We start from the raw sequence: 142315 nt of genomic DNA, 5'->3' as shown, positions 1-142315 counted from the left end.
TCCATGATTTTTTTTGATTTGTCATCTATGGGGTAATCCTAACCTCATGACACGAGTCGTGAGATTGAAATGTTAGCCTCAAGTTAACTTCGGTTTTTTTAACCATTTCTTAGTTTTTTTTTTTCAATTTATCCTTTAAAGGTTAGGGATTGGGCTTCACCAATTTGTTATTTTTTTGTTATCTCGGTCTCATAACTTAGTTATGAGCTTAACAGGTTGGCCCAGGTTTACTTGGGGCTTTTTTCATTTTCTTTTAGAATCAGATTTTTTTTTAGTTACACCTTGCAACACTGGGTTGATTTGGGAATTGAGCTTCATAATTCTTTTAAATATGCTTTCTAAAGGGTTATACTAGTCTCATGACATATGTCGCGGGTTTAAAGAGTTAGTCCCGGTTGACTCGAGGCTTTTTTTTGATATTTTTTAATTTGAATTTTGGTCTTTAATATTTAGTTGATTTGGATTTGGGCTTTGTGATTTTTTTTTATTTCCATTAAATTATCCTGGTCTCATAACCTAAGTTGCAAGTTTTCCAGGTAACTTGAGTTAAATCGGGTTTATTTTTTTTATATTGTTTATTTTCTGATTTTGTCCTTTAACAATGAGTTGGTTTAAAGCCGAGAATCATAATTATTTTTTATTTGCTTTCTATAAGGTAATTTCGTTTGCATAACTCGGGTCACAAGTTTAATTAGTTGGTAATTGGGCTTTGTGATTTTTTTTTATTTGTTTCTATTAACTTATCTTGATCTCATAAATCAGGTCGTAGATTTGCTGAGTTAACCCAAGATGACTTAGATTATTTTTTAAAAAAGTATATTTTTTATTTTATCCTTTAACAATAGATTGATTGAGAGTTGAGTTTCATTTTTTAAAATTTTTTTTCTATATAGGATAATCCTATTCTTAGATTCGGTTTATAGGCTTAGCATGTTTACTCAAGTTAAATAAAGCTTTTTTATTTTGTTTTTTTAATTATTTTTTCTATATTTTTCATCATTTTAACACTTTTACTTATTGAAAATTTAACCTCCTAATTTATTATATTTTGTTTTTTAAAGAATTATCATACTTTTATAATTCAAGTCACAAGTTTTATAGATTAGTTTGATATTGCTGTTTTTCAATTTATTTAATTAATTAAATTTTAATTAAATTTATGCATAAGTTTTCCATTTTAGGTTGTATAAAAAAACATGTAAACACTTGCACATTTATTTTTACATAGCTAGTTAAGCCTATGTGCTCAGGCTTTAAGCCCAGGTGGAACTAGGGTCTGTTCTTTCTCTCCTATGAACAAGTGACTTGAAGGTGACGCTGGATAGTAAGTCCTTACAAACAAATAACCTGTATGGCTGCTCCCAGAAGGTAAGGAGATGAGGGGCACGTTCTATGCCTAAACAATTTTTAAATAAAACAAAGAATGTTACACATGAATTACTCATATATGTTCAATACATGGGACTCACCTTCTTACAAAAATAAATACAGGGAAATATACAATTTCAAATTTTATCGAGCTGCCAGCAACCAATAAACTATAAAAGAGAAGCCATTACATCATGACAGCAACAGGAGAAAGAAGAAGAAGAAGAAGAAACCTTTGCAGTCTAACAAACACACCGTGCAGGCAGAGAAAGGCACTGTGAACAAATTGGAAAAGGAATATGTGCTTCCCTAAGTAACTCACAAACTACGATTTCACCAGAGTCCCATTCGGGCAGAGTCTCGAACCGTGTCCTGCTAACTGGTTTTCTTTGGCTCTTCTAGCACAAATTCGACGTATAAATCCTTGAGACCGATTACAACAGTTGTTATCAACGGGCCCATGATTGCTCCCTGTTGAATGATATATCAATAAATTGTAACAGCTAACAGAAAAAAACAAGATCGAAAATCAAGAAATGCATAATAGCTTCATAACTACTTGAGTTCATCTGAAGAAAATACTTAGCAGGGTAAACTGAAGACAAATATCTATGTATAAAATGTTTACCCTACCTAGGCAGGGGTCATCAAAACACCTCAAAAATCAAGAAAGGTCTGTAAGTTGAGCTTGCTTTAGCACCTAACTAATCTCTGAAAAGTGCAGGCTCGCATTACTCAAGCACAGCATAGTTTCAAGGAAGGCCAACAAAACAAGATGTCCAACCACTCAACAATCCCCTGAAATTACTCTGATGGAGTGGCTATGTTATACTTACAGAAACATTCTCCACTCTGGAAACCCAAAGCTACATTAAGTGATTCTTCATCATGCAAGAAGTCTTTTTGGTCGAAAAAATATGTGGTCCTTGGTAGATTTCTATGTTTGGGGTTTAGATTCTTTGATTTATTTCGTAAGCAGGGACAGGAATTGTAATTTCAACATGCTCTGCAAATCAGCTGTATTTTAGCAATTTTCAGAATTATTACGTGAAGGTCCAGTCTATGTAGGAATTTGGAGTCTTAGTCTTTAAAAATTTATTCCTGTTTAGTTTATTTCCCAGTCAAACAAGGATTAGTTATCCTAGTCTACTCTTTTAGGGAGTCTTAATCTCTAAAAACAGGGATGCTATGTTTAATTTTTCAGCAAAGTTGAGTTGTGAAATAAATTGAGTTTTAGAGTTATTTTGAAGGTTTAGTGCCTAAGGTTTCTTCTCTGTTCTCTTGTTCTTCTACTTTCTCTTCTTTCTTGTGTTTACTGTTTTCCTGCTACAGTGCTGCGAGTTACTGTTCACAAGACTAATTTCTCCTTATCTCTTCCTTGACAAGCCCTATTCTACTCTAATTCCACAAACAATAAACCCTAGCTGTCCACAAATCCTTTGTAGAGCAGACATCTCAAATCTGTCCTAAATCACACCAAATTATACCAATGAAGTTTTATTTTGGCTCCGCAACCAGGAGAGGTAATTCGACTCCTGTTCTCTTAAAAACTGCAGTATACATTTATTATAAACCTAAAGCTTCTCGTGTTCAGCACAAAAAAAATGCTTTGGTGATAGTTTGAAACTCTTTCCAATCTCTATGGACAGGACTGAATTATCATAGCAAGAAACTGACTCAACCGTAAGAAAATACAGAATGCTGCACATAACACCGTTTCCAAACCAAATCATTGGCTTCATCAGAAAGTGAAACTCTATCAATACCCAAAATAGCCAATAACTATCATACAGGTTAAACTTTAGGTAATCTCCTTAAGCATGATGTGACTTTAGGAGTCAGTCAAACCGCCAATCTGTTTTAAGGAAGTAGAAACAAGCACACAAGAATTGCAAAACAACAACTGAGGAGAAACCATGATCATAGATAGGTGATGGGAAATAAGACGTGTTAGTTACCTCTATTGCAGAGGGGAACAGTGTCATTCCACCAATGATGCTAAGCCCAGTAAGATATTCATTATAACCAGGTATATCCTCCTGAATTTCAGTTGCACCATAATCCATGAGCACAATGTGAATGATGGACAGGCTAACAGCCAGTATGTATCTCCCTTCCATCACCAGTTGCACAGCAGCTGGAATTGTTGCAAACATAGGTGGAAATATAGGAAACAGGGGGCTGAAAATTGCAAGTATGGTCGACACATACAAGAAGTGTATATCATACAGTCTAAACAAAAGCCATGTAAGACATCCCTGAAAGAATGCAATCTCTGCAGTAGCCAGGAGAACTCCAGAAATTGCCTTGTCGAGAACCTCAACACATCTAATCCTAGCTGGTTTTGGAATTGGAAGCATACCCATCAATTGTTCAGTCACCCCACCAGACTCTGATGTAATTAGGTAATACAAAACCCAGAAGAATATCACTGATTGAGATACAAAATTGAAAACCTCTGCTGCTCCAGAAATGATGGAGTTTCCAATGGACAGCATGAGCTTAGCGCCACCACCCAAAACAGATGCACTACTAGCAAATACACGCTGTGACACCTCCATCCCTTGAACAGCATACCCCTTTGCCTTTTCAACTAGATCTTCTCGCGTAAATATCAGTTCCCTAAAGATTGCATCCAGTTCTGTATAGATTTCTCCCCATTCATGATTGCGAACTTTCTTCCTTAAGCTCAACATCTTCTCTGTATAAGGAGATGGGCTCATCAACGCCACTGATTGCTGAGAAGTATTAGCTGGAGGACTAATAACAAAATGCCTAATCCCAGTTACAAACTCAGTCATATTATACTGCATTGCTAAACTATCTATCTGGTCAGACACTGTTTCATAGAATGTTGTGGTGTATTTATCTACCATTCCAGGAACATCATTCTCGTCCATCCACTGCTTGATGCCGAGCTTCTCTGCATAATTACTCTCTTCCACATGTGATTTCAATGAGATGACGGCGTCTTTCCCTTCAACAGCAATCTTGTAAGAGAAGAATATCAATCCAGCCAAAGACCCCACAATCATACCAACAATCAATCCGATTGCCACAATGGTTTTCAACCTCTTCAACACACCTCTTGTGAAAAATGGGGTAATTGAACTACGCCTAAAACTATAATTCCTAAGAGAAGAGACAGTGGAAAATGTAGAATTTACAGTTTTGGTACTGCACAAGAAGCCTGAAGCAAGAATCAAGAGTGAGCCCAAACCACCAATCCTCTCATAAGAAATCACAAAGACACCAAATGACAGCAACCACCTTAATAACTTAGAAAAACCACTCCTATGTCTCCTAGAACTGTCTCCTTTTGACTTTTTAAGAAAAACCCTTAAACAGACCTCCTTAATATCAACAAGGGTGCCTACAAAAACCGTAAAAATAGAAACAGGAACCGCAAGAACAGTCTCAGTGAGACCTAACTGGAGAGGCTCAGTCCAAAAAGCAACAAGGGTCTGTTGTATCCCTCTTAAAGGAATAGAACACAAAATAGCCCACTGAATAGGCCTCAAGTACGCTTGCAAAAGCTTGCATACGAAATAAAGAATGAAGATAGCGAAGGCAAGACCAGCATGGGCCATGGCTATGTAAAGAGCAAGGCGTACCTGGGGATCACCTGAGGCTGAGAAGGTAGCGGCACTAGTTTTATTGTTATGGTGATGGTGGTCATTGGGCGCGTGGGGTGGCGCGTTAGGCTGTGGGGGCGAGGGTGGGGGTGGGGTTGTGGAGGGTTTACGGTATGAGGCGGATCTAAACATGTCTTGCCATGGAAGAGAATCTTGTTTGGAATTTGGGTCCGTGTATGGTACCAATTCCATCTTTTCCGATTTCAAATTTCTACGGAGAGAGAGAGGGATGGCCAAATATTCTTCTGCAGATGCGGATGGGTTTGGATATTATTCTGCTTTGAGCTTGAGAGAGGAGAGGGACAGGAGAAAGTGAGTTCAAGACAGGGAGGGCCAGTGGGATGTCGACAGGTAGGGTATAGATGCAGTTAAGCTTTGAAGTCAGGGGAGAGAGAGAGTGCGGATAAATTGTGGTGTCTGGTTTGATGAAATGATTGGAAGCCAGTTTGTGTTTATGCATGGATCGCGAGCAGCACACCCGTGGCTGTTCGGTGCGTTTCTCAAAACCTATTTTTAGTAAATAAATATTTAAAAAATTCCAAATAATTTAAATTAAGGAAAAAAATACGACTTTTTAGTCTAATTTCCTTGCATTCCCCCCCCCCCCCCAAAACAGGTATTTTTTATTTAACTAGTATGATTTATTAAATGAAAAAACATTGTTTATTTTTTAACTCGGAAAGAACCCTAAATCTGTCATGGTGGGGATTGGATTTTTTAGACATTGATTTTTGGAGAAGACAGGTCACGATTCTAATTTAGGGTTTTTTTTTTTTTTTTTTTTGTTGTCCTCTTTCTTCTCCTGGGCCATTGTCGTGGGGAGAAGTAAGGTTATCATTGGTCAGTGTGTGGCTGCGGGAGAGGGCCATGGATGACGCTGGTGTTTCCATAGAAATCTAAAATGGAAAGCAAACTAACACAAAAATCTTGGCTTTTAGGTTTTTTATTTGGGCAAAAAATCAAATTTTTTTTTTTTTTGGTTTGGAGGCTCTATAGTTATTTAATGAAAAAGAATAATAAACATGTACATAATTAAATATTTTTTTATTGTTTTTACAATTATATTAAATGTTATTATAGGTATAAAGTTCGATTTGTAGACCGATGTAAATGAAATTTTAATCACATTATAAGATGTTATGGTAATATTTAAAAAATAATTTTGTGATAATTATGATGTAATAGTATAAAAAAATATAAAATAATTAATTTTTAAAAATTATATAAAAGACTAGCATGAAAAATAACAAAATTTATTTATTATTGATGGATAATTTTTTTTAAAAATGCATATTAGATTTGTATACTTGTTTTTATATATAAATTAATTAACAATGTTATCATAAAAAAAAGTTCAAATCTTATTTTAAAAGCAAGGTATAATTGGACGAGTTTCTAAACTTTAATATAATAATATTGATTAAAAAGAATATTAGAAAAAAATTACTTTTACATCATCATGGTTTTTAAAATTAGAAAAAAAGAAAGCAAAATTTATCTTTTCAAACACATCTCTCTCATTGTCCCTGATGAACAGGAGCTTGGGTTAGGGTTAAAAGGGGCATGAATTTCATCACCGTCAGCGTCGCAATCAGGATCAAGGGATGGAAAAAACTCTCCATGATTTCTTCTCTCCCTCTCCAAATCAACGCAGGATCTTAGACTGTTCAATTCAATGACCCAAGAAAAGAGGCATTCAAGCCCAGATTCCTGGCTGTGTGTTTACAGCGTCACCTCCTGTGATTTGATTGTTTTGATCTTGATAGCTAACAGGGGATGCTGATTTCTCAATCAATGCCGAATACACTCTGTGATGGACATATTTCAAGAAATAAATTACATTCAAGGTGGGATGATAGAATTCCTAGAAATAAATTGGTATTGGGAATGGAAAAATAGAATTTCAGGAACAAAATTTGTTCAGATAATAAGATTCCGAGAAATAAATTATTTTTAGGGCTGGAAAATAAAATTTTAAGAATAAATTACTTTCTAGTTTTTCTATTTTCTCTTAAATTTAAAAATTAAAAATTAAACCAAATAAATTTTTAAATCAAAATAAAAATTATTATAAATTTATGATTAACCATTTTTTTTCTATATTATACAATTCAATCATTTGTTTTTTAATTTGATAATTTTACCATGATTTGAAACCTAATTTCATTGTTAAAAAAAAATTTTATTACAAAAAAAAGAAAAGAAAAATAAAGACAAAGCACTTCACTGTTTATGGAAAACGCAAATGTTTTAGAAATCATTTGGGATGTAGTGCAAACCGTGTTTCTAAAAAATTTAATTTATTTTGCTAAAATTTAATATGGTTTATATGTTTTGGATCGTTTTGATGTACTGATGTCAAAAATAATTTTTAAAAAATTAAAAAAAATCATTAGCATGCATTTCGGCACGAAAAATTATTTGAAAAGCAACCGCTACCAAACTGCCAAACATACTCTTAATATATTTGATAAAATTAATTAGGAGTAGTGGGGTGATCCGAGGATTAATTTCATAGCCGGTGGTTAATTTTATATTTTTGTAAGTTTTGAAGTTTTTTATTTCAAATTAATTTTTTTTTTATTTTTTAATCATTTTGATGTGCTGATGTTATTAATAATAATAATAATAATAATAATAATTTTTTATTTTGATATATTTCTAAATAAAGTATAAAAACAACTGCATTTTAAGATACCTTAAATATAAACAAATTGATTAAAAGTTGATATAATTAATGAATGCTATAATAATAATACCAAGAACAATAGCAACAACAACAATAGAAATAATGAATGATGATCCAAACATGTAATAACTTTCATGGATAAATAGAGGAATTGTTTTAGTATTATGGAAAATGCAACACACTTTTAGTAAATAAAAAGGTTGGAATCATGGATCCAATTCAAAGATGACATAAATTAATCCTCCTGCGGAGGCAAAAATAAGCAATTAGCCGGTATCCAAGAGCCATGGCTAGCAGCACCCAGACTTCCTGCAAGCCACCTTTCAGGTTAACCATGTCAAATGAAGGTGAGCTCTGCAGAGGCCGACACCCTCCTTCGCTCTCGCACTCGTATAATTCATCACCATCATACTGCACTTTTAACAAAAGCCTAAACCCGTAGAACATGAAAGACAAGAACTTCATCCACTGCATGAATTTCGGAATGTGCTGCGAGGAGAAAACGCAACCCTTTAGCTAGTCTCAGGAACACATGACGATGAATGCAGATCAAACCCTTGAGATTAGGAAATTACCTGGACGTAGTAACCTCCAGTAAGAAGAAACAACATTAATATCAAAGAAGCAAACATCCCAGCTCTTTTGATACTCAAACTTGCAGCTCCACATAGCTCTCCCACTCCCTTTTTATCACACAGAAATACATCAATTACTTGGTGCTCGTATAGATATTTGCATGTATGTGTGTGAATATTATTTGTTTCTACTTACTTGGCTTGTGATGACTATCAATAGCATGACGAACAGTGTGAAGAAGAAGCAAGGGACTGTTCTCTTGAACCCTGCCATGAAGTACACTATGACCATGAAAAATGTTGGATAGAAAACATGAGCTACCATGTCACTCAGAGTGCTGCAGACATAGTATACACTTAGTCTGTACATGTCTGCTTTCCTTTCTTTCACCAAATAGATCTTCTCGAATGGAAAGACATATACTGCTCCGAATATTGATGATGATGTCCAGAAAATGCAGATGTAGAACATTAAACCAACCTGCAATTACAGGAACATTAAACTATCTCGAATATTTTAGTTTGATTCTAATTGTAATTGCGTAAAATGTTTCATGGAAATCAATTAACCTGGTCCCTTAATTGAGCCTCAGTTCCAGTTTTTGATTTCCACCAAAGAAGGCCTAGCAAAACTGCTACTCCTAGTGCCTGGACGAGCCTCAGCTTATCGAAATAATCTCTACACCTCTCTCTAAATGTTCTCTTGTACATTATGATGAACTGCTCCCACCAACTAAGTGTCCAATCCCTTTTTACTTGGATCGCCAATTGAAGAGGCTCGGGTACCCTTTTGCTCTGGTGATTCTCTTCCTTTTCTTTTGGCTCCAGCTGAGTTTTGTATTTCAGATGAAGGTACTGAATGCAGCATGCGCAGAAGAAGCTAATCTTAATTAGAGGTTCATGTATAAGAAAAAATGGTCAGAGAGAAGAGATAATTAAATCAAGAGCTATTAATTACTTTGATTACTGCCTTTTCAGAATCAAGGACTCCATGTGGTGCTGATAGATCTTCAGGCACACTTATGTCGTTCACTTGCCCGGTTGCTAAATCCAGCAAGAACTCTGCAGGGTTCATCGCTATCTCCGGAATGAATCTCAAACAAGAAAAATATTCCATAGATTCTCTAGCCTTCCCATAGTACACAGGGTAGCCTTCTGATATCAGGAGAAGCTTGTCAAACATGTGGAATATTCTGCTCGAAGGCTGGTGGATTGTAGTAATTATTGTCCGTCCTGCCTGTAGACCACCAAACATATGCTTTTCATGACTTTTTCACATACCTTAAAAGAGTTTTGCTAAATGTAATACATCTACTTTCGCACCTTAGCTAGCCCTTGAAGGATTTGAAGGAGTCTATTGGCTGATGTGGAATCAAGGCCTGAAGTTGGTTCATCAAGTAACAGTAATGAAGGGTCGACGAGAATTTCATAACCAATGCTGGTTCTTTTTCTTTCTCCTCCAGATATCCCCTTAACAAATCCCCCTCCAACTCTTGAGTGACGACATCTGTGACCATGAAAGAAGCTTCTTACAAAGTTTTCATTTAGAGTACACAACTACCTGTTGTCCTGATTAAGTGCCATGTATTACCTTTCGATGCCTAGCTCCTTTATAATCATCTCAACTCTGGCATACTTCTGTTGCCGGCTCATGTTTCCTGGAAGTCGTAAGAAGGCAGCAAAGACTAAAGTTTCTTCCACTGTGAGTTGTGGTAATAGCACATCATCTTGAGTCACAAATCCAATCCTGTGCACAGATAATTAACTTCCAAGGGAGAACATTGACAGATAAAAACGACTTATTCAATCACCCATGAACGAGACAAAATTAAGCTCTCTTTAATGGTGGCTAACCTTCTCTTAATGACTGCATTATAAGCAATGTCATCGTATGTTATTCTCCCTTTAACATTTTCACTCAATCTTCCTCCTATTATCTTTAACAAGGTTGTCTTACCACTACCAGAAGGACCCATCAAGGCGAGGATTTCACCAGGGCAAACACTTCCTGTTACACCCTTCAAAATCATCTTGTAGTTATCGTGATCCAAGTTGAGCTGTGAGGCTACCTTTGAAACCACTGCCTTCACTGGGTTGGCAGAGGAAGCTTCGCTATTCCTCACCTTATACTCCACATCTTCAAACTGCAATGCATAGATTTAGCACAACCATGACTCGATTTATCTATAGTTATCTTGCCATATTGACTAGCTAGGGCTTGGAAACTAAAGATTGTTGTCAATAAGAAGCTGATCATGCGTTCTTAAGAGAATAATAATAAAAAAACCTTACAAGACAACCATAAACAAATAAACAAGATGAGAAAGAAGAGATTGAGCATTGATCACCTTGAGAAATATTGGAAGAGGGCGATCTTTATTCATAGCCAAGCAATCTTCCTCAATATCAATCCCAGAATACCTATTTCTAAGGTAGGCTTCAGACATGAAGTCTATGCTGTGGCCAAACCCGTTGCTCCCTGCAATCTGCATAGACCCCATTGTTGGAGGGGACAGTGATGACATGTCCTCTATCTCTTCCTCTCTCTTGGTTTCCATATTCATATACCATGCAAAAAACCAGAAGCACTTTATCTATTTCTAGCTAATACCTTGTGAATCAAAATCTGCAATGTTAAGTGAATCAACCGTAATAAACCAAAAGCTTGCCTATATAGTGAGGAAAGGTTTTGTTCGGTAGGCCACATGCTTTTAATGCCTAAACTCAAGACTAGAAAGTAGAAAAGCAACTCTTCTTTATGTTCCTATATGCCTTCCCAACCATTTTTCCTACCTCTCTTTCTCCTTAGTTTTATTTTTTGTTTCAATATTAGGGGTTCCAAGAACACGAAACAATGCTCTCTTCTTTCTTTTTTTCTTCTTTTTTCTTCTTTTTTGATATATATATATATATATATATATATATATATATATATAATGTTCGTGAATTTTTAACCATCATGTGGATAGGTAGACCAAGAAATATATACATATAATGTTCGTGAATTTTTTTCTGCAGGTTTCAAATTCGAAGCGCTCAAAATAAAGTTGAAATCGTTACAAAATAAACATAAAGATGGTAATATTAAACTTAATGTATATTTATAAAAACTCAAATCCAAGAGGAAGAACACGATTTGATGATAATGGTCAATTACCCACGAACACAAACGGTAAATCCTCATCTTCGAGCTAACTCCTTAATCTGCACATGTATTTGACTTGAGACAAGTTCTGCAAACAATCCTATTATTTCAAAACTAGTTGGGTTTAAATATAAATAGTAATAGATCTTAACTAGTGGCCCAACAGAGCTTGGATCAAAAAGATTTTCAACTTTAAAATAAATTCTAGCTTCTAAGAAATTATTTTAAATTATTATTAAATCTGATTCAGTAAGTGAATATTGAGTCTTGTGATCTGATTTTTTTATCTAGTTCTAATTAATCCTATTAAAGTTATTTTAATATAATTTAATTGATTTAATGAGTTCAAAGATAAACTAGAAAATATATAAAAAATATGATTTAGCTTTAAAAAATATCTTAAAATAATATTTTTTATTTTTTTTTAATTATTAAGATAACAACATATATATTAAATTGACTCAAGTTTCGTTACTTAACTCACCACACCTGCAATCCAGATTATAGACTCCACTAAGTTTAAAAATTTTATTTATAAAACTATTTTTTACTTTATGATATGATAATAAAAATGAATGCTCATAGAATTAAGTGTCAACCAAATATCAAGATGTTTGTTTGAGACTACAATAATCCAATAGAAAATAAATCAAAACAAATTATAAAAATCAATTCTATATCAAGTAAATGTTCAAAATGAAATTGATAAAAAAAAAAGTCAACAAGGATTCCATTGAAATTAAAAAAAATGGAAGATAGTACATTTTTTTTTAATTAAAAAAAAGTTATTTGCATTGTTATTAAACCGAACGCAACGGCTCAACTTTGAAATCTCTTGACTTGACTCCTTATCATGCTCGAATAAAATTAACCTACATGAGAATTAACTCTACATGACTTCGTTGACTTGACAGGTCTAAAAGCAACTCGCATGATCGATAAAAATATGGTTTGATTTTAAAATTTCAAGATAATTTTTTTTTAATATTAAGACAAAATCATGTTAATTTGACTTAAACTTTATAGCTTATATTACAAAACTTGCGATTCGGATTATAAACTCCACCGTGTTTAAAAAATTTATTTTCTATTTAATGATATGATAACAAAAATAGATACTTGTAAAAATAGAGTACCAACTAAATATCGAGATGTTTATTTGATATTGTAATAATTTAATAGAAAAAAAAACTAAAATAAATTTTAACAATCAATTTAAAATTAATAAAATATTAAATCAAAAGATCAAAAGAAAAATTTTGAAAGGTACAACTTAAAAAAAGGGAAAAAAGTTTGATTTTTTTTTAAAATGAAGTTATTCATATAAAACAGTTTTTCATTTCGAGAGAGTAATTCTTATTAAAAATGCTTAATCAAATTCTTTGTAATTTATATAGTATGTTTTTTTTTTTTTTTTTAATTTCAAACTGGTATTAATGTTTAATTTTCTAATGGACTGAATTGAATTTTAGAAATGGGTTAAGTTATCAATGAATTTTAAAATATAGGGGATTAAATATATAATTCCTAAACTATAAGGACTAAGTAAATTAGTTTTGCCAAATTAGATGAATTAACTCAAAAAATGGAGACAAGGCTGAAACACAAGAAGATGAACAACACTAAAAGTTTGGATTCTTCCTGAAACCCCAAAGCCAAAAAGAAAAGAAAAGCACCGAATGATGGAAGAATCAGAATCTCGTAAGCAGACACTGTTAAGTTCACTCGAAAGCGCTGGCATTTGGATCCCGGACAACGTTACATCGATCGGAGACTTGAGTCCGGAAACCTTCGTCTCCATCTGCGCTCAGTGTGTTAATTTGATAGATCAAACGGCTTCGTTGCCTACAACTCTGCCGGATGCGGCGATTGACAAGTTGAAGATGTGTGCGGACATTGGTTTAGCTATAAAGCGACTTGGTTTTATTGGAGACATGAGCTATATTAAGGTAATCAAACCCATCACTTTGCAATTAAGGTAATCAAACCCATCACTTTGCAATTAAGGTTATGTGATTTAGTTAGCTTCCTCTCTAATATGTATGTGCTATAGAAGAAGAAGAAGAAGAACAAGAATGAGTTAATATGGAATTTCTTCTACTCACTGCTACTTTTTTTTTTTTGAGTCAATCCATGGGTCTTTCCTATGCTAATTCATGTAAGTATTAATTTTTAGGTTCTATTTTATCCAATCATAAGAGTAGAATTGTGGGGTCATTCTGTTATTCACATCCAACTGTCTGGTCTTGCCTGAATCGGCTTCCGCTTTCTGGTTGCTGCTCTATTCTTATTACTGTTTTTAAAATTATGCTTAAAACAGATTACCTGTGTTGCTTGCGGCAGCTCCTCTATCCTTCTGAAGATGACCTCCATAAGTTGACTAGATTCTTGGTGGAGAGGCTTACTGAGTCGACTCGACCCGTCAAAATAGCTGAGGTGAAGGATGTGAATGCTAGAGGGAAAACCAAGGAGGATGGCTCTAATATTGGTGGAAGGTTAGATCTTAATCATCAGAGAGAAAAATTGGAAGATCCTAGTCTCCATAATGCAGTGCCAGAGGCTGAAGACATACCCTTTATTGGCCTGAGCAGACAAAATCTCGGCAAGGCCAAGTTACCTGCTTTTTTTTATGGAGAACTTTTTGATGAAGAAGGAAAGTCAGGAAGAGATCTGTTTGGAAATGAAGAAACAGCTGCCGCGGGAGATGATAAGGATGTTCAAAAAGCGATTTCTATTAAAGAGCAGCCATCCATGGTATATGCTTATTTGAGATGATGTAGATTTGGATAGCGCAGTCAAAATCATGAGTTTAACCAAGAAACAAAATTGATCCGATTCATAAATTTGAATCCAGAAACAAATCTTGAAAAGAAAAAAAAAAGGATTGCTATCATTTTTGTGAAAGCAATTTTGAAAATAAAAGGTTTTGATGATTTTTTTTGCGTATATTTGTTCTTCTATCAGGTAATATTTGAGAAAGAAGAATTAAGAAATGAAGAAAAAGTGCTCACAGAGGAGATTACTGCAAAGACATCAGAATTACAGCATCTTGAAGAAGAACTTGAATTGTTAAAGGCAGCAGCAGAAATGGCATTTGGTGATCAGAATTCTATTGACTTCTGCTTTGAGCAGCTTAAAGAGCAAGTGGATGCCAAAAGGTGCAATATTACAGAATTGAAGTCACAGTGGTAAGATATGGTTCTGTTCTATGAAGTCTTGATTTTCATTAATACTGCGTCTTACTCTGGAAAGAAATCTTTTAGTCAGGTGCTTGGATACATATAAGATATTGTAAATTGGAGATTCTTGTTTTTCAAAATCAGTGTAATACTCTACTGGACTGAGATTGAAGTCTTGATTTTTCTGGCAATATCTATATTTAAGTATTCAAAGGCATCTTTTATTCCTTCTAATATTAATGTTTTAATATAAGAGTAATAGAAAATATTTTCTACTGTCTGTATCTTCCAGGGATGCTTTCAGAATGCCTCTGGAAGACAAGAAGAGAAACCTAGAGGAGTCCCTGTATGCAAATATACCAGATTCTCAAGAAAAGCTCCAAAAGTTGAGAGAACTTGAGCACGAAAAACAGTTGGTGCTATCTGAAATTACAAAGAGGTGTGCTTATAAAGTTAAATTATAATGAGAGAATTCTACAAATATCTTTTCATGCTCTTATTGCAGATTTCTTGCAATTCTATAGGGAGGAGGAACATTCTAAACTTTCTGCAGATCTTGAGAAGCAGCCTAAACTTCCATCTAGAACATCCTATATTGAGCGGATAAAGGAGATTACAAAAAGTAGTCAGAAACAGGATGCTGATATAAAGAGGATCTTAAAAGAAACTAGGGAGCTTCAGTTGGAGAGTAACTCTATCCAAGATCGCCTTCATCGAACATATGCTGTTCTAGATGAAATAGTGTGTAGGTACGGAATTTTTGGTTTTTTGATCTTCTTCAAATTTGGTCTTCCCTGATGTTGAAAGAATAAAATATTCATTTGCTTGATTTACTAAAAGCAGCTTCTTTCCACAGGGAAGCAAAGAGAGACCCTGTAGGACGGAAGGCTTATAGGCTCCTCACTAGCTTACATGACTGCTTCGGTCAAATTTCTGAGAAAATCCTTACCACTGATAGAATAAGCAGAGAAATGACTGAACTTGAAAAGAAGCTAGCAGCCATGGCATCCCGAAGTTTAAACGTGGATAAACTGCAAGCAGACCTTGATGCCATTGTGAAGGAAAATGGGTGCCTGGAGCTACGCCTTGCAGAAAACCCATGAGTCATTCTTGTTGCAACAATCTATAATTGCTTGTTTGAAATCATTTCTTTCATCTTGTTTAAACATAGTAATCCCCATTCTATTTATTCGATCAAGTGAGAGATTGAATATATATATATATTGACCGGGTTAAGGAATAGAAAGTTTATCCGTACTGGCTGCCCTGATTGAACTGTTATCAGCTTCAAACCAAAGCCCAGAAACAACCTAGTTACAATAGGCTAACATGTTTGTTGAGGTAGAGTGAAGCATCTAACCAATCTAGTTTTAAGCTATTCCATATCAAAACCAAATCTGAAGTGTGCGGATGATGTTTTGCTGGATTGAGGGATCATACAATGTCGAAAGTACAAAAAATTCACTGAACTTATCTATGTTTCTGCCCATTTATCTTGAAATATTAACAGAATGTAGCCCTAGGATTATGATCATCATTGTTTACATGATAAAAATAAAAATAATTTAAAGTTTTGTTATTGAATTTAAAATTAATTCATAGATTTGCAACATGGTCAGTCGTATTAAAAAAAGGGGGGGGGGGGGGGTAGAAATCATGTTTTGGGCACAAGCATTGCTTTCCAAATGCAGGCATAAGAGGGCATTCCAAGACGTGTGAAGGAAGATGCTTGTGTTTCCAAGCTGCTAGTTAGCCCTTGGTTGTTGGGCAGAGGTGACGATCATAGAGACAAAACAACGTTGCAGTTTGTTGGTTGACAGTTGACGCTTTCAAAATCTCAAGACGTGGGATGGGAGGCACATCACTTCTGGTGCTTTGGCCTTTTCCATACTAGCGCAAATCATCAAACTTAAGCATGATACAAAGAAAGGACATGCCGTTTGTTGGGCCTGCTAGTAATGTTGCAGTTTGAGAAGAACAGAAAAGGAAAAAAAAAGAAAAAAGAAAAGGGAAGAGATTAGCACACTGGCCTAGAGAGTGCCAATTGTTAGTTTTGATGTTGTGAAAATGATGTTTTCTTAACTTCAAAGGAAAACTATATGAACTAAAATCTGTATCTACTGAATATTTAACTCAACCAGAATCCTAACAACTTGAAAAGGTGGCAAACATCGTATGTGTCAAGCTTTTGTAAGATCTTATCATGTCATTTTAACACACCTTATTTATTTATTTATTTTTTATTTATTTTAGTCGTTGCCAAATATAACCTGTTTCTATATAAACGTTGGACTCTCTTCATCTCCGTTTTTTTTTCCCAATACATATCCATTGAATTTGTTATTATCTTTCCATTTAATTACATTATTTCCATTTCTTCTATATACACGTCAGCCAAAGCATTTTGACAAGGAGTTCAATGCATTCGTGTTAGTATGTGATCAGAGAGAAACTAATCATCTATCTGATTCTTATGGGTCTGCTTGATTCATTGTTGGGCAACAATGCGAGGAAGTTCATCAAGAGGAAAGACAGTGATGCAGGAGAAGCAGGTTCTGATCTACAAAAAAAACGAATCCTCTTTGTGTGTGTGTGTGTGTGTGTGATGGCCCCATTTTATTCTCTCACGTTGTATGAGTTTTCTTTACACTGAAATGATAAAATAGTTTTCATTTATATTTGGATTAGCATTTTGTCATAATGTGATTGTTTTAATTCTTTCGGTACTGGTTTGTTAGTGGTGGGATTCATAGATCAACATGGTTTTGAGGATTGCAGGATCATTGATTGATCACCATAAATGCATCTCCTGTTTCTTTCCTTACTGGCTCTTGTCCTCTCTTCTTCTCTCTGGAGCATTCAATAATATATTACTTGGGTGATCTGTTAATGGTTTACATAATACAATTTCTCAGTTTTCATATCTCATTTTTCAGTCAAAACTATTGCTGCTGTCATTAGTTAGGCAGCTTTAACATTGATGTTCAAGGTGCTTCCTCTGCTATTGATAAGTCTCTCGGTTTTCTGAACTGCCTCTTTTTTCTCTCTATTTTGATTACTGAATACGTAGGTTGTACGTATTCAGCATAATTCCTCGTGTATTTCAAAGTTCCATGTCGTGTGATTGAATTTCACTGAAAGCTGGTTCTACTTTATACATTTTTGGCAATATATAGTGGTCAAATTCCTCTTGTAGATGCTTTAGAATTTAGCACGGGGGAACACAAAAAGGATACGAAACAGTTTTGCGTACTTTGTTTATACAACCATTTGTTTGGATTTCAAGGAGGCAAAAAAATGCTCAGAACTTAGTTACCCTTGCTCATGACTTTGTGCCTCTTGCTTTTGGATTTCTTACTTGTTGTACTCGAATTATCAGGTCAAGCATTGGAAGAACTTAGAGGTTCTCTTTACAATGATATTCGGACTTCAGAAGGAGCTAAGCGCCAGCAACAACGGTTTTGTGGACCAGCTGTGGCAATGACCTTCAATTTCGTGGCCGCTGTGGGGGTTATCATGGCAAACAAATTAGTTAATGCCTTTCCTTGCTTTGTTATATGTGGATGTGATAGTTTGTTCGTGTTAGCGAATTTAGCAGTGTGCATAGTTATTGAGCTACAGCACCAGCTACTGCTTGATTTAAAGAAAATTCAGATTTATTGTCATATGAGGTAGTTAGTTCAGGTATCATGCTTAGGTTCCTGCTGGCATTGAAGGAACTAGTCCCAACTGCTGCTTGGTTCTGAAACTTCAGCCCTGCTGCTGTTCTGTTTATACTTGTATTTGGCTGTATGTTCTTTCCATTTCATGCCATTTTATTGAAGGAATAGGATCCCAAAGATGGGAAGTTTTTTCAGGATGAACTGTTATCAGAGAAATCTCATGTTGGGTTATATGATTACGTACAGGTGATGAAGAAAGTTGGGTTTAATTTTCCAATCTTCCTCACATTAATCCACTATTCCACTTCATGGATTCTACTTGGCATTCTTAGAGCATTGTCATTGCTTCCAGTTTCTCCTCCCTCTAAAGCTACTCCTTTCGCTCCTCTCTTCTCATTGGGCGTTGTCATGTCCTTTGCATCCGGTCTTGCCAATGCCAGTCTAAACCATAACAGGTTTGTGTGTAGGCTTCAAATATCTCTATTTTAAAGTAACTTGTGGCGGAGTCCTGTTTCCTTACTCTTCAGTTCTTGTGCAGTGTTGGTTTCTATCAGATGGCTAAAATTGCAGTCACTCCTTCCATTGTTCTTGCAGAGTTCATTCTCTTTAGGAAAACAATTTCCTACAAGAAGGTCACCGTTTTGAACTTTAGTTCCCTTAAAAAAGTCTCAACGAATTCTTTTTGAAAATACAGATAGTTGAATGAACACGGCCAGTAATGGCTTGTCAATGACTCTGGTAATTCTGCAGGTTTTGGCTTTGGTTGTCGTCTCAGGAGGTGTGGCAGTTGCAACAGTGAAAGATTTGGAGTTCAACTTCTTTGGTGCTTGCATTGCAATTGCATGGATAATTCCAAGCTCAATAAATAAGATTTTGTGGTCTAATCTACAACAACATGCGAACTGGACTGCTCTTGCGTAAGTAAATGAAACCCTGTTCTGCTTTTGCAAACTAGATTAAGCAATCAGTCTCAAATCTCATATAATAAGAGTGAGATTCCTTAATTTTGTAGGTTGATGTGGAAGACAACGCCTGTAACGATTTTTTTCCTAGTAGCCTTGATGCCATGCTTGGATCCACCAGGGCTGTTATCATTCAAGTGGGATCTCTACAGCTCATCTGCTATTTTTCTGACAGCTCTCCTTGGTTTTCTCCTACAATGGTCTGGGGCTTTGGCACTTGGGTGAGCTTCTAATCACTCCTTGTCTATCCATGATTTTACCTCTCATAATTTTGTAACTGGGTGTCATTCTTTCTCATTCAGGGCAACTTCTGCAACATCTCATGTTGTTCTCGGACAGTTCAAGTCTTGTGTGATCCTCCTAGGAGGTTTTCTAATTTTTGGTTCAGATCCTGGGTTTGTGAGCATCTGCGGAGCCCTCACAGCTCTCGCCGGAATGTCTGTTTACACATCACTAAACTTGCAGGAGTCACGTGAAAATTTGATTTTCCAGCTTCAGACACAAACGCTGCCTTTATCAAAACCCAAGACAAAACCTGAAACAACCACCACAGATGACCAAACTTAGATGAAGCTGGCACGGCAAATGCTGCTTGATTCGTTTTGTTAGTACGAAATCTTTAACAATGTCTTGATGCCATCATTCTACCTCAGGAATTTTGATTCCGGCTCTTAGTATACTTGTACAGAAAATACTACTTTGTATGCCGCCCAGTCCTGCTGCGAGAGGTTTTTTTTTTTTGTTTTTTGTTTTTTTGCTTTTAGAGAATTATTTGGTATTGAATCTGAAAATACAATTACAATTGTTTTGATTTTATTTTATTTTATTCAATTAAATTTTTTATTAGCATATCTTTTGTTTATCTTAAGAACATAAGATTTTTAACTGAAATTAATTTTTTTTGTTAAAACAAAAAAAGAAAAATTTTATAATTGTTACAAAAGTTAATAAAAAATGAGAGAGAGAGAGATGGACAACAAAAAATTCATAAATATAATAAAATAATATTCAAAACCTATTTAAAAATTTTAAAAATAAAAAGGATTTGAAATGAATTTTCATTTACAATTTATTATTAGTATTATTATCTTCATATTATACACATAATAATTGAGAAAATATTATTAAATTTCAAATAAAAATATTTAAAAATCATGTTAAAACTAAAAATTAAAGGAATCTAGTTATTTTTTTTGGAGTGTCAAAAAATACCAAGGAAAACAAAAGAATAAAAAAGGGGAGAAAAGAAAAATAAAAAAAGCCAAGCACGTGGGCTACACCTGCATGTCTAGGCTGCTTTATTTTTTTTTTATTATTTTTATTAAAATGGTGAACACTATATCATCAACTTTTTATTTTTTGAAAAAGATTAAAAAAAAATACATGAATTAAAAAAGAATACATCCTCGCAGCCCCCGCGTGCAAATCAATTCTGCTACGGCTTGAAATTATTACAACACGATTAAAAAATATATTAAAATGCTTTAGTATTTATATAAACAATAAAACACCATAAAGAAAAAACTTTATTTTTTTTTAACGTCAGAGTGTGTTAGTGTAATTAGATCCATTTAGATTTACTCAAACTAAAATATGCATTTGATGAGAGCAGCCGAACTAGGATTTGGGATTGGTTGCCATAAAGAACAAAGGTTAATGGACGTGAATTGAAAGCCCCGATCTGTACAACTAACATATCAGAGAGACAGCATATATCTGCAGAGCAATTTCAGAGTCTCTTGCTCTGGGTTTAACCTCTGGTAAGTTCAGTTTGTTAAAATACGAGTCTCCAGCAAATCTACGATTCAGTGGTGCGTAATGGGGTTCTTGGCCATAGAAAACTTGGCGCAACAGTCTCAAACAGATGAACAAAGAACCAGCATATTCTGCGTGCTGCTGTGGTAAATTCAGCACAAGAAGGTTGCCTCCAACATAATTGTGTCGACAACAGCCTCTAATTGGGATGCCAATGGAAGAAAAATGAAGTGCCAACTGCTAATCCCAGTGCACTAATCAAAGTTGTATAATTCACCTTTCCTCAAAGTTTAATATACAGGTGAGACGTCTCAAAGAAAAAATTGGCAAATCCCACCGACTGCTCAACCTCTTAAATTCCTGTATGATCTCGTGGAATTAACAAGGCTTCAAAAACACAATAGAAATCCACCCCGAGCAGGAAAGATCCTAAGAAATAAATGGGGGAACGAGCACAAAGCAAGCAGAGAAAGAAAAAGAGAGGCCTATCATTTTGATAGTAAGAAAGTCAGCATTCTATATCCCCTCCCTACCCATCACATTAACCTAAACCTTCCAGCCGCATTCATATGTACACTTCCAAGCACTCTGAGGCTTCCCTTGTTTCGGGCTTTTAAGATGGCGCCATTAATAGAGGTTTCATATGCTTAATAGTTAAGAGTTCCAGTTGATCTGTGTAAGTTGAGGCTGCTGATAAGGACCAGGTGGAGGTACCACAGGTTCAACAGTTGTAGGCATGGCCTGTGACTGTTGCGTGAGTTGATTAACAGCTGAAGGTGCAGCCACTGTTTGCACCGGTGGATATATTCCAGGAAAGGCAGCAAGACCAGCCTGTGGAGAGAAGGTGAGGTGCTGTCCCTGAGGGTGAAGGTGGTATAAAGAACTGAGCTGCAAGCTGGATATATCTTGCCCAGGTGGAGGAATCCAAGATGAAATTTCACTCTGCATCGCCTTGACCAAAAGAAATAAAACCATTAATCAGAAATTAAAAGCACACCAGGAGAGTCTGATTAAAAAAAAATTCTTCTGAAGAGAATAATGCAATAGATACTTAAGATTGATAGCTGTAATGCACTGATTTGGCACTTGAAAACAAGAAGAAATATCATTCACTTTATGGCAGATAGCAAGGAAGATCATATAGGTTTCTCCTCATACTGCCACAACAAAAACAAAGAAATATCACAAGACTTTAAGATATGAAACAGAAGACATAAAACCAACCAGTGGTCCTGTGGTGTAGATGTTTCTTTCCTTCAGCTGAGATGCTGATAGATCATCATTACCAGTGGAGCTTCCAGAGGTTACAGCTGGACTAGGATTGAAGCCCGTAGAGGAAGAGCCATATGATCCGTACAAAATGGGGAGTGCAATTGGAGCTGGGCTTCCAGCACTAGTTCCTGGCTTAAATTGTGGAAGAGGGAACTTGACACCAGCAGCAGTAGGTGCTGCTGTAAGATATGCATTGCCAGTCGATGGCTGTTGAGGGAGCCCATTGTGGCTCAAGAATTGATGCATTGGTGGCAAAAAATATGGATTGAAGTAGTGCCCATACTGAAGATAGTTAGGAGGATATGGAGGCCTGAAAAGAAGTGGATGCGGAGAAGCAGCAACAGAATTCTGCATCTGTTGACTCAGACTTGGAGTAGATGAGGCCATAGAATTCTTACTCTGCAATTTGACAAAGAACAAAACCAATTAATTTATTTACAGAAAAGAAAGAGAAAAGTTATGCCCTATCCTCTTAAGATATTTCTTTTTCCCTTTGAAACAAACTATTAGAGATTATGGATATCTTTGTTGATACCGTTATATGCATCTCTCATCAAGTTAAAAAAAGAGCAAAATTGTCATAAAGAAAGGTGAAAGCAAGCTTAACCATCGAGTCTTATTACACACACACACAGACCTCCAAGAAATTATGTGGTTGTGGGTGTATGTGTAGCGTGTAAAGCAGAATAAAATACAACAAACCTTCTCCAGTCTCTAATAGTTTGTTTCCAAGGGAAAAAGAAATATCCTAAAAGGATAGGGCATATTGCATAAAGCTAACCCATTGTTCACCCAAGATCATGGCAAGGTTTGGTGTCTGCAGGTCAATCCTGACAGAGACTCAATAATCTATAATTTTTATGTGCAAGCCAACATGATATTCTCATATTGATAAAGAATATTAGACTGACAATAGAAATTTTAATCTAACAGTTATAAAATAATGGCAAGAACAAACAGAGCTTGATAAATAATTGAAACAGAGCAAGAGCAAGAGCAAAAGCTTACAACAAAGCCTGTAGTTTGAGAAACATCCCATGCCTGTGTCTCATGTCCTGCGAATGGTACAAGGTGAGCGGCCTGCATGGGTGGCATGATCCCAAAACCATAGTTTGGTGCAATTTGAACAGTGGAGCTCTGATGGCCTTCTGGAAGCAACATCTCATCCTGCTTTGGCTGAACAGCCCCCGAGTCTGCACTAGGTTCAACATTGCCCTCTGATACTGATACTTTTTCAAGCACATGTATAGGAGACTCTGGTTGATCAGAATGATTAACTTGCACAGGTGTTGATCCACTATCATTGCTGCATGTAAATAAAAAAATATCACCATGACTGAGAACTTCCAAATATTTCCCAGATGTCATATGATATAAATGATCCAAAACATTCCAGAGGTATAATAAAACACAAATAAAAGATTAAAGGCTTTTTATAGGAAAATAAACTTATGAAATAATAGGATCAGTGGGCACACATGGAGCATAACCATATAACCTGACTAGCTACCCAATCCCTGGACAGCCTCCATTTTTACAATCCAGCAAAAATAATCAAGAACACCCCTGAAAACCCATTTTGCTACCCCAGAAAATGATTCAAACATAAACATATTTCTTTAGAAAATCAATTATTTCAGATATGTATTTACATGGCAATCATTAAGAGAGCACAGTATAATTCTCACCAACCTAGAAGGTTCCATGGCAGTTTCATCAGTCAGATGTGCAAGTTCAATAGCATGCATAGAGTTAATGTCACCATCAATACCATTGCTGCATTTTGCTCCTGGTCCAGAATTAGTATCAAAGCTTCCAAAAGTCAAATCACCATTGCTATATTCCTTTCTTGGTCCAGAATTTGTATCAAAGCTTCCAAATGCCAAACCACTTTTTAGAGCTTCAGGGACTTTATAATGATTCGGAAATTTAACATGTCCATTAGAGATGATTGGTTTTGGCAGTGACTGAGAACTGACTTTAGCTTCAGCATCCTCTGGCAAGACTGCTGCTTAAAAAGTAAAAGCTTGTTTAGAATCCAAAAGTAAAAGGATAAAGATTAAAGAATGAAAATTGTAAAAAGTGGAATAACAATACTTTTTAAAGGCAAAGCCAACTCTTCTGATGAATGACTATCATTACTAGAAGACTTGACAACCAAAGAATCATCATATGCAAACAAAGTTGAGGGCTGCAGAGATTCAGACAATTGATTCTTTCCAGCTGCCTTTGGTTTGATAGGTGATACTTTTTCGTTTCCTTGAATATGATTCTGTTCAGCACCTTTCTTCTGGCTACCCACTTCGTGTGTGATTGTACCAGCAGCACCGAGATTTCTAGTCATTGATGGGGCTAATATGGGGTCTGAAAAAGAAGATACAGAACCAGATACAGATGCTGGAGTGGTAGAAGTTGGGAGGCCATTGGGAAATGATGTGGACTTTCCTTCCTTAGATTGCATTCCAGAGATAGAAATTTGTGTAGGTGCTGAGGGACTTGCTGCAGGTAGTAGGGAAGAGGCATCCAACTTCTTCGCATCAAGAACTGAACTACCTGCAGCAGCAGGCAGCTTTGGACCATGTCCAAGAATAGAACTCCCGTTGGATAAAGTTGAGGGACCATGGGGCGTGGCAGTTAAATCTCTGTAGCAGTTGAACAGAAATTAGCTAGAATAGGAAAACAGTTTTACATGAGAACCACATACCATAGTGCAATGAAAGTCTGTTAAAGTAGTTACTTTGTCCCAGGAATCGCTGCATTATTATTTGTTTTCTGCATAGAGTGCGAAGATGTTGAAGCATTTCTGTCTGCCATGCAATCGACTCCATTTTCCCTTCGAGCAGCCGCATTCCTCCCACCACCGGCACCTGACAAGCAGTTCAGAAAGCAATTTATCAAGTACCGAATATCAGTCTACAATCACAGCTGGCAACCTCTCAATTTCTAACCCAACATTCTCTTTTTACTTTACTAGAATGGAAACCATGATCCTAGATAAGATGGTCACATCTACAATACAAAATTTCAATGTATGATTTTCATATTTGAAGCCATAAAGCTCAGACAGAATGAAGCATTAAAGGGATTTCATACATCTTGGCTCAACGATAATATGTTACAGTGCCTATATGAACAATCACGATTTACTTACTTCCACCTCATTGAAATACTATAACTCAGTGTAATATTTTTTTTATATAAAAAAACTGAAGGACAGAGAGAAAATCAGAAAAACATGACCAAGTGTTTTTCTAAACTTGGGTTTCATAAATATGTCACATCAGAAAATGACAATTTCCTCAATCAGGACAGATATTCTTACCAGAATAGCTTCCTCGACCACCCCTAGCCCCTCTGTCTTGAGCCTGCAATATCAGCAATGATACAAGCATTAAAATACAAGATGATCTCGCTAGAAAAACCAAAAGGACAAACCCAGGAACAAAAACAAAAGAACTTGTAATTCTGAAAGAACAATATATCTTACCCCCTTTCTACGATCATGTTTCCTCTTGACTTCATGAAATGTATCTGCCAGCCAACAATTATTATTTAATTGAAACAATTCAGTAAGTATGATTGTCATGATAATCTCATTTGGTAAGAAAGCAATAGATTGAACATTAAAATTGTCCACTCAACTTGTAAGAATAGTGCAGATTAGCGAAAATTGTGCACGCAATCAAAAGCTACATAAATATTGTGAAAATTAAATTCAATAAAGCTCCACTGAGTTACTATAAAGAGGAAAAGAAGGGACACAAATCAACACTCAAATATTGAGTTTTCACTTATCATACTCAGGAACTGAATTGCTTGGAAAGAAGAAGAAGAAGAAAATCAACAGGGGGCTTTATCAATTAGGATTAGTTATGCAACTTTTTAATTGTTTTATTTCCTTCCTCCATATTCTTTCAAGCATCAAATAAAAAAAAAATATTAATGTCAGACTTCGGAAAACTAGAACTTTAATCGCACATGCATCAACCTAATGAGTATTTCCACCCAACTTAGAAAACCTATTCCAGAACCTATAATCCAAAAATAAATACTTGGGTCAAAATCCCCCCTTTCTTCTCTTTATTTTAAAGAAAATAAATAAACAACAGCAACAAAGTCCCAAAATAAACCCTAAACCCAGCAATGCCCAGATAATAATAAGTGCTAATTTGCTTGTTCAAAAAGTCCATGGAGAAAACAACACTAGCACCCATGCACATCTTAAAACCAAGAAAACAGATAGTGCCAACTGCCAAGTTCACAGCTTTACTGGTCCAACAATCAGAATGACACATAAACAAGACCCAAACCTCTCTCTTTTCCCTCTTTTATCCTCAACCAAGCACACCCTTTTACAATAACAACCAAAACAGATCAAAAAACTAAGAAACACAGAAAAAAACAAAAGCAAATAAAACCCAGTAAAGCCTAATGCACGAACAAATAGAGCAGCATTAAAACAAAACCTTAATGCATGCTCTCAGAAATATACCTAAATAAAGGAGCTTTTGCGCAGTATCATCAAGATCCATAGCACAGTCTTGAAGAACAGAGTAAATATCCTCATCACTGTGTTGTTTGCCTGTGATTTCTCTAATGCTTTGTATTGTTTTCTTGACATTCTTCGGGATCGTTACAAAGCTGCCACCGCCGCCACGATTGCTCATGCTGTTGTGTTTTTTTTTTTTTCTCCTACGTTTTTATTGTTTTTCTCTCTTGTTCTATTATTTTGTTTTATTTCTTTAAGAGAGAAAGATGGTGAAAACGAAAAAAGAAGAGAAAAGAAGGATGGAAGGAAAAGACGAGGGGGAGAGAGAGAGATTTACAAATGACATTATCTTATAATGTAAATGGCGTGGGAAAAACATTATGCTGCCTCATAGTGTTTTTTCTATTTTCTTTTATATGTGGTGGGGAAAATTTGTGTGCAAGTCCACAGTGCTTTTTAATTTTTCAATTGTATTGCATGTAGCAAGAGTATACCATGCTGGGAAAGAACTGTTTTACATTGGTGACCTAAACCCTGTGTTGTGGGCGTGGACGATTTGGTTTCATGGTTATTGGTGTCTAAGGCTTAAGGGTGGTTTTGTCTTGGCTACCTTCTCATGATTTCGATTCGTTCTCCCAGGCCTCGTGGTGGCTAGATCTTCCTTTTTGTCTGGGGATTGGTCAGATGAGTTTTCTTTGCCCTTCATTTTGTTTTTTTCTTATCTGTATGCTTCTGATTTGGTTGTAGCAAGGTTTGATTTTGGTTTGTTTATGTGTGTTGGCTCAGGCTGGCTGGGTGTTGTGGGGTTCGATTTCCTGGGGTGTTCGGTTGATTATGAGTCTAGCGATGATGATTTTGCATTTAATTCAGTGGATGTTAAGCTGGGGTCTTTAGGGGAGCAACCGTTGATTACTAAATCTGATTTGATGATTTCTTGAGGTGTTGACATTTAATTTGGGGGTTGTGGATCCTCTATATAAGGGTTTTGGATCCTCTGTGTCCTCTCTTAGCAAGCTCTGAAAGGTTTGTCATTTCCCTACTGTTTAGTTTGGTTAACTTGTTTGATTTGATATTTTTTTGTTGATGTGTGCTTGCTATGTAGCCACTTCATGTACTATTTGATTGATTTTTTTTTTTTGTACTATTGTTCTGAGGGTTGTCATGCTTTTGCATCCTTTATTTTATGTTGGCCCTGGTTTTACTGCTTTCAGTTGCATTGCATTTCAGCCATGTTTGTTTCCTGGAAAGTAGTTTCTAGAAAACTACTTTCCAAACTTTCCTATGTTTGTTTGCCATTAGAAAAGATGGTCAACGAAAAACACTTTCTAGTAAACGAAAAACACTTTCCCGTTAAAGAAAAATTTTACTTGGTTTGCAGGAAAGTGTTTTTCCTTTTGACTGTGTTTGTTTTCCAGTGTTTGTTTGCCATTAGAAAAGTTGGTCAACGGAAAACACTTTCCAGTTAAAGGAAAATTTGGCTTGGTTTTCAGGAAAGTGTTTTCCTGGAAAATTTGGGCGGAAAATACTTTCTGGAAGTTGTGAAAAATTTAGAAATGTCATTATTTGCTGATTATATCAAATTTGATCCTCAAACTTTTTATTGCTATATATATTTTGTTTTGAATATTTATTTTTTAATTTCATCTCTTAAAATTTAATTTTTATATTAACTTTGGTCCTTATATTTATAATTGCTATTTGTTTTTTCCTTATCATTTTTTTATTGAAATTTTTTATTTTGGTCCTCATTCTTTTGATTGTTACTTATTTTATTTAAAATAATTTATGAAATGTTAATTATTATTATTTTAATTTCTTCATCTTTCAAATTTTTTATTTTTTATTTGATCTCTATTATTTTGATTATTATTTATTTTATCTAAGATAATTTATGAAATTATATATTTTTTTAATTTCATTCCCATTCAACTTTTTAATTTGTAAGATTTGTTATTTTAATAAACTTAAAAAAAAATAAAACATTAATAAGTTATTTTCTAGCTCATTTTCCATAACATAATCAAATACTGGAAATTGTTTTCCAACTTATTTTCCATTACACTACTAAACATCGGAAAATACTTTTCCGGAATTTACTTTCCCGAAATTCACTTTCCCCGGAATTCACTTTCCAAAAGAAAACTATTTTCCAGCAAACAAACGGGGCCTTCATCTTTGTTGTTTTTCCAGGTTTGTTTCTCTCTAAGTTATGTTGGCTTTGGTTTTTGTTAATTCAGTTTGTCGTGCGTTTTTTAAGATTTGTTGATGTTTTTTTCAACCTTTTGTTTCTTTGGTCATTGCTCATTCTTTATTGTTGGTTTTCCTGGTTACCATGGATCTTATTGTTTGATTTGTTTTCTTTCACTTTGCTGCCTTTATCAGGAGTGGTGGGTTTGTGAAGGCTATTTGGGAATTTTCTTGGTGAGTTGTTTTACATGTACTTTTGCTCTTTATTGTCTTGTATGTGTTGCCTTTACCATTGTTTTGTATTCCATTTTGAGGTTGCCTTCAATTTGTTATTAGGCATTGAGTAATTTGTTACCTTTAGGGTGTTGGCATGTGTTTTTTTATCGTGGGTTGCTTGCTGTATTGGGGGTGGTAAGTTTATGGGCAAATTTTTGTTGGGTGCTTTTGCTTAGAAAAAAAAAAAGGAAGGATGTGGGCTTCTAAGGGTTGTTGGTTGTTGTTGGTCATCCAAGAATAATGTGGTGCAGTGAAAAGAACTGCTATCATTTGACAAAGGGATCATACATGGGGAATTAAAGATTGGTTTGAAAGAAACAATTTTTTTTTGGAAAAAAAATGAGTAACCTTTTATATTCTATCTGTTATTTTGCATGATGAAACTCCATTAAAAACTCTGCTTTTAGGGCTATAAGAATTTTTCCATATCAAATTCTGGTAGTGCTGTAGTTGGGAGGGTGCCTTGGCATAATCAAATGTTAATCTTGGGGTTTTTACTATATTTATAGGTTGCTGGCATGCGAATGTACCATCATCACATTAGACATGATAGGTTTGGTTGGATGTGTTGCACATTAATCATTAGTTTTCTTATGATCTTGGTTTTTAGCCATGAAATTGAATCATGATATTGCTTTTCTTTATCTGGGATTTTGTTTTTAAAAAATGTCATTTTATTAATGGAGATGGCTTTCTTTTTTGTGTTGAGTTCTTTCGTGGCTACTTATTATCTGGGGAAATATGTGAAGTGCCCTTAGCTATGTTTGAGTTTACTGTAGGGGCTTCAAAGTTTAGAGCTTTTTTGGATGTTTTGTTAGTTTTTTACATTTTTCTTTTCTCTTTTGCATTTTGGCCTTGCATTTATTGTTGTTTGGGTTCTTATATGCTGGATTATGGAAGTTCGGTCCATTGGCTTGGTTTTGGTTCTTGAACATTTTCAATTCTCCCTTCCTTTGTTGCTATCATGAGCTTATTAATGTTGCTGCAGTTTGTGCCTTAGTCAAGTTTATGTTGGGTTCCTTTTAGCCAAACATGTGCTTCAATGATCTTAACCACTTTTATTTTAAATACTTAGATTGATTTAGGTAGGTTTGAACTAGCTTAGGTTTGGATATAGTTGCATAAACTCAAAACTGGATTTTAGAATTCTATATGATAAAGATAAGGAGGTTGATTTTTTCCCTGTTGGTAAAAGAATGTATGTTGAATAATCTATATATATTTGCTAGACTTTTCTAGGTTGGAATTCCTCATTTTTTTGTGGAAATTTGTTACTTTTTTGGAATCACTGTTGTCTTGGGTGTAATTAGCATGTTTAGGTTTTATTTTGGATGGCCCGTTGACTTTTATTTTTGTTTCATGATTTTCTATGGCCTTTGCCTCTATTCTCTTTCCTTCTATTCTTAAAAACTGATGTGTGCCTTTCATCATTTTGATTGTTGCAATTATGTTATTTGGTTAGGTTATATCATACATGGTAGCATATGCTATAAGGCCTTTTAATGTTTAGGTTTTCATAATCTCCAAGAATTTGCCTCTTCTTTTAGGTTATTTCGTTGTTTCATTTATTGCTGGCAAACATTATGTTGATAAACATTTTTACAATTGGATTTGTGATAGAATTGGTTTTAAGATTTTTTTTTGTTTTTTAGAATGAGGCTTTGGGAGTACACTCGATACTAAGATTTATCTGTTAATACTTTTTCTTGGATATTGGGTGTGCAATTGTTTTTTAAGAATTTGAAACTACAATTAACACTTTGGTTTTGAATTAATTCTTTAGGAAAACACCTTTGTCATGAACATTGTTGGCATGAGTTAAAGGCTATGAGTTTGAGTGTGCAAAGCTTTGGAAATTTGCAATGTTATGGGCCAATATATTTCTTACATTTGTTATTCAAGTGTTTTTGGGTTTGTTAATCAATTTTTATTTGTTAAGTGAAGTGTATGCAATTAGACATGTAGGACAAAACAATTGGTTTTGAAATTCTTTTATGTTGGAAATTGTTGGCTTTTTGTTTTTTGTTTGCATGTTATCAATGTAAACAAGGTTGATTCCTTAGTTAATATGTTTTCTTAATTTATGTTTATGGTTGCGTTACCTACAACTTTTTCATCTTTTGTTGGGTGTGGTGTTATTCTTGGATTGTATAAGGTTTGAAAATCATGTTTATAGTTGATGGTGAATGTTGCTTTTTTAATTTGTTTATTTTGTTGTTTCTATGGATTCAACTTACATGGGAATGTTATTTGCTTTCCTATGTTAAATTAGAGAACATGTATAGGTTTATAAATATGCTAAGGAGACTTAGGTTTTCCTATAGTTGATATAAATCCATTATTTCAATTTATAGCTTTGTGCATAAAAGTAATTTGATTTACTTTTTTTTATGATACTTTTGTTACAAAAAAAAAGATTTTTGTTGTTGTCACAATTGCCATGGAATAGAAATTGACATATTGATGCATATGCAAACTTTTAGGCATTTACAATATCAATATTCGGGTTTTCAATCTGTTTTTTTGTTTAGAAAAATACTAAGTTGGAATCATATTAATTATGCATGCATGTAATGAATTGAATTCAACATTATTAACTATATATATATAATCAAAAATAAATTTTGCCCACATGTTTTTTTCTACCTGTTTTTAGTAATTGCAAGAAATCTTGCTTGGGATAAAAAAATAATTATTATTATACATAAATATAATGAATTACATAAAAAGATGTGCACTATATTCATAAAAAAGTATTGGTTTGTTTTTTCTAAAAAAAATTCATCCATACAAAATTTTAAAAAAAAATAGTCATCAAATCCACTTCAGAAATTAGTTGTTAACGAGAAAGAATATAGCTTAGAGTAGACTGTCTAGATAAAATTTGAGAGGGGGAGGTTCTAATCTTAATACATGTGGAAAAAAAATTGAAAAAAGCTATTGTTTTCTATTAAACGGGGTGAAGGGTAAAAACCTATTTGGCATAGCAAACTAGCCCAGCTCTTTTAGCCTATTTCACTCGGGTCCACAGTTAGACTTACCCTAGCAAGTGCACGCAACTAAATTTGTTTTTTTTTCCATTAAAATAAAGAAAAAATGGATCATTAAATCCACTTCAGAAATTAGAAGTTTACCGGGGGGGAACATGATATATCCACCTGATTTTATCAATGATTTCATCCTTAATATTAAACGCGGTGATCAACATATTTATCTTAGCACTGATTCTTTTGAGACATCATCTGGTGAGAGCGACAACACAAATTTGTTATATTCACCTGATTTTATTAACCAACTTGAATTCAACAGTGTCCCTTCTCATACCCTCGCTTTAAAAATAGAAACACCAATAATGTTGTTGTTAAATCTCAATCCATCTGTTGGTTTATGCAATGGGATAAGACTAATCGTTACACAACTTGCTGGACGAGTTATTGAAGCCCAAATAATTACCGGATCTAACATTAGGAATAGAGTTTTTATTCCACGGATTGTTTTCCCAATAAATGATGGTAAATACCCGTTTACAATCAAGCGAAGACAATTAATTTCCTATAAGCTTATGCTATGCGATGGCAATTAATAAAAACCAGGGACAATCATTAAAAATAGTTGGTGTTTTCTTGAAAAAGCAAGTGTTCACCCATGATCAAATATATGTTGCTCTCTCAAGAGTTTCTTTGATTGCTTCTTATAATGTTCTTTTTCTTTATGCATAAATTGACCTTCACGGTTTTCTTTTTCCATATATTTTAACCCAAGTTTTAGTTCCAACAGATCGATGGCGGTTCCTTTAAAAAATATAAAGAAATACATTTTCTACCCGTTAATCAAGGCTCGAGTTTGTCGTGTTTGAATTCTAAAACAAAACGTACAAGCGAGCAGCTTTAATTACCTTTTTGTTGATAACCAGGTTATAATCATGCTTATTGATAATTGCTTTAATATATTATTCAAATGCTTTTACCATGCAAGGTTTATGCTGCAACGTAATGTTTGTTATTGCATCTTTTGGTCCATCCATTTCATGTTGATCCCTCCATCCTTTTTTCTTTTGGACATGTTCTAATTTTTATTATGGGCACAACTGTCAACTTTTTCTTACAAGTTCTACACAACCATCTTGGATTTTTATTTGTTTTATAAATTGAAGTCGTTTATCAATTGCTTTCTTGAAAATATATCTCATTACTATTATAAGTAATTAGAGAATAAATATTACTAAATATAAGTTATCCAAATTAAAAAAAAAAGATTAAATTATTTATTTATTATAATTGATCATTATTTTTTTCAAATACAAATAACAATATCTTTTTATCTTAATTAAAATGATTATTTATGTGCATTATGAGGAAAAAAAAAGATGCTCTTTTTTTTAGGTTTAGATAAAAGACAACAAGCTTTGTTGTGTCATGATATAAAGTTATTTTTTAATTTTAGCCATTAAATAATTACAACTTGTATGTGTACTCATTGGTGATCAGGGTTAAGTTTTATCATTTCTTCTTGCTCAATATATTAACTAAATAAAAAAATAATGAATTAATAATTAATATTTGATAGATAGCAAAAAAGATCAAGTATATTTTCATAATTCTAATTAGTTTGTTAAACTCAAAGCGTACAATCACATTGATTATATATATATATATATATATATATATATATATATATATATATATATATATATATATGGTGCTCCTTAAAATAATGTTGTGTTTTTTGAAATAAAAAACAAAATTGGAACAATTATGTGAAATGATAATTATTTTCTTGATGGATGAGGGTTTTTTACCATTAAAAAAAAAGGATGGAAGAATGAAAAAACTTTTCACTAAAACAAAAGTCGAGAGAGTTTAGGTCATATAATATTTTTTTTGTTACATTGTTTAGTATCTAAAAAAAATTTGTGTTCTCTAAAAAAACATATCAAGAAAATAAATAAAAAAGGCATTATTGACATATTCTTTTTTCATTTTATATTTTTAAAATAAAACATCTAGGTTTTATCTTTAATGATTCAATGACATTTTGCTTTATATATAGTTTTTTTTTAATAAATACTTTATTGATATTATATTTACATGATATATTATTTTCTATACATATTGATGATATACATACAATGCAATGCATATTGTGCAAGGAAAACTAGATATTAGTATGAACATTTTTATGCTAATTACCTTTGTCCATTTACAATTGACGATTTTATCATGCAATGTGCTACTTTTATTGCAAACAAAAATTCAAACCAAGTTTCAGGGCCTGTGAGATTAATTGAAGTGCGCGCAAGCTGGCCTAGACACCCACATTAATTAAAAAATAAAACCATGCTGTTTAAAAAGAATTTATAGTGAGACTATATACTTAAATCAATATAAGTTTTAGTAAAACTTTATTAGCACATAATGTTTAATGCTCTATGCTTCACCACTACATCAATTTTACTCAAATTCAATGTTTTTTTAGTAGAGATATTAGAGAACTTTCATACATCAATTTGTCATCTCCTTCTTTATTGATTTTGAAGCAAAACTTCTCTCGGTCTTCACATTTTTAAATGTCTCTGTGTCCTAATGATTCTAACAATTTTGTCTTTTTATTTTTCTCAACAGGGAGGTGTTATACAAGGATCGGCTAAAGCTAAAGACATAGCATGCTTCGCTTCAAACATCACCAAAGGCAATTACCTGGAAATAAAAAGTTTTTACACATGTGAATTGCTATGTTAACACTGTTGTTAACCATGATACAATTATAAACCTTAAAAAACTGACAGCAAAATCACTCACCTCAATTCTCTTACTCCTGTTGTTCCTCAATACTATTTTAATCTACTTGATTTTGCCATGTCCTAACTAAAGGCAAAGGTTCACGACTTCTTATAGGTATTCTTTGGAGGGGGAAATTAAAGAATTGCATTATCATTATATGAAAGGCTAAAATACATATTATTTACATTCAATACTCGATCAATAATCTTTATAGATATCCTTGGGAGGCTCAAAGCAATATAGCTGATGGAGAAAGTTTTGGTTCGAGGACAAGAACTTGAAGACAATAAAGAGTTCATTCTTGAAAATATACGATTCGTCAAGGATTCTTTTTTTTTAATGGGATGTAACTCATATGCTTTGGACAATGATTTAATGTTTTTGTCTTTGCTTAAAAGGTGAGAAGCATCGTGTTATTTTATGGGGCGACATTGCTTGGAACTTTAATGAGACCACTTTAGCTAGACTAGATCCTTTAGTCATCGTTGTTTTTGCAGGCTTCCGAGTCACTGAGTTCGAGGTTTGCTGAACCGCATCTATATAACTACTATGTTGGGATATTAGTTTTCTTTATTCACTTTCATTTATTTCTTTTATGTTCCTTCTGTAAAAAAAAATCATCTACTTTTTACCTCCTCTCTTTCCAGGAGATGCAAACTTGACTAGCAGAGCTACTTCTCTATGGTATCTTAACCCAGAGATACTTGAGCTTTTTCCATGTAAGCATTTGTGAGTTTCCTTTTTTTTTTGGTTTCTCATATGTATATTTTTCTCTTTACTTGCTAACATTCTAGACTTCATTCCATTAATGATTCCTTTATTTAGCTATGGTGAGATGCCTGTCGAAATCCACAAACTCCCTCCATCCATGCATGTTGTCATGTCCTTCGAAGATCAAATCAATGAGAACCGAAGAACGATCAAAGAAATCATTTGCATGAATCCATATGAGCATAAAGTTTGTCCCCTTTTTTTATCATATGTGTTCTTGATTGCTAGCTCACCACCATAATTGTTATATTGTTTCATGAGTTTTTAAATGGTTACTACCAATTGTTTGATTTGTACCTCAGAACATACACGTCACGAGTAGAGCTTTTACAGGTAGCTATGATCTTTATAAAGGTTGGTGGTATGAGAGATGCCCAAGTTGCAATAAGACACTCTCTGCAACCAACAACAACCTCAAATGCATTGAGCATGGCTTGCCTAACTCCACACTTGTACCATGGTTAGACCATAACACATACCACTTTTGGTTTTTTCGCTAGACAATTTTAATCTATTTTATCCTTTGTTTAATATTTTGTTCTCGAGTGCTTATTGAATTGTGGTTTTTGAGCCTTAGGTTCAGAGTTAATTGCATCATGACTGAGGAAGGATGTCACAAACTTTTTGTTATTTAACAAGCCTGCTGAAAAAGTTTTCAAGGCCTCAGCTCATCACTTTGTCTATGACAAGAATTTCAAGGATCCCTATGTTGTTCCACCCCAAATGCTTGAGGTCCTTAACAAACCCAAGATTTTCCAACTGCGTTTCAGGGCCTATAGATCTGCTCTAAACAGATATGACATTTATATTGGAAATGTCCTTGATGATTGCTCAGAAGAGACAACCATCAAATTGACAAAGCAAGCTGAGGGGCCCTCAAATACTTTGAGAGCTATAATAGCAGTGGACGAGATGCATGTCAGCGCGCTGCCGCGGGCTTATAAAACAAATATATTTAATAGTGTTATAATTGTGAACTAGCTCTAGATAAGTAATAGAAACTAAAGGTATGATAGAGCCAATATTTCATGACGGATAAAAAAAGTTGTGTTGGTGATTAAAACTTAGAGATTGAACAAAATGATTTGTAGCAATCCACAGTGTTTTGGGAGGAAAGATATAGTGCTTTCGCCACATGATTTAGCTTTTCTGTTAATAAAAAGCAAAAAAAATTACAAAGCTAAATTCTCTACCAACTTAATATTAAAAAAAACCAACAAAGATAATTTTGGAAGGAAAAAAACCAATGAGGAAAAACTTTGTAGCAATTGACAATGTTTTGTGAGGAAAACTATAATGCTTTCCCCAATAAAATAAAATAAAAAACCATTTAGAGAAATACTGTAGCAATCCATAATGTTTTGTGAGAAAAACTACAACGCTTTCCCCATATGATTTTGCTTTTTTGTAATTATAATTCTTAACCAACTTAATATTAAAAAAAATAGACAAAGATAATTTTGGAAAAAAATAATAAAAAAATCATATGGGAAAACACTACAATAATTCACAGTGTTTTAAAGAAAAAAAATTATAAAGCTAAATTTTTAATCAGCTCAATATTAAAAAAATCAAATCGACAGCGATAATTTTAGGAAAAAAATATTAAAAAAAATACAAAAAAAAGAAAAAAATCATGTTGGAAACACTGTAGCAATTCATAGTATTTTGTAACGAAAGCTACAATACTTCCCCACATGATTTAACCTTATTTGTAATGACTTGTAATTGTAATTTTCAACAATGTTTTATGAGGAAAGCTACAGTGTTTTCCCCACATGATTAAGTTTTATTACAAAGTTAAATTCTAACTAACTCAATATTAAAAAAAATAAAATTCACGAAGATAATTTTAGAAAAAAATATTACAAGAAAAGAAAACACAAAAGAAACTGGGAAAAAACCATGTGAGGAAAAATTGTATCAATCCATAGTGTTTTATGAGGAAAAACTTGTAATTGCAATTCTTAACCAGCTTAATATTTAAAAAATAAAATTGACAGACAATTTTAGGGAAAACATAACAAAACATAAAAAAATCATATGAGAAAAAACACTGTAACAATCCACAATAATTTGCGAGGAAAGTTACAGTGTTTTCCTCACATATTATAACTGTAATTTTTAACTAGCTCAATATTAAAAAATAAAATAAAAAAAAGATAATTTTGGAGAAAATCATAAAAAAAAATAAAAAAACCATGCAGAGAAACACTGTAGCAATAAACCATGTTTTAAAGAAAAAAATTACAAAACTAAATTCTCAATCAGCTCAATATAAAAAAATTGACAAATATAATTTAAAAAAATAAAAAAATAAAATAGAAAAACTATGTGAGAAAACATAGTAGCAATCCAAAGTATTTTAAAGGAAAAAAATTACAAAGCAGAATTTTTAATCAACTTAATATTTAAAAAGTAAAATCAACAAAGATAATTTTTTTAAAAAAATTAAATGGAAAAAAGAAAAAAAAGAGGAAAAAACACTATGAATTATTGTTGTGCTTCACAGTGATTTAGGTGTGGGACACAGTGATTCCCTAACACCATTTAGATATTGTTAATACACCTTCTATAACCCCTCCAACACCGGCCATAACAACTCCATTTAATGCTGAGCCACCTCAAATTACCTCATATTCTTCCTCATAGCATAAATGCATCACATCATGTCAAATGATTCAAGAAATGTTTCCTCCTCAAACAAAAAAAGCTTTGGCATTCACTGAACCTATAGTCAATCATCCGCACAAATATTCAAGCATGTTTTCTAGGTTTTTAAGCCTTGATAAAAAAAAAATTATTATTTTAAATTCGTACTTTGCTTACATGCAAAAGAACACGTTTATTTTCTCGTACTTGTATTAACATATTTCATTTATTTTTATGCTTTCATTTGCTATAAACATTGTCTATTAAATGATTTAACGAACTTTTGCTAATCATAGTTGCCTACAACATCAAAATTTGAAACTCTCCTACAACTTATTAAATTTTTTTGTGTGATCTTTAACATTTAGAAAACTAAAGACCATGTTTTGTTATTTAAATACACAACAAACTTTCACATACACAGAGCATCATAAAAGATGGGGACATTTCAGAAAAGAATTATTTCACAGGAGATAACACTCCAGCGGAACTGATTTCTAAAAACCAACGACCTAGTTTTTCTACACAATGTTATGTCTTAGTTAATTCTCAAATTAAAAAACATTTTATAATATTGTTGTCACTTGCTTTAATTACATGCACTTTCATCTTTGTGTGGAAAAAAAAAAGATTTAGAAAATTATTATGCTAGAGTGCTTTTTATATCTGGTGAAAATAATTCTTCATGCTCGCTGTGTAGCGCGGGCAATAAAGCTAGTAAACTCTAAAGGGCACAGGAGTTTGATTCTAGTAATAAACATGGTGTACTATTGATTTCTATAGTGAAATTACTCATTTATTCTTAAATGAAAAAAAAATAGCATTGAGGCTGGGGTGATTTGGTCTTTTTCAATGGCCTATTGGTCATTTAAAGATTATTTAGGGGTATCTGTGTCTTTCTTATTTTTTTACACTATAAAAATATGTTTTTACCCCTCTAGTCAACAAAATTTAAAGCTGTTGACCAATGACTTTCTTGATTTTTTATAAGCTTTTTAATAGTGAAAATACTTTGTTGCCCTCAGGATCAAAAAAATATCAGGTTGCTAGACAAGGGATTTTTTCGTTTTCCCATTATTCATGTAGAGTGGAAGTATATATTTAACCTTAGAAAAAACAAAAAAAAAAAAAAACCTTGTATTTAGGGGTATTTTTGTACTTTCACACCGATATTTTGTGTAATTACCAAGGTCATTAGGGGCATTTTGATATTTTCATGTTGTCTTTTGAAAATTTAAATTATAAAAGCTATTGGTGCATACACAATATCTGTTGGCGAGTAGGTGGCATCGAATCCATTCAGGCGGCGCGTATAATGCCATATGGTGGCCAAATCTAGCCTTCCAATGTCTCTCTCGATGTGCCATCATGTCCTTTTTCAAGCGGTTTGACATGTCGCGGCCAGATTATTGTCAATGGTCTTTTTTTTTTCTCGCTCATGACAATTCAAGTACACCATTGTCCCTTTTTTTGTTCTTCAAATCCAGTCCTCATTCTTGTAATTTCTTATTTCATTCTTGATCCTTTTATAGAAGTTTTTTTGTTTTCAATTTATTCCTTCAATTACAATTTCTCATATGTTTTGTTTTCATTTTGGTCCTTAATTTTTTTCCCTTGGCCATTTTGTTGAATTTTTTTGTTTTTAATTTCATCATTCAATCAAAGTTTTTGTTCTTTTATTTTTTTTTTCAATTTCACCATCATTCTTTTGATTTGTTTTTTCTTTTGTTAAAATTATTTTTCAATTCAATTTAACCCTCCAATTAAAAACTCTTATTCTCCCTCAAATTAATGGTTTTTTTTTAACTTTCACCCTCATTTTTACTTAGATCGTTTTGTATAATTAATTTTTTTCTAATTTCATCTTTCAATATTTGATTTTTTAAAGATTTGGCTTTGTATGATCTTATTGTTTTTCATTAATTTAAAAAAATATTAGTTTTGTGATTATTTTCAATTTCTTTTCTATAGATTTATCTCGATTTCACACGCTTTGCACGCCTTTTTTTTAATATAAGTTTTTTTTTAATTGTTTTGTTAGTTTTTTATTTTCAAGATATTATTCTAATTCATCTATAATTTTTTTATATATACAAATGAAATTTTTTTTTCAAAATAAAGATATTCATCTGTAAAAAATATTGTTGATGTGTTCGACCTCGCGTAATTTTTTTTAGTGTGTGAGTTTATTTAGTCAAATTCGTTTGTGTTTATCTTTTAGGTCATGAATTTTTTAGGATTTGAATTTATCTTCTATTCATTTAACTAAAAAAACTTCAGTAGACACAATAGGTTAATGTCTTATTTTGTGTGGTTGAATACCTTGATCTACATTCATCTCTTAATTTTTTTTAATTTCTCTTTTGGTTATTGTTAATGATTTTTTTTCATTTATTTACATAAATGGTTATCAATTTATTTAATTAGATGCTGACGATAAGGAAAAAGCTGGTTGGGGAAGGATTTCAGATATGCATAAAATCAAGCTACAATTTTGGATGAACTTGGAAGCCTGATCGTACCTCATTGTTTCCAAAACTGAAGAGACAATGTAAATTTAAGTTCAAATTAAATTATTATTGGATGAATCTATATAAAAATTAAGTCCAGAGATATAATTAGATTTTTAATAGGTCAATTTGATTTAATCATAAGCTAAATCAAAAGTTTAGTTATATTTAAAAATTAATTTGGGTACAATTAAAAGATCTAATTAAGTGCAAGGACTTAATTATACTTTAAATGAGTCAAATTAACTATATTAGGGATTTAATTGGTGAAAAATTAAGTTTGGGAGCTCAATTTAAACTTCATTTAAAAGATTAAAATTTTAGAGGACCAAACTTACTTTTTACAAAATCAATTGGTTCAAATCATGGGTGAAATTGCAAGAAAATTAGAATTTTAGGGTCAATTAGGGGTTAAATTGAAGAAATTCAGAACAAATGATCATTTTGCAAAAGGCGGCAAACTCTAGGGACCTAATTGATTAAAATCAGGGGTGAAATTGAAGAGATTTAAAAGTTTAATGGTCAATCAAGGGTCAGTTTGTATAAATCCAAAACCAATACCAAAGTAAAAAAGGTGTTGAAATCTGAGGCTAACATTGAAGTTCAGCAGAGGCAAAATTGCATAAAATTGAAAGTTTAGGGTAAATTAGGGGTGCAATTGAAAGAAATTAAAAGTAGGAGGACCAAATTGAACTTTGGTCAAATCCTTTAATTAAAACCTTAAAAACATCAAAACAGCACCGATTTGAACAATAAAAAAAGAGATAGACCAGACGACGTGTCATCTGGTATTGTTCATCTCTTCCACCTCTGGCCCGAAAAAACTGTTCGGGTAGCTACCTTTTTCAAAGCATTTAATGCTTCGTCTCTTCATCAAATTTGAAAAAACATACACCACCATGATGACCTAACATTTGACTACACCCTGGTATAGTTCTTTCTGGTCAATTAACACCGTAGAGGCTATGGCACCGGCCTAAAAAAACCAACTCAGGCAGCCTTAACTATCAAAATTTCACAGTTCACGATGACCATTTTGAGTCAACAATTGAGATCCTTCCAGGATGAATCAAGAGCCAAGATTTGTCCCAAATAAAAACAAAATTTCCCTATTTCACCACCTATAAATAGAGGTGGATTCTAGGAATTGAGTATTAAGAAATCAAGGCCTAAAGTTGGCAAAAAAACAACCCCCTCCCTAGTTTTTACACCATTTTTTTCTCTCCATTTCTTCTCCCCTCTAAGAGCACCACCACCTCCGGACACCGTGCATGAACTTCCCTGCAACGATAACCACCTCACCTCCGCCAGGTAGCCTTCTTCTTCTTCTTCTTCCAACCCCCCCCCCCACATGCATGCTAAATAATTTACATGGTCACTGGAACGGGCCAATGGCTATTTGGGTTTAAGTCGGACCTGCTTCAACCCAGCCCATATGGCTAGGCTGGTTCCAGCCCGCCATGAAAAAATATTATGAGGCCTTATCTAACTCAACTCAATCGGGCTTGGGCCCAAAGTCCATGCTCACTTGACTAGGCCAAGCTCAACCTAAAAAAAAGAAGAATATATTGGGCTACTAGTCTGCCCAACCTGACTGAGTCGGGTTAGACCCGTCCAGCCCAGCTCGAATGGCTGGGTCAGGTCCAACCCAATATATTTAATAATAATATCAAAATATTAAAATATTTAAAATATAAAAAAAACCTCAAAAAGCATTTCAAGGGTCATTTCAAAATATTTGTGATTTTATCGCATGTTTTTCCAATAATTTTGCATAATATCGAGCTGTATGTTTACACTGTATGATATAGATTCAGTATTAAAATACTTAGTTTTCTTCGAAACGTTTCATAAAAAAATTTGAAAATTAAAAAAAAATAAAAAAATTTTAAATTAATTTCCTCTTAAAAAAACAAAAAAAAATATTTTGTTTATGTACATACAGCCGAATCCTAAAAATATTCCAAGCATATTTTCATTAAAAAAAATTGCATTATTCTCATGTTTTAAAATGCAAAATAGATAACGTAACTAATTTATGATTATCCGTTTAGGTTTGGTCAAATTATCAAAAACCTTTCACCAATTATTTTGTTCACTTTATATTTAAAATGTTAGGATTTAGCTGTAAACTTTAGTATATGGGAGGTATAGAACTACATTATAGAGTATGCCCTCAGATATTAAAAATATAAAAAATAAATGCAATACTAAAATTTAGACCTTAGAATGGTTAGGATTTAATCCAATAAGGTAGAGACTTCCTCACGAAGGGAGATCTACCTTGAACCTTAAACAAGATCAATGAATAAAGACACAACTTAGAAAAACAATCAAACAACAATCCAACTTACCTTAGGTAGGGTGCACTGAGGGTGATGCGTCTTTTCCTTGCATAACTCGTCCCTTATCTGGACTCTTGCAGACCATTAGGTTTCCTAGTGACCATGATACTGGGTGGCGACTCATGAACTTATAATCATAATTTTATGATTAAACTGAAAACCTCTCATTTCAACCCCTCTCAGGAGACAGACCCGCTACCCTTGACACCGCGCACCACGCCGCGACAAGGTTTATACAAATTCTTGCCCTTTTTTTGTTTTGGTTTATTATGTCTCCATTTCAGATGATATGGTGAGTTGCCTTTTAAATGATTATTTCTTCTCATTTTCCATTTATTTTTTTATATCTATACCTTTGGTTTTTTCTTGTCTTTTGGACAAAGGTTCCATTCACTTCATGGAATGATTTAGACCTTGTGAGATGAGATTGATGATTTTTCATTAAAAGCTTATTATTCTATTCAGCCACTAGAAGACATAAAATTAGTTTTGAATACCTCTTGAAATTACGTTCTCTATATTATTACTGCAGGACAATAATTGAGGCATGAAAAGTAGAGAATATTTTCTTTAACATTTGATCTTCTGTGATATTTTCACCGCATAATTTCATATGTGAGGTAATTTTAAAAAGAACAGAATTATATTCACTAAGCAATTTAAAATCTTGCAACCTCAAGTGTTACTAATCATAAGGAGCTTGAGGGAGTATGATAAACTTTTAGTGGTCATATTTTTCTTTTAGATTTTTTCACAAAACAAGAGGATCTTTTATTATGAGATATTCAATTTTTAATCCTTCATGGAGATGGTGGCGAATAAAAATCATTATTTTTGCGCAATCCTGTAAGGATGCGTTATTTTCTTCTTTGATAGTCTCTCTAAAATTCATAGCTTCCAGATGAATCTCGTCGTCAAAGATCCATGATAAAAAGTTATTCCCAGATATATCAAGAGCGGTAAATTTAAGTTTCGTCAGATTCAACATTATCTATGAAAAAGAAAACAACTTATTAAATAAAATCATGAATATAAAAGAAAAAAATCATCCAGTTCTTTTGTATTTAATTTATTTAATTCTTCATAAACTTATAATACTAGTTCTCCAGAAACTTTAAATCTTGATGAATAAAAAGGAAAGAAACCTTGTCAAAATAAGTTACAAAACCAAATATATTTCATAAAGTATAAACAATAATGAAAAACAAAAAAAAAATATTGAAATTAATACAAGTCCGTAACATAAGAGTTCATGAGTGTTGAGATTTCAACATGTATCAAGCAGAGTAACCATGCTAATAACATATTAAAAAATAAAGAACAAGTAAGAACATATATATATTAAATATAAAACTTATGAAGGAAATTCATATTTTTTATTGTATATTTTTTTAATATTTAAAAAATAAAAATATGAAAAAACATTAAAGAGTTCAATTATTATGAAAACCTGAAAAACTAAACTCAAAAATTACGAAGTTCAAGAGATATATAATTTATATTATCGATTTTATGTCAATTAGGAAGCCATTGGCTGCTTTAAAAACGTTTTTTTAACCGGATGATTGATAGCGGTTTGAAGTTACCAGGAGAGTGTGCTTGCTTTTAAGAGCACATGAGGATATAGTTGTTCTGGTCAATCATGTGACTTGTTCTGTTTCCATTTCAGGTTTGATTCTTTATATGTATGTCTGTCACCCTCGTGGTGCCTTACCTGCTCTTGAGCTTGCAGGATATCCAGTGAGCTGTGGAGAATAGTTATGGTGCGCGCAAGCTGGCCCAGACACCCCACACAAATCAAAAAAAAAAAAATGAAATCCATGTCCACTCGAAGCCTTATAACCTCTACAGAATTCTACGATTCTTGTCTTGCAATTTGCAGGGAGGCCGAGCAGTGACAGTCCAGGAATCTTCATATATTAATGTTCATCGTAGCAATGCTTGTGCACATCATGTCACATAACGAGCCCTTGCAGAAATCCAATGTCAATATTTAATAATTGCCTCTTAGACCTTGAAAATTTCTATATATACCAACTATTAACTTCTCTGTAACACAATTTATATGCACCGTCCACAAACTAATTCGATGTAATAATTTAAGTTATTATATAAGATTTTAAAATATAATTTATATTGTTTTTAATATAGTTTGTCAAATAAAAGTTTTTTGGATTTAAAACTTGTATAAATTCACACTACTTTATACTTAATTTTTATCAAATAAATAATGATGGTAAGATTTAAACTCGTGATCGCTTGGTTATCAAGGCTCTAATATCATATCAAATAACTAATTTATATTATTTTACAACAACCGCGCAGACTAAATTTCTTCATCTCTCCGGTATCGACAAAAACAACTCTCATCTCTCATCTGTGTGTGTGTCTATATATATATATATATATATATATATATATATATATATATATATATATATATATATATATATTGAGATGACGAAATAAATGTGTTTGGTCAACCTTTCCCGTATGAGAAACAAACACTCTACCGCACCTGATGGCCCAGCCAGCCCTTCCCCCGCAAAGCAAACAAATGGACGCATCAAACTCCACCACCACCAAGCGTTGAAACTTAGAAGAGCCGAATAACTGTGTGTGAGCATCGAGTGTAAGCAAAGGCTGGGCTCATCCTCTCTTCAGCATTTACTTGATACAAAATCAAAGATGAGTTCGCCAAACCCCCTCACCCCCATCATCATCTGGATGAGCACAAACATGCCAAGCTTTCCTTTTTTTTTTTCTTTTTTTATTTAATTGTGGATTTCTGAGTCAATTCATGAACATCTCAACTCATTTTATAAAATTTAAAATTAATAATTATATAAATTTCTAGTAATTCTCGTAAAAATTTAAACTCGTGAAAATTGGATTGGAAACCAAGAATGCAAGCTTCCCTATCTTCCTCTCATACGTTGCCGTCATATACGTGTAGGTTATCTATACCTGTATTCCTGAAAATGACCTGCTTGTAACCCAAGCCATGTGGTTCATCTCTCAAGAACAGCACATGTGGCTTCGGTTTATTGGACGGGGCGTTCAGTAATTTCCTTAGTCAAGCAAGTAAGATGGAGTTTAATTACGTGTTTTAATCAAATTAGATCCTATATTTTATTCTCTTCAGATTACCACCTGTTTTTCATGTGTTGTTAAATCTTGGTCAAATACAAGTCAGCTAAGAAATTAAACATTGATTAAGATTTATTTATTACGATGCTTAATTCCCGTATCCTTATGACGTGTACGATTTCTAGAGGTGAAATGGTATGCTTGACTGGACATAAAGAATTAAAAAAATATATAAAAATTATTTATAAACACAATTAAATTTTCTTATAAAGTAACGTGTCAACATGTAAATGATAAAATGTGTATCCATAAATTCTAAATAATTGACAAATTTATTTTGGTGAAAAGCTTGTGTATTCAACATTAGGATAAAAAAAAATATATTAAATTTAATTATGAAGGGCGTGTGTTCTACGATTATGATTACAATTTAATTATTCCTATACAATTTTTCTTTGAATTAAATTTTAATTGTAAAGTATGTATATTGTGGCTCACCGAACAATTCCTCCACTATAGATATAGAGAATATATCCTTAATAGTTTTTTTTATTTAATTTCTTGATGAAGTTAATTTTATCCACAATCGATCTCGGATTCCTACACTCCCAATCCTTTCAAGTTACTCCCATTACTATACCATATCCACCGAGACTAATTAACAATATGCTTCAAATTATTATTAAATCTTCATGGGGAATATTATTATTTTTTATATAAGATTTTGGTGTGAGAATCTCTTACAAGTTTTAATATAATTGAGGTTTGAGTGCTTCATCGAGATTTTTACAACTTTAGAGATACGATTGAGAATTAAAACTATTTAAAATTATGTTTTTTCTATTAATATGAATGTTTGAACCAGTTTGTGCATATCTCGATTAATTACACGGATCCTGAAATTATTATATATGTAAGTCTCCAGTAACTGTTAATATTGATAATCACATGACTCGAACCTGAAATTATATCGGAAAACTATTCAATATCATTACTTATGGTATTTGTTTATATAAAGAATGGAAGGAGAAAGCTGAAGATACGATGAAACTACTTTATGAGATTAAATTGTTACATTGCTTATGTAAAGGGGATCCATTAGCGTAATCAAACGATGCTTGAGCAAACGAAAAGGATTAGCAATCCGTGAAGAATTCAGATGGGCAAATTAAGTATGATTATAGGAAAAGATATCATCATTAATTACTTTACAATGATGCTTAATCTTATAGCACTTGAACGGGCTTTATTAATCTGTGATTAAGCACATGTAAGCTTCTGTATCCATATAAGCATTTTAAGGTCCTAATTAAGAGTTTATAAATTTGAAGAAAAAAAAAAGATTCAGAAAGAAAGATGATCTGCTCTGTCAATGACAATGGTGTTTATCTTATTAATCTGGTTTTAGAAGGGATTTAAGCCCCATTGCGTGATGAACTGTGTTTTAGCAAAATAATAATTCCCAATATTCACATCCATTAATGACATTAATCACAATCAAATGATCATTTACACCTCTCTCCTATGGACCCTTTAGATCGTTTGAAGAAGCTTCCCGTCATTTTTAAATAATTAAGGTATTTTTTATGTGTGATTAAATACTAATTAATATATTTACCATGAAATGAAAAAGAAAAAAATAAAAACAAGAGAGAAAACAGAGGGAGGGAAAATGCTCCTCTAGCATGGTAAGAGCTGCCTATCCCACCATTAATTTTAGAATCCCCCGGTTACTGAAACCGCCATAATTCAAAATCTCTTAACATTATGAATTTATTGGTTATTTTTTAAAATAAATATATATTAAAATAATATATTTTTATTTTTAAAATATTTATCCCATTTAAAAATCTAAAATAAAACAATTTTTTTTTTCAAATTTTGAATGAATAACGTTTTCACCGTAATACTAAATACCCTTTTAAAATAATATTAATCTGTTATGTTTGTGTATATATCCCTCTTGAAATAATATTAATCTCTTGTGTGTGTGTGTGTGTAATATTAAGAAATTAGTGGTTATTTTTTAAAACAAATATATTAAAATGATATATTTTTACTTTTTAAATATTTATCCCATTTAAAAATCTAAAATAAAACAATTTTTTTTCTTTAAATTTTAAATGAATAACGTTTTCACTGTAATACTAAACACCTTTTTAAAATAATATTAATCTCTTATATATATATCCCTCTTGAAATAATATTAATCTCTTGTGTGTGTGTGTGTATCCAATTAATTAAGACAAAAAGAGACATTAACTAAACAAAGAGAAATTAAAATAAAAAAAATTACTTAATTATTTTGTGCTGGAGAGAAATGAAAGGGAAATATTTGTAGTTGAAGATCTGTTTCAGCTATAACTTTGCTTGCTGAATAAACAAAAACCAGATGGAAGTTAGGGTGGTTTTGGCCTTTGCAGTTGATTCTTGGTCACCATCTGAAACCCCACCTTCACCTTCCTGTCATATTCACACTCCACAACCATCTCTCCATTTCTCCTTGCTCTATCTTTCCATACACACTTCATTTATCTGTGTTTGGTGCCTGCTGATTACCAGTCCATTCTTAAATAAATACCCACTTCGGTTTTGAGAGATTCTGAAGCTGGTGTCAGCCAAGTTGTTTGTTTGAGCTGGGTTTCAAAGCACGGTGCTGTCTACTCTGGAGCCAACAAAATACAAGTCTTTGGCCAAACCCTGCCTGCTGGTGATTTACAGTGCTGGAATATTTGTGATTTCCATGTTAGTACCATACATGGAATTCTTGCTGGCAATATTCAAATTCTAGTTAACCCCATATCATCAATTGTACAAGATCATGTCGCTTCTTTTCAACTAAGTCTTATTGACAAGCCAGTCTTGTCTCGTTATTCGAGCAAACCACAAGCTTGTATCAGAAGATTTCTTCCTAAAACATCCTCAATGAATACGCGGTACCCCTTTCCAATGAATTCATTCTGTGGTTCAAGTCCTGTAGCATCTCCAGCAGGAGAAGAGCATGGAACTGTGTCTCTCAGAAACAGGTCTGCTCGCACTCCCACTTCGTCATTATTGGTAAGAGCAGCGATGAGAATATCTAGAGCAAGATGGTTCACCTTCTTGAGAAGAGTATTCCACTACCAGAATGGCTCAAGGTCTAATCTTGGGTCTAATCCTTTCAACTCCAGCCCTTGGATGATGCTGGAGTTTGTAGCTTTGGTCATTCAAATAAGTATTACGATGTTCACCCTGGCTATTTCCAAGGCAGAGAAGCCAGTTTGGCCTGTGAGAATATGGATTATTGGCTATAATATTGGTTGTGTCCTTAGTCTGCTGCTGCTCTATGGGCGATACCGGCAAATTAACACGACTCAAGCCGATGGTTTTGGCCTACCTGATTTGGAACAACAGAGGGGCAGTGAGGAATCCAGGTATTTCTGTTAAAAGCTATCCATCCTGTAGTGTTACTACATCCTGAAAACATATATGTTCAAGCGTTATTACATAATATGATGTGATTAGCAGCATGCTTTAAAATGAAATTTGGTTGAGAAGGAATAGATTTCTAGAAGCTTGAAGAACAGAAAAAAGGATGCTTGTTCTCTGTATAATTTAGCAACTAGCTTCAGAATCATTATAGTATTTAGAATTCCCCCATGGCTGTAAATCTTAATTTCCTACATGGTATTGGGTAGTGCTTTTTAATCTCTTGAAACTTAGCTGTCGGAGAGATTATAAGTTTTATTTTGCTTATTTTAGTTACCACGACCAAAAAACTGTAGTTTATGTGTGACTTTGAGGCCTTTGGATAAGAATTATTGGCCATTGCAAATCCTTATATTTAAGATTTTGCCTTTAAATTGAACAGCTTAATGTCACCAAGGTTGAATCAGCATTTTTTTTATGGTACTTCGACCACTACTCTACTAGCAAAACTGAATTTGCAGGTGGAAGAAGGTATTTTTCTTCTTTCTTATCAGCATCGAGAGAAGAAACTGTTGATGCCTACCCCACTCAGGCAGCCTTTTACCACCGAGGCGGATATCTTTGGTCAATCTACAATTGGCTAAATGAGTAATTTTCGGGAAAAAAGAGAGAAGAAGAACGATGTGATCTTCAAGATAGTTTAGGAATCATTGCATGATCTATTCCCAGATACTTTGAAACAATACAACCATGAAAAGTTTTTCATGGCTAATACAGCCATTTACAAATATATAATAGAAAGACAATAATATTCGTTGGACTTATTTGTACGCCTACTGATTGATATACAGTGTATGCAGGTGCTCAATTTTGATGCACAAGTGCCGGACTTCACTCGAGCTCTTCTTTGCAATATGGTTTGTGATGGGTAATGTTTGGGTCTTTGATTCTCGCTTTGGATCCTACCACCGTGCTCCAAAACTCCATGTGCTATGCATCTCTCTTCTTGCCTGGAATGCTCTCAGTTACTCCTTCCCATTTCTCTTGTTTCTACTGTTATGTTGTTGTGTGCCACTCATTAGCAGTGTCCTTGGTTATAACATGAACATGGGGTCTGCCGAGAGAGGGGCATCCGATGATCAAATCTCCAGTCTACCAAGTTGGAGGTACAAAGCAGCTGACACCAACTCGGAGTTTCGCAATAATGCTGATTGCAATTCAACCATTGCAAGTGAAGATCTGGTAAGTCCTAGTTTACAGATACAGATGGCTAGGCTACCTTATTGGCATACAGTCAGAGCATGTCTTTTTACTTACGTTTGTGTGATGGTATTGACAGGAATGTTGTATCTGCCTAGCCAAGTATAAAGACAAAGAAGAAGTTAGGAAACTGCCATGTTCCCATATGTTCCACCTCAAGTGTGTAGATCAATGGCTTCGAATTATATCCTGCTGCCCTCTCTGTAAACAAGGATTGGAGAGATAGAGGGCAAGACAGCAAAAGAGAGCTGAAGTTTTTATTAGGCTTTCTTTTCTGTTTTAAGCCTTTCTTCACAGTGTGCGATAAAAAATTATATGTATTGGCTGGTTACTTGAGTGAGTTTTTGGCTTGTATGAAGGAGCTCCCCAGTAACCATAAGTATAGAATTCTGTCTTTGAGCTGTGCCCCAAAATCTGTACACGATTTTTGTTTCTTGTGATTGCAATAGATACTGGTATACATGTAAATGAACATAAATAATCCATGTATTCAAATTAATATTCCGGGCTAATATCATTTTCAATTTGTGCAGTCTTTTTGAATGTAGCCAGTAATCGAATAAAGAAAAATGATCACAGTTCATCTCCTTCCCATGGTTGTCCAAACCATCAGGTCCTTGCAAGAAACAACATGGCTATCAGAATGAAGATTGTGAATGAATAAACATGTTATCATTCAATGTTTATCATTCTTTAATCCCTCTCTCGGGGAAAGTACGGTGGACTGCCAAACCACCCAACAAAATGGATACGCAGGAGCATCTGATGGAACCCAGTGGTGAATCTCCTGAAAAAACATATCCAACATAAATCAGAACTCAAAGGAATCTAACCCACTGTATATGAAATTAGACTCCAAACACCCATACTTTTCATTTTCTAAAATCACACCAACAAAACTTCTCTTTAGCCATTCCACTACATCCACTGTAGGCTGAATGATTCCGATAATTTAGCAATTGAGAATTCTTGTCACGGGGCTTCTCTTTCGAATTTGCTTCTTTTGAATCACATCATTCTTCTTTTCCTGTTCAATTTTCCCGTCAAACTTGGTGTGAAGAAAGTTGATGAGCGAGAAATGAAACTAGAACTTGAGGAAGCAAAGGCGGTGGGGGAGCGTAAGATGTCGAAGATCTAGAGAGGTGTTGATGAAATCTGCTAGAAGGGGAGACTAAGCGGAGAGATGGTCCGCTTTAGGTACTTCTAGAAGATCCAATGGCTGTGGCTGCCATTTTGGTGGTGGTGGAGTTGTTTTTAGGGTTTGCATTAGAGAGAGAGGGAGAGGAATTTCTTTTATGTCTTATATTTGATTATCTTTACTGCTCGCCTCACATATATTATTTTGATCATCGTTATCCACATTGCTGGATTTGGAGGGAAGGGAATGGAATGTGACACCTAGCTTTCGTGTTTAAGGGAAGAACGGGGGTGGAAGGTAATTAGGGTTTTTTTTTTTAATTTAATGATAAATTTATAATATTTAATTTTTTTATTCAATGACAAAAACACCTTTTTGTTATTTTATAAAAATTGACGATAAATTTGTAAATAATTAAAGAATTTTATTTTTTTGGAAGTGTTAGGTATCGGATGTGAACTATTAAATGTTTACTAAAATTTAGAATATTAATTATAAATTTTTAAAACTTGATAAATAAGTAGAATTTCAATAAAACTATAAAATATTATGGATAATTTTTTTAAAAAAAATGAGATCATATTTTTAAAAAATATAGAGATAACAATATATTGAATTGATCTAATTTCATAACTTAACATACTAAACTCGTGGTTCAGATTATGAACTCATTTGAGTTTAATTATTTTATTTTTTAAAATTATTTTTTATTTAATTATATAAAAAATAAATTTTTTAAAATTAAGTATCAATTAAATATCAAGATATTTATTTTAGATTATGATAACCTCATATAAAATAAATCAAAATAAATAACAAAAATTAATTTAAAATTAATAAAATATTAAAAAAAATTAAAAAAAAACAATAAAAATCTAAAATTAAAAAAAAAAAACTCATGCGGGCAAAGCATGGATGATCCAATGTGCAGGAGCCTTTAAGAACAAGGCTAAATGTGCGTGCGTGCTAGCTTAGATTGCATGCTTTGGTTTTTTTATTTTTCTCATGAAGGGGTGAGTGACTTTTTTTTAATAAAAAAAAATATTATGTGTCATTTATTATGGTTGTTGTTTAGAATCCAGTAAACACTATAATGGGTAGAAAATCCAGAAAAGGGAGCTTTGTCCTAAAATATCATCTCAACTAATTTTTATCTCAAAACATCTAATAAATACCATAAAAATCTTCATAAATCACTTATCAATCTTAAAATATCCAAAAACACTAAAAAACAAAAATAGACCTAATAAAAAAAATCGAAATGAAACTCTATCTACATTTTCAAAACATGTTTATAGAAAAAAAATCTTCACCATCAAACTTTTATTGTCGAATGATCTCATTGATATTAAAATTGGCTATTTTTATTGTCGGATTATGGTGAAACAATTTTCTCTTTTTATCATTATAATTCAATAATTTTTTAACTTTTTTCTCAAACTCTATAACTAAAAAAAAAATTAAACCAAAACTAAAATTGCAAAAGTTATTGGGATTGCTAATGAAGAAAAGGTAAAATAAATTGATCAAAAAGTAATTTTTATAGCGAATATGACCAGTAGATTTCTTCTTATTTTATATCTTGATACTCTTTTGTTTAATTGTTTATTTTTTTTAATAAGTTTTTAGAAATTTGCCATTAATTCGGGATAGAAAGCTATAATAAAAGAAAAAATTAAAGATGAAATTAGAAAAAAATTAATGACAATGTGAATTATTATAGTGATTTTAGCTATCCCTCTTAGTATATTTTGTTATTGTAATGTAAACGTAGAATCCCCAAACATGGCGTTCCCTGGGGATTAGGGATATGCTGATTGAGGCTTGTATTAGATGAAAAGTACAAGAAAGAGTGAAATATCTTCGTATGATTGTCTTGGTACAATAACCAGGTTACTTGTTGCATTCATCGTTTAGATTATTAAGTAAAGTAATCAGCTAATTATTCCTTCAATTTCTGGTTCTTGTTTAAGCTATCATGCCATCTGGTTTTGACCAAGCATAACCAACACAAATCATCGTGGAAATCCTAGTTTTGGTGCCTCATTGCTTAGAAAGACGATGGAATGATGTGAGTGATCGTGGTGGAGAGAACATGTCAGGGAAGTATCTCAATCTAAAAATTTAAGATGTTAGATGAAGTTTTAGGATATGATTTATATTATTTTCTAATACATTCCTTCAAGTGAAAACTCGTTGGGCTTGAAACTTACACAGACTCATATTACTTTGTATTTAATTTTTATCAAATAAATAGAGATGGTGAGATTCGAATTCGTGACTGTTTGGTTATCAAGACTCTAATATCATCTCAACCAAAAAGTTTAAGCTGTTAGGTAAGATTTCAAGATATGATTTATATTATTTTTTATTAAAATCATATTCTAAATGAATAAAAATGAGGCAATTCATGCTGACTACATTACCAAATCACATGCTGAGAAAACATTAAAAGAGGTTAAAATTGAACTGGATATATAGCCTGAAGACTAAGCCCTTGACTCTTGCCACTTACAGCAATAGTGAATGTGTTCTTATTTTCATATTCCAGACAATTCATGGCAGGTACTTTTCTGGGTTTCATTTATAAGGGTGCTGAGAAACTCCTTGAAAGTGCTGGCAGCTTCATGCGTTTTGTCCTTAATATAGCCAAGAGAAACTGCAAAACATTTAGGTATCATAATGCTTAGAAACCTTAAACATGGAAGGCCTAACAGAATGCTTTGAAAAAAAAAGAATAATCAAAATGCAACTTAATTACCCTCACAGCCCTTTTCAGGAGGTCATTCTCCTTCTTAAGCTCTGTATTTTCCACTTGCTGTTGGGCTTCCAAAGCCTGAAAACAGGGGTGGTAAATATGAAAACAATAACGAAGAGCCAACAAAGCCAAGTTATATATGTAACAGATTGCTTAAAAGACCAGTCTGGGATAACTTAATTACTTGTTTCCTTGCTCTAGACCTGGCAGCTGATTCTCGATTTTTTATCATCCTGTGCTGGATTTTATCAGAAATTGATGTCTTTGTTCTTCTAGCTCTGGGATGAGCATTCTTTTTGCTATCATTTTCACAGCTAATCCCACTTGCAGATTGCTGATAGAGGCACGCCCTGTTGGGAGCATTCACATAACTGGTACTATCCGTACCAGCTCTTCTGTCATCATTCTTTTTGTTTGCATTTCCACTTCTAACTCCTCGTACAAATTGATGGTAAGGGCTTGCCTCATCAACAACTCTCGCTACACTTGTATTGACCAAACCAGACACAGCAGCAATTGGAGGTGGCTGTTTCCGACTATAATCACCACCTAGGCTAGCACAGCTCACCTGTTCGGTTGGATGATCAACTCCTTTCATTTTGAGCAGGTTTGAACTAGACCCGGTTCCTATAGTCAATGCTGCTCCATCGAGGCATCTTTTCCTCTTAACCTTCATTGGACTTGCACTGTTTCTTGTGTATGGAAGGCTTGTGCTCTGCACCTTCTTAGCAACTTGAGATGGAATATGGATTTGCTGGGAAACCTGGATATCTGTGCTTAAAGATAAAGCAGTAAAATGAGAAGCCTTTAATTCGTCTTCTTGAGATGGAGGTAACATGGTGTGTGTAAACATGAAGATGATATAGAAAGGTTTTCAGGTTAAGCTCCGGCTTTGTTCCTGGAATAACAAGAGCAAGGCAAAAATAATTACTAGAAAGATTGCATGGAAACTCACTTTTAATGCTACTAAGCTCTTTTCCAATGGTAGAAAATACAAATCCAGGAAAGTAGATCAAAGCCTTCAACATGTTTAATACAAATCTCTAACAATGATGCATATAAAAGGCAATTATGGCAGCTATTATATCAAATAAAGCTGAAATATAATGTTTTTAAGATATCAGATTAAGAGAGCAGGAGGGTACCTTAATTATGTGCTGTAGATTCGAGTGCTGCAACCCTATCGAAGGGGTTTCAAACCAGAGCTGAAACTCCAAAAAGCAGCGTCTGCACTGTGGAACTCTTCTGAGTACCCACTGAAATATAGAGAGAGGAAATTAACATGCAACGTATGGAAACAGAAGATGAAGACACTTCTCAACGTGTAAGAAAATTTGGTGAGCTTGCAGTGGAAAGAGAGAAACAGTGCCTGGTGGCAAAGATGCTTTCTTCAAAATCAACATGCAAGAGACCAGCAGAGGAACCAAAAACCAAACTTATGTAGTCTAAGAGAACAAGACAAAACGGTTGAAACCGATGCCTTTCAGTGACACAAAATGACAACTTGTTTTGTTCCATTTGTCATTGTTTCTCACTGAAATCTGCTCATTTTTTAGCAATTTCGTCGAGTATGTGTGTATATACTTGCTAAATAAATAAACTCGATTAAATAATATATTGATTAATTAATAAAATTTCACGTACCAAAAATACTAATTTATAAAGGTCTAACTATATATATATACTAAATAATTAGCTCGTGTTATGATGCAATTTACACCAAAATTCTTTAAACATAAAAAAGAATATTAAAACATTACCATTATATTTTTTTAATCAACACGATGGTTTTTAAGATAATTTAAATGAGTAATAAAGATATAATTTGTTTTTAAAATAAATTTAAAAACAATATTTTTTTTGAAATACTATAACAATAATAAATTATATCAACTTGAATTAAACTAATTAACTCATTAAATTCATAATCCATGTCATTCATTCGATTGAGTTTGCCATTAAAGAAAAAAATCTAAGGTCAAGCTTGCGAGTATATATGGCCTTGCAAGCGTGTTGGCATTTCTTTCTCTTGGGCAAGACGAGCGGGCCTCAAATCTTTTCCCATATGCTTAGCTCATTTTTATGTGTTTTTTTAAAAAAAATTATTTTTATTAGAATGCAGTGTAAAAAAAACTTGACACGGTTTTAAAATTCATGTTTAAATTTTCCATGGTTCTTAAAAGATATTGTAGGTTTTATAGGATTATTAAATTATTATTTTTCAATTACAATGTACTAATATGAAAAAAAATAAGAAATAAAGGATTGCTTATTAATATTCAATGAAAATAAAATTACTTTTATTTATAATTTTGAATTGATTTTTTTACTTCATTTGATAATATTTGTTGATTCTTTTTTAAATCTCATTGAATATTGAGATATTATCTTTTTTTTAACTCACTTTTGAAATTATAACGGCTTTTTATTTAAAATAGTATAATAAAAAAATGATTTCATTTAAACAATCAAGAGATACATTGATAAGAAAATGAAATTTAGATTGGAGAACTTCATTTCTCCTCAATAATTTTGTTTTTTTTTTACTACAAATGTCTTCTTTTATAATCAATTAATTAAATAAAAATTAAATTTTAAAAAAAAAAGTTATTAAATCTAGTTAAGGCCATGATCTAGATTATGAATCGGGTGAATTAATATAGTTTGACTCAAGTTAACCAATACGCTATCGTGTAATATATTGTGCAATTTTGTTTATATATAAGCATTAGATACAAGTTGTTTTAACAAAAAAAAAATTATCATGTCAACTAAGTTATATTATGTCGACTCTCACCTAGTTTACTTTGAAATCCAACTTAGTTTACAGGTCAAATTGACAAGTCACTATGTTTACCTGATAAGCTTAACTAAGTTTGATAACATTATCAAAAATAAAAAAATCCCATGATAGAGCACATACTTACTACTAGCTAATATATATATACACACACATACCCTATAAATTTATCAATGCTACACTTTTTCTCTATTGTAATTAATCTTCTAATGTTATTCTTTTAGTTTTCAAAAAAATTCCAATGTTACCTTTTAGACTTTTAAAGTGTTTTTATGGGATATTATCATAATTTTAAAACTCGGATCGGCCCGGCGGGTCGACCCGGGACCCGGGCCTGGGATCGGTCCGAGTCTAAGTAAAAACCCGTCGAGGAATTGACCCGGCGAAACCTGGTCGACCCAGCAAGTTGCCCGGGTTCTGGGTCGACCCGGACAAACCCAACTAAAACCTGGCCTCTTTGTTTTTTTATATATACACAGTCGGGAAACGACATCGTTCGTTTTGGCCTTTTAAAGTCAAAACGATGTAGATGAAGGATGCAAAATTGCAAACAGAGATAACAAGAAAAGGCAATTTCAATCGCGTAGCTCCTATGCCCGACTGCCCGTAATACACCTCCACCCCAAACACGGCATCCTCTTCGTAGTGATCCCTGCTCATTCCTGTAGATTCCATTGAAGACAACATCTCCGGTTTTGATCAGATCCTGCATCAAGACATGATTGGAAAAGCCTGGCCCTCTTCAAAGTTCTGTGCGTGAATATCAGCATTGTCGTTGATGCATGATTGCTGATGTTTTCTGTTTTGATGCCCATGTGTTCTCTCTCTCTCTCTCTCTCTCTCTCTCTCTCTCTCTCTAAGATTTTCTTTTTCTCTTTACATTTTATTCTCAATTTAAAGAGAATGTTTATTTGCTGTTGATTAAAAAAGAATGTTTATTTGTGATTGGAAAGCAGTTTGAAAGTTGGAAAGCGGATTGACGAGAGAGGGATAAGAGAGGGGAATTGTATTTATTGAAGTTTTTATTTGATTTTTTTTTGTCAACCTGGGTCAATCCATCTGACCCGTGACCCGATCATTAAACCGGAGCGACCATCGAGTCGGGTTTCAAAACTATGGATATTATAACATATATGGGAAGAAGAGGAAAAAATAAAGAAAAGTAAGGAGAGAGAAAATTATAGAAACATGAGAAGGTTAGCTTTGTAGTAGTAATAATGATCAAAATTCAAAGTTTTTAATAACTATAAATTAAGGTGACATTATAAAATCTTGAACTACAACATTGATGAACGGGTAGGGGTAAAACTATAATTAATTTACCCACTTTGTTTCTATATATATATATATATATATATATATATATATATATATATATATATATATATATATATATAGAGGCATGAAATGAAGGTCACTACCAATTTACTAAATATAAATAATTTACTTGGCATATTCCTTAAATAGCAAAATTCTCTACAAATTAGTGGGCTATAATTTCTATTATGTTTTACCCGTACTTTCAGCGCCAAAACAAGAACTGAAAATCCAAGATTTTAGCCAGTAATAACTATATTAACGGTTATGTTCATATTGCCCATTTTGATATTTTTATCCTCCCCATTGCAGAAGCAGAAAGCTCAAATATCTCTCGTCTGTGCCTTCTCTCCCTTCTCAGGTCACCGGTTGGCTGGCGACAAACCAGAAAAGTTCCTTTCTCTATTGAATTGTCAGGTATGGCGAAAAACTTGGGCATTTTTTTCAAAGTCAAGAGTTTAAGTGCTCTCCATTTCTTGTTTTCCTCTTAAATTAAGACGAGATTGACATCATTAATGTCATAAAATGGGATATTGCTCAAGAATTTGATCTTTAGTTATCAAATAATCAAGAACTGGTTCATGAATATTTAAACGTAAGAGTTGATAACGTATATATCGATCGATCTTACATTTTGGCATGCAAATATAACTCCAATATCCTCATCAATGCTGCTACATATCTTGCATGACAGAAAAGCTTTCGAAAAGATCAAAGATGAGTAATAAGAGCAACAGCGTGAGGGAGCTGCAGAAACCCTCAAAAATCCTTAACAAGCAACAGCAAGTAACCCCTGAAATAATGGCATCAGCAATTGACATGGAAGTGCTGAAGAAGAATTCACCGCTACACAATCCTGGCACTTCGCCAAGGTTACACAGGGCCTTGACAAAACCACGCAGCACTGAACGGGGGAACTGTCTTTGCTCACCAACCACCCATGCCGGTTCCTTCAAGTGCCGATTCCACCGGAGCTCCGGCATGATTCGTGGAGGATCCATCGGATCCAATCTCTCCGAGTTGGATGGTAAATCACGTGCTATTAGCGACCTGGTTTAGATCATGTGATTTTTAGAATGGGACTGCCCAAAAAGCTTTTTTTCAAGTTAAATATGCATGCATGCATGTATTCCTGCAAATCATCATATCCATCACTGGTATACTACCGAGGATGTATTTTAAGTTTCTTGTCTGAAATAATATGTGTAACTCCTCCTTAATCCACGTCACATGTACGTATAGTTAACGTACGTGTATTGCTTCTTGTTATTATACTTTATGAGTAATGTTGCTCTCATACCGTACTCTTACATTAATGGATTGCTATAGTTATAATGTCAGACGTTATTGTACGAAAAAATATTGTGAGAATCTTTCAACAAAAGCGTAATCAAGGGGTTAGGGAATTTTATGTAACTCTAGCTAGGTACAAAATACTGTTTATTGAAACGGTGCCGTACTGATGAAATCATTCTTGAGCTAAAAGCCTTTCAACTATTTTTTACTATGTTACCGATTATTTTATGCAAATTATAGGTTGGGTGAGATTAATTTTTTTGTATTGCTCAATAAAATTACTAATTTAATCTTCAAATTAAAAAAAAAAATAGAATACCTTTCACTTAGTGTATGTTGGTCTTTTTAATTTTAAAAATAACTTAGTGTAAATACTTAATAAAAAAATCAAATAAACTCTCTTGCGTGTGCTTTTTGGTCTTTTTACGATAACTTCTTTCTAATATCATGTTAGTTCAAAGGTATTTTTATATTTTGATAATAAAAAAAAAACTTGCTAGTTCGCATAATGTGTACTCAAGCAATATGGCAAATGGGAGGCTACCTAACCATTAAAAACAACATTTACCAGTAGCATCAGAAACCTCACATCACTCCCTCCATAATGGTAATGGGGTGACGCGTGGTTTGAGATTCCTACTTGTTTTGCACCATCAATCTTTTTTTTTCTCCTTCTACCTGCTCTTCTAGGTTTTTGTGTCGGCTCCTTTAAAATTCTAGAACAACCTTTTAATATGTTAATTCTTGAGTAATTTATAAAATTGAAATGTTTTTTCAATGTCACCCCCCTTTTTATCTTTTAAATTTCATTTTTGTTATTTTGATTGCTATTTGTTTTGTCTAAGATCATTTTTTAAATTGATTTTGTTTTACAATTTCACCATTCTTTGGTTTTTTTTCCTTTCAAATTTGATCTTTATTTTTTTTATTGTTATTTGTTTTGTTTTGGCAATTTTCTTTTTAAATTGATTGGTAATGAAATATCTTGATTGAACTCGGATTTAGGGCTTTACAGTTTGTGAATTTTAAATATTTGACCAGATTTTGGAGGTTTTACCGGGTTTGCTTGGTTTTTCAGTTTCCTTTGTCTAAGCTATTTTTTTTCGTTTAATCCTTCAACATTTATTCAATTGGAGAATAAGTTTTATTTTTTTTAACTTGCTTTCTGTGAAATTTTTTGTTGTTCTTGATAATAACCTAGTCATCTCGGGTTGTTTTTATTTATCATTCTTTGTTAGGTTTTTTGGTTAATTCTTTGAATTGATATTTTTTTCTCGATTTCATCTTTCAATATTTGAAATGATTTTTTAAACAATTTATAAGATTATAATTATTTTCCTATTACATACCCCTTTAATTGTTTTTCTTTTTCGAATTCAGTTCTCATTATTTTTATTGCTATTTATTTTATTTGAAATAAATTTTAAAATTTATTTTTATTTATTTTATTTCACTAGGATTTTTTACTAATTTTAAAAATGACTCAGGTTTTCTCGGGTCTTTATATTTGTTAGATTTATTTTGGTCAATCAATATTAAATTGGTTGGGAATTAAGCTTCTTAATTTAGCTTGGGTTTAGAATTTAATAGGTTGTGATATTGAAACATTTGTCTAAGTTTATAAAGTTCACCCGGATTTTCTTGGTTTTTTTCTTTTTTAAGTTGATGTTTTTTTAGTTTTATCATTTTGCATTTATATCATTAGTGATGAAACTCTATTTTTTTCTTTATTTGTCTTCCATATTATTTTTTTTAATGTTTTTTTTAATTCCCTTGTTTCTCTTTTTTTAGATTGGTTTGTATATTAGTCTTTTTCTTTCAGTTAAATCTATGCTCCGAGTTAATTTTTTAAAAACTTTTTTAAAAAAACATGCTAACATCTAGTTTCACATTTATCTAGAAATAGGGTATTTTAGTTAAATTATTTGAGTTATTCTTATTTAATATCCAATATGAGGTTTGTACATAATGGATTTTTGGATGTTTATGTTTGGTTGATTGATTAGATGAATCCTTAAGTAGGATTGAATTATTTATGAAAGTTTGGATGAGAAAAAATAAAATTGAAATCCAACCTCCACATTAAAAAAAAATTTTGAATTTTTTTTCTATTTCTTTTTTTTCTATCATTTTATTTTCTTAGTTAATTTTTCTTGAAGTGATTTTTTTCTCATATATTTATAACTTGATTTTTCTCTCTTTTTTTTTATACTTGCTGAAAATATAAAAAATAAAACAAAAAAAGATAAAAACCATGAAAACTCCTAAAATGACTAAAATTTAGGGAAATAATTAAATTTTAAAAGAATTTTTTTTTGTGAATTAAAAAAAAACGAAGGATCAAAATTAGGTAATGAAAAAACAAAAAAATTTAGGATAAATTTGGTTCAGCTAAAGTGTCAAATGGCACTAAATCTTTTTTAGATAATTTTAAAGAAGTGACCCACATCAACTTAGCATATTCAGAGGATTTCAAAAAAAATAAATAATAAAAAGATAAGAAATCAAGCAAACATTCTTATCCACCAGTCTAATTCTTGAGATTGCTAATAATAATTAAAAAAAAGACTTTGTTTATTACCTGAACAAATACTTTTAAAATAGGTGGCGTATTAAAGTTAAAATAAATTATAAGAGCTGACTCAAATTACTCTAAAATAATATTTAATATTTTAAAAAATTAAAATAATTTTATTTTAATAAAAAAATTTAAAACAAATATTAACAAATTGAGTACTAATTTTAATAGATATAAAATGACTGGGTTAGTATATAAATTCAGGTTTTTAACCCCATTAATCAAGTTTTTTTCCTTCATTTATTTTTTTTATTTTTTATTTTAACTCAAAACGGTAATCCACCAGTCAGGCCCGTGTTTTACAAATATGATATTATGTAGTGATTTTCAAAATAAATATAAACGACGTGGCACCGCTGTTTCACAACATCCGAGGGTCACCATCACCGCCTTCCTTGAGCGCTCTTTTTCCCCTGGGCGACCACCTGCCTTACTCACTTGCTGCCTCGCCGATTGCGATCATACTCTCAAAGGTACAAACTCTTTTTCTTGTTTCTCTTTTATTTTGTTTCTTTTGGGCTGCCTAGAAAATCTGAGACAAGGTACGAAAAGGAAGTTCGATTCTTTTGAATGTTGATTTCATATTAGAACCCTAACAAGAAATTCAGAAAGGATTAATATTAACAAGAAATCCAAAAAAAAGTTTTCTTTTTCTTCTTTTGGAAGGTGACAAGCTTTTGGGTGATTCTCATAGTAGTATTTTTGAAGCTAAAATATGAGTTCCATATAATATCAGTTGCTATGCTTTTCATGTGGCATCAATTGGGTTAGTGTTTTTTTTCCTTGTTTGTTTTGTTTTAAACCTTGTTTCGATTAGCCTCAACAATTTGTATTTGCTCTTTAACAATATCATGTGAAGATACTTGGTCCCTTTTCTTGCGTGTTATAATTTATGGAATCAGTTTGAAATTATATTGGCTATTGGGATAACGATTGGTTTGTAGTTGACTTCATTGGATGCCTTTGATGTCATAGGTTTTTCTAAAATATTGCTTTTGGTGATGGTTTATTCATTTTGAGATCATGTTTAATGCGAACAGCTAAATTTTCTGGGCACATCCTCTGTTACAATTAAAATGGTGGTGTTCACTGCAACTACTGCCAGCACCTTTTTACCTCTATCAGCACCGGGTATAGTTTCCTCTACTTTAGCACTTCATGTATAGATATAGTATTTTTTTTTCTTACGAATACACACACATTCATTTATATAGGCTTGGGACCAGTATTTTCTGAATTCTACATCAGCATGTCAACCACCTATAAGTTAGATGCATCAGTGATTGATATGTGTTTGTTGATCCTGGAAAGCCAAGAGAAACTTCTGTTTTGAATATATATACTGAATCCTAGACTAGCTGAGTTGTTACGACTGCATCCACTCTTTATTTTTCTGTTTTCTGTTGTCGGATTGATTTCCAATGTGTTGATTTAAAAACTACTATTGATTACATATTTGTGTACAGTGAAAACAAGGGGCCTAAACAACAGCCAAAATCAACAAACAAATTCTGGTCCTGTCAGGGTTTCCATGCAGACTCAATCTTTTAATGCAAAAAGAGGACATTTTAAGGTTGCAGTATCCGGCTCAGTTACACGATTACGACCTATTGAAAGGAGAATAAATTTGAACAGAAAACAGTCACCTTCTATTATATATGCTGCTGCAATGGTGAGATAACATATCTATACTTCATGCAACCTCCATTTGTTTGCACTGTAAATTGAAGCTACGACACACTTGCTTTTTACAGTTATAAGGAATTGTTTGTTGGTACAACAATCAATAAGAAATATGACATTTGTTTTATATAAGCTTTTTTGTGTCTCTTATTTCTGTTCTTAGGAAGAAAACAAACCGATCATTGAAGCCACACTTTGAAGCTTCTGGAAGCAATAAACTAATTGATTATTATCTTCTTGTAAATTTCTCTTTGGGGTTTATGGGTGTCTTGTTCCCTTAGTTTGATTGAGATGTATGAATTTGTACAAGAAGAAACTAATTTACAAGTACCTCCTTGCAAGAGTTAGTGAAGAGGTCAAGTATGTCAATCATCACAGCTTGTTGAATTTTACAGTCATATATCTCTCCATGTTTTCAAGTTAATCAATTGGTGGATCGATATTGTTATTTTCAACAACCAACATTAACTGTCTATTCAAGAAAGCCATTGATAGATACAGAAAGACAAGCGTGCGCACATATATGCAGCAGCATCATTTTTTGAGAATCGTGAACTCACTTTTTCTCTTTTGCAGCATGCAAGATGTGCTGCTTCCGGGCAAACTCAAACCCTTACCAATAAGGCACCTGGAGTTACCAAAGCTCCTCAAAGAGGTAAATTACCACTTTCATATATGTTACCAATTGCATACTACAGAATAGGAAGCCTTGTTACTAGCTGGATCCATTGTTCTAGCCCTATGCTGTAAATCTTAAAAAGTGAGAATCAGCTAGTTGTAGAAAGGAAATTTCTTTGGGGTTTACATATTTTGGGTTTCCCTTGGTCAGTGTCTGTCCACTTCCACACTTCACCTTGTCCTAATCTTCTTGCTGATTTACATGTAGTTTATTTGAATTGTTCAAAACTATCCAAGGGCACCAATGCAGAAAATGTATCATCCTAGATCAATCACCTTTTGTTTATTTCCTTCTATGCATGATAAGTTTTAGTGAGATCAAAATATCTTGGCAGCGCTTGTTCAATATTTAATTTTTGTAAATTTACAAATGTCTGACTTCTGTGTTTTACAATTGGTAATTTAACTTCAGAAACAAACAAGACTCTGCGACTAGATGATGGCGGACCTGGATTCCCACCCCATCGTGGTGGTGGTGGGGGAGGTGGGGGAGGTGGTGGTGGAGGAAACTTCTCTGGTGGATTCTTCCTTTTCGGCTTTCTTGGTTTTCTAGGTTATTTAAAAGATCTGGAGAATGAGCACTCCCGGGAAAATAGGATGTGATGAAAAGGAAAAGTAATTATTATTTGAAATCAATTATCTTTCAGGCCCTTCAATTCTTTTGTTTAATGTGCTGTGTTCTTTTTTACTATCTATAACCACAGAAATACTTAAGTTGGATAGTATAGTGTTCAACCAGATGGTAGCTGAGCTCTTGATGAAAATACTAAAGCGTGATGTTTTCTCATGGAATGTGTCCAGCTTGGTTAACAATTTCTTCGTGTTTTTTTACCACAATGTCAAGCAGAGTATGGTGATTCCAGTAGCTGGTGGTGATCCAATCCGCGTGATCTGGCAATTGTAATCGCGTAGGTTTCTCCCACATCCTTGCATGAACAATATTGTGCTGAAGTAATTCATCAGCTTTCCCATAAATAAATTCGTTTCATAGGCTTGCTCATTACATTAGCATGAACTCCAAAAAGCGACCTGTTATCAAAGCCATTACAATATAGATAGAAGACGAAATATAAATTGCAAAGAACTAAATCAAATTAAAGATTTAATATGCATTTAAATTAAATGTAGACTAAATTAAATTATTCTCTAGGAGGGAGAGAATAATGGGCAGCTGGAAATGTTGACTGCCTTGTTGATATCCAGCAAGGTCTAGAATATTTTGTAATTGTACATGTAGACTAAATTAAAGATTTAGTTTCTGATTTCCAGCTAGAATTTACAACTAGGTTTCGAGCCATAACTCTTGACTTCTATGTCTAAGTCATGGCTGTAGTTCTTGAATTGATGTTGGGTGTTTACAACTGCGAAAAAAGAGTTAATAAATTAGGTCTTAGATTGTATTCCTAGTTAGTCTTGAACTTCACTCTCTAAGATTTATGTATTTGTTCTTCGCTTACTTCTAACAAAAAATGAAAGAAATCAAGCATATGATATCTAAGGTTGAAAAAAGAAAAACTTCGGGAACAAAACAATTACCAATTTACAGGGATCGCGCAGCATCAAATCCCCTTTTCCTTTCCTTCTTTTTTTTTTTTTTTGAAATTGAGAGCATTAACTTTATTTTATTTTTGTTATTTGTGATCAAGAACTTCCAAAAGTTGTCAAATAAATGGGATTACTTGTCTGTCAAACATCCACTTCTCCATGACACACGGAGCGAAAGACGGACACTTGACAAACACATCACCATGCCACATTTCAATTGCAAAAATAAAAAATACAAACACTCAATTGCAAATCCAAATAGAAATTGATAAATGCTTAAAAAATCTACCTTTAATTAGAGAAACGTTCAAAATTTCTTACACTTTCCCTGTAATTATCTCGGCTTGAGGTCCGATCTCTCTCATGGGAGCATAAGCCAAATTTGAACTGAGATGTTTAGCAGGAGAAGTGAACAATCGATTGCTACTCCATTTTGAAGAAAACGCTGGAGTAAAAGCAACTGTGACAACTGCCTATTCCTATAGAACAAGTGTGGAAAGAAGAAGTCCCTAAGGTCGCTGCCTTAAAATGACTACACTACAAACTGGACAGCTCACAAAATCAATGGCAACTCATTTCGTTGGCCTGGTCCAGGTTGTCTCCGAGGTGATGACATTACCATAATAGACCTGTTTTGATGATCCATCCCAGTAGACCTGAACAGGAAAAGGGGAAAAAAAGGGGGGATTAACAAAATGCATATTTTGAATATTCTACTACATAAATGCTCCTATTGTTGTTTATTCATGCGGAAGGCATTAGAGTTCAAAATTAGCACTTTGACAAAATAAGGACTTCTGAACAACCAGTATCAACTTACAACCCATCATCAAATAGTTCAAACCACGTACCTATATGTTGGACATCGCATTCTTAATAATGGATTACTTTATCGAATTAAAGAGCTCATTACTTTCTCAAATTAAGAGGTCAATTCCCCTCTTTGGTTCCTAGCATGTACAGTCAGTCTATCCCTACATCTCCGCTTCCCAGAAGAACAATAGAAGCCACAGCCCCGCGACATTTCCAAACAAAAAGAAAAGGGAATCGGGAACCTTTGAAACTGTCTTGCCCTTACATTTTCCCTAGATGAAATGGCTGAGTTCAGCCTTTAAGGTGACCGGATACTAAAATCATCAGCAGTTTCTGTATAAAACTAGCTTTTGCATGCATATGAAATGAGCTAAGGTTATACACAATGATCAAAAGAGACTTAAGTGGGGAGATATGATTCCAAGGATACCTGCCAACCAGATGGAAGGCCCTTTGAGAGTTCTTCTAAATCAGGCTGCTTGTTTTCATCAGTTGGGGCCTCCGGCGGAGTCAATGCAGCTACTTTAGCTGCTTGAGCTCTCCTGCGCTTTACTCGCTCACGCCTATATAGAATAGAACAAAAATGCTTAGTACAATGCTCAAATGAGATAAAAGCAGGAAAGAAACAATGTGTTTGGCTCCAAGCATGTGTACATTTCATATGTGCATGCATCAATGTGCCCATAAAAGAGATAGGAAAATCAGAAATGAATGGACCAACAAGAAAAGGCAACAAGTACGCAAATAAACCAGACAGTTTTAAGCATTTTGGCTTTAGACAGCATGACAGATGCGTGTAATTCCCCTAGATGAAGATTGTTTTCACCAAATGTAGAGTGATCTAGAACAAATAAAATAAGGATTTCAGGTTACAGAAATAAGAAGAATAGATAGTTTATTCTTTAATACACATAACAAAAGCATCAGTATAGTTTTCCCTTTTCTACCATTCCCTGAGTAGGATTCTCGTAAATACTTGAAATCTTTTGCAACAAAATAACATACCAGTCACCACCCAGAGGCTGAAAGTTAGCATTATCCTTGGCCTCTCCACTGGCAATTTGCTTAGCATGCCACTCCTGCAATAATTAAAAAAAAAAAAGCAAGGAAAAATCAGGGACTGGAAACAGCCAAAACTATAGTGACTGATGAACCAGGAAACCAATTATTTACCAACCTCAATTTCCCTTTGCCGCTTCTTCTCAAATATCTCATAAGCACTTTTAGGTTCTTCCTCATTCTCATTCAACTCCTCTTTGGCTGCTTTCCACTGTCAACATAAAATAACAAATTGGAACTAATTGTGGAAAGATAAGGTAGTATTCAAGATGACGACTCCTGGTCATAAAAAAAAAAAAAAAACCAACATACCTTGTCCACCAAACTGGAGACTTTCTTATTAGACCTCAAAGAGGGTGCAACAGCAACTGTCCGCTTTTTACGTGAAACTGTTTAAAAGAAAAAGGCAGCAGCAAAATGAGCACGTGTGACAAACTACCAGATATATAATGTGCAAATACAACACCTTCCAAACTTTTTGGCTATGATTCAGTCCTCAAAATAGATAATTAGCAAATAAAGCAACAAAACCGGTTAGTAGGGCTTCCCAGGAACAACCTAGGTAACAGAATTCAGCTAGGGGAGCCAATATACATCTCAGAGAGCAAAATTCACTCAGAATCACAAACATTAAAGTAAATAAAGACATTACTCAACAACATATTATTTATTGTGTATAAAAGACACATTCAAGATGCTATCAATCTCTTGCAGAATTGTGGATTTTTGCACCCTGCAGTCTCATTTCTTCTAGCTCTCTCCCTTCCGCGACACAATTAGTATGCAACTCAGGGAGTAAAAGTATGTTATTTTTAGCCTAGACAAAATCCAATCTAATTACAAAACAAGATAATGTTAGGTGAAGAAACACATACCTTTAGTTTGAACCTTGGCACCTGTTAACAAGGCAGATGCAGCTGCTGCAGTAGAAGCAGTGACTGCATTGGTTGATGATGCATAAGCAGTCTCTTTCACACTAGCTAACGTAGGAGCTTCAGTGGTGGTCAGAGTAGAAGGAACCCCTTTAGATGCCAAATAAGTCTCAACACCAACAGCCGAGCCACCAAGCTTCACATTCAGCTCTGCTGCAGAGTCGCCTGTCTTTATTTGATCAGAAGCAAGGGTATCATAACTCAAAGGACCAGATTCAATATATGACTGAGAAGATTCTACACCACTAACAACAGGCACAGGCACTGATCCATCTTGAACATTGTAATATTCTACTGGCTGAACAGAATTCACCATAACTGAATCAGTTTCAACATATGTGCTAGGAGTTGCTACATAATAAAGTGATGCATGTGGCACAGCAGCCTGACTTCCATCAGTATTTCCATAGAAATTACAACTTGGGACAGCAACTGTGTGTCCATAGTATTGGAAATTGAGGTCCGGATAGGTTAAGTTGTATTGTTCTGCATAAGGGAGAGGTTGACCTGTCTCTGGATAAGATGGAAGTGGAGGATATGAGCATTCAGGAGGTTCATCTGGTGGGGGTGGAGGCACTTGTTCACTATCAGGAGGGGGTGGAGGGACCTGATCATTATCAGGTGGTGGCGGGGGAATCCATTCCTCATCTGGAGGAGGTGGAACAGTCAATGCATCCCCTGATGACAAGGACAGGTGCTCTGCAGGTGGATTTGACTGAACCATTTTCTCATTCGGTCCAACATCTTCAGCACTCAAAGCATCTCCAAAAGTAGTGATGCTTGCAGGACAAAACTCTCCCTCTTCAACTTCCATGTCTACATCCATGTCAATATCTTCAGCAGGATGGAACTCAGCATTCAGATGAATAGTCCCATTCAATTCTTCACTAACTGGAGCACCACCTTCCAAATGCATGCTAGGAGATCCTGCAAGAATATTGCTAGAATGGATACTTCCATAGTCACCTTTATCATGTGAATCGTTCTCAATGCTAGTAGAAACAGGTGAAACTTCAGATTTTGTACTGTTCTCGTGTGCATCTGCTTCAGATTCTTCACCCATATTTTCTTGAGATTTTTCCTTTTCTTTAAAAGAATCATCAGCAGTAGTTTCAACATCACCATCCATTTGTGCGGACACTGCAAGCTGGTAAATTTCATTGTTAATGACATCTTCTAATTGTTTAAGTCGCCTTTCGCAATGGACCCAAAACGGAAGCAAAGGTGAACCATAAGTTGAAAGTGACTTGATATCAGAAAGTCTTATCTCTACTTCTAGATTATACTTCAGCATCTGGTCTTGACCTTGCAGATGACTCCCATACCTAAATGGCATAGGTTAAGGATTAGCAAGACAAGAAAAATTGAACACAATGAATTTACAAGCCAAAAGCAAATGCACAAGGCAGTGAAGAATAAAAGCAGATCATAAACTCCTTACCCTTTCAATGACTCTAGTCTCTCCAACAAACTCTCACATTGTTTCATGAGACTAGTTGAAAGATCTATTCCTCTATGATCATTAGCTAGTGCATCATGTATGTGCTCCGAAACTACTGAACTCACATCACCCAAAGAGGTATTAATTGCAGCAAAGTTACTCTGTGTCTCCCCCTGATGAGCTTCAGCATCCCAATTTTTATCTTTCACATATTCATTTCTGTATCCTTCAACCCACTCATTCATCTGTGGCTCATTTCCATACACTTCTGTGCTTTGAGGAATCAAATCATTACCTACTGAACCCTCAACTAATAATGCAGGTAAAGAATTATCCAATCCAGCAGCTAAAGTTGAAGTAGACAAATTTGCACCCACGTGAGCAGTTTCCATATATTCAGCAGCACATGCGTTCTGATCAGAGGTCAATTGATTTTGCTGAGCCAAAACAGCCGGTATTTCCCAGGAAGTTTCACCAGTTTCAGTATTCCAGTAATAGTACTGATTACTCTCTTCATGCACTACCATCCTCCAGCCTGAACTCACATCTCCAATAGCCTGTGCATTAGAAATTCCAGTGATAGAGATTTTCTCCAACGAATCATTTTCTTTCAATGTATCAGCTGAGGCAGTAGCATCGCTTTCCCTAGAATCACCACCTTCCAGGCCATCTAAAACATCAACTGACATAGAATCTCTCCTCATGTCCTGTTGATCAACCTCCTGTGCGGTGAGATCTTCAAGAGCATCGGAATTTCCACCTTTTCCTTCACCAACAGGCGCCTCCTGCAAAGGCTAAGTGCTTTGAGCAATGCAGGTAAACTGAGAGAACATGAATATTTAATATATAGGTACAAGCACGCACTTCCTCAATGTTTGTGTGGCGTGTTGTAAGGAAAGGAAAGTGTAAACAAAGTTATTTTAGTAGTATAATATCACTTGAACATGCTGTTTTGAAAAAGAACCAGAACAACACAGACCATAATAGTCGAGACTAAAGTACACAATAGCTTGGACGTGAGAATGAAACCAGAGTTTATTCTTGAGGAAGTCCAGGGGAAATTAGAAAAAAACTTAATGTTTAGAAACACTGTTGTAGCTTGGATAAAAGACCTCCACTTCACTAATAGGCATGAGCTGCAACCATTATCCAAATTTTGAGTGCAATTTAAACAGAAAAAAATATGAACAATCAATGATAAGTCACCCCTGCCATATTAACTGTAGTTTGGATGGTGATTTTAAAAGTTTTACAGTAAAATCAGATGACAATGAAAAGGATTCTAGGTGACTTAAGACCAAATTCAGGCCAGCTTTTGAAAAACATAAACAATTACACTCTACCTCGCTCAGGCCAACTATGTTGTAGAACCCTTAAATTACCTGGTCATTATGGTCAGCTGGGGAATTCACTGCAATAGAACTGTCTGGCCTTTTACTTGATTCCTCATCTAAATCATCATCACTATATTGCCCAAGTAACAGAAGAGGATTCTGTGGCTGTTGACCTGACGAGAAGATACTACAAATATTAGATACTTTAAAGCCAAAATATTATCTAATAAGCAACAACAAATTTATCAGAACTTAAACAAACAAAGGCAATGATATTCATGCAAAACCAGGCTACTGGCCACAAACAAAAAAAAATACATAAAGAGAATGATTTAGTGAATGTGACAAAAAATGCCAAGAAAGCATTTTGATGATAGCCACCTGTTACACATGGAAAAAAATGTCAGTGAAGGCATAAAGAAAAAATAAAAAGCCAGAAACATACGAACCGATAGCAAAATATGCCAGACGTAATCTCCAAAACGCTTTGATGCTGTGAAATAGCGGATACACAATGGAAGTGATTCAAAAATTCACAGTGGCAGGGCCCGACCTGATGTGATATCGATATTCCCAGAACCACAGCCACTCTAAATTCTGAAAACAATACTTGGAAGCAAACAACATAATATGCCACCAAAACTCATGCCCTCTCTACATAATCCTTTTGAAGAAAACTGATGGAACCCACCTGAAGATGATGGTGAATTGGGTAATTCAGCACGTTGTGACGGATCTATATCCCCTCCAACTCCGTTATTTATAGAGGAGCCACCCAAATCTCCTACCAAGTTTAGAAAAAGGTTGTAAAGTTAGAAAAAAATCCGTGTACTTGATAAAATAGAAATGATTCAACTAGTGTACTCCCATTAATTCCAAACAAATAAATAAAAAGAGCATGAAAGAACAAAAAATTATTATCCGTGGTATCATTCAGAAAAAGTACAAGAACATCAACAAGTTATCAAAAATTATAAACTAGCATACCAAAAAATAACTTAGTTCTAATTTATTTCCCATTTTCCCATACCAAAATTATAATTATAAAATTCACTAAAAAGATTTCAAGAGCTCCATTAGTTTGGAGTCTTTATATTTCCCGTTCAAATAGGGAAAAACCTGTACCAATCATGCAATCGTTACAAATTTCAGATAAAGCAACCAATACGTGGGAAGTGTCTACCAGAGGGTTCCGCGAAGAGATCGAGCTTGATGCGACGGCCGGCGTTACTCACAGCAGCAAGGCGGCGCTCTTTTCTCTTCCCCATCGAAATTCAATTTGCAGCCTACCAATTTTATGGATTGATTGATTGATAAAATTGCTCTCCTCGCTTACTATTCTCGTCGTTTTTTCGTTTCCTTTGTTTTGATCTTTACGATTTGATTTCAAATATATATAAATAGAAAAAACCTAAAAGGGTGAAAATACAGGAACCAACCCAACCGAGCACCTTACTGGGCCATTATGGATTCAGAACCCAGCCTGTTTAAGAGTATATTAAATATTATTTTTTAATTAAAATAATATTTTTTTAATTTATTTTTAATATTAGTATATTAAAATATTCCATAAAAATAATTTACAAATAAAAATTAATTTAAAAAATGCAATTAAATTTTAATATCAGGCCTTACAACTCTTTACGTGGTTGATTTTTAATTTTGTGGGGGAAAAAAAGGTAATAAACAATTCTAGCATGTACTAGTTAGTTTTCGTTGTACTGTTAATGTTATTAAATATATAGTAAGCTTGTTGAGTCATTGTGGTGATTAAGGTGTGAATGGCATTTTGTTCTAATTAGAAGTGTTATTAAAAAAAATTAATATTTTTTATATATTTTTTCAGATTATTTTGATATATTAATATGAAAAATAATTTTTTAAAAAAACTATTTTGATTTGTTTTGAAATGAAAAACATTTTAAAAAGTAACCGCTACCATACACTCTTAGTTAATTTGATTACTATAATGTTTGCACCGCATTCCCTCAAAATTTGAAAAACAAATTTTGCTTAAAATGAAAAAAAATTATGTTTTTGGATCGTTTTATCAAAAATAATTTTTTAAAAACAAAAAAAATAGTATTTTAATGTGTTTTGGAATGAAAAGCATTTTGAAAAGTAACCGCTGCCACACACTCTTAGTCAATTTGATCACTAGAATGTTTGGGTTGCACCGCATTCCCTCAAAATTTGAAAAAAAAATTGCTATAAATGAAAAACAAATTATATTTTCAGATAGTTTTGATGTGTTGATATCAAAAATTATTTTTTAAAAATAAAAAAATAACTTTATTTTGATGCATTTCTAAGCGAAAAGTATTTTGAACCGTCACCGCTACCACAATCCCAAACACACTCTTATGGTAGCAGTCCAAGTGTCATGCTGACTTAACAAGTGTACATATTATGTCGATTTGATAAAAACTTGGTTTAAAATGTTTTTGAAAAAATATTTTAAAAAAATGATTTAATATTTTTTATAAAAAAAATAAAAAGACAAGGTTTTTTTTTTACCTAATCAAATCAGATAAACTCACTCAATCCATAGTCTAGGTTATGGCTCTAATCAAGTTTAATAACATTGTTTTATGGAATCTATTTTTTAACCAATTATACGATTATAGAAATAGATATTTGTATGAAAGATAACAAATAAAATTTTTGAAAATAAATTTATTTTTTCATCTAAATTATCTTTTTTTATTTGTAATTTTTTTTCAACAATTTCTTTTTTAATAGCACCATACTTCACTAAATAAAACCAACAATAATAAACAAAAGTTTAAAGAAACTATATCAATTTAAAATAAAAGGAAAAGAAAAGACTTATGTTTTCAATTAAAAAAAAATTCTTATTCATGATTTTTTAACTTTTAACAAAACATGTTTTTTTTAGAATTATTTTTTAAATAAAAACTCTTTTGATCATGAAAGCAAGCTTTAAATAAATAAAAAATCATAAATCGATTATCACTTTGTACTGCGTATAAGAAAGAGAATAATAAATTTGAAAACATTATATAAAAAAATATAATAAAAAAATCAAGAAAAAAGATGTTCTATTCTCATTCAATACTAATAAGCAAATTATCATAAAGATTCTACATATGGAGCTAAGATATAATTATTTAAAAAGAAATCATTAACATTGTATAAAGTTTAATTATGGGTTCATCAATTCATTTAGCACCTTTAACATTTATGGATATTACCTTGGCTTATTTTTCGTGTTCATTCATCTCATTGCTTATTTTATTATTTTTGACCAACTAATTTTGTTAATTTGTCTCAATGTCTATTATGTTATTTTTAGCTCATCAATATTAATTTCAATCTTCCAATCTCAATATGCTCTATGCCTATTTATTCCATTCATTCTTCTAATATGAGTATTTCATCATTTTTGGGTCCTTAATACCATTAATCATTTTAAAATAAATATTATGTTATTCTTAACTCTGAATTGTCATTTGTCAATTTAAAACAATTTCATATCATCTTTGGCACATTGATATTACCCATCAATTTAAAATAAATGTTCACTTAATTATTTTAAGATCCACAAGCCCTGCTCATACAATCGGATAAATACCTTTTCAAATCTATAGGAGTCATGTGGCCAACTCATTTTGATTTAATTAATAGCCCATATCCAAACGGTTGACTTAGTTTCAGTTTATAGCTCTCGTTCAAATGATGGCTTCATTTCATTTTATAATCCTTATCAAAACAACTAACTTATTTAAATTTTATAGCTCTCGTCCAAAGAGCTGGCTTTATTTCATTTTATAGTCCTCGTCCAAATAGCAAACTTATTTAAATTTTATTGCCCTCGTTTAAATAACTGACTTTATTTCATATTATTTATTATAAGGTCCACCATTGTAGTCGATTTAAATTCACATATGGATTTTCAACATTATGGTCATTACATTTCACATATGGAATTTTCACAATTGCGATCGATTACATTTCACATATGAATTTTCTATGGTCGTGGTCTATTATAATTAACATATTGATTTTCCACCATTGCGATCGATTATAACTCATACTATTTTTTTCATTGCTGTAGTCGATTACAATTCATATACTACTATTATATATGGTAGGTATAATTTTCATGAGGAACAACATATACACAATACATAATACTTCCATTGAATATTAACTGTGAGAAAAATTTCAATAATTAAAAAGCAAAAGGACAACCCTTACATTGAACTCCTATTATACAAACTCTTGAAAAGTTAGGTCTCACTCCAAATGCTTCCCTTACAACTCCTATATAATAAAAACTAATGTTCCCTTAGCCAGATTCACATTCAATTATTTGTTTTACAACAAATTTAGCCCAACACATAATTACACCAATCACTACATGCACGGGAAAATTCTTAAAAATCTCAAATTAATATCCACACATTACACATTACAACCTTCAATTAATATTAGAATCCCTAGGTTAATATTCATTCCATCAATTTAAATCCTCACTTGAGACTTTTACACTTTTATATTCTAATTTCATGTTTAATACATCACAAACCAACAATTAATATATCCCTTATCAATTTAGGGTTTTAACATAGAAATTTCTATTTTTCAATAATTTCAATACAATGTTCAAACACACAATTCTTGATTTTCGTATTAATAAACACACAACAACTCGACCCAAGAACATCCATTTGTATCCAATCATGCAAATTTCACACTTAGATAATTTAATTTCTCATTTCTAAAAAATAATCTCCCTAGCCCATTCATACTTTAAATCAAACATGCAAAACATTGAAGCAATATAAATTAACTAAATATCAAGGTCATTTATTTGGGATTCTCTAAAATTCTCTTTTTAAAAACCATCTCGATAATTGAATGTCTTCAATTGTTTCTTAATTCATCAATTCTCAAACACAAATTAACTAAATCTTTAGCAAAAAAATCTCAACTACATCAAAGTTAGGATTCAACATTCCTATATTTTTCAAAAACATGGCCACAAATATTCAATCATACAATAATCATGATTTCATTCCCAATCTCAATAAATTAAACTCGCATGTCATCAATTATCACAAAAACTGCACCATCGATTCAAAATTTTTAAATTCTTCATCTTCACAATTATAGTTTTCAGCCATATATAGCAACATTTAAGACAAACCGATTTAGAACCTTTCAATTCCATTTTCAAATATATTTTTTTAACATTGTTTAAATTATTTATTCCACACATTTTTATTAAATTTATGTATTTTTTCTCTTACTCATCTAGTTACAAAACCTATTACTAAAACAATCTATCTACATAAATTATAATTGAACTCAAAACCATTCCATCCTCGTTCCGAACACAAATATCCATTTGAAACATCAATTTCAATCTAATTTGCCCAATCATTCCACATTTTCATTATTATGTTCAATCATATGATTTCCATACAATTTATCTAGCCTTCTATATTTTCATAGTTTTATCACCACATTACTTCCATAATATTATTGAAACATAAGTCTCAACATAAAATTCAAATTAAAGACTCAATTGAACAATTCAACAACAAATTGAAAAAAAAAATCTCTAACCTAGTTATATAGCCTATCACCCATGAGAATTTTATTTTCCATGTTTTAAACAACTACTCAAACTCCCAATTCATCAACTAACACACCACATTACAAGTTTAATTAATCTAATTCCTTCTAATTTTCTAGTATTTTCGCCTACCACACTAAGGACAAAGTATTCATGTTTTTTTTTCAATTTTGCTCATTCATTTCTAATTATTTTATTGCCACTACAATTTAATCCTCATTTATAATCACCGCCAAGTATGCAAAAATATTCAAACAACACAATTTAACTAACAATCAAGATCAACTTCTCAAATTTCACACAATTCTCTAAACTAATATTTTGGCCAATTTTAACAAAACTAGTAATTTTATCATAACCTCCTCAATTTATTTTTCAAGCATGTCGATTTTCATACCAAAAATACCAAAACACAACACAAATCTAACTTAACAATTTATCATATAATTTAAATAAATTTCTTAATTTCCATACATGTAATTCATACACACAAGCACAACTCTACCCTAATAACAATATCTTAGGCATTCATATCAATTTCTAAACACCCAATAACATAAAATTAAAACAAGTTTATATCTCTCCCAATTCCCTCACATGGTCAACCTAAACTAAGCCAACAACCCATAGTTTTCATTGAAATTTTTTCCTTTAATTTGTTGTTGTTTTAACCATTATCATACAAATAAATCAACAATTCATTAAAAACAATCATTCCCGCGAAAATCACATAAACCTAAAGAATTTAAAATTTAGGGATTTTTCCCCCCTCTACCAAAACACAAGTAAGAGTATAATTTTATTGAGGGTTTGTTCCCTACCTTAGATAATTGAACTCAATCAAGTGAGTTCTTGCAAATTTTTCTCTTTTTTTTCAAAATCCAAGTTTACTCTCTCTAACTTTTCCACTCCCAAACTCGTTCTTTCTCTAGATTTCCATCTTGAATTTGTTTTTCCTTTCTAAAAATCACTCACCTCCATGCCCACTCTTTTAGAAGAATAAATCACAGTCTTTGAAGAAAAATTAGAGGAAACCATGTTATTCCTCTTTAACAATGGCATCGGTTTCATATAGAGGAAATGAGAGAAGTTTTTTTTTTACATATTTATGAAAATACCATTACTAATTGCCCATATATTATTTTATTTTTTAAAATTACCTGGTAACTTGTACTTTTATGTACTATTTAATTACTTAATTCATCAACATGTTTTTTTAAAGAAAACTAATTTATTGGGGACCCTCATCCCTAATAATAGTAAAACTTTTCTATGAATTTTCACCATTCTCGGTTAAAAATTACTCAATTAAACATGAGGTTTACACCGACAATCGGTATTATTCATGTGTAAACTTATACATTCATTTACTTCGAGTTTCATTATATTTTTCTCTAAGGATTTTTGCCCAATTCACAATTTTTTTTAATGATATTTTCTCCGGTTGAAATTTATTCTATTTATTATGTTGTACATTATATTGTTTCATCAATTTTAGACATGGATTTACATTGACCAAACATAACCTTACATTTATACAAAAAATCAAAATTATTTTTTTAAAATAAACTATAGTCTCTCTTCTTTTATTTTTATTAAGAAAAAATTAAAAAAAAATTAGTCTTTCATTGTGGACAAAGACACGTTTTAGCATGGACTAGATACATTACCCGCGCCGCGGGGCATTATTTTTCAACGTGCATGAATATAAATTAGAGTGATGTTTTATTGGGGGAAAATAAAAGCAAATATAAAATGAAACTTCATTATATATCATTTGACCAACAAAACCCAAAATTGTCATTTACGATGTGAGAAAGAAATCCTACAACTGCCTTAAGATTTGAGAAGTTGGCACACAAAAGATTGACAGAAGAAAACAACTTTTGCAACAGTCCATCCAAAAACCCAAAACTCTAAAACCTCCATGGTGTGCAAAAAAAACTGCAGACTGTTCTGCAACAGAGAAAGTTAAGATCACAACAAAAGTGTTTGTTAAGAAACGGTGCATGGTTACACACGACACTACCAAAACACTGGAAAGGTTGGATGATCAATGATCCTGCAGCAAAGAAATCGCATCAGCATTTTTTCATTTACACAAACAATTTGAACACAAATGAGTAAACTTTAATATAGTGAAATATAGCAAGAGAATAGTAAATTGAGAGAATAAGCATCCAAATCAAGTGTATGTCAATGGAGAAAAAAATATAACCAACACCCCCTAATAAGCCATAAGGAAAGGTAGAAGGCGTGAGAAAAAAAGGCAGGATACAATGGTTGAGACTCAGCTGTTAAATTTTCTTTTCACAGTAAAACTTAACATATGAAAAGATAACCAAATATGCATGAAAAGGTTGTTCCATCTTCTCCATCACATGAATGACAAACTAAATGAACATGAAAGATTTAAGTATAGCAAACATAGTAAAAAAAAACACAAAAGAAACTTATGACAGTCCAGAATCCAACACAACAACCAACATCCCAAGGCATGAGCATGAATAGTTGAAAAAAAAAATGGAAAGCATGCATAAATGGAAAGGAAAATAGATGCTGAAGATGTGGCAGCATTCCAAAAGTCTCAATCAAACCTCAAGCAAGCGTAAAGTCATCCTAGCAGAACACAGAATGTTTCATAATTATTGTAACTAAAATACACGCTGAAAAAAATAGCCATGCACAAATGGATAGGGAGGTTGCCATCTATAAAAATCCAGAAAAGAATTGAAGCAACTTAAGATAGCCACACTGAAAAAAATAGCCATCCACAAAAGGATAGGGAGTTTGCCATCTACAAAAATCTAGAAAAGAATTGAAGTAACTTAAAGATAGCAAGATCAATCTAAAAAAGGGGGCTGTAATAGAAAGTAGGGAAAAATAGAAAAACTGAATTAATAGACAGAGAGAATGGATGGGAAGCTTAGAAACAACATCGCAAGTAAAATATGAACATCAAAAAAGGAAAAAGAAAATGAAGAATCACAAATGTTAAAAAAAACTAAGAAAATAACAAAAGGAAAGAAAAGATTAAGGTGGGAAAGAAATTGCTTGAACATACCTTGATGAAAGGTAGTGAAAATGGCCAAAAAGACCTATTGCATATCCCTTAACTAAGTTGTGGACACTGTTAAAACATGAAAAAGGGCATAAAAAATAAACAAAACCATAAAGCTGCAATATAGCATAGGTTGTAGATATGTTGGAATGAGGAAACAATATATGCTAAAATGAGAGAAAAAAAAACAACCCAAAGAATGAAAAGAGAGCCTACGAACCTGCTGCTAGTAGAGAATAATGAAATTGCAATTTGAAGAAATAGTTTCATAAAAGAAAAGGGTTATTGGCTAAAAGCAGACTACCTAACAGAGTCCAAAAATAAAAGAATTGAAGAGCGACGTATAAATGAATATCATTAGCAAAGAAGAAAATCCAACAGCTTGATAAAACCATAATGAAATCAAACAAATTTTGAACCAAAAGACACAGTAGAAAAGCTTTTTAAAGAACAGAAAAGGAAGGGGAAAACAAAGCAAAGGATTTCAATTCAACAGAGCAGAAAAATCTCTAAAGACATATAGGAAACAAAAAACAAATAAAGCAAGCAAAGAGACAACAACAGAATTCCTTCAACAATTTGGCTTGTATACTCATTAAAAAAATAATAAAGGTGCTTTTAAGTTGTCTATCTATAGAAATACAATCTAATAAGTTAGAATTGTAGGAATTCTAGCATTGCTCCTCAATTGTACCATGCATTGCTAAAGTCTCCATTTTGATAGGGCAATTAGCTCCCATTCAATAAGCTTGACCAATCACTTATTCCTATATGATGATAGGATTTAAAGAAAGATTTTTTTACCAATACATTTATACTATAATTTTAGCTTGAAAATGAAAGCAAAAATTGAAGGTAGATAACAAAATGTTGAACCAGGAGTAACATATGAATAACATCTGGCTAAGAAATTTGAAATCATGATGTAAGATACTTATTTGCAAGAATGGAAAAGAGAGATAGTGAGCAATTTAGGGTTTGAAAAAAAAATATCACCTTTTATCCCAAATTTGCTCCATTAAGAATACATGAGTTAAAAGCTCAAATCACGACCCAAACAACACTGCCATCCATTAATAGAGTCATACATGCAGCATCATGCTAAAAGGTGACCAATGATTTCACTTGATTAGCCCAAGAATGTATCAAGTAAAAGGAAAGGGAACAAAAGAAGAAATATATGAATGAAATGAAAAAGAACTAACTTCAATGACTATACATTTGAATAAATTTGATACCAGCAAATGCTAACTGGCCAAAGAAAAAAAGTTCAGGATCATTACATTTGAGGAAAGATAAAGCTACATTTGTTAAAAACTCATAATACAATTAATAACTACTTGTCCAATCACATATATATGTTAAAGAAATGAGAAAATATTATAACTTTCTCTGAAGCAGCCTTGTTAACACTAAAACAGTCTTATTGAAGCACTATTCTCAAATCATATTTGAGTATCTTTGTTAATAGACCAATCACTCTCTCAACTGACCTCTTGTAATGCTTTCAGCTTCTATATAATATTGTGAGATAAGTTCGGGCCATCATAATTTGACACAGTAAAAACAAAAACTTGATTTTGTAATTTTGCAATTGTAAGTACATCACAAACCCCTTTAAATCCCCCTAAAAGGGATTTCTTTCCAACATAACCATTTCCGTAACCAAAAAACACAATGCAATAATCCATTATATAGTGCAACAATTCTAAATATGTCTATAAAATAAAGACAGATTATCTAGTTAAATATTAACATAAAAAGGTTCATAATTTTTTACAGGCAAGAAATAAAAAAGAAAGAATTTTTACATACCATAAGAGATATTAATTCCTTCTTCAACCTACCAAAAAAACCAACAATCAAACTAAACCCATTAAGATCATTTCACTGGAAAAAAAAACAACCATCAAGAAACAACATATAATCAAGACCGACGACCCAATTAAACATTAAAATAAAAAAGTTTTTAATTTCTGACATGCAAGAAATTGAAAAGGAAGGGTTTTTACATACAATAAAAGATATTAATTACTTCTTCAACCTGAAAAAAAAAATCAAAACAAACCCATTAATAAGATTATTTAATTGCAAAAAAAAAACCAAGAAACAACATGTAGAAAATTTATATTAATTCAAAGAGACCCAGAATAAGAAAATCAAAATTAACAAACTATTTTTTTTCAAGATTTCTCATGAACCAAACAAAAAATTCAATGGGTCTAATGGATGGAGTTTTGGGGCCCTACAAAAACCATGCTAGAACTTGCAACACTTAACAATTTGAAAATAAACAGAGGCCCTAAACCCCTGCAACACCCACGCCAGATCCTGCAATACCCAATAATATTAAAAAATTAAAGGCCTCAAATCCTGCAACACTCAATAATCTAAAAAAATCAAAGCCTAACCAAGAACCCAAGCCAAAACCCATCTACACTCACCAGCTCCTGGAAACTTTGCAATGTTCATGAGAAGAACCATCGGTGCACAAAGATGTTGAAGCCGCACACAGATCCACCAAAACACCCACAACCGAGCTGCACCAACAAAGAAATCCTCACCCCGCGCCAACAAAGGAACACGTAAGCATATCACCAGGCAGCCTCACATCGCGCTAGAAGACCACCGAGAAGCAGAACAAAACATTGATGGTTCTGGGTAGGGAGATGGAATGGTTGCACGATGGTGTTTGCAAGGTGGATCTGGAATTGTAAACGTGTTCTTTGGCTTGTTTGTGAGGCATTCTTTGGTGCGTTTGTGCCAGAAAAAAGAAAGAGATGGGAAAGTTGTAACTTGTAAAAAAAAGACAGGAAGATATATGGCAAGGAGGCTGCCACGTACCCAACAAAACAAATGAAAAAACAGTGAAAGAAAACTGGCCAAAACTTATCGCGAGAATGAATTAAAAATTTAAACAGTAATCCACAGTGATTTTAGACACAATCTACAGTGATTTACTGAGCAGTTTTAGTTTTTTTTAATTGGAATAGTGAAATGACTTTTTTTTCCATTAAAAAAACAACAACCTTATTATAGGGGTAATATGATCTTTTTATTAGGATCCAATAATCATTACTAGATTGATCAGGGGCAAATTGATTTTTTAACTTTTTGGAGCACAATAGAATTACCAGGTTACTCTCAAATGCAAAAATTATTTAACTTAGGTCTAAGTCTTTTTTGACTTTTCAATTTTCTAAGCATAATAAAATTACTAAATTACCCTTAAAAGCAAAACCTTTTGGTCTGGTATTCAAGGACTTTTTGTATTTTCTTTGTAGTTTTTTTAGTTATAACCAAGCTGACTAAGGGGTAATTTGATATTTTAATAAATATAAAATATTAATTAAAAAGCAAAAGTGGCTGGCGCATGCAATGGACACGCCAACAAGTAGAAGATGTCCGCGATGGGCAAACTCTATCATCTATGATGGAGTTGAAAGCATCTCGATGTTCTCTATACGGTGGTTAAACATGTGTACATAGCAGCACTGTAGTTAGGCTCTAGTGTAGTTTTTTTTTCCTCCTCCCTCTTTTCTCTCTCATTGTCTCCATTTTTGAAGCATGCCCTTCCAAAAATTAAATGTTTTGTGTCGGTTTGTATTTGTATCAACTTTAGTTGTTAGTTTTTAGATTGCTATTTGTTTTGCTTTTAATACTTTTTGAAGTTGATTTTGTTTTTCAATCTCGACCATCAACATTTGATTTTATTTAGTTTTTGTATCCAATTTAGGCCTAACTCTTTTGATAATTATTTTTTAATCATTTTCTTGATTTATTTTATTTTTGTAATTTCATCCCTATTTCTTTTATTTCATTTAATTATTATACAATATTTGGTTCTTTTTCTTTTGATTGCTATTTTTTTTCTTTTCTTGATTTATTTTATTTTTCAATTTGCCCTTATTATTTCATTTCATTTAATTTTTATATCAGATTTGGTCCTTATTCTTTTGATTATTATTTGTTTTGGTTTTTTAATTTTGGACTTTTGGATGATTGAGAATTTTGCTTCGTGATTTTTTCATGTTTGCCTTTGATAGGGTTATCATAGTCTCATGATCTAAGTCACGACTTTTGAAAGTTAGTCCAATTTGACTTTGGTCTTTTTTATGTCATTTTTTTAAAAATTGGATTTATTTTTATTTTTATCCTTCAACATTAAGTTATTTAGGCCTTGAGTTTCGTGATTTTTTTCACTTTTTTTCTATGGTGTTATCCTGATTTCATATCTTAAATCATGAGTTAGTCGAGTTAATACAGGTTGACTTGAATTTTTTTTCCTAATGTTTTTTTAATTGATTTTTTTTCAGTTTTACATTTTATTATTTAGTTTGCTTAAGAGTAAACCTGCAATGTTTTATTCAGTTTCACCTTTTATTATTTAGTTTGCTTAGGAGTAAACTTCCAATGTTTTATCCAGTTTCTTTTGAACATGGTTGTCCTAGCCTAAAGATTGGATTACAGATTTAGCATGCTAACTCGAGTTAGGTTTTTCTATCATTTTTTTAAAAAGATTCAAGTTTGCTTTTTAGTGTTTGATTTATTAGTAATTAAGCTTCATGTTTTTTTCTTTATAAGATTATCCTATTCTCATTCAATTTTTGTTTTATTATCAAATAAAATTGTTGAGATTTTTCAAGAATATTTAGATAACATCTTTTTATAATATTAACAATCATTTATTTTTTTATTAGTAATTGTTATTATTTTATATTTTTTATATTTTTTATAATTATATTATTAAATTAACCAAACTAAATAAATCATTTCAAGTTAAGTTTTTTTTTTTTTTTTAGTGATTAAGGCGGTAGCGTACCACCACCTATGTAGTTATTTCAATTTCTCGAAAGAAAAAAAAAAAGAATAAATAGAAGTATAACGACACGGATGGAGCTGTCATGGTCTAAGTCATGATTAGCAAGACGAAATTCAATCACAATCATGGGTGCTATTAAACTTGAATTGTACAACCCAAAAGAAATTTTATTTTTTGCTGATTTTAATAATTGATTCTAATTTCAGATTTCTCTGTCCCTTTATTCTAAATCTCTCCCCCTCTCTCTCACCCTCTCTCTGACTCTAATATTCCAAATTTACTGTAACTTTAATCGAAAAAATCTGTACAAGGAGCAGTCGCACAGGTTTTCCGAGTCATAAACTCTCTACGGTACTAACCATCCTTTTCGTAAGGTGAGACCTTATTCTTCTTATCATCTGTTTGTTTCTCTAGCAAATCGTGGCATCCCGGAAACCACCATCTCCATCTCTCTTATCTTTCCTTTTCCCGATTTTCCTGCGTTTTCTCAGCATCCAAACAGATCGTTGAGCTGCTTTTATGTTAGGTGTTTGATGTTATTATGATTCTTTTTTGAATATTTGAAGTGTTCATTGGATCTATCATGCTGTTATATCATTTGTAATTTTTGTTTTTGACACATCAGGATCGGTGGTTTCTATGTGTTGGTATGGTTTTGGAATTCTAATTTAGGTTGAATTATATTCTATTTAGTTTTTTTTTAGTGAGGCCAATCATGCCAACTTTAATGGGGGATGACATATGTGTGCTTAACAGTAGCATACTAATAAGGCAAGGCAGATCACGTGGCTAGTCAGATTGTTTTGTTGCTGATGTTTGGCATTTCATAGATTTCCTGCATTGTCTTCCTGCTGGATGTTCTTCTATACGGAAGGCTACAGTTTTATAGTTCAGATTGGATTTAATGATGAATACAAGGTGAAATAAGAAATTTGATGATTGTGTCAGGAATCGGTTTTTTGGATTACACTATTCTATTTTCAATGACGAGGAGATTTTACAGCTTAAATATTGTTATTCACGGTATTGAATTATTGACCATAAACAGGATATTTATCCAATTCAATTTAAAGCTTAAAATTTTATCATTTCTCTGTGATTGAATCTTGAGATAATGCAAGCAAATAACAATGCAACAATAGAACTGGGAAAACAGTGCTAGACATTGCCTTTCATTTTGTGAGGATATAACAGGCGACTAGTGACAATACCCAAGAGTGGTGATTGTTGGAGATACGGCATCAGAAAGTGTTTGTGGCCTAGCATTTTGTGAGTACCTGATGCTGGTCCGGCACAATACATGTTGATGCCTGCTCAGGTTTGTGGGCTTGTAGCACTGCTAGAGAGCATTCTACATGCTTCATCATGGAGGTCAAAACCATTCTGCTTACAGTTCATTGTATAACTAGCTGGTCTTTGAATAGCTTAAGCTGGATGCTCTCAAATTCAATCAAAACAGATGAACCTACTAACAGAGTTTTACTCGAGCTTTGAGTTTTTTTGACCCCCCTTGCTACTCTGTGTTTTGAGTTGCGATATCTAGGTTCTGTAATAGCAAGCCTTGCATTTGTTTTATTCATAGGTGTCATGGGACCTTTGCAAAGGAGCCTCCACAAACAATACAAGTAGCTCTTTCCTCATTGTCCACAGCATCCATCTGCACCAAGAACCTAAACTTGCCTATTTTCTTTTCAGTGGTGCACCAACCACACCATAGGACCTCCTGTTGGAAGAGCATCCAAATGGTTTTCTTCTCCCCCTTTCTACTTCTACCAGAAAGGCTGCTCTAATTTTTCAATTGCCAAGGCTGCTAGAGGCTCCTCTATTATGTAATTGTTTTGGACACTTGCTGAGTCACTAGGGGCCATTGGAAAATTGGCTGCATTTATTTAGTTGGACAGTTTGACCATCTTTGGTTTTTATTAAATGGCTTGTGTGGCGGATCTATAGTTCTGGTACGGACAGCAGTTACTTTTGTTAATCCCCCCCCCTATATCTTGGGGTCTACAGTTGCTTTCACCTGTTGCAGAAACACAAATCCTGGGATGGCTTTCTGTTTTTTTTCTAAAAAATGAGAAAAGGTAAAAGAAATCTATATATTGTATGACACATTGGTTGACATGATGTTCATAACTTAATACATGTAATATGCTTCCATGCACCCGTGCCACAGAGATTAAAAGATTTTCCACCTTCTCTAATTTTAGTTACTTCTCTTTTCTCTTTTCCATAACCTACTGACCCCTGTTATGGTCATTTCTTACCAAACCGGGGGCCTATGTCTTACCCTTTTTTCATTTCCTCTTCTTGATTGAATGCTTCTTTATTAATCAGGAAGGGATGGATATATTGATTTTATTTCTAAAAACAGGTATACTCTTGAGAGCTCAAGTTTTTTGCTGAACTTAAATTGTGGGATTGGCTAGCAGAAGCAGGAAATGGTGAAAAGGTTATTGATTGCCTTGATGTTGTTTCTATCTTCACATAAAGTTAGGTGTAGAGTACCTTACTCATTTCCCTGTTTCACAGGTATGGAGTGTTTTGATGCGTGCAATTTATCATGTTGCGGTGTGTAGAGGGACTCATCGCCTCCCTCCTGCGGTGTTGTGATCTTGATTTATACAAACAATCAAGAGGCCTTGAAGATCCCGAGCTTCTTGCAAGGGAGACAGTCTGTACGCACTGGTCCAATCTTTGTGATAACATATTTTATTTTTTATTTGATGCTGCTAATGGGTTTCCTCCGCTTCTTATTCTTTGTATCTTTAGTAAACAAAGAATGCTTAGATTTTATGCAATATGTCTTACTAAGTGGTTTTGCACTATTTGTCTTAAACTTTGACCTTTTGATTTTGATTGTGAAAGTCTTGCAATAAAGGTTATCTTATGATGAACATAGTAAATACCTTTCGCCATTGGTCTCATTTATGTTGTGAAGATGTTTGTTCATTGTGATGGCTCTTTTTTATTTTCCAATGAAAAGGATACTACAGCTTGTTTCATAATGAACATAATATCTTTACCCTTAGTGATAATTCAATTGACAGTTGTGTTCTTGCTAACATTGGATGCAGTCAGTGTAAGTGAAATAGAGGCATTATATGAGCTCTTTAAGAAGATCAGCAGCGCCGTGATTGATGATGGATTGATCAATAAGGTTTGTTTATTCTTCAAGTTGGTGATACAAAATTTTTATTTTACGCATAAGCTTGCTCTGTGTTTCTGTCTTAATATGAACTAATACTTCCTCTTACAATGCCAGGTTTCATTTTCTTCATGTAAATACTGCTTTCTTATAATTTATTTGAAAATGCTTACATGCATTTTTCTCTAATTTCCTATTACAGGAGGAGTTTCAATTGGCGTTGTTCAAGACAAACAAAAAGGAGAGTTTGTTTGCTGATAGGGTACTTCTCTCTTGTCATTGCCAAAACCTACTTTTAAAAGTATCCTATGAATTGTCTGATAGAGTATTTTGACCCATTTGTTAATTATCTTTTGTTTGCTACTGTCTTGTGTTGCTTATTGATTGCAGGTATTTGACTTGTTTGATACGAAACATAATGGGATACTAGGTTTTGAAGAGTTTGCCCGTGCCCTCTCTGTTTTTCATCCAAACGCCCCTATTGATGATAAGATTGCGTGTATGTCTGAGATTGAGTATTTCCTTATCATAACCTTTCTTTTCTTTTGTCCCTCATGTATGATCATAATTGTTTTGAGCGTACCTCATACATTAACGAATTGGCATACTGTTTGTGCTTAAAGATTTGATATGTTTTAGTGTGTAATTAGGACGAAAAATTTCAAAATACCACTCTTATTTTTCCAGGCATTCATACCCGGTGCTCTATTTATGTTAACGTGTTATGTGCCATTGCAGTTTCTTTCCAACTTTACGATCTAAAGCAGCAAGGTTTTATTGAAAGACAGGAGGTAAATTTCATTGTTTAATGGTTGACTTTAGGTTATTTGATTCTTGAACAACTTTTAGTTGTTTATTTATTTATTTTATTGGTGAGTTAAGACCTTATCGACTTGTTGATGTACAGGTGAAGCAAATGGTAGTGGCTACTCTTGCTGAATCTGGTATGAACCTTTCAGATGATGTTATAGAAAGTATAATTGACAAGGTGCTCCCTCAGATTAGTTGATTTTTTTCCTTCTTGCCTGATAAATCAGTTCTTGAAAGCTTTCAAAATTATTTTGTTTGCTTGCAAGTGTTTATTGGAAAATTTTTGGATTCTGAATTCTGGAGTCTTATTTCAGACCTTTGAGGAAGCTGATACAAAACATGATGGGAAGATTGACAAAGAAGAGTGGAGAAGCCTTGTTTTACGCCATCCATCCCTTCTGAAGAATATGACCCTTCAATACCTCAAGTGAGTTCAGAATACGCATACCTACTTCCCTTTCTCGCTAGATGTTACTTAATGCTATGGGATTTTCTTGTGAACCAAAGAATTTTCGGACATTCCAAACCATTGATGGGCTAGAAAATGTAACTGGTTAGGCAAATATTTCCATGTTGAACCTCATGCTAATGGCGAGTTATGACTCAGTTTCTTTATTTCCTTGAGCAGGGACATCACCACTACATTCCCGAGCTTTGTTTTCCACTCACAAGTTGACGACACCTGAATTCGAGACATCTGTATTCAAAGCTCGCAGACTTTGTTTTTTTATGTTTTGTTTCTCCACAGACGTGATGGGCGGGGGAGCATGGTTCTTTGGCTCCTGAGGGCAAATTTCATCATGATGTTGATATAGGCACGCAGTTGGGGAGGCCTCACGGCTAGTTTTAGCATTAAGGCTTCTAAGCGGCAGAAAAAGTTGCTGTACCACTGATTTAGTAAGGATACGGTTGATCAGGCCATTAAAATGCTTAGATGTTCACCTTCCAAAGCATGAATGATTCTTAAATGGTTGGTACGGTAGTGACTTCCATGCCTCTGCGTCTGGACTACATTTACACTTCTGGTTGTGATAACTTGGGAGCTTTGGACTCCTTTGAATTTCTAATGCATGAGTTTATGTATGTATACCTTATTACCTTCCTCCGTTGAGCAAGGCGTGGCCCTTGACTGCGTCACAGCTGGACTTCATATACGATTCAAATGAATAGCGAGCTTTAGTGATTCTCAGTATCGGAATCCGAATTACTATAACAAGTTCTTCCAAGTGTTCGCAAGGAAATTGGAGTATAGCATGATTTAAATTTGATCATCTTCTTTATCAAAAAAAGAAGAAGAAGAAGAAAAGAAAGCATCTTAGACCATTTAGTATTAAGATAGTTTTTGTGTTTTTCCTACCACAAAGAAAAATTTATTTGGGTAAAGCGTATTCGAGAATATGGTTGCGATTGTTTTTTAAAGTGTTTTTTATTTAGAAGTATATTAAAATAATATTTTTTTTTATTTTTTAAAAATTATTTTTGACACCAGCACATTAAAATAATATAAAAATATCTAAAAAAATCTTAATTTGAAACAAATAAAAAAAATTTAAATTTTTTTAAAAGTGTTTTCGAAACACAAAAATAAACATGATTTTAGTTAAACAATCTACTTTTTGTACTATACTTATATGATTAGGTTTTAAATCTTGATTTTTGTTGAAACTAAAATAACTTGTTTTTTATTTATATAGATTTATTTTTATTTATTTTACATGTAAAAGACTCTGAAATAGTGTGGATTTTAAAATATTGATATTAATTTTTAAAATATTATTAAATAATTTATGTTTGTTCAGGAGTGTTTAAAAATATGGTAGAAATTATATTTAAATTTTTTTTTAATATATTTAAAATATATTTTTTATTTAAAGTAAAAAAATTAAAAAAAAAAAAGTGAAATAGCTGTTGAGCCGGCACTCAAAAAATGCCATAGGAATCCACAGGACCACAGCTACATTTTAAAAAATGGACGGTCGAGTAAAACTGAAAAGACATGAAAGGCCACCTGGTACAAGACGAATCTATGATCATAAACAAATCATTGAAGCCCTGTTATTGAATTGATTGATACCCCCATTATAACTTTAGTTAGCATAAAGATGAAAGGCAAGCAAATAATTGCTATTTGATTCGAGCTTTACTTTAGAAAACTAAAGCAAGATATAAATCTCCCACTGGAACATCCTCCTTTTCACTGTGAAGATAGGAAAATCACACTGCTGGTTCTTGCTTGCATCTGTTGCTTTTATTGTTATGTGTTGAGCAGTAGCAGCAACAGGCAGGTAGTAGAAGACAAAGAAAGCAGCGGCGGGAGCGATGAACACCTTTTGTGATTGTGAAGACTTTCGGTCCCCGACAACCAGTCACGCGTTTCTTCGTTTTTTCTTTTAAAACTAAAGCACATTAAGAAAAAAAAGGAGAGAGAGCGAGAGCGCGAGACCAACCGACGCCGTTTGTTCTCTCCTTCTTTATTAATACTTCCTGGTGTTTATTTTGCTTGGAGACATGCAGTGAGAGCCAAACAGACTAACAAACAAACAAGAGGCGTCTGGACTGGAGAGCTAGAAATGGTTTCTTTTAAGGAAATCACCCTCAAAGTAACGGCTGTCTACATGCAGCTCTCGATCATCGCCATGATCATCATCGTACAGGACTCAAAAGCCAGGGAGCTACGACCGTCTGACCACGGGCTTGAGTACCAGAGCATGGCACCAACAGGGGTGAGATTCCCACCTGACATGAAGCAGTTCTTTGGAGCATCTTCAGCGGCCACAAGTACGTCGTCGTCCGGGGTTGCATTGCCGAAAGCAATGAACTCGAACGACACCTCGTGGTGGAGAGCTGGTGGTGGTGGTGGTGGTGGAGGCGGCGGCGATCGTGTGAGGCACGTGCTGTTGGTAGCAAGCTTGGTTTGTGGGGTCACGGGTTTGGCCTTGTTAGTTACTTCCGCTTTGATTTTCTACTTTATGAGGCACAAAAACCAGTCATCGCCATCATCATCAACTACCAGTAATAACCATAGGAGTATTGTTGTATATGCAGGTAAGAATTAACTAGTAGTATTAATTGTTGCTTAAGATTTACGAGCGAGTGTTTTCTTTTTTTTGGAGGAGAAGAAATGTTTACTTTGTTCTTTTTGCCTTTCAAAAACGACGTGTCGTGTTCAGTCTGATGGGCATCCACTCAGAACAATATTTACTGAGTTCCAGCTTCTTCTGTTTTTTTCTTTTCAAGTTCTCGTACAGAGAAATACATACATTTAATCTAATTAATTAAAATCAATTAATTTTCAAGTGTTTTATACGTAAAGGAATAAAATAAAAATTTAAAAAAAATAATTTTTTTTAAATATCTTTGACCCGCAAGAATACGTTGACTCTGCAGGTTTTTTTTATTATTGGTTAGAGTAAGGGAGAAGTATCTGAAATATGTGGGTGGAAATGCTACAGCTGTGAGCATCACAGGGCAGAGATATTTTGGTAAACATAGTATATGATAGGGGAAGAAAAGATACCGCTAGTCCTGTCCAGCTGGCATACATGATTTATTTATTTATTTATTTATTTGTCAGCTGGTATTGGGTCAAATAATGCACATGATGGGATTAAAAGTTTTCCTCAAAAGCTAGCTTGCTTTTAAATATTTGTGACCATACCGGTGCCCTAAGCAAGAAAATGATCAGCTCCAGCTTCCAAGCCTATCACTTCCGTAGCTTTGTTGTTGTTGGTAGAATGCTATGATAATGATAGTGGTTTTAAAAGAATCTATAGATATTTAATAAATTTAGTTAATTTAATAATATAATTATAAAATAATATTAGTAATAATAAAAAATAAAAAAAGTATTATAACTAATGAAAGAATAAAATGGTGAAGTGTATTGGAAAAAAAACATGGCTCAAGTCAGCATATTAAATTCAAGATACAGAGGTTAGAATGACCCGGTACATAATAAAATAAAATAATAGAGATCAACTTGAAAAAAAAATAAAATAATGAAAGATGATAATGAAAAAAATTGATTAAAAAAACATCAGAAAAAAAACCTTAGTCAACTGGGCTAACTTGACTAATATATGACCCTTGATGTGTGATTTAGATAAATTCATATAAATAAAAGTGAAAAAAATCACAAAGATGAAGACTTAATAAATTAATATTGAAGGATGAAATTAGAAAAAAAATCAGTTTAAAAAAAATCTAAAAAAAACCATAGTCAAATCGGACTAATTTTCAAAACTCACGACTCAGGTCATGACATCAGGTTACCCCATAAATTAATCTTCTAAAATTAAAAGAAAACAAATACCAATAGAAATTTTTTTAAAAAAAATAATTAAAAAAATGAGGATCGAAATTGATATAAAAGATAAATTTTACATTTGATTGGAAGGTGAAATTGAGGGGAAAAAATCAAATTAGTAAAAGGATGAAAAAAATAAAAAGAATGAGGATCAAAATTGACATAAATAAAAACAATGTTGTAACTCACGACTCAGGTCATGACATCAGGTTACCCCATAGATTAATCTTCTAAAATTAAAAGAAAACAAATACCAATAGAATTTTTTTAAAAAAAAATAATTAAAAAAATGAGGATTGAAATTGATATAAAAGATAAATTTTACATTTGATTGGAAGGTGAAATTGAGGGGAAAAAATCAAATTAGTAAAAGGATGAAAAAAATAAAAAGAATGAGGATCAAAATTGACATAAATAAAAACAATGTTGTAATTAATGGGTGAAATTGAAAATAATAATAATTGTTTATGAAAGAACAAAGAAAAAAAATTAGAAATCAAAATAATGAGGACCAAATTAGAAAATATAATACTATCAATTTCAATTGAAGTATGAAATTGAAAACTACTAAATCTTTTACAAAAAGACTAAGAAAAAAAATAGAAATTCAAAGAATAAGGACTATATTGAAGATAATATCTAATAAATTAAGATTGAATGATGAAATTGAAAACAAATAAAAATTTCTACAAAAGGGTTAAGATCAAAAATTAAAAATCAAAAGAATAAAAATTGAAGTTGAAATACCAACAACTAAGAGAGTCAAGTTGTAATTTTTTGGGATAAGAGAGAGAAGAAGCAGAAAAAAACGGTCAACCAACGCCAAATTGGATCATCACTGATAACACGCACTACATTAACAAAAAGAGGACATGACGACTCTTTCAATAACACGATGGAAGGACATTTTTGGATATCGAGAGGCACCACATGTACCGCCCGAAGGGTGTGAGCGCCTCTCACTGATGCCCTAGTACTCCACATGTGGGCTCAGCTTTTTGTTTATTATTTATTTAGTCAAATACATAATTGTCCCTAAGCTGACTTTATAATTACAAAAATAAAAAATAAAAAAAAAACTATAGTGAAAAACTGAAAACACCCCTAAATTTCAAGCTTAAATTTTTTGACTTTAAGGTTATTTTCATTGTTTTATTGTGCATTTTAGTTGCTTATTATTTTTTATATTTGGGCAAATACCAAATGCCCCCTCAAATTAAATTATAATAACCAAAAACTATTTTGAAAATACAAAAATATTTATTCATGTCAGGTTTAAATTTTTTTATCTTAAGGGTATTATAGTTATTTCATTGTACACTCAATATGAAAAAAGATTTATTTGTCCCTGATCAATTTAAAAACAATAAATGAGCCATATGAAAAGACTTTAATGTCCTTAGAAGTAAGTGTTAAGTTTTTTTGGGTGGAGGGGTAAAAGAGTCTTTTGACCACACTATTCTAATATACAATGTAAATGTCTTTGCAGTTACAATGTTTTTTCAAATATCAATTCGCTCTTTTTAATAGGACAGGGTTGGTGCATCTCATATGACGAGTTTGCATACAAAACTCGATGAAAACAAGAAAGAAAAAGACAAAACTAAACTAAAAAAAATATAGAAAAGATATTAAATAAAATAATCTCAGGCAATTATGCCAAAAATTAATGAGAAATTTATATGCCTAATTTTTAATGCATACAAAACCCATAACTTTATAATATAGTGGCATAGCTACTCCTTAATAGTATAGAAAAGTAGATATCATTTCATTAGATAATGTAATTTAATTGTTATTTTACAACTTAAACCAAAATTAAAGACAGAGGTATCAAAGCACTAATCGATAGACAATGCTAAACTAAATGTTTTAAATATTTACAAGCAAGTTCTAAACATGGTAATATAACTAGTAACCAAATTTAAATTGATTTCAAGTTGATTTGGAAAGGTATAAAATTAAGATAAAAAAGTACAAAAATAAAAAAAAATGAAATTAATTATAGCTTGGAATAGAAGTTGAGAATCTAGTTATGGATGATTACTCTCATGTAAGGTCCTTAGTACAAGGATGCATTTTCATACTAATTCTCTTTTAGTTTCTATATTAAGCATTTGGTATAAATATCCTCACCTAATTTTTTTTTTAAATTCAACCTAGCATGATATCTACTCAAATTTAGCACTTAGAAGTTATTAAGAATAAAGAAAATATGAATGTAGTTAAGACGCTAGAACATGACATCTATTCTAGTGTGATTCAGAATCAAGTTCACACAAACATAGCTATGTAAGTTATCTCACACTTTAAATACGTGCTTATATATATAGATAGTCACTTGTGTTGATCCTAATACATTCATATAAGATGATTTGGCAAAAAATCATAAAAAAATTGATCATTAATAAATAGAGAACTCGAAATCATTTAGGAAAATAATTCATAAGTTTAATGGGATCATAATATCAAATAATCATACTTAGGGTTTAAATTGAGTAGTAAATATAATTGGGATTAGTTATTCATGACTACAAATTTAAAAAATTCCAAGATAATTAATAAGGAATGAATAAACCAAACACCATAAAATAAAAAATGGAATTTTGGTGGCAAATGCTTTCTTCTCCTCATTTGGTCTCAAACTGATGAATTTTCGTATCATCCTTTGTAATGCTCTCCTTTTGAATACTCTCTTTTACTTATTTGATTTTCTAATTTTCTTTTCAGAATAGATAAATTTCAATCCTTAACTTCTAACCTGATTTTCTCTATTAGATCAACTTATTTTTAAAGGTGATAAACATAAATGTTGTACATCTCTCTCGTAGTTTGTTTTTCTACTACTAAAATAATTTAAATTGAATATCTAGAAACAATTATGCTTGATTTACTAATATATGTTTCTAAAATTTCTAGGAGGGAAATTATCTGTTCTTAAAATAGGAAATGACAATTTCTTCATTTCTTATAACGTGCACACAAGTCAACTGGACCACTTTAAGGTTAATTTTCTCATTGAATTGGTTTTTAAATAGGCTTACTCAATACCATGAACATAGTTAGAATTCAAGGATTGAATGCTAATTATTCACATCAAAGCCTACAATTGAATGATTTTATTTTTTCATAAATAAAAACTTATAAAATTAAAAAAAAAAACTGTAAAATAAATTGAAGATAATTAGCATAAAATTACCCATAAGAGTACTTTAAAAATCATATAAAAAATAAGCTCTTCAAAGATCTAAGAAATATAAAGATTACAAGGTAGATAATTGGCTCGCACTATGTTGCTAGTCAAACCAAAATTTATTCAATGTGAAAGCATAATATTCAAGCCACGAGAAACTTTTTAACATTGTCATTAAGGGTGTGTTTGTTTCCCGAAAAGTAGTTTTCGAAAACCACTTTCCAAACTTTCTTGTGTTTATTTGTCGTTAGAAAAATGATCAATGAAAAACACTTTCATGTCAAAAGAAAATTTAGCTTGATTTTCAGGAAAGTGTTTTCCTTTTATTTTGGGCAGAAAACACTTTCCAAAAGTTGTGAAAATTTTAAAAATATCATATTATTTGTTGATCATGTCAAATTTGATTTTCAAACTTTTGACTGCTACATATTTTGTTTGAATCTTTTTTTTTTTCAATTTCATCCCTTAAAATTTGATTTTTATATTAACTTTGGTCCTTATTTTTATGATTATTATTTACTTTTCTCTTATCATTTTTTTTAATTAAAATTTTTTATCTATCAAATTTGGTTCTCATTCTTTTGATTATTACTTATTTTATTTAAAATAATTTATGAAATTATTATTATTATTATTTTAATTTCATCATCTTTTAATTTTTTTATCTGTTAGATTTGATCTCTATTATTTTGATTATTATTTATTTTATTTGAGATAATTTATGAAATTAGATTTTTTTCAATTTCATTCTCATTCAACCTTTTAATTTGTAAGATTTGTTTCTTATTATTTTAATAAACTTGAAGAAAAAAAACATTAATAAGCTATTTTCCAGCTCATTTTACATAACATAACCAAATACTAGAAAGTGTTTTCCAATTTATTTTCCATGACACTACCAAATATCAGAAAATAATTTACTTTTCCGGAATTCACTTTCCAAGAAAACCACTTTTTAAAATGAAACTACTTTCCTGCAAACAAACGAAGCCTAAACTCAACCCATTTGATCAGCTTTGAAACTTTTTTACTCGAGTAGTCCTTTCCTAACCCGAACAATACACTTAATCTTCAAATATAAATCAATCAATTGTTGAATTGTTAATAAATTAAATTATTTAATTTTTTTAATTCTATTCTGATTCTGATTATAATTTATATTTGGGCTAACATATTAGAAACTTAATGATTCACACACAATAACAACCATTGGTTAGAGATTAAAATATGATGATTAATCAAGTATGACCTGATTAAAAATAAGTTTTAGAAATTAAAAAATTGAATATAATTAATATAAAGATTACAATTCTAGACTTAAAAAAGATCAAGTAGGGACTTCAATTTTTTTTCCTATGTAAATAGAATAGTTTTCCTAGTTTATTTGTTATATTCCATGTTATTTATTCTAAATAAATGATTGTAATGACCTTTTCATAAGTGATATATGAATGAATAAAATTAAGTATTTTGAGAGTTTTCTCATGGTTATGGTGTTCTTGATCTTTGAAAGTTTTGACCATTAACAAACTTGTTATCATTCGCTCTCGTGTATATAAGATACCTATCTTGATCAAAAGGCTACCTCCTCTACTCTCACATTTGAAACAAGTTTTGAAAGTTGATAATGAATTCATGATCACTCTCCATATGATCCCTCAAGTTCTTCATCTTCGTTAATTGATGGGTGAATTCTACAATCTGTACTTGTTTTTTATGACCAATTCCTAAACATCTCCTCTTTAGTGGGGGAATCTCATCATCCCCTTCTACTTGAACATGTTTTGTTCTATGAACTCTTCCAGCCATAGTTATTTAAAAGCACATAAAAACTAACCATTAGAAATTGTTAGTCTTTGATACCAACTAATATCAATGAAAGCAACATAAAAAAGATAACAAGCACAAGCAACACAGAATTGTCTTGAATATGATAACCACACAAAAATTCTAATTCAAAATTTTATTACCAGATATTTTTCTTTAAATTATCTACTAAAATATAAGTTAAACAATCTTATTTATATTAGCCTTAGGTTCATCTTGAAGAAGGAAAAATTCTAATAAATAATTATATAGTTATTCTAAGAATTCATAATCTAAATAAGAAAAAAAATACCAAGAACAATATTTTATTTCCTAAACTAAATAGAAAAAGAATAAAAATATCATATAGGGAAACATTTTCCTAAACTAAATAGAATAAAAATAACTTAGGAAATAAATGATTTTTTTCTAAAAATCCTCTTGCATCATTGCGTGATGGTGGCTTTCTCAAGGTTCAATTATGAAAATATTTTCTCTTTGAAGAATCCAAGGTTTGAGATGCTTTATACTTAAAGATTCCTTATACCTCATGAAATCCTTTATCCTGAAAGGTGCCTGCAAACTCGGAGAATTCCACTCGAAAACCTAAGTTTCTATGATGATCATCCTGAACACGAGGTCGTCTTCTTTGATATCGCTCATGATATAGGTTCTCAAAACTAAATATAGAGTTACAATCATATATCTCACGATCTTCCAAATCCTGAACCGTAAATTATGGTTTAAACCCGCGACTTGCCTTTGTAGATCCTTAATTATTAGTTTTTTAGCATCGTGTTCCTAGGTCAGAACCTCCTTATCTAGAAAACATCATCTTCTATCATGAACATGTCTTGCTCTATAGCCTTCAACCATGGTAATCAATGAGCTCAACCAATAAGGTTTGCGCTTTAATACTAATTGACACAACCTAAACTCTATAATTGAAATTAAAAGGAAAATCATGAGAGGGATGAAATAAAAAGTTATTGAGAAAATCCCTTAATGTCATAGGTATTGTTTTAAAGAAGAGAAAAAGAATAACCTTTTTATTAAAATTATCAAAATCCACTAAAATTCAAACTAAACAACCCTATTTATACTAGTTTTAAGCCTAAACTCTAATCCTCAAAAAGGAAAATAATATTTATAAATAGTTATAGAGTTAATATAGAATCCAACTAATATTAGAATTTCTATAATAAATAAGAAAAAATATAACCAAGGAATTTTTTTAAAAAAATCCTACAATTATCAAAGTTATAAAAATGGGCTCAAAAGAGTACTTTTATTTATTTACTTTTGGGTAAGGACTTAAAACTTAGGCTTTTAGGATTTTAACATGTCCAACTTATTAAGGTTTTTGATGAACTCGCTAATTTAAAATAAAACTAAAAATAAAAATTAATTATTATAAAAACAATGATATCTTGACAAGTTGGAAAATACATAAAAAAATTGATATGATTATTCATGGAATCATTTCAATCTATTTAAAATAAAATCTAATTTCTCATCAAAAATAAATTTTTAGAATGAAACAAACCTCCCTAAGAACCTAAATCACATATGAAATTAAAGTAAGCAAAATATACTAAATTCATAACCCAGTCTAAGGCTAGCTGGGGAGAAGAAGGGGTAACCTAATTGAAACCCCGAGGATTGGTCAAAGGCTAGTTAGGGAGAAGAAAGGGTAGCCCAAGCATATCACCATGGAACTTGTTTTGCAAAACATCAAGGAACCAAGAAAAAATTCAGAGCCTGGTGTACCAACCAAGAAAATATCCATGTCCAGGTCAAAGTTTTCATGACTTCACGAGGGATAAACTAGAAACTTAATCAAGAAGAAGAAGAAGAAGATATCATGCTCAATAAGGTTCCAACCCTCAAAAGTTTAAATAAAATCATTAAATTGGAAATAAATAAATAACGGCACTTATATGGAACGGGAAGGAAATAAAACATAGATGGATTGAAAAATCTAAATTGTTAATCACAAGTGTTTTTTTAATCTTAATCTAAAGAGTAAATAAAAAAAATATAGGGGAATAAAAAGTACATTAATTAAGCACCAGCAGCCAGGGAGAGCCGAGAGGGTGGAAAGAGAGAGGCAAGAGGCAAAGAGGCTGCCCCCCGTCCCGCCCCGCCCCTTGCTACCCTCCAAAGGATCACTCTCACTCATAAACCTGCCTCCTCAGTCAACCATCAACTCTTCTTCACATGCATCATAGTATAAGAAACATTTCCAAGACCTCACTAATCACTCTCTTAATCTCTCTGTCTTTCTCGCTCAATTAATCTCATCATCTGCTGCTCATCATGGCTCATTTGGCTGCACTTTCTCAGGTTCCAAAACGCCATACCCTTTGGGATCTCCTTTTCTTTTTTTAACTGTTGCCTCATCTTTTGTATTTGAGATTGATCGTTCTTTTTCTTTTTCTTTTTTATTTTGTCGCTGCAGGTTTCCTTTGCTGTTCCTGCTGGGAGCGATACCACCCTAAGGAGATCTGCTTTTAAGGTAATTTTAAATCTTGTTTCATGATCATGGAAGGAGATTATTAAAGGGTCTGTTTGGTTTCCTTCAACCTTTCCTCTTAGCAAGACGAGGGCAAATTTTTCGTTTTTAAAAGTTATTAAGACTTTGTTATTGGGCTGCCCTGTTTTTTAATGGGACTTACATAGAGAAAATCTGCTGTTTGTATGCTTGTTCATGTCCAAAAAATAAAAATAAAAATAAAAGGAAATTTCTGTTTGAGTTGAACATTTTCTTTGATAACTGATGAGGATGGGTCACTTACAAGTTACAATTACGTTAAAAATGGATTTGATATTTGAAGGGTTATGAAATGTGGAAAGAGGTTGATATTCCAAGTTTGTGGATCATGATCTTTATTGCTATTATAGATGGAGAAGAAGAGTATGGTCATCTTTCAAATGCTGGAAAATAGATTGCTGAATAAGACACTTAATGGTGGCTGCATAAGTTCATAGTTGATAAGAAATTAAAAAAAAAAAGGAGAAATGACATGAAACTGATTTTGTGCTCTTTAATTTTGAGCTTGCTATTAAGTTGTTCCCGAAGAAGAAATGCTTGCATGTGCTAGTTCATTCATGCATAGGTTACTTAGGGTGTCGACCTGTTTCTCCGCCCCCAAATATGCTTGCAAGTGAAATAATTGTCCTTTTAATCAAGAGAGAACTCTTTTGTTTGAGACGAAAAACATTCCCATGTCTAAACTGAAGGTGAATGATCCAAAGATCAACCTGAAGTTTCTTTAGCTTATTGAGTACAGGTACAGCTTGCAGCAATCCTGTTATCCAATTTAAACATTGCATTTTGTTAAATGCTTCTGCACTTTGTTAGTAGTTACTGCAGCCCTGCTAGTTACCACAGTCTTCCATTAAGTGAAGTTGCCGGTCATTCCATATGTTTTTGCACATGCAAGCTGCTAAGCTATATGACTGGTTAAAATTATATCCTAATTTAATAGATCTTGTACTGGTGATTGAGCCAATTTTCTTTTTATCCAATAAGTAATCTCTACATGATGAGGCACTAATCTGATTTGGACAATTATCCCTGTTTAAGCGTTTCAATCTGCTCCAATTTTCATTATGTGTTTGTGTATGTGTGTACATGTGTCTGCCATCCATGTGCTTTGCATTCATGTAAATGTGTGTGTGTGCATGCTAATTAGATCTCAAGGAAGTTGCCCATGATTTTGTTGCAGATTCAAAATATAAGCTTTGGTGATAAATCATGGCACCCTGCCTCATCTTTGGATTTGAAATCAAGGAATACTGGGTTGAAAAAACGATTGTTGGTATGCATGTCTGTGCAACAAGCCAGTAGATCTAAGGTTGCAGTTTCACCTTTAGGACTTGAAGATGCCAAGGAACCCCCATTGAATACATACAAGCCCAAGGAACCTTACACAGCAACAATTGTCTCTGTAGAGAGGATTGTTGGCCCAAACGCTCCTGGAGAGACTTGCCATGTAGTGATTGATCATGGTGGTAATGTTCCCTACTGGGAAGGACAGAGTTATGGCGTAATACCCCCTGTAAGTCATGTTATTTATCAATCTACTAGGCCTGCTATCATTATGTATATAGTTTGCATTAAATTGGTGACTTCTGCCTGTCTTTTTGGTGGTGGTGATGGTTTTGGGTGGGGATTGGGCATGTTGAAGATTGCATTGAAGTGCTAGAGCATGCATGCTGTTCTAGTAAGCATTGTCATCCCAGTCATTTTAGTCTGAGCATGCTGTTAACCTTTAGTTCCACGTTGATATAGTTAAAATCTAGCAGATCCTGATCTACTCAATCCAGTCTAATTGAAGAGTGGGACTCTAGATTTTGCATTAAAGTCAACATTTTGTTCATCTTTTTTTGTAATACTTTGGTAATAATGCTTCTATTTAACTAATGTAATTTGTCTCTTTGCATCATAGGGTGAAAACCCGAAGAAACCAGGGGCCCCCCACAATGTACGTCTATATTCAATAGCATCTACCAGGTATGGAGATTCTTTTGACGGCAAGACTGCTAGTTTATGTGTCCGCCGTGCTGTCTATTATGACCCTGAGACTGGAAAGGAGGATCCTTCGAAGAGTGGAGTGTGCAGCAATTTCCTCTGCAACTCAAAGCCTGGAGACAAAGTTCAGATCACTGGTATGGCCCTGCTAATTTGGTGGAAAGACTCTGAGAAACTTGTTATTTTTTGTTGTGTCATTTATTTATTTGTTTATTTCCTTAGTTCTAGCTAACCAAGGATGCTCTGGTTTCTTGTTTTGATGCTTAATTATTGATATTTTGTTATTAGACAACAAACGATTCAGTTGTTTTTTGACTTGACTAAAGCAAAATCATAATCATTTTAACTGAAATTCCTAAATTATTTTTAGATTTTAAGTTAAAATATTGCTTTAAGCAAAAAAAAAAATAACCTTTTGATTGTTGACTTTTTTCTCAAGGTTGATTGATTCATGAGCTACTTTTAGATTTAAATCAAAGTCTTGTTTTAAACTATTAGTATGACACTGTTATCAAATATACCATTCAATTTAAAAGCATTTGGCTTAAAGTAATTTTTTTGTCATGACTTTGCGCAATTTATAACTCATGCCAAACAATCTCTTAGTCTCCAAATTGCTGGTAAAACACATGAAATGTTGTTAGGATTGTCTCGGGTGCTTCTTGGAATGGGCTAGTGGATATAATTTTCATCACATGATGATTTATTAGCCATTAACTGTCCTAGAACATCTTTGGCAGGACCTTCTGGCAAGATAATGCTTTTACCTGAGGATGACCCAAATGCCACCCACATAATGATTGCTACGGGCACTGGTGTAGCTCCATTTAGAGGTTATCTCCGGCGCATGTTTATGGAGGCTGTCCCAACATACAAGTTTGGTGGTCTTGCGTGGCTTTTCCTTGGGGTTGCCAACAATGACAGTCTCCTCTATGATGAGGAATTTGCCAAATATCTTCAGGATAACCCAGACCATTTCCGGTACGACAAGGCACTCAGTAGAGAACAAAAGAACAAGAGTGGAGGCAAGATGTACGTGCAGGATAAGATTGAGGAATACAGTGATGAGATCTTCAAACGCTTGGATGATGGAGCCCACATATACTTCTGTGGACTCAAAGGAATGATGCCTGGGATCCAAGATACGCTGAAGAAAGTTGCGGAACAGAGAGGAGAGAAGTGGGATGAAAAGCTCTCACAGCTTAAAAAGAAAAAACAATGGCATGTTGAAGTGTACTGATATTGCATATTGATGAGCGTCGAGACAGCAGCAGCAGTGTGGTCCTGTTAGGTAATGTGGCATTTTTCTGTTGTTGGTCAGCATCACATGAACTTGATTAGCTGAAACCATTCATCTGTGCTGTTAAATAATCAAATGGATTAAAACAAATTAGAAACCTTTTGTTTGGTATTGATAAATGATTCTTGTATCCTCTCAACGCAAGTTGTCTTTTGCTGTGTCAAGTATCAACCGTGGAGGTGAAGTCTGTCGCTTGTAGTGGCTGAAAGGGCAGCATCTGTCATAAACTCGTAACGATTATATAAAGGCACTGGCTTGGTTTGGAATCCAAGGACTCTCTGGTGTTCCGGCCCATAGGGGCTCCATGGCTTCTCTTTTTCAAGCATTTTACTTTTGTTTTACCCTCTCATCCTCGCCCAGAAAAATGTGTTCACGCCCCCCCCCCCCCCCCCGGTTCTGAAGAAGACGCTATGAAACCTAAAGCACTAAGGCACCGGGAACGCGGCTGCGGCCGCGTTCTCAAAAAATTTGAAAATTTTTTGTTTTTTTTTTTGATAAAATTTAATATAGTTTGTACGTTTTGGATCGTTTTGATGTGCTGATGTCAAAAATGATTTTTAAAAAATAAAAAAACATCGTTGGCATGTATTTTGGCACGAAAAGTTATTTGAAAAGCACCCGCAACCACACTGCCAAACACGCTCTAACTTGGGGGGTTATAGAGAAATGCGTTCTTTTTTTGTATTTTTGGGATAATTAATGGATGAAAGAGCTGCATGTTTACTTGAATTGTAAGTTTAGGGGATATGAGAATGTGAGTTTAGGGGATATAATGTGATAGTAGTTGTTTTTGTAAAAATAATTTAAAATAAAAAAATACTATTAAAATATAAAAAGAAATAAGCTCTAAGTTTATAAATGTTTGTGTTCATCAAAGCTATCAGTCAAATCCATCTAGTACCTAAGCCCAACAAACACTTTGCTTCCCTTTTATCGTTTTTTTTGTTTTCTTTTTTGAAATTATTGGGAGGTCAGGTGGGAGATAGTGACATTAATGCTTATTGTGTGTTTGGAATGGAAAGGAAAAAGGATAATTACGGAAGGAAGGTGGAATAGAGTTCACCCCGTCTGGTTGGTTGATGTAACCCATTCCTTACTTCCACCTCATATTGTTCAATCCTAGCAAGCGGTAGAATCAGAAGATAAATCCCTAGTTAGGGGTGCGGGTAGGTTGGATAAAATTCAGTTTTTTTAAAAAAAGTTAAATTAAGATGATAATTTTTATTTTGATCGTTTAAATACTTTTATATATGATTTATTTTATTACTAATATTTGTTTATTTGCTACCATTGATTTGGATAATGTATAGCAAAATTAGTATATTATTCTCTATATAAGATAACTTAATCATCTGAAGTCCAAAGATTTTTTATACAACAATCATATAAGCCTTTTCATGGTTACAAATGATCTCTTTATATGTAATTTTCATGCTGGTCAGTTCAGTATACATATCATCTGATAAGCACGTACATATGTATCTCTTATACCTTAACTTATGAAAATAATTGATTCTTTTCATAAAACAAAAAAAATAAAATGTGTCAGTATCAACAACTCGGATTAATGTTTAATGTTAATAGAACATTAACTAGAAATATTTAAGAACAACACTTGATGCAATAAGTTTCTCATAATTATAACAACTTTATAATTTTCTTTGCAAAATACTTTTGTCCCAAACACTTTATCTTCACTCTAGATTCATTAATCAAATATTTCATGAATATTAAAAATGAATAAGCTTTTATTAAAAATTAAATATTTTTACATAAATAAAGTCAATATCATGTGTAACCAATTAATTAGCTATAAAACATATACACTAACAAAATGACATTTATAAGGATTTATCTCATATTAGAGATTTACTTCTTTTTTTTTATCTTTATATTAGGTGCAAAAATATAAAATATTCAATATACATCTTATATTAAATTCTATGATATGAAATTCCAATTGATTTAGGTATATCCTGAGCATTTCAAACGCCTCACAATGTCGATTTATAAACTCAAATATTTTTTTTTGACCCATTGCTATAAAATTGTGAAATTTTATAACAGAATGCTTATTATTTTCTATAATACTTGGACTGTTTGGATACTATTAATTTGATTTGATTTTTTTTTTTAGTTTGAAATTGGTGGTTATTGTGTTAAATTGTGAGATTATTTTTTGGATTGATATTATTTTTTTGAACATTATGTTGGTGCAAGAGTTATGTTTGGATTTATTTTAATTTATTTGGACTGACATGAATTTTAAATGAAGTATGTGAAATTAATAAAATTTGTGTGGATGGTTGGTGTTTTTTGGTTTTGAGTTGATGAATGATAATTTATTTTGAATTGATATCGTGGTTAAAATAGCATTGATAAAAATATTTTATTTGTGTCTTACTAAACACGGTCTTCGTCCAGTTTTTGATAAATTTTTAATTTTAAAAAAATCATTTTGCAATTAATTTTAAATTTTTCACTTTTTTGTACCCTCACGTATTTAATATTTGGATTTAATAATCAATTTATTAAATTAATGAGAACTTGGCTTATGTTTTAAAAATACAAAAAAACATTATTTTGTTAGTTTCAATATCAAGGATTACAAACTTATACGTAAAATGTATTTTTAATATTAAAAAAATATTTTTTTTTACTCTAGAGCGTTTAGGCTTTAACTAGATAAGATAACGACTTCTTTATCGATAATGACTTTTTTTAAACCTTAGATATACTAACAGTTAAAAAACACAACAATATCTTAGTTTATATCAGACAAATAAATAATGCAGCGTACATTATGTAATGTGTATTAAGAGTAATACTTTTTGTTTATACATATCTAGTCCCTTTATTTAGATTTTAAGACCAGTTAGGGTTTTTAATTACCAAAATACTAGATAGTGACTCCTTTCTTCTTTTTCTTTTTCCTAATATCAAACAAGAATTTTTTTATTTTTTTCTTCATTATAAAAAAAATCTCGACTCGAAAGAATGATTGTCGCACACGTGTGACATTAACAATTCTTACGCATTCATTTATTTATTTATGTTAGATTTTTTTTTATCCAACCCGTAAAGCCTTGTAAATTGATTAGTTATATCCTAAATTAATTTTAGATATATTTGAGAAATACTAATACATATTATAAGTTAGTATTTAATTAACAAAAAAACAAAAACAAAATATTTCATTATATTTTCTAGTTTAATAATATAAAAATTCACATGAAAACTATTTTAAAAATAAATTAATATTTTATTTTTCTATTTATCTTTTTTTAACTAAATAAATTTCTATATTTTCTATATTTATTGTTGTATTTCAAAATACAAACCAAAACGTAACTTAGAAAAGATTAAATACCCCCTCATTATCGGAAAAACTGATGATAACAAAGTACTGGATACAAACACGTGGAAGATTCTGACGTGCTTATTAGGTGACAAGTTATGTAAAGTTCATTTTAACATAGTGCTTAATTACACGGTCTAAACAGTTGGCTAAAAAATATATTTTTTTATATTTTAATTGTTTTCAATTATTAACATTAAAAATATTTTTTTAATATATTTTAAATAAAAATCACTATAAAAACGACGCAACAACTCTCTCATTCAACTCTTATATTGCGTTTTAAACAATTAAACAATTAAATCTTATTACTCTCACCAATATTAATAATTGAATCAAATTTCAGATTTCTGTCATTCAATATATTTGTATATAGATCATTCCAATTCTCTCTCTCTGACTGTAATCTCCAATTCCAGTTTTACTTAAAACTTGAATTAAAAAAAGAAAAACATTCTGTACAACGAGCAGTTGCAGAGATTTTCCGAGTCATAAACGTTCTCTACGGTACTATCCATCCTTGTCGCAAGGTGAGACCTTCTTCTTCATCTTCTTATACTTACCATCTGTTTGTTTCTCTAGTAAATCGTGGAATCTCGCAAACCACCATCTCCATCTCTCTTATATTTTTCTTTTTCCTATTTTCCTGCGTTTTCTCAGCATCCAAACAGATCGTTGAGCTACTTTTATGTTCGGTGTTATTATGATTCTTTTTTGAATTTTTGAAGTGTTCATTGGGTCTGTCATGCTGTTATTATTATTTGTAATTTTTGTTTTCGAGACATTAGGATCGGTGGTTTCTATGTGTTGGTTTGGTTTTGGAATTCTAATTTAGGTTGAATTCTATCTAGTTTTTTCATTTTTTTAGTAGGGCCAATCATGTCATCTTTAATGGGGGCGGGGGGCGGTGATATAGGCGTGCTTAACAGTAGCATACTAATAAGGCAAGGCAGATCACGTGGCTAGTCAGGGCGTTTTGTTGCTGATGTTTGGCATTTCATAGATTTCCTGTATCGTCCTCCTGCTGGATGATCCTCTACATGGAAGTCTACAGTTTTATAGTTCAGATTGGATTTAATGATGAATACAAGGTGAAATAAGAAATTTGATGATTGTGTCAGGAATCAGTTTTTGGATTATACTATTCTATTTTCAATGACGAGTAGATTTGATAGCTTAAATATTGTTATTTGTGGTATTGAATTATTGACCATAAACAGGCTATTTATCCGATTCAATGCAAAGCTTAAACTTTTATCATTTCTCTGTTATTGAATCTTTAGATAATTCAAGCAAATAACAATGCTAGCATAGAACTAAGAAAACAGTGCTAGACATTGCTTTTCATTTTGTGAGGATATAACAGGCGATTGGTGACAATACCTAAGAGGTGGTGATTGTTGGAGATACAGCATTAGAAAGTGTTAGTGGCCTAGCATTTTGTGAGTAGCTGAAGCTGCTCTGGCATTAATACATGTTGATGCCTGCTCAGGTTCGTGGGCTTGTAGCACTGCTAGAGGGCATTCTACATGCTTCATCATGGAGGTCAAAACCACTCTGCTTACAGTTCATTAGATAACTAGTTCACTGGATAACTAGTTGGTCTTCAAATGGCTACAGTTGGATGCTCACAAATTCAATCAAAATAGATGAACCTACTAACTGAGTTTTACCCAAGAGCTTTGAATTTTTCTGTGTTTTGAGTTGCGATATCTAGGTTCTGTAATGTCAAGCTGCATTTGTTTTATTCATAGGTGTCATGGGACCTTTGCATGGGAGCCTCCACAAACGATACAAGTATCTCTTTCCTCTTTGTCCATAGCATCCATCTGCACCAAGAACCTAAACTTGCTTATTTTCTTTTCAGTGGCGCACCAGCCACACCTTAGGACCTCCTTGTGGAAGAGCACCCAACTGATTTTCTTCTCTCCCTTTTCTACTTCTACCAGAAAAGCTGCTCTAATTTTTTAGTTGTCAAGGCTGCTAGGTGTGTCTCTATTATCTATTTGTTTTGGACACTTGTTGTGTCACGAGGGGTCTTTGGAAAATTGGCTGTAATTATTTTGTTGGACACTTTGACCATCTTTGTATTTTATTATATGGTATTTGTGGTGGGTCAATAGTTCTGGTTTGGACAGCATCTACTTTAGTTTTTGATTTCCCCCCTCTTCTCTATGCCTTGGCTATACAGTTGCTTTTGCCAGTTGCCAAGCACAAATCCTGGGATGGCTTTATGTTTTCTAAAAATTGGGAAAAGGTAAAAGGAATTAGTATTTTTTTTTACCAAATATTTTAGTTTTCTATTATTGTTGCTGAACTGGGTTCCTTTCATTTTGGTCATTTTGTGCAGATAACTTGGTGGAGACAGGATTTTGTTGAATGATTTTTTGTTATTAGCAAAGCAATGAGCCGTTTGTCAGAGCTTCAGCAGGTTGCCTCAGGTATGCTGGGGAAGTAGCAATAAAGCATAAGAATAGTCAACAGGTTTGCTATTGTAATTTGAATGTCTTTTAATGTTAAAGGTTTCTGCAGCAGCCCTGAATTGTTTATGAAGAAGATGGAAGGAACAAATTTAGGGATTTTTCCCTTGCTAAGCTTTTGCATAGAGGTTTATCATCATGTGAAAGTGGATTGTTCCATTATTCCTTGTTGATTTAGATTCTCTACAAGGAAAAAAATGGAACTTTCTCAGACATAGGGAACTTAAATAATTCTTTGTGGAAAATCGATGGATGTCAAAGTGACCAATCATACCATGAAGTCTATATTAGTTGGTGTTGTTTTGAGTATCATTATATGAAGCAACATTGCTTAATTGTAAAATGCTCAACTTTAAGAATGTAGTCTTACCATGGATATCGAAAATCTTTGCTTTTGAATCTGAAATTTAGAATTTTATTCACTCCTAATGCAAATCAGTTTGACTTGTGATATGTTTAGACATGATATGGAGTATTGGCTTTATTTTGGTAAGATAGCAGAACTGAAGTACTATGATGGATTTTCTTTCTGATAAATCCCTTTCTAGAAACTTGTATAGTAACTAATGATTAAGAGTTTCATCATTTTGCTATGTTGAAGAAACTTGACGATTGCTTGAACAATAATGGACTGCCCTCTCTATTGGTTAACTGAAATGTACCACGTAGATTTCTCATGGGTATCTCTTCTTGACATTCATTTTTATTGAGACTGACAAGTTGCATTTATTCTACAAACCACATTGCTTCATAGAATGAAAATCATGTTGGTGTTTCTTTAGCTTGTAACAATTGTGCAATCATGCTACTGGTTGAAAATCTTTAGTGTATGATGTGAAAGTAACACCAAACTGTTGTTAGATGTGAGGAATGATTAGAGGAGGAATGGAAGTACTCCCAGATTGTTCACAATGCTTCTATTCCTTTATTTTTTTCACCATTCTCCCTACTTTTGTTAATGAAATAAGATAAATCAATTACACCATGTATTTTCTTTGTTTTCTGTTGGAACTTGGACACTTTGCTTTTTGCTGGATCAATAAGTATGTATGATTTGATGCCTTTTGTTGTATCTTCTGCAAATAAGTAGCCAACCTTTTATCATTTTTTAATGACTGTAATACCTCCCATTCCATCTATGCTTCCCACCTTTCCCATTTTCAGCATCAATTTGTTTGATCGTGTTATAAAGATCTTCTTATCTATTCTATATATTTGATCACTACTTTTTGTTGTTTTTTTGCAAAGGTAAAAGAAGATTAAAAGATCTATTGCTCCAAAGTGATAATCGCTTTTGCGCTGATTGTGGTGCTCCGGATCCAAAATGGGCGTAAGTTGAATAATGTTAATGCCTTGTGGCTGTGAATATGCATATTAACAGAGCTTAAATGCACACTTCTTATTAGCAATCTGAAAAGTTATATTTTGTGCATATGTTTAAATTGAAGTCATGTTGAGGTTGGTTATTTTATTTTTTGACCCCGTGCTTTTAAGAAATCTGGTAACTCTCTTTCCTCCAGATCAGCAAATATTGGGGTTTTCATATGCTTAAAATGCTGTGGTGTGCACAGAAGTCTTGGTACACATATCTCGAAGGTAACTATTCCATATTGCCTCTAATTTTATTTTCTCAATGTTAGGAACCAATTGTTGTAGGGAAGTATAGTCCAAATGTTTAGGCGTTGCAATTTGAGCGACAATATTTACTTGCATTTGGTAATAGACACGAGAACTTGCTTCAGTTTTGAAATGAAACTATATAATCCTTTTATCCTAGACCTTCTTGTAGGGTTGTTCTACTAGGCACTTGATTTAATATATCAAGCAAAGAACCTTATTTTTTTGAGAAAATGGTTAGAAATTTCATTAGATTATAATTCAACATACAATAGAGCATACTATGGCTCAGTATAGGAGAAGTTAACTCATGATAATACACGTGATGCACTCAACATCCCATCTTTATATGCTGTATCTGATTCATTTCATTGATCGAGAGCATGATATTAAAATCAACCTCCATGACGCAGTATAATTTATAACCCTAGATTAGAATCTAGAATTGGAAACAATGATATAGAAGTGAAGATAAACTGAGGATAATGAAGAAAACAATGTGAAACAAGTAGAGATAAAAAATCCAAAACAGAGGAAATAAAAGATAATTATGAATAACAAAAAGTACAGAGAACTATTTAGAATTTAGTGACTGTAAGTGAAGAACAAAGACAATCAAACTTGGAAACTGAAAGGATAGATCTCACATAAATGGGAAAGAGAGAATGCTCCTATCTTAGAGGAAAGGAAAAATTACAACTGATCCCCTTCTTAGATTAACATAATTTGTTAGATATTAGATATGAGGGCAGGTTGGAATTATTGTAGGACCAATTGAGGAAAACAAAAAATAGCACGAATCAATTTCCCAAGAAAATCAATTTATTGAAGAATCAAAGCACCATACATAACTTGAATGCCTAGCTAGGTTGCTTATATATAGACATCAAAAAAAATAATAAAAGTGAAAAACCAATATTTGATAGTCAAAGTCCTGATAAGGATAGGAAAACCTACTAAATTGTACTAAAAGACTAGAATAATCATAGAAAATCAAAATTTCATAACAATCAAATACTAATCCCATTGTAGCCTTTCTCTATTCCTTGTCAAAAGATTTTAAGAACACTATTTTGTCGCATTTGTCTTACAATTTGAGAAATTTCTTTACAAGTAAACTAAACCTAGGTGAATGATCCCTTGCTTCACTTAAGACCCACTCCTGATGGAATGGGATTGAGGATTTTATTCTTCTTAAAACAACTTAAAGATAATAAAGAATAAACAAGAAAAAATTAATAGAGAAAACCATGGATTTAATTATTATCATGTTTTATTAATGTGATTTGTAAATATCATAAGATGCAACAAATATGACATGTATGGTTTTTTTTGCAATAAGTACATGTGGCTTGCATAATTGCAATCATTTGGTGATTTATAATTTGAAGTTATTTTCCAAGGAAAAGAGAAAGATCAATTGGATTATAGGAGCACAAAATGAATGGTTGAATTATCCAGAATACGGTCCATGTTTGATTCCGGGAGCATGTTTCGATCTAGAAGAAAAAATAAGATCCCTAATTATATTCTTTATTGTATTTAATTAGTCTCTTGTTTTTTATGTTGGACTTCTTTGTTTCATTGGCTCTGACAGCAACCACTTTGTTTAATCTAAATTAGTCACAAAAGCTTATGAATTAGTCGTGTAAATATTTGACCTTTTAAGTTTCTTTTATCGTTTTGTTATTGTTTGTCTCATTTTGAGTGTGCAAAATGAAATAAGATTGACTTTTTATGTGTCTTTTTTTCCACACAAAACATTCATGTACGTATGTGCCTGCTTTTTACAGTATGAATTCCAATTGATGTTTGTATGTTTGCTTATAGCTGATCTTACCATGTTCAAACAGGTGATTCTTTTGTTTAGAACATGATTAATTTGGATTGTTCAGGTTTTATCCGTGACGTTGGATGAATGGTCTGATGATGAAATCGATGCCATGATTGAAGTTGGAGGAAACTTGTCTGCTAATTCAATTTATGAGGCCTTTTTACCTGAAGGAGTTTCAAAGCCAGGGCCAAATTCCAGTAATGAGGAGCGTACGAGGTTCATCAGGTTAGAAATGATTTGCCTTAAAACACTCACCCTGTTAAACTGTCATTTTTTTTTTTAATTTTCTTTTTTCATTCTAGTATAAAACTTATATGGAAAGATTAAGTCACTTTTATTGCAGATTAGATCAAGCATGGTGTTATCACTAGAAAGTTACCGATGTTCGTAGATTGGATGTTAATAGTGTTTGCATATCTTATTCCGTTCCTCACAGGTCAAAGTATGAGCTTCAAGAATTTTTGAAACCTAGTTTGCGGATCACATCGGGGAAGACTTCCTCCTCTTCTCTCAAGTCAAGTTTATCCACAAACCTTTTTGATAGTTTTCAAATTCCGAGTGTCTCACAGAATTTGGTAAATTTTTGGCTTACCTTTTTTGTTTCCATACTCTCTTTCATACTTGGATAACATTGAGAAATTGTTACAGGATGGCATAGTAGAGTTTATGGGAATATTGAAGGTTAAAGTTATAAAAGGTACAAATTTAGCTATTAGAGATATGATGTCAAGTGATCCCTATGTGATCGTTGCTCTTGGGAAACAGGTTAGTGAAATTTGTATCTTTATTTTATTTTTTTCCACTTTTATTTCTCCAAATTCTTCTTTGAGACAAGTTCATATAATAATTTCTATTTGTAAAATCAGGTGCGGATCTTTGGTGCCATGCCAAGTAGAGATTCTTTTTTGTCTATTTTTACCAAGGATAATATTAATCACAACCATTTGATAAATGGTTGATACCAATATACCATTCAATTTATTGGCCATCCCGTAGACCTTTGTAAAATCTTGACTGCAGTTTCATAATAATTTTTTTTTAATTGAAGTGACAAATAAATGTTTTGTATACATCTTCATTCTGACGGATCAATTTTGATTGGTAAAATATTATATTATAATTAAGAAAGTGAAGGGGCTGCTTTGATTTTGATGCTAGTCACTAATGATAAAATGTGATTTGTGTTAATAGACTGCTCAAACCACCGTGATGAAGAGCAACTTGAATCCAGTCTGGAATGAAGAACTCATGCTATCTGTTCCACAGGATTTTGGGCCCATAAAGTTGGTAAGTTTGTTTATAATTTTTATGCATTCGAATTTTTATGAAGAAGTCATGGATCCAAAGCTACAAGAGTAAAGCTCTTTAGCTGTTTTTTTTTTTTTTTCAACTTGGAGATGGAAATCCACTAATTTCCTAGTTAACCCATTGTGGTCTATTTGACCCCCCATATGTAGTATTTAAAAGGGTTGTGTTCGTGTATCCATTTTGAATACATAAGCAAGTTATTGAATATAGCATCGTTTTAAAACTCGATCCAGGAATTAACCTGGTTTAAGTCCTAGAAGGTCAGGAGAATCAACTCGAGTTGACCTAAAAAAATTCAGATAAGGGGCAGGGCAGGTTGCAGTTGACCAAATGGCCATCTGTTTGTTTTATTGGAAATTTAGATTGAAAAAATCAAAAGAGGAGAGGGGAACGCTTTAGAATTTAGCTCCTGACCTGTAAAAAAAATTGGAGGCTGCAACATATCAAATACAAAAAAAAATAAAAATGGAAAAGAGAACTCTGCCACAAACCATCTCTTCTCTCCACCACCCTCAAACATCCATGCCACCTATCCACGTTCCTGTCGATTTGCCTTTCTCCCATCAAATCACCATCTGCCTCCATAAAACACGCCGTCACCAGCCACTCATAACATCGCAGCCTTCTTCCCCTTCCTCTCTCCACCCAAAACGCAACAGCCCCAACCATGCCACAACCATCAATGTCTGGAGATAACCATCCACACATCCATCAACATCTAGAGTTTTACCACGCCAGTATTTTTTTTCTCTTATAAATCTTTTTATCTTTTGATTCTTTCATGGGAGTGACCCAGGGATGGGTTTTGAACTGAAGTCTAGAAATCTTCATGTGGATTAGGAAGAAGAAGCTTGAATTGAAGCGAAGATTGAAGAGGGGAAGAAATTAGTGATTAGGATTAAAGACAGAATGTAGCGACTAAGGCTGTTGTAGAGTCCAATAGTGGTTGTGCTGTTGTATTGAAGTGAAATCGCTATGGATAACAAAAAGACGTTGGCCTTGAGTCACCCTGCTGGGTCAGTTTGGGTTTTAAAACTATGGGGGACATAATACTTGTGTTGTCGTTATAAACCACAACTACCTACATAGTCACCTTGAGTAATCAGGCAAATACTTGTGTTTTTTTTTTTTTTTGCTATAAATTTGCAGTTACTAAAACTAATTTGCTACAGCTCATTAAATGAATCCTTTCACCTTTATCCGTCAATGAACAAATTCTTGGTTATTCTAATTTGCTCATGGCAACTATTTGCCTTACCTTTTGTTTGTTATGCATTGCAGAGCGTTTTTGATCATGACACATTTTCTGCCGATGACATAATGGGGGAAGCAGAGATTGACATCCAGCCATTGATCACATCAGCAATGGCATTTGGGGATCCAGAAATGTTTGGAAATATGCAGATTGGAAAATGGCTGAAATCAAACGACAACGCCCTCGTAGATGATAGCATCATAAACATTGTTGACGGGAAGGTGAAACAGGAGATCTCATTGAAACTCCAGAATGTTGAATCTGGGGAACTACAAGTAGAACTGGAGTGGATGCCTCTTGACCAGTAAATAGAAGTCTTAATCACCCCTTCCATTTCAATAAAAACCATATATTATTATATGGAATGACCATATAGTTCACTTCTTTCGATTTATTCCTTGGTTTATGTTTCCCCCTCTCTTGTTTTGATAGTTTTACTTCTAACTTGTAAGAGGCCATAGCTTGTTTGTTGTTAACTCTTGACAATTTTTAAAGTTTTGAAATAAGAGGAGCAACATGTACAAAAGAACATGCACATTCATTTTTTGTAATATATCATGGAATTTAAAGTTTCATCACCATTTTTTGTAATATATTACGGTTTCTACCAAAATCAATTTCAATATTGTTTTCGATTGTCATAGTGGTTACCACGATCTTTTTCTTTTTTTCTCAAGATTGTTTTCTTTTTATTTTTTTTAATTTATTCTTTTTTGTTTGTGTTTTTTTAAAATTATTTGTTAATTTTTTTTAATATTGAACTGGTTAAGAATTTAGTTATGTAGTTTTTTTCATTAAAACATTATGGATTGCTACAATGTTTTTTTACATGGTTTTTTTTTTTCTAGAATAGTCTTTGTCGATTTTATATTTTTCATATTGAGCTGTTGAGAATTTTGCTTCGTAGTTTTTTTCTTTAAAACACTGTAGATTGATACAATGTTTCTCTACATGGTTTTTGTTTTGCTACAGTGTTTCTCACATGTTTTTTTTCAAAATTATTTTTGTTGATTTTTTTTTAATATTGAGCTGATTGAGAATTTAGTTTTAACTTTCCCCACATGTTTTTTTTCTCATTTGTTTTTTTTTCTTCTTTTTTCTAAAATTATCTTCTTTTTTTTTATTTTTTTATTTTTTTTGTGTTTTTTTTAGAATTGTCTTTGTCGATTTTTTTTTATATATTGAGCTGGTTGAGAATTTAGCTTCATAGTTTTTTTCTTTAAAACATTGTGGATTGCTATAGTGTTTCCTCACATGATTTTTTTTAATTTTTTTTTTAAAATTATCTTTATCAATTTTATTATTTTTAATATTGAGCTGATTGAGAATTAAAATTGTAGATTTCCTCATGAAACACTATAGATATATATTGCTACAGTGTTTCCATGCATAGTTTTTTTTCCTTTTTTTTGTTATGATTTTTTTTCAAAATTATCTGTCGATTTTAATTTTTTTAATATTAAGCTGGTTGAGAATTTAACTTTGTAGTTTTTTCGTTAAAAATATTGTGGATTACAACAGTTTTTCTCTCTATATACATTTTTATTTTTTTTATAATTTCTTTTACAAACTCATGGCAATGCACAAGCATACTACAGGCGCGTGACATCACGCGGAACATGGTATCTAGTTTGTTCTCTAAATTCCGTAGTTTAGGATCAGGAACTATCGCTTTAAGATAATACTTATATGTAGGAAAAAAGAAATAGACTCCTTTAATAGTGAATAACTAGATTTGTGGGTTGACGTTGTGTCATGGGTAAGATTTTTTTTTTTTATTGGTTACAAAAACCGAGTGTTTTAAAGAGAAAAAAAAACCGACTCTGATTGAGCAAAAAAAAAAAGATAATGACAGCTAATGTACCGTTTAAAAAAAAAAGTCATTAGGATTTGCAAAAAAAGAACGGTCACTGTAATGAAAAAGGTGATGAAGCTAGGATTCCTGTCAGACAAATAAATAAAAAAGAAAAAGAAAGTGAAAAAAAAGAAAAAACCGATCTCACCAATCTAAATGAGCATGCCAAATATACTAACGTAATGCGATCAGGATAAATTAATAGAAAAACAAATTAAAAAAAAGCCAAATTCTAATTCCGAACAAATCATATATAAAAGGATGGAATTGAGAAAAAAATCAATGAAAAAAAAAACAACTAGTACACCGAGCAAGCCAACCAAGCTCTATGACCTGGATCATGCGAATGAGATAACTCAATAAAAGACAGACCGGAAAAGATCATGATGCTCACTTCTAAAACAACATAATGCTAAAGAACAGAATGTAACACATTAAATTTAAAAAAATAATCCTAAAAAAAACTTCAAGCCAACCTAAGCTAACCCGTCAAACGTATGGTCTAAATGATGGGATAATGATAAAAAAATATAAAGGAAATTGAAACAAATCATGAATCTCAATATCAAAAAATTCCAACCTTGAAGGATGGAACTAAAAAAAAATTAATTTTCAACCAATCTAATGTTGAAGGATGAAGTAAAAAAAATCAATTTAAAATTTTTTTCAAAATAAATTCAATAAAGTATGACAAATAAAAAGAACCGAGCTGAGCTAGGTCATTTCTTAAATTAGTGAAAAGTTATATAGAAAGAAAAAAAGAAGTAAAAATAGGATAAAATTTGATAGGAAAAAAAACTTGAGGAAAAAATTGTAAAACAAATTAATTTAAAAAATTATCTCAAATAAAACAAATAGTAATCAAAAGAATGAGGACTAAATTTGAAAGATGAAAAAAATTAAATAGCGATGAAATTGAAAAATAATTCTCATTTTATAAATTATTCCAAATAAAACAATAGTAACAAAAAAATAAAGACCAAATCTGAAGGAATAACAAATTGAAGGGCAACTTTGAAGTTTTGAAGGGGACAAAAATCAAAGAGAAGAAAAAAAAAGGAAAAAAGAAAAGAAAAGATCATCATCGCCAAATCAGAGGTTCATTAGCCAGATTTATTGCCTCGCCACGGAGGGGATGCCAAGACGATTCAAACACCGCTGTGAAAGGCGGCGTTTGGTAACTAGAAGGCCTCCCATGCAACGCCTAAAGGGCGGCCGCTCACTTACTAGTGTGTGTTGCACGCATCAACATGTTTTTTTTATAATATTTAATATTTAGTCAACTACAAAAATGTCCCTAAATTAAATTGATATTAACCAAAAAATGATGATGAAAAGATGAAAAAGCCTCTGAAAGATAGTTTAGTAGATTTTTTCTTAAAGGTAATTAAATAATTTTCCTGTGCTAAAAAAATCTGAAAACACTAAAAATCCATTGGACATCAATTTTGTTTTTATTTTAGGGGTAGCTATGTTATTTTACCGAGCCAGAAAAAGTAAAAAAACTATCACGTCCCCGAAAAAATTGAAAATGATAATTGAATCATGGTTTTATAAAAAGGAATGAAAAAATATAGGACAAAAACCAAGAAATGTTTTAGGATCAATTTGAAAGAAACTAAAATTGGATGGCCAAAACAAACCAAAATAAAAATCAAGGAACCGAGAGCTAAAAGTCGCACAGCATGTTTAAAATGATTTTTTTTTTCTTTTCAATTTGACAGTTAAGGATATCCAAGCGAGCTAAGTTTCCTTCTCGGACAATCTTAAAAATACATCTATTACAACGACTTGATGCATACAAATAAATAAATTCTTTTAGATGTTGTAATCTATGGGATATAAAAAACTGAATATAAGATGAAAAAACTTTAAAAGCGTTGTAGAATTATTTTTTATTTCAGCTAAAAAAATTAGAGAAAAATTAAAATCACACTTACCTACAAAACTTTAAAAAACTATAATTCTCAACTGGGTGAAATCAAAATTTTAAATATGAGGAAATAACTAAATTACCCCATATATATATATATATAAGACAAAAGAACAAATCATTCCTAGTTGAACATTTTCTCTCTTTCTCCCTTCATATTACCTATAATATAAATCGTGAGGCTTTTTTCCTGTAACCATTTTTATTGTTTTCTCTCACATTTTACTATGAATTATAATAGTAAGAATTTTCAAAATTTTTAATTTGATCATCAAACTTTTATTTTATACATTGAGCCTTTTTTAACCCAAATTGGAGCTAAATTGTATATTTTTTAGGGGGTGAGGGTTGAATTGAAAGAAAGAAGACTTAAGTGAAAAATACGGGTAACATGGGTGGCGACTTTGCAACTTGTTTGGAAAGTTTATTTTAGTACCCCAACTTTTTAATCTATTAGGTTAATCGGTCCCTATAACTTTTAAACATTGCATTTTGGTACCATACTTCATTTTTCTCTTCTTCTTTTTTAGTCTTTTTTAGCGGAGGAGGGAGGGTGTCCTGGGATTTCAACTTAAACAGAGAAAGTCTTTGTTGCCGATGATTTCAGGCTCTAAAACGATTAATTTTTATGTTAATTTTATTTCATATGACGAGGAGAGTTATGATTAAGCGTTTTCTAACCTTGAAAACACCTATAAAAAATAGACCTGAGCTCTGAAAGATTTTGGACTTCAGGTTGATTATGGGTTTTGGAGCGGTTTTTTAAGTTTTTAAAGGCTATAGATTGGTTGAATAAGGTTCCAAGCGTGTTTTCTAGATGCTTTGAGTCAAAATAAATTAAAAATACAAGAGTCTTGTTTTTCCGGCCACCACAGTAGCCTGATTCTAAGCAATTATAGATTATTTTTTTGGCAAAGAATGAGACGGACAACATGTCATTCACCTCATTAACTTCAGGGGGGAAAGACTCATGCGCATGCCTTTTTTTTATGGACCGGGTGCTAGGCTTGGTTGATCAGGCCCACAACGCCTGGCCTCATTCTTTTTTTATATAATTTTCTTTTTTTTAGATTACTTCTTTTTTGTATGTTTTTTTTAATATTTTTTGCCTTTATGTTTTGATTAATAACATTTCTTTGTGATTTGTTTGTCTTATTTAGCCTTTTTGAGATAATGATTTTTTTATTATATTGAGCATGTTTAGTTTTTTTACAAGGTTAGCATGATTTATCTATATTTTTTATATAGATTAAGCTTATTTAAAAAATATTTATTGTTTTACAATATTTTTAATATGTGCATCCTAGTATGCAATTTTTTTCTTTTCTTTTATTTAATAAATTTTATGTGTTTGTCGATTTCTGTTACATATTGGTTTTCATAAATAAATTCATTAAATACAACCGAGTAAATCACTCGTATTATAATATTAAATATTTTAGCCTATATCCGTCTCTCAATTTTTTATTATTGTTAACAATTTTGTTTTTATTTATTTATATAAATAATTATCAATTTATTTGGTTTATTTAATTAAATACTTACATGAGTTTTTTAACTGATACTTTGAATTTCTTTTTATAAATAACTTGCATTTTAACATTGGGTTAAATAGCTACTTTAAACAAAAATGAATTACTGTAGCAACCACTGGTAGTGGCAGAAGCTAAACTATAATTATAACAAAAGCTAAGAAAGCTCAGTTTTTTATTCTGGATTGTGAATGTTTTCACTGTGGATTAAAGCAGTGTTTATCGGGGAGGAGTTAGAGGCCGTTTGTTTGCATGGTTGCTTCTACGTTTAAAGCAACCACAACAAACATTATGTTTGGTTATGTAAAAAATGCAATTTATTTGTGATGGGGCCCATGATAATTCACGTTTTGCATGCGATTTTGGTGAAGCAACTCCTGGCTGCTTTTCTCCATCAGTGTCTCAGGAAACAATGCAATTCACTTGCACTGTTCACGTGAACAAGTTTTTTTTTTAGTGTGTTTATTTTTTGTACAATTTAAAAAAAAAACTAGTTTAGAATGAATTAAATTCACTCGCATTGTCATGTAAACAATATTTTTTTTCCTTGAAAAACTAGTGTAGAGTGAATTAAATTCACTCGCACTGTAATATCAAATCAATTTTATTCCTGATAATATTTTATCTAATTTTATTGCACGCTCAAAAAATTATAAAAACTGAAGTTCTTACCGGATGAATTTTGTATGTAATAGAATTGTAGATGGTTTAATGAAATAATAAAAAATACTTTATATAAAGTATTATTTATTTCATGATGTTATAGCAATAATTAAATTTACAATATTTAAATTAAAAACCATCAATATTAATATATCTTTTTTAAAATTATTTTATAACCTCAATTTCAAAAGCATTCTTAACAAAACACATTAAACTACTTTTTGTTCAACCTCAATTTCAATCATAGTTTTAACCAAACACCTATTTTTTTCAAACCAACCGCAACTAAAAATACTTTTTATAAAAACAACTTTTTTCAAACTACAACCACAATGGCTACCGCAATACCAAACACACTTGATTCTCGCGACAAGTTGTGAGCGGTTTGCTTTTTGCCATTTTTTCGTGGTGTGCATGGCATGTTGTGGGTTGTTTGTTGTCAGTGATATTTATTGGCCTGACATTTTCCTGATTTGTTTAGTGTGGAGAGGTTGGTGGTTAGATACAGGTCTTGCTTGCAACGTTCCATATTGCGTGGTAGCTCCTGGTTTTGGTTGATTTTGAAGGGGATGATAGTGGTTTCTTTGCTATTTCTCTTCGTTCTAGGCAGGTATAAGTGCTTTGTCACTGTGCCGAGTTGGTATAAGTACTATGTGACTGCGCTGAGTTGTTTATTTTAATTATTTCTTTTGGATTTAGCTAGATTCAAGGGACTATAGATGGATTTTGAATATGAGATTGCTTGGGTATGGCTCCTCTAATAACAATAAAAATAATAATATTTATAATAAAAAGAATAATATTTTTTTTTCAAATTTAATAATAATAGTAATAGTAGTAGTAGTAGTAATACTAATAGTAATAGTAACAATAAGAATAATACTAAAACTAATGACAATAATAATTTTTAATTTTACCTTTGAAATCAAATCTATGATTTTTTTAATAGTAATAATATTTTTTCCAAATTTTTTGATAATTATATTAATAATAATGACAATAATAATATTTATAATATTAACAATAATATTAAACATACCTGACCCAAGTTCTTATAGTTATAATTTTACTTTTTAAATCAAATCTATGATTTTTCTTCAATAGTAGTAATATTTTTTTTAAAATTTTATAATAATAAGAATAACAATGATGATAATAAGACTCATATTTTTTAGTTATGACATGTCCTTCCAAATCCAAGTAACATGCGACTCTCTCCCTGGCTAAACACTAGCTCTTAGAGTTCAGTCGTGTCCCTCCCAAGTTCCTAGGGTCTAGCTGAGCTAGACTCGGGTTTCTTGGGTATGATATCTTCTTCCATATCCAAGCAACATGGGTTGATGCCTCTGCAAGACCCAGATTACTTGGTCTGGCATTCTAGCCAAACTCAAGTTTCTGGGGTTCGACTCTAATAATAATAATAATATTTATAATATTAATAATAATATTAAACTTGTCTGACTTATATTCTTATAGTTTTTAATCTATTCAAATCAAATTTATGGTTTTTCTTCAATAGAAATATTTTTTTTTCAAATTTAATACTAATACTAATACTAATACTGATAATTTTTAATTTTACAATTAAAATTAAATCTATTGTTTTTTTTAATAATAATAATAATAATAATATTTTTAAAAAATTTATTAATGATTACAGTAATAATAATATTGAGTTGTTTTTCTTTATCATGATTTCTGCATAGAATGTAGAGAGAAGAGGGAGGAGGTGTTTTCTTTTTGTCGAATAAATCACAGAAGCATCTTCTAGATTCTTGTTTGATTTGTCAACAGTAACAGCGAATCCCAGTGAATCCAGCTAGTTCATCCAATTAACCTCTATTATCTTTGCTATTGCTCTTGGATTTCACAACCACACACACACACACACACACACACACAGAGGGAGTTAGAAATGGGTTTTTTCACTTTGAATCTGGATCTGGATTTGGAATTCGATTCTTGTGTGGATTTCGACGCAGGAAAGGGGTTCACGTCTTGTGTTCATTCTGGGGTTTTTTCTTCATAATACACCAGGCTAAGGTTGTGATAGTCATACATATGATTGGAGGTTTCTCAGCTATGGGGAAATTGAACCCTTGCCTCATTCCCTCTCCTAATTCTCACCAATTTGTTGTGAATTGCGATACACGCTACCCGCCGGTGTCAAACGACGATTCGACTCAGTAATTTAAGACGTTAAAATTTGGTTCTCCCAAATAGTTTTTTAAACGTAATTTCTTTGTGCATGAAATGTAGCCAGGGTAAAACTATCTTCTATTATTTAATTTTAATTAGAAAAGAATTGGGATTGTATTATTAATTAAGTTTAATTAGAGAAAAAATTAGGATTGTAAGATTGTGATTAATATAAAAGAATTATTTTGTATTATTTTTTTGATAAACAGTAGATGGTTATGATGTCTATTATTACCATCTCTTGAATAAAAGTACTTGTAAATTCATTAGTCAATGGCGACTTTTATGAGTTTACAATTGAAGATGGTGGCCGGTGAGAGACCAAATATAAGGGAAGATGGTGACTATGTTTGATGTTTAGTGGAAGTACATGGGTCGGTAATTTTTTAATTTTAATAGGTTTAGATACTTTTTAATATTAAATGAAAAGTAATAATAACTATATATAATCAAATAATTTTTTATATTTTTTTTAACGTGTTAGGTACAATAAGTACTCATTAAAATTTATGATATAAACTATAATTTTTTTATTAATATAGGTATCCTGATCAATTTACGTGCATCTCGACTAGTCCTATAAACCTTGAAGTTAACGACTATGTAAGCCTCTAGTGATCATCATATTAGCAACCACAGTGTTTGAATCTGATACTACAGGGAAGCAAACTCTTTAATCCTAAACTCTTATTATTAGACTACTTACTAGATGGTAAAATTATAATTTAAAAAAAACTATAATTTTTTAAAATTTAATGAACAAGTGACCACCTAATTATAGGATACTAGAGACAATTTTCCAAGCAATTATTTTAAGTCGTGTATCAATGCAATATTTAAACAACTGTTTATAATTGTTCATGGAGGGAGACTGTGTCATCGCTTTTAAATATAATTTAAAAGTAAATTAAAATACTTCATACAAAAATTTGTCCGCAGCCCACGTGGTGATTTCTCACGGCAGAAAGTTCTAGAATTCCAAATAATCTAATCTCCTCCTTCTCACTGGGCCCCACCATCCATACACCTCACCACAACAGTACTGAAATATTAACGGTTAGGAGCTCACCTTCAATCTCACCCAGTCACTCCTAGGGGCCCACGAAACTCCTGTTCTAGATTGATTCTCGGTCAGCTTTTCTCTCCTGCCCGAATCTCCTTCCCCATTGCATCCAACGCACTGGATTTGCTTTCCAGTTTCCACAGCAAAAACTTCTCGAACTTTCAGGCAGTGTTTGCTTTTGGTGTTTTTTTTAAGGATTATTTTTTATTTTAAATTAATTACTTTTATATACTAATATAAAAAAATTAAAAAAAATTATTTTAATATATTTTTAAATTAAAAACACTACAATAAAATAAAAAAAAATGCTATCATTATATCAAACATTTTGTTTTTTAAACGCAATTTTAGTCCCTACCATCTAACGTAAAATAGAGGTGGATTTAACACGTGTACTGTACTTGGTTAAAACATTTTTTTGGTTGGACGGCAGGGGATTTATTCTCGTTTTACGGTAACGAGAACCAATTAGATTTTTGGCTTGTATTACCCCGCTGGCAGGAATTTTTTTTCTAATCTTTAAAAATAGATAAAGATGTTAGAAAGTAATAAATTCAATGTATATTAAATAATTTTTTAATTAAAATGATCATATATATTAGATAACATATTTATTTAAAAAAAATATTAAGATAATGATACACTTAGATTGACCAAATAATTATAATTATATGTAAAATTTATTATTTTATATATGGAATTGCGATAATCTCATAAAATTTAAATAAAAATTAATTAAAAAATTCAATTCTAATTAATTATGAGTTTTTCTTTAAGAGAAAATAAATATTATTTTATCGTTAGAATTCACAGTAAAAACATGCCTGGTTCGTAGTCAAAGGTTAGAAGAACAAATAAAAGAAAAGAAGCTAATGTTCCACTTTTTCATTGGCCGCCTCTTTCTTTGTCCACAATACTTTCCCCACTTCCTTTATGGATGATATCCTTATTGTGGACATCCGCAGCACTAAATAATATAAGCAACGTCATCAAACTCAACTTATCTGGTTTAAAAATAAGGTTATAATTTATATAAATTAACTTGGATTAATTTAAATTAATTAAATTAATAATAATAATAATAATAGACTTTAATCAAATTAAACAAATTACATATTAATTCGTTAAGTTAATTGGATCAATTCTTGTATAATAGAATTTATTATTTAGCCTGAATGCTTGAGCTGAGAATCGAGTTGATATATAATTATGTATTCTCGAAAGTGTTTAATAATACTGAATATAAAAAATAAATAACAAAAAACAAAACAATGAGTGAAAATAATGTAACTTGTATCTAAATATCATAAAAAAATAATGAATTTTATAATAGAAAAAAAATTATATAAAAAAATAAAACCATAAAGTTACAGAACAAACGTGTTTGCGCGTGTATGTATATAAAAAGTATCAATTTTTTGTTGAAGAGATTAAAATGAATTACTTTGCACATAAATAAATAAATAAATAAAAACAATTTTAGGTAGATCTTTTACATCAATTTAATTAATTGGATGGAATTGAAATTCTTGAAAGACTATAACCTGAATATTTGAATTTAAAAAATCAAGGCTTAACCATGAGTACAATGCCCGCTATAATAACATCTCATCACTCGGCCACGTACGTACGCGGAAAAAACCGGGGGAGGCCAAGAAAAGGATGAGAGAGAGGGTGTGTTTGGATAGGCAGCAGTGAAAAGAGGGCAGGTAAAGTAAAAACTGAATTCTATTTATGATCTCTCCAAACAGAAATAACATTGGAAAAATTCTATTTATTTACCAGCAACAAGCAGCAGAGAATTGTGAACGTCAACAGGCAACAACAACCGATCGTAAAACTACCTGCCTGCCTCTCTCTCGCCCTGCAAAACAAATACATAAGGAAGTTTGTGTATGAGGTAAATTTAGAAACTCGAATCCCTAATCCATTCCCCTTTTCTGTTCAATCAAATCCCAATTCAAATCATTGAAGCTCTCTTTCTCTTTGCTTCTTTTTTTTTTTTTTTGTATTCCCAAACTGTTTGGTTGCCGACAGTCTTTTTTTTTTGTTTTTTTTTTATAACTGATGGATATTTGGGTTTTTTCTTTGAATTGCATGCGTTTTCTTAGCAACCAAACGGAAAATTATGCTATTTTGTTGGTTTCAATGAGGGAACCGGTAATGAATGTGAAGCATTTGGCTTCGTTTCATTTTAAAGATCGTGTGTTTAGAGTTCGATTTTTGTGATACGAGTTATTTGAGAGTTCAATTCGGGCGAGTTTGAGTGAGTTGGTTAATTGGGTTGATGGGGTTGGTTGAATTTTTAGCTGTTTGATTCAGTTTTAGATTTCCTGTTGATAATGAGCTTTTATGACTAATTGGCAAGTAATGGGGTGGCAGTTGAAAGTTGTGGAGAGATTTAGTGTGTTTTGGCGTTGTGGTAGCTTTTGGCTGTGATACACGAATATGTTGTTGGCCTTGCTGCAATAGCATCACCAAATATACATATACATATACATATACATATATACATGTGTGTGTGTGTGTGAAATATGAACAAGCACTCTGAGAAATGAGTATTCTTTATTAGCTATATTTTACCGAGTTCTATTCCAGTAGCTTTTTAGGTGGTGGGTAACCTTATGTTGGCAAAGTGGATGCAGTGGAGCTGGCGTTTTATTGGTTTGTTTAGAGTCATGTAGCTAATATGAAGGGAAATCATGTAAATTAATTTCTAAGCTTTAGAGTCTGTTTTGATTGAAAGCCACTATTTTATATTTTTTGGGTTATTCAACACGAATAGTTTTTGAGGACAATCTTTGATCAGCTACTCTTTCATCACCATAATTTATGTAGTATCTTAATTTAAGCATGTGTGATGTGAGAATCGTGTTTTATGATAGTATTTAGAAAACTGCTCAATTCTGCAATGTATGTATTGCTTATGCAAGTGAATGAATATTATGCATGCCAACCTTTGTTTTCATAATTTGAATTTGTGTGGAAAATATTGAGTAAAATTGCTCTGCTATGGGTTACTTTCTTTGATTTTTTTGTTCAATGGTTGATTTACATGATGAAGGTTTATAGTTCCCCTTTTTTAATTTCTTGCACCTGGAATAGTTAGAACAGCTTTTTTTTTTTTTTTTCAATTCAAACCCTGGATCTTCCCCTCTGGTTGGGAGAGAAGAACCACTTGTATTGAAGGTCCAATTGTCTATACATTAGTACATTACTGAGCGTGAAGTTAAGAACTTTGAAAGATGTTTGGTATGGCCACATTTTTCTTATGCAAATGAATAGACAAAGCTACATAATTAATTATTTGCACTGGGAGGATTACCCTGATAATTACACTTGAATAGCACAGCTATCAGCTACCAGAACTATTCTAGTGTGATCTTGTCTTGTATATTCAAATCTTTCTTTTCTTAAGAAACAGTAGATTTAAGAAAACTCTCAAATATTTGTCCATATTTTTTCCATCTTTAAATGTTTCATGTCATCAGCCTTGTATTGTTCATTTGAGTTGTATGGTTGTTTTAAAGCTGTCAATCACGCACACATGCACACACGCATGCAATCATTCAGCCATCATTGTGTCTTAGGAGCTTTGTCGTGGTTGTGTTGTACTCAACTAGCATCTCATCATAATGCTCTAATTTCACCTTGACTTGTTTTTTTTGGTGTTAACTGTGCTTCCAGATTTGAGTTCGGGGACTCTGTGTGCATAACAGCCATGACTTCTTCCTTGCATGATCTTTCTGGTAACTTTCTTGAAATTCTTTTGCTAAGTTACTACTTTAGCTACACAGTTTTCTCTTTAAATGGATGGAATGTAAAATTTATTCAGGTTTCTGTCATTTGCTCAATTAGATATTTTATATTATTAGGATCTGACCTTGACCATGGGGCCATTAGGATTCATGTTTCTATCATTTGTTCAATTTGCCTCAACAATATTTTGCTCCAGTGGGCAGCTTTAGTGAGATTTCCAGTTGCATTGCTTGAATACTCCCGGATCCAAGCTAAATAATATTAATAAAAAAATAACAGGAAAGAATAATAAGCATTTCTGTATTTCATAGGAATATCATGTATATCGAATTTGGTGGGAAACCTACATTCCAATATGGAGTAAACTTGTAATTGTGAAGAACAATATTTGAGATATTTGGTTACTCCCTAGGGATTTTCTTGGAATTATTTGATAAGGTGCATTAGTTTTAGCTGTCATTCTTTTTTTCAGATAACTAGTCCTTGGCCTTAGATTGGAGATAGTTATTAATTAGTGGTCTTATCAAGGCCAAACCCATTGGCTCTAAGGTTCCTAATAAGATTTGCATGTTCCTACATTAGTACTTTATGATCAGTGCTTCTTGTGGATTTGACTGGCCCCTAGGATGTTCTTTTTCTTGCTAAGTGATTTAATGACCCTAATCTATTAGGCGGGTTTATTTAATCATCGCCATCTCTGGATGGTTTTTGCCTATGCAGAGTAAACCCAGTGCGTCTTTGCTTATAATACTTGACTTTCACTGTCTTTGGATGTTTTTTATTTTTATGTTAGCCATTTTTGTCTGAAGCTTGGTGTGGTCAAGTATTATCTTTTGTTGGAAAATTCCATGCGTGTGATGCTTAACATATGATAATAATATTTTTGAAAGCTGGTTGTCCAGATAATAGTGAAGCTGATGAGCAGCAAAATGAATCAGAACCCCAGATTCAGTCTTCATCTCCTGCAATGGCACAGGCACACCCGGGCTTCTCAACTCCAAGTGTTCAGTATGCAACTCCACAGCTTGGAGCAGGACATGCTATGGTATTATATACAGCATAAATTATTGTTAATCACTGATGTGAAATTGTGTGTGAAGGCAAGATTCACATATTTTCTGTTAAAAGCATCTGTATGTATAGTCTTTGATTTTTGTTGCTTATAATTATTTTAATATCAGAGATGCGTTGGCAATATATTTATCTCACTCTGCCTGTTATGTTTAATGAATTTTCTAACTTAGTCAACAGTAAACGGGGGACCTGTACTGGCCTAATGACATGCAGTTTTACTAAGTTTTTTTTTGTCTCCCTCGTATGCCAAGAATTTTTTGTTGCCCACCTTGCATTTTAGAAAAGTATTTGCCTCGGCCTTTCTGGTGTTTGTGTGCTTATAGCTATGTCTCTGTTAATGGTATTTTTAGTTTAATTTTGGAAATCAGTTTGACAGCTACAATTGCTTTCAATGTATACCTCTATTTCTCCATGAATTAAAAAACTTTTTAATGTTTTTAGGCAACTTTATTCATCATCGAGTGATCATGTTTTTTTCTCTGATGTAATCATGGCTGTGTGGAAGTTTGTTGAGTTTCAGCTTCCTGCCCATTTTACATATAAAATGAAATACATTAACATATTGAACGAAGCAGATCATAATTACTTTGCATTGCAACAATTTTCTTTTTCCATATCATGACTTTTGATCTTCTTTAAGCTTATTTTGAAAAATGATAATTCTCCCACAACTGTGCTAAAAATTGTAATCCAGTACTTGTTTCCACCTAAATAAGAACTAGGCACTTTGACATACTGACTTTTGTCTTTTTTTTTTTTTTTGAATTGAAGGCACCAGCAACTTACCCATATCCAGATCCTTATTATAGAAGCATCTTTGCTCCATATGATCCTCAGCCATATCCTCCACAGCCCTATGGTGCACAACCGATGGTAATTTATCTTTTGATCTTGTGTCAAGACCTCTCTTCTTGGAGTAGGAAATCAAGATTCTGAAGTTAATGGTTATAGCAATGAGGACAAATATAAGAAACATGGCACTTCTTGTGATTTGTCAATTTGAGATCACATTTAATTGAGGCCAAATTTTAAAAAATCCGAACTTTAGTGAATTTTCAAGTCTCCCCTGAACTAAGAAATCCCAAAATTTCACTACCGAACTCTGGCTCTGTTGCAATGTGGTCCATCAGTTGACAAAATGTAGGGTTTCGTTGATTTTCACCTTGTTTGACCATCAAAGGCCCCACAAACCACAAAGAAAACCTACTAATATTCAACGGACCTATTTCCTCCTCCCCCACTCCCTCTTCAATAGCTTTTCTCCAGATTTTAACATACTTTCTCGATTTTCCTTCGATTTGTTCCTCAACAAAGCATAATGTTTCTTTTTTTTTTGTCCGTACCAATGCTTGAACCATGATGGTTGGGTGGTTGGAAATATTATACCAAACCACCAGACCCAGGAGCATCGGTAAGCATACTGTTTCTTTAAATTTACAAAAATCAACTTCATTTTCACTCCCAAAAAATTGTGTTTATGAATGCAATGATGGTGAGTTTTGGGAAGTGAGTTATTTTGGAGTTGGAGTTATGAAAAAATGGAGGAGAGATGGGTCAGTATAGAGAGAAGATAAGGAAAGGAGTTTCACTTGGGGTTTGAGTAGGTATTTATTGTTTTATGTGGAACTCGATAATGTTCAACTATGTCAGCTATGGAAATCAGTGGACAGATGGGCTAAATTGCAAGGGGGTCCTATTTCAGGGTTGAGCATCTGATATTTTTTTGGTTCATTGGGGACTTTAAATAATCGCTGGAAGTGTTTACTTATTTAGACTTCACTTATGAGCAAACAATTTTTTTTTTTTGGATACAAGTAACTCTCATGAGCGTACATCTAATCAGGTCCATCTTCAGTTGATGGGAATTCAGCAAGCTGGAGTTCCTTTGCCATCTGATGCTGTTGAGGAACCTGTATTTGTTAATGCAAAACAGTATCATGGTATCTTGAGACGACGACAATCTCGTGCAAAAGCTGAATCAGAAAGCAAAGCAATCAAGTCTCGGAAGGTATAGTTTTAGTTGTCTGAAGCCTTTTTAATTCTGCTTGCATTTCATAGTGTTTTGTTTACCTAATTTATTAGAACCTAAAATAAAGAAGGCTTGCATGAATCTCTTGCTGTTATTGTTCCACGACTGCTGCTCCTCTTACATATTATTTTCAGACATTTTATTCCTTTCTTACTTTAGGTCAATAATGTCCACTGGTATAATTTTCAAAGACCTCTCAAATGTGGCTCATAGGAAGCTTGAAGATGATTTTTCATTGGTAATAGTCTGGAGTTTCTTGAAAGATCCGATGCCCATATGAATGTGATTCTATGATTACCTGATTGGATGTCTGACAGTCCTGTGATTATACGTGTCTAGTTTTAGGCTATTCTCCTCTGTTTCCTATCATGTTACACCCCGGTTTATGTGGCACTATGTCCTCTACGGCATTAGATGTTTCATGACAACTCAAAATTATTCTTGCAGCCATACTTGCATGAATCTCGGCATCAGCATGCACTGAGAAGAGCTAGAGGATGTGGGGGTCGGTTTCTCAATTCGAAGAAAAAAGAGAATCAAGAACATAATGAAGTGGCTTCAGGTGACAAATCACAATCTAATATCAATCTTAAGTCCGATAAAAATGATATTGTTTCCTCAATTGACTAGTAGGGATACACAGGAAGTGATGGTGGTGCACACAATTAGCTCAGAAAACAGTTATTCATAGATGGGGGTTCAGGAAACCCATAGCCCTAGAGTCCCAGTATTGCTTCATCGTGGCTCTGCACCTACAAGTCATTAGTATGTATAGCCTTTTCCAGTAGTTGGTTTGTAGGAGTCAGCAAAGATAAGAGGCGTTCAACATTATCTTTGCTCCCGTGGATTTTTTCTAGTTCTTGTACTTAACGAGGAGATTGATGGTTAAGTTTGCTGTGAGGGCATTTCCTTGCTTTTATGATGGGGTGAGGCCTAAGTATTGGAAAATCTGACCAGGCCTTTTTCATAGGAGCTTATTTTCCGAGTTGCATGGATTTTTTTTGGGGGTGTTCCTAGCGCTCCATCAAGGAAATTGTAGAAATTGAACGGCAGTGTTTCCAACTTGTTATAATCAACAGTGTAGATGTTATAAGAAATAAAGCACGCCTAACTCTTCTTGTTTGAAACCAAACAAAGATTTGATCATGGTCAGAGTGTCCCGTTGGCCTGTCTAATCCATTCTTGCATCAATCAGACGATGCCTGCCCCTTGCTAGCTGCAAGGAAGCAAGTGTGGCAACAGTGCAAACAAAATGAGCGGAGTGGAGTCCAAAAATATGAGATGAAAACTTCAAATGCTCTGATACGACTAGGGTTCTTAAGTTCGTTCTAGATTTTAAATGGAGATTTCATGAAGACAAGGCTCGGGCCTAGCTGGTTGCTCAGCCTTTTGAAAATGTTAACTACACATCTCATTAATAGTTGAATATAAATAATCAAAACATAAATCCAACAATAAATTTATTTTAAAAAACTAATTATTTAAGAAATATGCATGATGAAAGATAAAAAAAAAAAAAAAATTATACTTGTGAATTTATATATAATAGGGTTCGGTTTTTTCACGAGGTGGTGGACATGTTCACTTCTATCCATCCTCGTTTGTGGAAGAAAAATGCTTCCCTCACCCGTGCCTAGTGAGCTAGGACAATCTCTCCCACTAATGTACATGGGGGGCATGTTCACTTCTTCCCTTATTTTTTTGTAAGGGTATTTCTTATCCATACCTTTTAAAAATACCCTTTCACAATTATAGGTCTTTTATAAAATATGAGCTTTAATTAGTGGCATTATAATAAAATAAATAACACGACAATCATTTTGAAACAAATAAAAATAAGTAAAAGAGTCCTTTGGAGACAAAGGGAAAATTCTATCTGCTTAAGCTAAAATGTACTCAATTATAAGACAACCAATTGTGAAAGATATATAAGAAATAAAAAAAAATTAATTTTTTCATAAACAATCAAAATTGTATCGAATTCAAGAAAAACATTAATGTAAAATTTTCAAAATTTTTATATTACTTCAACTTTTTAATTAATTCAAAAAAATTAAAATTTTAATGATGAAGTGATTTCATAATTTTCTTATTTCATAATTATTTTCCAAGATTTTGATTTTAAAAAATTAACTTCTTAAGTTTTTTTAAAATTATAAAACATTTTAGTGGCTAAGAATTTTTTAAGATTTTCAAATATTCTTTTTTTAAAAAATATGAAAATTGTAATGTTTTTGAAAAAAATTAATTTCTTAATTTTTTTAAAAAATTTTAATGGATGAAAACTTTTGAGGTTTTTTCAAAATAATTTCTGAAATTTATTTTTTTGAACTTCTTAAGCACTAAAAAATCTTAAGGGTTAAACATTTCTTAAATCTTTTTGTTTCACCATTCCCATTTATTTATTTTTAAATATTTTAAAAACTTTAAGTTTTCATGAAAAAATATTTTAATTTATTAAATATAAAAATAAGTGCTTGCTTAAGTTATAGAGAGATTTATAAAGCCAATAAACTTTTTGAGGACAAGTTGGATCATTAAATTCATATGGTTGTTCTATATAGATTTTCTCCTATAAAACACCATCTAGAAAGGCATTGTAAACACCCAACTGTTGAACTAACCAAACACTAATGACTGCTCTTTTCTTAATATAACAGACCTAATCAGACTAAAAGTCTTAAAATAATTGATGTCTCTTGCTTATAGAAATATGCGGCCACTAAAAAGGGTTTATACATCTCAATACTTCCATCTACTCTTCTCTTGACAAAAAAAAAAAAAAAAAACCAAGAACACTATTTATACCAAAAATAAACATCCATTTATCAACTATGGAAGAACAATAATTGTTCATTACCAGACAAGAAAATGACAACTAAAATCAATTATCAATAGAGAAATCGACCAAGTCTAGGAAGATTCCAAATCGACCATAAAAGTTAGAAAATAGTCTACCACAACAACAAGAGTTCATGTAGTCAACTAGAAGATTTAGTTTTATTCATAACAAGAGTCTTCAATAGAATAAACTAATATTTGTAAAATAAATTAGAATTCATGTAATTACCAGAAAAAAGACATGTAATATGTTAGGATTCAATTTGTATTAGGATTCATCATGTAATTTATTTATCTGATACGAATAGTATATCTTTAGGTGTTTATATGAAACTCTAATACTATATCAATATAAATAAATCATATAGTTACTGTAAAAGATGGCTATCCTCATTTATATATTTTCTTACAACTTTTCTACATTTTTTTATAATTATTTTTCCTTACTAGTTTATCTAGGAGTTTTCCTTTACATTCTAGTTTATTTACTCTTTTTTTTTATTTACCTTTTACTTCTTTTTTACCTATCATCACCTAGAAGAATATATTTTTTTTAATGATTAAAATATTGGATACCTACACTTTATTTGATTTGCAAGGATATTATCTATCTTTGCTTAAAATACTGTTCTAAATTATAGTTTCTCCTTATTGGAAAGAAGGAACAAAAAATGAATAACATAATTAATCAACAGATGACATGCTCTATTATGCTCAGATTCAATATTCTTTCATTATTATGTAATTATGCCAAAAAAAACACAATTAGAATCATTGCTATAACATATAATGATTAATTAGTACATGCATTATACATAGACCATACTCTTAATTGTGAGGAACCTAATAATCCGTCATCATAACAAGTCCTTATCGAACAACCTATGTTAAAAGAGTCATAGGATTACACTTCATCATTTAACTCTCTATAACTATATAGAACTATATGTAGACGAAACCCTAATATCCTTATACAATCTTTTATATGCTCACCTCTCTCAATATCATGACCTATATAAGCACCTAGAGTTAACATGACTATGCCTTTAGAACAACTCTATGATTACCTTTTTTATAAGTTAGTTGGCATGGTTAGGTGGTCACAACTATTCAAAGTTCCAATCAGTCAACAATGGTTTCTCTTGAGGGGCATCCTATTATCAACCATTAAACTTGTCAAATGTTTATATGAGGCATATCTAGATAAAGATGAAAAATATAACAAACATAACTTACTAACATAACATTATGATCCGAATATAATTGAGTTGATATACTATGCAGGTCATGGTCAATCAACTCAATTAGATTTAGAACAAGTTGAGATGTAATAGGAAATAATTTGATAGGAATATATAAAGATTTTTAACAATATATTAGGAAACATATACCTGCATAACAAACACAGTTACAACCCTAACAAAAATAAGGTGTGATCACACATGAGGTTTTATCTCTTATACATGTGTATAAGTAGTCTCAATCCAATTATATGGCTTTATAATACCTCAAAAACCTCATGTTGAACAATTACCAAGGGGATGAATATATAAGGTAGAGCTAAACCAACATGTAAGATGTAAGAGAAATAATGAATTTAAATTAATAGCTAGGCCTATCCACACTCATCTATATTCTAAACAAATGAATAAGTTTTACCTAATTCCAAGAGGTGTAAAAATAATTGATTTCAAATAGTTCTTTAAAGAACATAACCAATCAACAAGGAAATACATTGCTAAATTCAAGGATCAATATTGTAATGGTATAACAAATCCTTTTATAAACCTAAGAGTATTTTGTTCTTTATAAAGCAAAACAATCTTTCATTGGTTTCCTACACTGCCACCTAACTTTATTAATGATTAGGAAGAAATAGAGATATTTTTATAAGCACTTGTATAAAATAAAACTAGAGGTGACATTGACTAACTTATTCATATTAATCCAGGATCTAAAGAAGTCTATAGGAAGTTATGATCTTCGATTCAAAACTCTAAAAACTAAGTATACTACAACTATAATAGAGCAAGAATGCAATAGACTCATTTTATAAAGGATGTAGTGGAATATCAGGAAGAGGTTTATATGAACTAAGTTCCTTAATATATACAACCCTTATAGACGATGCTACCTTTTATGAAAAGATGTTAGCAAAACGAGCAAGAAAAAAGCCATTAAAGAGAATCTACCTAATTGGTTATTTGAAAGAGGTTACAATGAGCTATTTAATAACTAATTCAAACTCTAACAAAGAGTTTCTAAAAGATCAACAACAACTAAATTTTATTGTATAACTTAATTAGGGAAGACTATTTAAGATAGTTGTATTAAGAAAGTTTTAAAAAAGCTAACAAACCTGGTAGTAAAGATACAAAAACTATCAAAATGGTAGATGGAGGTAAATATATTATTTTAAAATCAAGATAATTGAAGAAATTTTTAACTGATTCATGTGTGGAGAGGTGAATCAAGCTCCTTGGTAGCCATTCAATCCCCTTTAGTGACTAGATTAAGGAGAGAAATACTTTAAGTGGCATGACTTATAGAGAGATGACACTAACAATTGCATTATCTTCAAGAACTAAATTTAAAAGCATTATAATCTAGTTATAATTAGTTTCTAGAAAAGAGTGATAACCACTCCTAAACTTAAAACACTCTTTGGTAAAGTACAATTATAAAAAGTAAGGCCTTGTCTACTGCGATAAAGGTTAGAATTAGTCACAAATGCTACTACTAAAAAACATTATATAAACCATGAAAAGTCAAAGGATTGGCACTAGAGGTTTAAGAAATAATTTCCTCTGAGGTATATAGGTGCTCTATTTATCATAACATTCTTCTTAAAGGAAAAGACTTAAGGGGAAAAGTTGAACAAGTTACAACTTAATGATAGGCCAAAACCTCTAAAAGACCTACTAAAATTAAACGGCACAAACATTAAGCACAAAAGGATCTAAGAGTTGGGTCCAATTCCTTTAATGCAATTTTTTCAAGGTTGAAGCAAAGATAATCTATAACTCTTTACTTACACGAGAATAGATACAAGCTAACATATGTATGCCATCATCCTTGTATCAAAATTTGATGTTTTGGTTACTAGATAGATTAACTAAGATAATTAAAGATATGAAAAGGCATTTATAACCAGCTTAAAAATGATATATGCATGACTACATAGCAATGGCGTAGTCCCAGTCCAATTAATAGGCATGAACAACATGGCTCGCCCAATCAACTTTCTAATTAGTAAAGATATAGTATGAATAAGGCAACTAACAATAATCTTTGACAGAAAATATGCTACAACAAAAAAACAATGGCTAAGGATTCAAAACATAAGAATAAATGAGTCACTAAGATGTTTTGACATGTTTTGTGATTTTTGACAAAGCATATAAACATATTAGACACAAGGAAATAAATTTGTTCAATAGAATTATATTAAGATTATCAATTAATCATGCCTAATATGACAATTTCCACCTAGCACTGCTAAAAATGGATAGTAGACAAGCTAAAGTTTAGAACCCTTTAATTAAATTAACTTGGGGATCAAAGATAAACCTAGTTCAACTTTTATAAATGAAAATTTATCTCAAAATTATAAAAAAGACCTAGTATCACTGCTTCAAACTTATAAAAAACTATTTTTCCTAATATTATGATGAAATATCTAGTTTAGATAGAAGTTTGGTCAAACATTCATTTCCAATAAATATTGTGTTTAAGTCATACAAACATCATTCACAAAGAATGGCTCCAAATATGGTTGATCATGTGGAAGATGAAATGAAATGACTTTTGAAAGCTAGATTTACTAGGCCAATAAGATATGATGAACGGATACTGAACATATTTCTAGTATTAAAAAAACAATGGTAAATTAAAGGTATGGATATATTTTGAAAGCCTTAATCTTGTAACTCTAAAAGATGAATATCAAATACCAATGGTAATATGTTTATTGATTCAATATTTGATAATGAAATCCTCATCTTTATGGATAATTATTCACGATATAATCATATCTTTATTATAGAAGATGATGTGTCTAAGACTTATTTAAAATATCCTAGTTCACTAAGGAAGTATGAATAGTTGGTAACACCATTTAGTCTAAAGAGTTCTGGTGCTACAAACCAAAAAGCTATAAATTTGATATTCAATGATATGATTAACCATAATATAGAGGTCTACATTAATGATATAAAGGTTAAGTCAAAGTCTAAAGCAATCATTTAGGTGGATTATATTCTTTTTGAATTCATAAGAGTACAAAGTCTCAAGATGAATATACTAAAATGTGCATTTGATGTATAATCAAAGATATTCTTGGTATTTCTAGTATATCAACATGGAATATAGATGGATAAAATTAAAGAAAAATCCATCATAAAAGCATAAACTCTTTAAAATAAAAAGGAATTATAACACCTTATTGACAAAATCAATTTCCTTAAGAGGTTTGTATTAATTGTTGTCAAGAATATTAGGCCATTTACTAACTCTTAAAAGAAAATATCATAGATAAGTTTCAATAGACCAAAAAGAAATAAACTACTTTTGAATATATAAAAACTTATTTGGCTAAACCTCTATTATTGGTCCCATCAAAACCTAGATTTAGTAGAGTCATTTGATATATATGAAATTTTTCTTGAGGAGATTTCTTTATTCTTATAATACAAAATTTAACTTTTCTCTTTCTCTTCTTTCCCAAGACATATACAAAAGTCAACCAGACCTCTTCATGGTAAATTTCCTTATTTAATTAGCTTCTAAATGGGCTTCCTCAATACCATAATCCTAAACTCAATTAGGGTTCTTGCTTAGCTAAAATTCAAGGATTGAATGCTAATTTTTCACTATAAAGCCAATGATTCCATGAATTTATTTATTTCTATATAAAAATAGATAAAATAAAAATATATATAAAGCAAAGAAACTAAAGATAAATTAAAAAAAGGGTAAGAGATAAAAATCATATAAAAATTAAGCACATCATTTGTTTCACCATTTCTTTTCTTTCTTGAAAAAAATTCAACCATTGTGTCAACTTTTTTCTATAATAACCTTATTTGTACCACCATCATTGATAGATAAGGATATGAGGGATTTTCTTTTCAAGATCATGCCCATTTTCGCTTAAGAATAATCAATGACTAGATATTGAATCCTAAAAGGTTCTTCTTTAGAAATAGAAAAATCATAGGTTTAATTGATTCATTTAGTGGAAAAGAAAAAGATTTATCTTGGACATTTACAAGAGTTGAATGAGGATTAATTTTAGAAAGGGTTGTAGAAGAAGTTGGTGGCATAAAAGTAGGATTTAATAAAGCATTCTTAAAAGAAAAAGCAACAATACTTTGTACTGCAACAACTATTGAAAGGGAAGCACTTGGTCAAAATCATATCCATAGTTGGAACAACTAATGAAAGAGTAGTTTCAAGGATTGGTACTAAAAAATACCAAGAATAATAGGGTATGACAAAATTTTAAAAACAAGTCAAAACACGATATATTTTGATCAAAATATTTAACATAAGCTCAGTCCGTAACCTAACAATTAGAGCCTCATCAGGTTAATCCTCTTTACTATGATAGGATATTAGGGTTTGGTAAGACCAAGTGATGCTAAGTAAAGAAGCACTAGTAGGATGAGATGATAAAGATAAAATAAAGTGGATATTTTAGAGTACAAAACATTAGTAAATAAATATAAACTATCAAGCTAAAGGTGAAATTGTTCTTACCAGAGTCTCTTTAGGTAGCCTTTTTGGTTAGCCTTGTACATGAGATTTTAGAAAGTTTTCTGTTGTTTATTTAAGTTGATGGTTTTTCATCAAAAAAAGATTTTTTTTTCCATCTCTTCTAAGAAAGCATTGAAGAGGATATTGATAGCCTTCTTGTATAATAATAGATATCTTAATTGATGGTCTATAATTAATGAAAAATCTACCATCTTACATCTTTCTTAATGAGATTTTGTTGCTAAAAATTCATTATCTATATATCTTTCCTAGACTTCAAAGATTATTTGATTTGGATCAACCTTTTTATGATCAACCTTGTTTATGGCATAATATATTAAGAAGGGTATACATTGTACAAACCCCTAGTTATCTTTCCATGAAGTGAGGGTTGTAGGGTTCGCAAGAACAATAGTTGTTCCTGTATATTGGATCTATCACCAATCCATATTAAAAATCCTTGTAAGTTACAATGCTTCTTCAAACTACAACATTATCCTTTTTCTTAACACTTGTCCTTTGATGTTAAGGTATCATAACCATTTAATTCTAGTCCTTGTACAAATTAAGGTAATCATGGACTTATCACTTCCCTTTTATCATGGATAATAAGGTTTTTTATATATATCTTAAAAAGGTAAATCATGAAATCTAGTTCTAAGTAAGCTTTCGTGTATACATTTTAGTTGGGGGATTTAAAGTGGTTTTGGCATTTCTAAATTTACAAAAATAGATGGTAAGTCATGCTTGAAATCATCACTAAAATCCATAAACGTTTCACATAATCATAA

The 142315-nt window shown here is 32.2% G+C and overlaps 13 protein-coding genes and 2 long non-coding RNA genes across 25 annotated transcripts; 9 read left to right on the top strand and 6 right to left on the bottom strand.

The window, feature by feature from the left end:
- Positions 1-1404: 1404 nt before the first annotated feature.
- LOC133668829 (uncharacterized) lies at positions 1405-5465 on the bottom strand. Its single transcript, XM_062088848.1, has 2 exons — positions 3327-5465; positions 1405-1839 (listed from the first exon to the last, which is right to left on the bottom strand). Exons 1-2 carry the CDS (start codon positions 5193-5195, stop codon positions 1744-1746), a joined length of 1965 nt encoding a protein of 654 aa, XP_061944832.1. The 5' UTR covers positions 5196-5465; the 3' UTR covers positions 1405-1743.
- A 2327-nt stretch (positions 5466-7792) lies between these two features.
- On the bottom strand, positions 7793-10825 carry LOC133692012 (ABC transporter G family member 26). Its single transcript, XM_062112658.1, has 9 exons — positions 10616-10825; positions 10122-10411; positions 9859-10014; positions 9591-9774; positions 9226-9504; positions 8838-9044; positions 8464-8748; positions 8268-8375; positions 7793-8181 (listed from the first exon to the last, which is right to left on the bottom strand). The coding sequence occupies exons 1-9, from the start codon at positions 10823-10825 to the stop codon at positions 7912-7914; spliced, it is 1989 nt and encodes a 662-aa protein (XP_061968642.1). The 3' UTR covers positions 7793-7911.
- A 2168-nt stretch (positions 10826-12993) lies between these two features.
- Positions 12994-15837, top strand: LOC133679491 (uncharacterized). Its single transcript, XM_062102100.1, has 6 exons — positions 12994-13361; positions 13756-14166; positions 14377-14600; positions 14884-15030; positions 15116-15340; positions 15448-15837. Exons 1-6 carry the CDS (start codon positions 13092-13094, stop codon positions 15692-15694), a joined length of 1524 nt encoding a protein of 507 aa, XP_061958084.1. The 5' UTR covers positions 12994-13091; the 3' UTR covers positions 15695-15837.
- A 1046-nt stretch (positions 15838-16883) lies between these two features.
- Positions 16884-20064, top strand: LOC133679500 (nucleotide-sugar uncharacterized transporter 2). Its single transcript, XM_062102112.1, has 7 exons — positions 16884-17143; positions 17971-18122; positions 18500-18708; positions 18792-18885; positions 19004-19170; positions 19266-19436; positions 19518-20064. The coding sequence occupies exons 1-7, from the start codon at positions 17065-17067 to the stop codon at positions 19780-19782; spliced, it is 1137 nt and encodes a 378-aa protein (XP_061958096.1). The 5' UTR covers positions 16884-17064; the 3' UTR covers positions 19783-20064.
- A 1156-nt stretch (positions 20065-21220) lies between these two features.
- On the bottom strand, positions 21221-27099 carry LOC133677541 (GBF-interacting protein 1-like). Of its 3 annotated transcripts, none has more exons than XM_062099635.1 (9): positions 26735-27099; positions 25730-25773; positions 25565-25607; positions 24980-25109; positions 24340-24884; positions 23935-24250; positions 23251-23548; positions 22195-22641; positions 21221-21912 (listed from the first exon to the last, which is right to left on the bottom strand). In XM_062099635.1, exons 1-9 carry the CDS (start codon positions 26907-26909, stop codon positions 21625-21627), a joined length of 2286 nt encoding a protein of 761 aa, XP_061955619.1. In that variant the 5' UTR covers positions 26910-27099; the 3' UTR covers positions 21221-21624. The 3 variants fall into 3 exon arrangements, with proteins under 3 accessions (XP_061955619.1, XP_061955613.1, XP_061955607.1); XM_062099629.1 differs by having other exon boundaries at positions 21221-21921; positions 23935-24247; positions 26735-27096; XM_062099623.1 differs by having other exon boundaries at positions 21221-21921; positions 26735-27095.
- Positions 27100-48852: 21753 nt separating this feature from the next.
- On the top strand, positions 48853-51522 carry LOC133683855 (E3 ubiquitin-protein ligase At4g11680). Of its 2 annotated transcripts, none has more exons than XM_062106802.1 (3): positions 48853-49755; positions 50611-50992; positions 51090-51522. In XM_062106802.1, exons 1-3 carry the CDS (start codon positions 49268-49270, stop codon positions 51234-51236), a joined length of 1017 nt encoding a protein of 338 aa, XP_061962786.1. In that variant the 5' UTR covers positions 48853-49267; the 3' UTR covers positions 51237-51522. The 2 variants fall into 2 exon arrangements, with proteins under 2 accessions (XP_061962786.1, XP_061962784.1); XM_062106800.1 differs by having other exon boundaries at positions 48858-49755; positions 50602-50992.
- LOC133683881 (uncharacterized) lies at positions 51479-52418 on the bottom strand. The gene is made up of 2 exons (XR_009837409.1): positions 51880-52418; positions 51479-51797 (listed from the first exon to the last, which is right to left on the bottom strand). It is a non-coding gene; the product is annotated as an uncharacterized LOC133683881 (long non-coding RNA).
- A 10791-nt stretch (positions 52419-63209) lies between these two features.
- LOC133704059 (protein YELLOW LEAF 1, choloroplastic-like) lies at positions 63210-66045 on the top strand. The gene is made up of 5 exons (XM_062128798.1): positions 63210-63370; positions 63938-64028; positions 64364-64569; positions 65157-65235; positions 65671-66045. Exons 2-5 carry the CDS (start codon positions 63974-63976, stop codon positions 65859-65861), a joined length of 531 nt encoding a protein of 176 aa, XP_061984782.1. The 5' UTR covers positions 63210-63370; positions 63938-63973; the 3' UTR covers positions 65862-66045.
- A 1031-nt stretch (positions 66046-67076) lies between these two features.
- On the bottom strand, positions 67077-73770 carry LOC133704046 (uncharacterized). 2 transcript variants are annotated; one of them, XM_062128780.1, is made up of 10 exons: positions 73566-73770; positions 73074-73166; positions 72431-72555; positions 71049-71833; positions 69551-70932; positions 68988-69064; positions 68794-68886; positions 68622-68695; positions 68047-68179; positions 67077-67459 (listed from the first exon to the last, which is right to left on the bottom strand). In XM_062128780.1, exons 1-10 carry the CDS (start codon positions 73648-73650, stop codon positions 67376-67378), a joined length of 2931 nt encoding a protein of 976 aa, XP_061984764.1. In that variant the 5' UTR covers positions 73651-73770; the 3' UTR covers positions 67077-67375. The 2 variants fall into 2 exon arrangements, with proteins under 2 accessions (XP_061984764.1, XP_061984773.1); XM_062128789.1 differs by having other exon boundaries at positions 72832-73166; positions 73566-73622.
- A 6116-nt stretch (positions 73771-79886) lies between these two features.
- LOC133687127 (uncharacterized) lies at positions 79887-82311 on the bottom strand. The gene is made up of 2 exons (XR_009840479.1): positions 82045-82311; positions 79887-80049 (listed from the first exon to the last, which is right to left on the bottom strand). It is a non-coding gene; the product is annotated as an uncharacterized LOC133687127 (long non-coding RNA).
- A 3647-nt stretch (positions 82312-85958) lies between these two features.
- Positions 85959-90912, top strand: LOC133672709 (calcineurin B-like protein 3). Its single transcript, XM_062093209.1, has 10 exons — positions 85959-86244; positions 88242-88319; positions 88400-88545; positions 88945-89027; positions 89218-89277; positions 89406-89514; positions 89754-89806; positions 89923-90003; positions 90140-90252; positions 90454-90912. The coding sequence occupies exons 3-10, from the start codon at positions 88431-88433 to the stop codon at positions 90509-90511; spliced, it is 672 nt and encodes a 223-aa protein (XP_061949193.1). The 5' UTR covers positions 85959-86244; positions 88242-88319; positions 88400-88430; the 3' UTR covers positions 90512-90912.
- Positions 90913-91836: 924 nt separating this feature from the next.
- On the top strand, positions 91837-93039 carry LOC133689817 (uncharacterized). Its single transcript, XM_062109878.1, has one exon. It carries the CDS (start codon positions 92396-92398, stop codon positions 92879-92881), a length of 486 nt encoding a protein of 161 aa, XP_061965862.1. The 5' UTR covers positions 91837-92395; the 3' UTR covers positions 92882-93039.
- Positions 93040-101207: 8168 nt separating this feature from the next.
- LOC133668094 (ferredoxin--NADP reductase, root isozyme, chloroplastic-like) lies at positions 101208-105238 on the top strand. The gene is made up of 5 exons (XM_062087842.1): positions 101208-101476; positions 101592-101648; positions 102862-103194; positions 103585-103804; positions 104408-105238. Exons 1-5 carry the CDS (start codon positions 101450-101452, stop codon positions 104905-104907), a joined length of 1137 nt encoding a protein of 378 aa, XP_061943826.1. The 5' UTR covers positions 101208-101449; the 3' UTR covers positions 104908-105238.
- A 3360-nt stretch (positions 105239-108598) lies between these two features.
- LOC133671399 (ADP-ribosylation factor GTPase-activating protein AGD12-like) lies at positions 108599-117397 on the top strand. Of its 2 annotated transcripts, none has more exons than XM_062092167.1 (10): positions 108599-108855; positions 110517-110582; positions 110676-110766; positions 112054-112135; positions 112326-112401; positions 114318-114481; positions 114693-114831; positions 114905-115021; positions 115448-115543; positions 116846-117397. In XM_062092167.1, exons 3-10 carry the CDS (start codon positions 110730-110732, stop codon positions 117125-117127), a joined length of 993 nt encoding a protein of 330 aa, XP_061948151.1. In that variant the 5' UTR covers positions 108599-108855; positions 110517-110582; positions 110676-110729; the 3' UTR covers positions 117128-117397. The 2 variants fall into 2 exon arrangements, with proteins under 2 accessions (XP_061948151.1, XP_061948157.1); XM_062092173.1 differs by lacking the exon at positions 108599-108855 and adding an exon at positions 109392-109416.
- Positions 117398-127635: 10238 nt separating this feature from the next.
- LOC133672526 (nuclear transcription factor Y subunit A-7-like) lies at positions 127636-133845 on the top strand. Of its 6 annotated transcripts, none has more exons than XM_062093000.1 (8): positions 127636-127773; positions 127850-127964; positions 129752-129813; positions 130726-130868; positions 131669-131770; positions 132741-132905; positions 133374-133488; positions 133570-133845. In XM_062093000.1, the coding sequence occupies exons 2-8, from the start codon at positions 127960-127962 to the stop codon at positions 133593-133595; spliced, it is 618 nt and encodes a 205-aa protein (XP_061948984.1). In that variant the 5' UTR covers positions 127636-127773; positions 127850-127959; the 3' UTR covers positions 133596-133845. The 6 variants fall into 6 exon arrangements, with proteins under 6 accessions (XP_061948984.1, XP_061948979.1, XP_061948971.1 ...); XM_062092995.1 differs by having other exon boundaries at positions 130714-130868; XM_062092987.1 differs by having other exon boundaries at positions 132753-132905; positions 133374-133845.
- Positions 133846-142315: the final 8470 nt, after the last annotated feature.

The sequence above is a fragment of the Populus nigra genome, chromosome 1 (genome assembly GCF_951802175.1).
Source record: "Populus nigra chromosome 1, ddPopNigr1.1, whole genome shotgun sequence".
Classification (NCBI taxonomy): domain Eukaryota; kingdom Viridiplantae; phylum Streptophyta; class Magnoliopsida; order Malpighiales; family Salicaceae; genus Populus; species Populus nigra.
This window is presented reverse-complemented; position numbering and strand designations above follow the sequence as displayed.

Excerpts from the sequence above, each read along its gene's own strand:
- LOC133668829 (XM_062088848.1), bottom strand. The coding sequence starts at position 5,195 with ATGGAATTGGTACCATACACGGACCCAAATTCCAAACAAGATTCTCTT. Across the intron at positions 1,840-3,326 it reads TGTTCCCCTCTGCAATAGAG|GGAGCAATCATGGGCCCGTT; the intron begins GTAACTAACACG and ends ATCATTCAACAG.
- LOC133692012 (XM_062112658.1), bottom strand. The coding sequence starts at position 10,825 with ATGGAAACCAAGAGAGAGGAAGAGATAGAGGACATGTCATCACTGTCC. Across the intron at positions 10,015-10,121 it reads AATGCAGTCATTAAGAGAAG|GATTGGATTTGTGACTCAAG; the intron begins GTTAGCCACCAT and ends ATCTGTGCACAG. Across the intron at positions 9,045-9,225 it reads CTGAAAAGGCAGTAATCAAA|CCTCTTCAATTGGCGATCCA; the intron begins GTAATTAATAGC and ends AGGGTACCCGAG.
- LOC133679491 (XM_062102100.1), top strand. The coding sequence starts at position 13,092 with ATGATGGAAGAATCAGAATCTCGTAAGCAGACACTGTTAAGTTCACTC. Across the intron at positions 13,362-13,755 it reads GAGACATGAGCTATATTAAG|CTCCTCTATCCTTCTGAAGA; the intron begins GTAATCAAACCC and ends TGCTTGCGGCAG. Across the intron at positions 15,341-15,447 it reads CTAGATGAAATAGTGTGTAG|GGAAGCAAAGAGAGACCCTG; the intron begins GTACGGAATTTT and ends TTCTTTCCACAG.
- LOC133679500 (XM_062102112.1), top strand. The coding sequence starts at position 17,065 with ATGGGTCTGCTTGATTCATTGTTGGGCAACAATGCGAGGAAGTTCATC. Across the intron at positions 18,709-18,791 it reads GCCAGTCTAAACCATAACAG|TGTTGGTTTCTATCAGATGG; the intron begins GTTTGTGTGTAG and ends GTTCTTGTGCAG. Across the intron at positions 18,886-19,003 it reads AAACAATTTCCTACAAGAAG|GTTTTGGCTTTGGTTGTCGT; the intron begins GTCACCGTTTTG and ends GTAATTCTGCAG.
- LOC133677541 (XM_062099623.1), bottom strand. The coding sequence starts at position 26,909 with ATGAGCAATCGTGGCGGCGGTGGCAGCTTTGTAACGATCCCGAAGAAT. Across the intron at positions 25,608-25,729 it reads AACATGATCGTAGAAAGGGG|GCTCAAGACAGAGGGGCTAG; the intron begins GTAAGATATATT and ends CTGATATTGCAG. Across the intron at positions 22,642-23,250 it reads CTCAAACTACAGGCTTTGTT|AGTAAGAATTCTATGGCCTC; the intron begins GTAAGCTTTTGC and ends GTCAAATTGCAG.
- LOC133683855 (XM_062106800.1), top strand. The coding sequence starts at position 49,268 with ATGAATACGCGGTACCCCTTTCCAATGAATTCATTCTGTGGTTCAAGT. Across the intron at positions 49,756-50,601 it reads AGGGGCAGTGAGGAATCCAG|TGTATGCAGGTGCTCAATTT; the intron begins GTATTTCTGTTA and ends ATTGATATACAG. Across the intron at positions 50,993-51,089 it reads CCATTGCAAGTGAAGATCTG|GAATGTTGTATCTGCCTAGC; the intron begins GTAAGTCCTAGT and ends TGGTATTGACAG.
- LOC133704059 (XM_062128798.1), top strand. The coding sequence starts at position 63,974 with ATGGTGGTGTTCACTGCAACTACTGCCAGCACCTTTTTACCTCTATCA. Across the intron at positions 64,029-64,363 it reads TTTACCTCTATCAGCACCGG|TGAAAACAAGGGGCCTAAAC; the intron begins GTATAGTTTCCT and ends ATTTGTGTACAG. Across the intron at positions 64,570-65,156 it reads TTATATATGCTGCTGCAATG|CATGCAAGATGTGCTGCTTC; the intron begins GTGAGATAACAT and ends TCTCTTTTGCAG.
- LOC133704046 (XM_062128780.1), bottom strand. The coding sequence starts at position 73,650 with ATGGGGAAGAGAAAAGAGCGCCGCCTTGCTGCTGTGAGTAACGCCGGC. Across the intron at positions 71,834-72,430 it reads CAGCTGACCATAATGACCAG|GAGGCGCCTGTTGGTGAAGG; the intron begins GTAATTTAAGGG and ends TAGCCTTTGCAG. Across the intron at positions 68,696-68,793 it reads AGCGGCAAAGGGAAATTGAG|GAGTGGCATGCTAAGCAAAT; the intron begins GTTGGTAAATAA and ends TAATTATTGCAG.
- LOC133672709 (XM_062093209.1), top strand. The coding sequence starts at position 88,431 with ATGTTGCGGTGTGTAGAGGGACTCATCGCCTCCCTCCTGCGGTGTTGT. Across the intron at positions 89,278-89,405 it reads AGAGTTTGTTTGCTGATAGG|GTATTTGACTTGTTTGATAC; the intron begins GTACTTCTCTCT and ends TATTGATTGCAG. Across the intron at positions 90,253-90,453 it reads ATGACCCTTCAATACCTCAA|GGACATCACCACTACATTCC; the intron begins GTGAGTTCAGAA and ends TTCCTTGAGCAG.
- LOC133689817 (XM_062109878.1), top strand. The coding sequence starts at position 92,396 with ATGGTTTCTTTTAAGGAAATCACCCTCAAAGTAACGGCTGTCTACATG.
- LOC133668094 (XM_062087842.1), top strand. The coding sequence starts at position 101,450 with ATGGCTCATTTGGCTGCACTTTCTCAG. Across the intron at positions 101,477-101,591 it reads ATTTGGCTGCACTTTCTCAG|GTTTCCTTTGCTGTTCCTGC; the intron begins GTTCCAAAACGC and ends TTGTCGCTGCAG. Across the intron at positions 103,805-104,407 it reads AGACAAAGTTCAGATCACTG|GACCTTCTGGCAAGATAATG; the intron begins GTATGGCCCTGC and ends CATCTTTGGCAG.
- LOC133671399 (XM_062092167.1), top strand. The coding sequence starts at position 110,730 with ATGAGCCGTTTGTCAGAGCTTCAGCAGGTTGCCTCAG. Across the intron at positions 112,402-114,317 it reads TTGGTACACATATCTCGAAG|GTTTTATCCGTGACGTTGGA; the intron begins GTAACTATTCCA and ends TGGATTGTTCAG. Across the intron at positions 114,482-114,692 it reads GAGCGTACGAGGTTCATCAG|GTCAAAGTATGAGCTTCAAG; the intron begins GTTAGAAATGAT and ends CGTTCCTCACAG.
- LOC133672526 (XM_062092962.1), top strand. Across the intron at positions 130,869-131,668 it reads TTGGAGCAGGACATGCTATG|GCACCAGCAACTTACCCATA; the intron begins GTATTATATACA and ends TTTGAATTGAAG. Across the intron at positions 131,771-132,740 it reads CCTATGGTGCACAACCGATG|GTCCATCTTCAGTTGATGGG; the intron begins GTAATTTATCTT and ends ACATCTAATCAG.